At 42.3% G+C, this 113,410-nt stretch overlaps 2 protein-coding genes across 6 annotated transcripts; one reads left to right on the top strand and one right to left on the bottom strand.

The window, feature by feature from the left end:
• Nucleotides 1-32,724: 32,724 nt before the first annotated feature.
• Nucleotides 32,725-39,923, top strand: LOC121283789 (putative defense protein 1). The gene is made up of 5 exons (XM_041198500.1): nt 32,725-32,937; nt 34,304-34,416; nt 36,310-36,431; nt 37,489-37,547; nt 38,821-39,923. Exons 1-5 carry the CDS (start codon nt 32,748-32,750, stop codon nt 38,904-38,906), a joined length of 570 nt encoding a protein of 189 aa, XP_041054434.1. The 5' UTR covers nt 32,725-32,747; the 3' UTR covers nt 38,907-39,923.
• Nucleotides 39,924-40,772: 849 nt separating this feature from the next.
• gramd1c (GRAM domain containing 1c) lies at nt 40,773-96,637 on the bottom strand. Of its 5 annotated transcripts, none has more exons than XM_041198560.1 (14): nt 96,569-96,637; nt 94,995-95,066; nt 77,589-77,704; nt 75,959-76,130; nt 68,183-68,354; nt 67,219-67,362; nt 65,460-65,578; nt 64,128-64,270; nt 60,041-60,144; nt 57,445-57,606; nt 55,664-55,742; nt 54,365-54,484; nt 47,020-47,125; nt 40,773-42,249 (listed from the first exon to the last, which is right to left on the bottom strand). In XM_041198560.1, the coding sequence occupies exons 3-14, from the start codon at nt 77,675-77,677 to the stop codon at nt 42,169-42,171; spliced, it is 1,491 nt and encodes a 496-aa protein (XP_041054494.1). In that variant the 5' UTR covers nt 77,678-77,704; nt 94,995-95,066; nt 96,569-96,637; the 3' UTR covers nt 40,773-42,168. The 5 variants fall into 5 exon arrangements, with proteins under 5 accessions (XP_041054494.1, XP_041054492.1, XP_041054496.1 ...); XM_041198558.1 differs by lacking the exon at nt 96,569-96,637 and adding an exon at nt 95,221-95,335; XM_041198562.1 differs by lacking the exons at nt 94,995-95,066; nt 96,569-96,637 and adding an exon at nt 95,221-95,315.
• Nucleotides 96,638-113,410: the final 16,773 nt, after the last annotated feature.

Genomic DNA, 113,410 nt, shown 5'->3' with positions numbered 1-113,410 from the left:
CTGCAGCGGTTCAAGAAGGCAGCTCACCACCACCTTCTCAAGGGCAACTAGGGATGGGCAATAAATGCTGGATCAGCCAGTGATGCCCGCATCCCATGAACAATTTTTTTTAAATCAGGAAGAGGGTTCTCTGTTGCTGTGAAGAATCTACTGCCTCTACTAAACAAATAAACAGATGTACAGGCTCCTTCTACACATGGATTCAAGAGCAACTGAACAGATTGGCCCAACACTTAATGTACAGATAGTCATTTGGTAGTACAGAGCTGGAGAATTGCAAGAATTTTCCAACCTTAATAGGGGAACCCTGGTTCATTCCCCAGGCCAATGTCTTGACCAATCAGAGACGACCTGCCCAGTTTGAATTTGAATGAAGCTTGGCAGTTAAATTGCTCCATGCTGCATTTTCCGGTGCAATGCCTCCACCAACCAAAATCCACGCGCCAACCAATCAACACTCTCTTCTGCAGCATAGATCGTTGTTCCCCTATTATGATTGGTAACTTCTTGCAAGCTATTCTGATTGCAAGGTGAACAGTTTTAATGGCATGTCTTTTTTTTTCAGCAAGATGTAATAGGATCATAGGGCTTAAGACTTAGGAGCAGGAGTAGGCCATTCAGCCCCTCGAGCCTGCTTCACCATTCAATAAGATCATGGCTGATCTGCTTGTGTCTCAACTCCACTTGGCTGCCACCCCCCCATTACCCTCGACTCTCTTGTCTATCAAAAGCCTATCTAACTCAGCCTTGAATAAGTTCAATGAACTAGCCTCCACTGTTCTCTGGGGAAGAGGCTTACACCATACTCATGACCCTTTGAGAGAAATATTTCCTTCTCATCTCCATCTTAATCTTAAACTCTGTCCACTGGTTTTAGTCTCCCCCACAAGTGGAAACATCCTCCCTGTATCCACCCTATCAAATCCCCTCAGGATCTTATGTGTTTCAATAAGATCACCTCTCATTCTTCTAAGCTCCAATGGGTATAGGCCTAACCTGTTCAACCTTTGGGTGAGCCTTCTCGGGACTGCTTCTAATGCAAATATATCATTTTTCAAATAAGGAGATCGAAACTGTGCACAGTATTTCAGCTGTTGTCTCACCAACAGCCTGTACAGCTGGAGTAAAGCTTTCCTACTTTTATATTCCATTCCCATTGCAATAAATGGCAATATTCCATTTACCTTCCTAATCACTTGCTGCACCTGCATACTAACTTTTTGTGATTCATGTACCAGGACACCCAGATCCCTCTGTACCACAGAGTTCTGCAATCTCTTTGTTTAAGTAGTATACTGCTAAACTAATGTACAGTGGCCCACAGGATTAAACTGCCTTTACAACAGCTTATATTTATATAAGTGACTCTAACATACTAAAATGTCCCAAGGTGCTTCACAGGAGTTCAAGTCAGATATAATTTGACACTGAGCGGCATTCAGGGATACTGCCAAAGAGGTAGGTTTCAAGGAGCATCTTTAAGGAGAAGTTAGAGGCAGATGTTTCGGGAGGGAATTCCAAAGCTTAAGATCCAAGCAGCTGAAGACACAGCAAAGAAAACGGGATTTCTATTGGCTCAGATGCATACCCCTTCAATAATGCTTCAGCCTAAGACAAATACATAAATATTAGCTAAACGTCCCCACCTTATCCCACGCTGCTTAATGGGGACAGCTAAGCTGCAGGAAACAACCTGTGATCAAATGTGTGGCATGGCTCTGGACTTATTTTAAAAATTCATTCTTGGAATGTGTGCATCACCCTCAAGGTGGCATTTATTTCCTTGTTGCCCTTGAGAAAGTGGCAGTGAGCTGCTGCCTTGGATCCGTATGGGGAATGTATTCTCTAAGCGTCAATGAAGGAATAATACAGTTCCAAATCAGGATGATGTGTAACTTGGAGAGGAACTTGCAGGTGGTGGTGTTCCTGTGCTGCTGCTGCCCTTGTCTTCCTAGTTGGTGGAGGATAGGGGTTTGGAAACACTCAAAATATCTGCCCTCCCTCTCCCAAGTCTGTGTGGAGACTCTGCACAGTGGAGAGAATACCCTCCCGTTACTCTTAAATCTTGAGATGACCCTACACCATCCTCATTGGCATTGCTGAAAAAAGAAGACATGTTTGTGGAAGCTTTTCGTCTTGCACTCATCAGGACAATTGCAAGAATATCAATGTCAGGGGAAGCAACAGCTTTATACTGTATGAGGAGAGAGTGCTGATTGATTGGCAAATAAACTCCGCATAATTCTGATATGTGGATGATAACGTTCACTATATCTAAATCTGCAGCTTACATGTCTTAATGGACTCCATCTTACACTCAAAATTCACTTTTCAAATGGAGCAGTCAAATGAACTTCCTTTCTTTTACTACTTTTACTTTTACTACTAGTTGAGAAGCCTGCCGGGGGGGGTTTTCTACCAAGGATTACCACAAGCCAACCTTCACTGGTCAATATACATGTTGGGATTTTTACAGTTCTACGCACTATAAGATTGACCTTTTCAGCAACCTTGTAAATAGGGCCCAAGCCATTTGATCACCATGCAAGCTTGATGCTGAAATCGGGCACATCAAAGACATCCTGCAGGATAATGGCTACCCTGATCAGATCATTTCACGCTGTGTTTCACATAAACTAATCAACGGGCACAAGGCTGTCACTTTCAGCCTTGAAAAGTGCCCAGCCTACCTCAGAATACCCTGGAAGGGCAAAGTATCTCAAAAATTTGAGCAACAGATGAAGCTAGCTGTTTCATGCTGCTATTGTGCAGCAACAACACGAGTGGTATTCACCACTAACAGGATGCTGCTGCCCTCAAGCCAAAAAGACGTTCTGCATATCACTCAAATGAGTAATGTGATATATGAATTTCAGTGCCAGTGTGATGCTGGGTATGTAGGCAGTACATCCCAAAGACTGGCAGATCATATCAAACAGCATGTCCCTTCTGCTGTTCACAACAGGCAAAGCACTGATCATACCCAACCAGCCCATGCTTGTGAAACTCAAAACAGTGTGCAACATTAGATGTGATTCTGTGAGTAAACAATATTTGCTAAATAATCCTCAGTGCACTAAAAATTACACTGACAACCAATTTAAGATTGTCACTCGGGCTCACAGTGTGGTGCATTTGTGTTAACTGGAAGCTATATATATTACTACACAGGGCCCTGTTCTTTGCAGACAGAAAGAACATTTACACACATTGCGCCTGCAGCTAAACAAAATAAGTGACAGCCATTTTCTGGTTCTTTTCCCCAGGGCAATGTCTTGACCAATCAGAGTCAAGCTGCCTTGTTTACATTTCAAACAATGCTTGGCAGTTAACTTTCTGTCATCCTCAACTGGTGCATTCTCCATGGCAAAGCCTCTACCACTCACAGTCCACTTGCCAACCAATCAGCACTGACCTCTCATACAGTATAAATATGTTGTTTCCCCAACAGTGGCAGTTTCTTGCAAATTGTCCTTATGAGTGCAAGATGAAAAACTTTGAAAAAAAAAGTCTCCATTTGTCAGCAATACTCAAGTTCTGTACTACCAAATGACTATTTGTAATCCTCATTGAGCTGCAGATCACCGGATATGGTGGTAGTTTGCAAGTTGTTAATGTGCTTCTCTCTCTATTGTTTAACTGCAACAGGAACATGCATGATACCTATTACCCTAGTTGTAGACATGAAAATTGACAATACTGTTAAAGGAGGAGAGGGTTAAATTAGGACTCCAGTGGCAGGACACAAAATGGCCAGGGTTAGAAGCATAGCATGTTGTGGTGTGGGTATACTGCAGAGATAGGGTAAGAGAGCTGAAGGATGCAGAGCTATGGGGTGGTGAGGTGATGAGGCATATGGATTTACATTAAACTTGCCACAAACAGTGCTCTAAAATTTTGATCCAATTAGTCATGCATGTTAAAAAATCAGTGCAAATTATGAATAATTTATGTCAACATGAGTCACAGCAAGATGTTTGAAAAACTCTTAGTAAACATTACAAATCTCTTAATGACAAAATTGAGCTGCACCTGTCATCTCTAGCAGGAACCTGCCATTCTTCCTGTTATCTTGCAGCTGTGTTTTTTGAATCATAGTGACCAATAATGGGCTTGGAATTAGTAAAGGTTTACTGCATGACAGGAGGACAAATACACACACTGAATCTGGTTGCCAAGCGAACAAAGACGCCTGGAGGGTATGCCACCATTCTAGTGATGGGAAATATTTTGTTTGTTCTCTCTGATCCATCTCACCCTCTATCTCTTCAGATTTGGGAAAGGCCATAAGACATAGGAGCAGAAATTAGGCCATTCGGCCCATCGAGTCTGCTCCGCCATTCAATCATGGCTGATAAGTTTCTCAACCCCATTCTCCCGCCTTCTCCCCATAACCTTTGATCCCCTTACCAATCAAGAACCTATCTGTCTCCGTCTTAAATACACTCAATGACCTGGCCTCCACAGCCTTCTGTGGCAATGAATTCCATAGATTCACCACTCTCTGGCTAAAGAAGTTTCTCCTCATCTCTGTTCTAAAAGGTCTTCCCTTTACTCTGAGGGTGTGCCCTTGGGTCCTAGTCTCTCCTACTAATGGAAACATCTTCCCCATGTCCACTCTATCCAGGCCTTTCAGTATTCTGTAAGTTTCAATCAGACCCCCCCTCATCCTTCTAAACTCCAACGAATATAGACCCAGAGTCCTCAAATGTTTCTCATATGTTAAGCCTTTCATTCCTGGGATCGTTCTCGTGAACCTCCTCTGGACCCTCTCCAGGGCCAGAACATCCTTCTTGAGATACGGGGCCCAAAATTGCTCACAATATTCTAAATGTGGTCTGACCAGAGCCTTATAAAGCCTCAGCAGCACATCCCTGTTTTTATATTCTAGTCCTCTCGAAATAAATGCCAACATTGCATGTGACTTCCTAACTACTGACTCAACCTGCAAGTTAACCTTAAGAGAATCCTGGACTAGGACTCCCAAGTCCCTTTGCACTCCAGATTTCTGAATTCTCTCCCCATTTAGAAAATAGTCCATGTCTCTATTCTTCCTACCAAAGTACATGACCCCACACTTGCCCACGTTGTATTCCATCTGCCACTTCTTTGCCCATTCTCCTAACCTGTCCAAATCCTTCTGCAGCTTCCCCACCTCCTCAATACTACCTGTCCCTCCACCTATCTTTGTATCATCTACAAACTTAGCCAGGATGCCCTCAGTTCCTTCATCTAGATCATTAATGTATAAAGTGAAAAGTTGTGGTCCCAACACTGACCCCAGCGGAACTCCACTAATCACCGGCTGCCATCCTGAGAAGGACCCCCTTATCCCCACTCTCACAGTGTTTAGAATCATTCCGCTTCACACATAGCATGTGCTGCAAGCCTTTGGTCTCCAATTCTTTCCCTAAATGTTAGATCAGGAGCCAGGTGAGAAGTGCAGCATCACTCAGCATTCAGCCTTGTCATGCGGCTGATGAAAAATTAAACTCCTGACCTCTTGTGAAGTTTGAGACCAGTCTACTATGTGAGGTAGAACAATAGCGGTAGAGGCCTGAACAATCCCCATCCACCACTACTCTCCTCCGTCTGGTTGAACTTGTTCTCACGCTGAACAATTTCTCCTTAAACTCCTCTCACTTCCTCCAAATAAAAGGTGTGGCTATGGGTACCCGCATGGGCCCCAGCTATGCCTGTCTCTTTATGGGGTATGTGGAACATTCCTTGTTCCAGTCCTACTCCGGCCCCCTCCCACAACTCTTTCTCCGGTACATCGATGATTACTTCGGTGCTGCTTCATGCTCTCGTCTGGACCTGGAAAAATTTATTAATTTTGCTTCCAATTTCCACCCCTCCATCATTTTCACATGGTCCATCTCTGACACTTCCCTTCCCTTCCTCTGTCTCAATTTCTGGTGATAGACTGTCCACCAATATCCATTACAAGCCTACCGACTCCCACAGCTACCTTGATTACAGCTCCTCACACCCCGCTTCCTGTAAGGACTCCATCCCATTCTCTCAGTTCCTTCGCCTCCATCGCATCTGTTCTGATGATGACACTTTCAAAAACAGTTCCTCTGACATGTCCTCCTTCTTCCTTAACCGAGGTTTTCCACCCACGTTGATTGACAGGGCCCTCAACCATGTCCGGCCCATCTCCCACGCATCCGCCCTCACACCTTCTCCCTCCCAGAACCATGATAGGGTCCCCCTTGTCCTCACTTATCACCCCACCAGCCTCCGTATTCATAGGATCATCCTCCGCCATTTCCGCCAACTCCAGCATGATGCCACCACCAAACACATCTTCCCTTCACACCCCTGTCGGCATTCCGTAGGGATCATTCCCTCCACGACACCCTAGTCCACTCCTCCATCACCCCCTACACCTCAACCCCCTCCCACGGCACCTTCCCATGCAACCGCAGAAGATGCAACACCTGCCCCTTTACTTCCCCCCTCCTCACCGTCCAAGGGCCCAAACACTCCTTTCAAGTGAAGCAGCATTTCACTTGCACTTCCCTCAGTTTAGTCTACTGCATTCATTGCTCCCAATGTGGTTTCCTTTACATTGGAGAGACCAAATGCAGACTGGGTGACCGCTTTGTAGAACACCTTCGGTCTGTCCGCAAGCATTACCCAGACCTCCCTGTCGCTTGCCATTTCAACACTCCACCCTGCTCTCACGCCCACATGTCCGTCCTTGGCCTGCTGTATTGTTCCAGTAAAGCTCAACACAAACTGGAGGAACAGCACCTCATCTTCCGACTAGGCACTTTACAGCCTTCCGGACTGAATATTGAGCTCAACAGTTTTAGATCATGAACTCTCTCCTCCATCCCCACCCCCTTTCTGATCCCCCTTTTTTTTCCCAATAATTTATATAGATTTTTCTTTTCCCACCTACGTCCATTATTTTTAAATGTATTTCCATCCATTGTTTTATCTCTACCTTTTAGTCTTTTTCAATTCCTTCACCCCATCCCATCCCCACTAGGGCTATCTGTATCTTGCTTGTCCTGCTTTCTACCCTTAATTAGCACATTCCTTAGATAATATCACCACCTTCAACACCTCTTTGTCCTTTTGTCTGTGACATCTTTTGGTTATCTCCACCTACCACTGGCCCTCTATCCAGCTCTACTTGTCCCACCCCCCCTTTAAACCAACTTATATTTCACCTCTTCTATTTTTCCTTAGTTCTGTTGAAGAGTCATACGGACTCGAAACGTTAACTGTGTCCCTCTCCACAGATGCTGCCAGACCTGCTGAGTTTTTCCAGGTATTTTTGTCTTTGTTTTGGATTTCCAGCATCTGCAGTTTTTTGCTTTTATCTACTATGTGAGGTCCTATGTGCTTCATGGGTCCATTACAGGCTCAAGATTTCTGATGTGTGTATATCTCTTTGTTTGCTCTTCGACGATTACCAGGTTGCAGCTTCAGAACAGCTTCTCCCAGATGTTGATCCCTATTGATTTGGTGATATGCACCCCATTCTGTTTGTTCTGTTAATTGCTGCTTTCCAGGGAGTGGACTAGGCATTGAATCTTAAGGCCCTTGCATCTTCACGCAAAGTCAGTTCAAACCATACCTGGAATATGTGTAACTCCTTGGCCCATTTTATTTTCAGTTGGTCAAAAGCAAATGATTAAAGACTGACATGGTTATCTCACATTGCTACTGTGTTTTCAAACACTGAATCCAAACTCCAACCAAATAAACTCCACAGCAAAGCTCCTTAAGGCAGAGTACACCCAGATGAATAAAATTTATCCAGGGCAAAATAAGCTATTTATTGAGTTTAAACAAATGTGTATAAACAATATTATGGATCCATTATGTACACGAAACACCCAAAACATCAAAATCACATTTACGCAGCTGGAACCAAAACAGTCTGAAAAGAATTGTTGTTGTAGTCAGACCAGCTCATTGTTCAAATCTGATGATACACGTCAAGTCAAAATGGCCCCCAGGATGCAATCCACAAAAATAGTTTTCATGTTTATTTTGTGATTCTGCTTACAGTTTTCTTTGTTTCCATGGGATGACTCCATTAGATGTTACATTCATAGAATAGCACAGAAGGAGGCCATTTGACCCATCATCCATATGCCCACTCTTTGAGTGATCTATCCAATTAATCCCACTCCCTGAATTTTTCCCCATAGGCCTGTATTTTTTTCCCTTTCCAAGTACTTAATCGCTGCCTTTTTGAGATTTACTACTGAATCTACTTCTAGCATCCTTATAGGTAATGCATTCCAGATCATATATATTCAAGCCACTGTTTGGATTGATTATCCATAGAAGATATGTAGTTGGTCAAACTAGTCGTGGAAACCAGTCTTAAGATAACAAATAAATCCTTCCTCTTTTACACCAATATGGGGTTAGAACCCTATGGATGCTCTAAATTCCTAATTAAAGGTGGCCTGATTATCCCCACCCTAACTTCACCTGAGATCGGCGAACACATTTCCCCAAAGAGGCAACATGAATGGACCATTGACCCAATGACAAAACATCGAAGGTCCTCGGAGAAGCCCAGCTGAGAATCGGGTGCCCGATAGCAGCTGGAATGACAAACAATGAACAGATGTTGGGATTACTGTCAAGCCCTGAAACTCGCAGGGGTTCTCTTTCCGTGGAATCATGCAAAGGGCAAAATCGTGAACGTACTTGATAATGGGAGTGAATTAGCTAAGTTCCAGCTAACACAAAATTACTCGCCTGCTGTAGATCTGAGCTTTGCTCTTCCAGATGTGGAAACCTCTCCATGTCTTTACCTATCTCTGCTGAGCGGTGACATCCCTCATATTCACCTGCCAAACGTAAAAAATAAGCAGCTCCTTGAATTCAGTCGTCATACACAAAAACTCCATCACCACAACATGCAATCGGAGTCTTAACTTTACCCAGTATATAACTGTTCTGCAGTGCCAGAATGTTATTTAGCAGCTCGGCTCTGAGCTTACTCACACTTCATAAAGATGCTCAGTGCACTTTTAACCTTTTCAACCAAACAAATCTACATTTCTGTTTCAACTTAAAACCTGCAGAGCATGAATCGATGAAGTAGTTCACCAGCTGACTGACCACGCCCTCCCCCGCCAATCTCCGCAACATTGTCTTTCAAATTCAACCACTACCTAGGAAGTCAAACCCTTACTTTGAGGCTCTTCCCCTCATTTGTAATCCCTTGAAGCTTCTAAACAGGCATTTTAAAATGATCCTTAATAGAAATCTTTACAATTTCTGGAGATATTTCAGTCCGATACCGCGATGGGCTGCGATGCATGATCGGGCTACAAAGCTTTTCAGGCGGGGAAACCAATTCACAAAAGAGGTTCCAACGGCAGGGGTTTACTGTAGATCCTCTTCATACCAACATTCCATCCTTCCTTGCTGAATGCAAAGTGGGTTGAATACCTTAAGAATAATTGATAGCTCATGATTGTGAGAGAGCTACATACTGAGGGAGTAACTCTTTCGAGTACAAACACGTTTCCATCTGTTCCTATTCAGATGAAGTTACATTGTTCCATAGTTTTGCCATTGTGAGATTTGAACTCTTGATCTTGGGGTTACAAGCCCAGTACCATAACCACTTCAAAAACAGAATTACCTGGAAAAACTCAGCAGGTCTGGCAGCATCGGCGGTGAAGATAAGAGTTGACGTTTCGAGTCCTCATGACCCTTCGACAGAACTTGATTTCGAGTCCAAGAAAGAGTTGAAATATAAGCTTATATTTCAACTCTTTCTTGGACTCGAACTCAAGTTCTGTCGAAGGGTCATGAGGACTCGAAACGGCAACTCTTTTCTTCGCCGATGCTGCCAGACCTGCTGAGTTTTTCCAGGTAATTCTGCTTTTGTTTTGGATTTCCAGCATCCGCAGTTTTTTTTGTTTTTAACCATAACCACTTGGCTGTACTGAGGGAGTATTCCAATGTCCCAGGGTCAGTACTGAAGGAGGGCCACACTGTCAGAGGGTCAGTACTGAGGGAGTGCTGCACTGTCAGAGGGTCAGTACTGAGGGAGTGCTGCACTGTCAGAGGGTCAGTACTGAGGGAGTGCTGCACTGTCAGAGGGTCAGTACTGAAGGCGTGTTGGAATATCAGAGGGCCTGTGCTGAGGGACTGCTGCACTATCAGAGGGTCAGTACTGAGGGAGTGCTGCCCTTTTGGAGGGTTAGCACTTTCTAGGGAGTGCTGCACTGTCAGAGTATCAATACTGAGGGAGCACTGTACTGTCAGAGGGTCAGTACTGAAGGAGTGCCGCACTGTCAGAGGGTCAGTACTGAGGGAGTGCTGCACTGTCAGAGGGTCAGTACTGAGGGAGTGCTGCACTGTCAGAGGGTCAGTACTGAGGGAGTGCTGCACTGTCAGAGGGTCAGTACTGAAGGCGTGTTGGAATATCAGAGGGCCTGTGCTGAGGGACTGCTGCACTATCAGAGGGTCAGTACTGAGGGAGTGCTGCCCTTTTGGAGGGTTAGCACTTTCTAGGGAGTGCTGCACTGTCAGAGTATCAATACTGAGGGAGCACTGTACTGTCAGAGGGTCAGTACTGAAGGAGTGCCGCACTGTCAGAGGGTCAGTACTGAGGGAGTGCTGCGCTGTCAGAGTATCAATACTGAGGGAGCACTGTACTGTCAGAGGGTCAGTACTGAAGGAGTGCTGCACCGTCAGAGGGTCAGAACTGAGGGAGTGCTGCACCATCGGAGGGTCAGTACTGAAGGAATTCTGCACTGTCAGAAGGTCAGTACTGAAGGAATTCTGCACTGTCAGAGGGTCAGTAATGAGGGAGTGCTGCACCATCAGAGGGTCAGTACTGAAGGAATTCTGCACTGTCAGAAGGTCAGTACTGAGGGAGTGCTGCACTGTCAGAGGGTCAGTACTGAAGGAGTGTTGAAATATCAGAGGGTCTGTGCTGAGAGAGTGCTGCACTATCAGAGGGTCAGTACTGAGGAACTGCTGCACTTTTGGAGGGTTAGCACTGAGGGATTGCTGCACTGTCAGAGGATCAATACTGAGGGAGTGCTGCGCTGTCAGAGAGTCAGTACTGAGGGAGTGCTGCACTGTCAGAGGGTCAGCACTGAGGGAATGCCACACTGTTGGGAGGATCAGTACTGAGGGAGTGCTGCACTGTCCGAGGGTCAGTACTGAGGGAGTGCTGCACTGTCAGAGGGTCAGTACTGAGGGAGTGCCGCACTGTCAGAGGGTCAGTACTGAGGGAGTGCCGCACTCTCAGAGGGTCAGTACTGAAGGAGTCCTGCACTGAGGGTCAGTACTGAGGGTATGCTGCACCGTCAGGGGGTCAGTAGTGAGGGAGTGCTGAACTGTCAGAGGGTCAGTACTGAGGGAGTGCTGCACTGTCAGAGGGTCAGTACTGAAGGCGTGTTGGAATATCATTAGGCCTGTGCTGAGGGACTGCTGCACTATCAGAGGGTCAGTACTGAGGGAGTGCTGCCCTTTTGGAGGGTTAGCACTGAGGGAGTGCTGCACTGTCAGAGTATCAAAACTGAGGGAGCACTGTACTGTCAGAGGGTCGGTACTGAAGGAGTGTCGCACTGTCAGAGGGTCAGTAATGAGGGAGTGCTGCACTGTCAGAGTATCAATACTGAGGGAGCACTGTACTGTCAGAAGGTCAGTACTGAAGGAGTGCTGCACTGTCAGAAGGTCAGTACTGAGGGAGTGCTGCACTGTCAGAGGGTCAGTACTGAGGGAGTGCTGCACTGTCAGAGGATCAATACTGAGGGAATGCCGCACTGTCAGAGGGTCAGTACTGAGGGAGTGCTGCACTGTCAGAGGGTCAGTAGCGAGGGAGCATTGCGCTATCAGAGGTGTCAATGTTCAGAGGAAATGTCATACAGAGGCTCTTTCTACCCTTTCAGGTAGACATAAATGTTTCAGTGATACTCAGAAAGCTGGTTTAGCCAGCTAGGAGCCCAGAAAATACAATAAATGAATTAACAGGATCCTTGTGATCAATTGCAAGAATGGCTCAAATAGCACAATACTGATTACTAAATATTCCAGGATAGAAGGTGCTTAGGAAAGATAGCGAAGGGAAGAAATGAGGAGGGATAGCTGTATTGAGCAAGGAGAAATGACACTGCTGGGGAGAGAGGATGTCCTTGAGGGGTCAAAGACAGAATCTTATTTGGTTAAAGACAGGAAACAGTCAAGGTCCCATTACATTGCTAGGTGTATTCTACACACATCAGCTAGTGAGAAAGATGTATAGGAACAAATTAGCTGAGAGGTGCAAAATTGTGATTATAATGGGAGACTTTAATGACCCTAATATAGACTGAAATAGTAACAAATGCAGAAATGGGCAACAGTTTCCAGAATGTGTTCAGGAGAAATTTCGACATCAGTGTTTCCAATCCGATGAGGCTGGATTGTTGGATCTGGTTCTGGGGAATGAGGTGGGTCAAGTGGATCAATGACAGTGGGGGAACATTTAGGAGACAGTGATCATAGAATCACAAGGATTATGTTAGCAACCCAAGGACAAAGAGCGATCCAGAGTGAAAATAATTAACTGGGGGAGAGCCAGCTTCAATAAGGTAAGAATGGATCTGAGCCAGATAAATTGGAGTCAAAGATTGGAAGACAAAACTGTAACTGAACAATGCGCTGCCTTTAAAGAGGAGATCATTTGGGTTCTGTCAATGTCCAATCCAATGAGAGCAAAAAGTAGAGCAAACAAATCAAGAGCTGCCTGGATGATGAAAGAGATAGAGAGTAAGAGGAAGCAGAAAAACGGGGCAGATGACAATTGTCGGGTAGATATTGCAATTCAAGCCAGGCTGAATATAGCAGGTTCAGAGGGGAAGTGGAAAAGGAAATAGAAGCAAAGAGAGAGTATGAGACAAGACTGGCAGCTAACATAAAAGGCTGATAACAGGAGGAGTGGAGTCGATTTCGGATATTAAAGAGGATTTATGCAAGAACAGGAGTTATGGTTGACGTACCAAATGAGTAGTTTGCATCTGTTTTTACCAAGAGAGAAGATGCTGCCCAAGTCATAGTGAAAGAGGAGATAATCAAGACATTGGATGAGCTAAAAATTGAAAAGATGGAGGAATTAAAAAGACTGGCTGTAGTTAAATTTGATAAGACACCAGGACTAGGTGATATGTATCCAAATAAGGAAATAAGGGTAGAAATTGAGGAGGCACTGGCCATAGGCTTCCAATCATCCTTAGATACAGCGGTGGTACCAGAGAATTGCAAATGTTATATCCATGTTCAAAAAGGGTGTAAGGATAAACCCAGCAATGACAGGCCAGTCAGTTTAACCCTGGTGATGGGAATGTTTTTAGAAATGATAATCCCAGATAAAAATAACAGTCACTTGGACAAATGTAGATTAATTAAGGAAAGTCAGAACATGTTCAGGGTAAATCATGGTTAACTAACTTGCTTGAGTTTTTTGATGAGGTAACAGAGAGGGTGAAAGAGGATAATGCTGTTGATGTGGCATTTGATAAAGTACCACACAACAGATTAAATAGCAAAGTTAGAGCTCATGGAATAAACGGTACAGTAGCAACATGGACATGAAATTGGCTGAGTGACTGGAAACAGAGTAGTGGTGAATGGATGTTTATCAGACTAGAGGGAGGTTTATGGTGGAGTTTCCCGGGGTTCAGTGTTAGGACCTCTGTTCTTCTTGATCTACATTAATGACTTGGGCCTTGGTGTACAGGGCACAATTTCAAATATTTCAGATGACACAAAAGTTGGAAGTATTGTGAACTGTGAGGAGGATAGTGATAGACTTCAAGAGGACATAGACAGGCTGGTGGAATGGGTGGACACATGGCAGATGTGGTTTAATGCAGAGAATTGTGAAGTGATTCATTTTGGTAGGAAGAAGAAGAGACACAATATAAAATAAAGGGTACAATTCTAAAGGGAGTGTAGGAGCAGAGGGACGTGGGTGTATATGTGCATAAGTCATTGAAGGTGGCAGGACAGGTTGAGAAAGTAGTTAATAAAGCTTACAGCATCCTGGGCTTTATTAATAGGGTCTTAGAGTACAAAAGCAAGGAAATTCTGATAGACCTGTATAAAATGCAGGTTCGGCCTCAACTGGAGGATTGCACCCAGTTTCGGGCACATTGTAGGAAGGATATGTAGGCATTAAAGAGAATGCTGGAAAGATTCACGATAATAGTTCCAGGGATGCAGGTACATGGATAGATTGGATGGACAGAGTAGGGAGGGAAAAACTGTGCCTGTTGGCAAAAGGGTTGCGAACCTCAGGACACCCATTCAAGGTGTTTGACAAAAGAAGCAATGGCGACAAGAGGAAAACTATTTTTATGCATCGAGTGGTTAGGATCTGGAATGCGCTGCCTGACAGTGTGGTGGAGGCAAATTCAAATGAGGCTTTCAAAAGAGAATTGGATCATTATCTGAAAAGGGAAAAAGGGTGCAGGGCTATGGGGTAAAGGGCAGGGAGTGTGAGACTAACTGAGTAGCACTAACAAGGATCTGACACAGGAGCAAGGAGCAACCTCAAAGAAGGTTCATTCTCCAACTTTTAACTCTCTCCTAGGCAAAGATTTTAAATTAAGGGTATTAAGGATTCCACAAACAGGGTAGATAAATGGAGGTAAGATACAGATCAGACATGATCTAATCGAATGGTGAAGCAGACTCATGGGGCTGAATGACCTCCTCCAGTTCCTTTGTAAAACACCGAGACTCTCAACCCCTGTCTTCTTCTGTCTAAAGTCTATAAACTTGCCCTGTGAATGTTAGTCAACACAATGAAGCACCAGAGAACTGGGGGACACTAACCTTACATTTATTTCAGCACAGCAATGAGTTGAGACCAGATGTACCTGGTGTTTGATGCTAAGCGTTTTAGCTGTTCATTATAGATGCTTAATTTAAGAGTTTAAAAATGAGAAACATTATTTAAGTTTCTTGTAGAGCAGCTGCCATTTCAGTTGCTGGTGTGAGAATGCTTCATGTTTCATGTGAATCACTGACAGAATTTGCATGTTGAATGGAGATTGCTGCCTGTCATTGCCGCTGTCCCTTTGCAGTCTGTGTCTGAAGATTCACTGTCACTGACACTGGATTTGGTGCCACGCTGTGTCTTCCTGTGTGAACTGCGCGAACTCCAATCCTCCTGACTAATAGTCGGTCTCAGACTACGACCGTGAAAACCGTGGGTGGGAACTGAAACAAGACAGTGACCTAAATTCAGTGCTTCGCCTGTGTCACTCAAGATTCAACACAAAAGACACAGGTATAACACGTGGATACAAGTATTTAACTTAGCTCTGGGAGGAATGAGATGGAGGTGAAATATTACCTAATACCCAGAGGGAAAGAGAGCGAGGACTCTTACTCACCCAGTCATCACAGAATGATACAACATGAGGCCATTAGAGCCAGGTTAATATTTGATTCTAGATAATGAGCTGCCCGAGACTGAAAGTCTTGAAGGGCCGAATGGCCTACCCCTGCTCCTGTTTCTTATGTTCTCTAAGATAAAAATACAGCCAAGATAAAGGTGCAACAAATAGACAGAATTTGAAAGTGCAGCGAGACGTTCAGAAGTCCATTGACTTTGGCGGGTCCGGAAAATCTCGCCGGCGGGAGGGGCCATAAAATTCCGCCTACAGAGAATCAGATCCAATAGAAACATAACTACAACAGTAAGATACAGCATAACGATATAGATACAAAGATACAGACACGTCACTAAGAAACAGATACAACGCAAAGGTACAGCACAATGGTACAGATATAGCACTTAGATACAGCACCAATAGACAGACACAGCACTAAGAACACAAAGATAAAGATACAATTCAAATATGCAACACAAAGATACAGATGAAACACTAAGATATAGATGTAATGCAAAGTTAAGGATGCAACAGAGAAAGTTGAAACCCCCTCCTCACTAACTGAGGGAGAGAAAAAGGATAAAAACAAAAAAACTGCGGATGCTGGAAATCCAAAACAAAAACAGAATTACCTGGAAAAACTCAGCAGGTCTGGCAGCATCGGCGGAGAAGAAAAGAGTTGACGTTTCGAGTCCTCATGACCCTTCGACAGAACTTGAGTTCGAGTCCAGGAAAGAGCTGAAATATAAGCTGGTTTAAGGTGTGTGTGTGGGGGGCGGAGAGATAGAGAGACAGAGAGGTGGAGGGGGTTGGTGTGGTTGTAGCGACAAACAAGCAGTGATAGAAGCAGATCATCAAAAGATGTCAACAACAATAGTACAATAGAACACATAGGTGTTAAAGTTAAAGTTGGTGATATTATCTAAACGAATGTGCTAATTAAGAATGGATGGTAGGGCACTCAAGGTATAGCTCTAGTGGGTTTTTTTTTTATTTTATATAATGGAAATAGGTGGGAAAAGGAAAATCTTTATAATTTATTGGGAAAAAAAAAGAAGGGGGAAACAGAAAGGGGGTGGGGATGGGGGAGGGGACTCACGACCTAAAGTTGTTGAATTCAATATTCAGTCCGGAAGGCTGTAAAGTCCCTAGTCGGAAGATGAGGTCCCCTCGCCTCCTGACTGCACCGCAAATCCGGACACTCTGTAAGGCTTTGCCACACGTTCACAAGCGCTATCCCACCCAGGGAGAGGCCTGGACCCAGGGGCATTCCCACTGGAGGCTACAGGAAGCTCCAACTGTACAAATCCCTGATCCAATGAAAACACGCCCCCCCCCAATTTATTGAGCTTTTCTTCGCAATTTGAACTACGTTCTTGTGTCACAATATTTGTAGATCAGGAAGGCCGTTCGGCCCATCTTAATCCAACCATGTCCTGCAGCCTTCCTCACGTCTGAATCAAGCCTCCCCACTCACGGGCAGAAAGTGTCGCACTAAGAGCTTGGTCAGACTAGCCCCTGTCCAGCGTTTTGGCCGCTGAGATTTATGGAATGTGCATGGGTGCTGGGTGTGGTTTGGCAGAGAGTTAGTTATTAGGTTGATTCGTAGTGATTTTAAAATGAATTCTTGGGCGGGGATAGGGAACCAACTTCTTTAGATTAGAAAGATCTCTGAGAAAAGACAGAAGTACAAATTAGTGTGAATTGTGAAAAATGAAGCTTCCAAATCTGCACAGTAATAATTGTAATAAAATATTAGCAGTAATGGGAAAACTATCATTTTAAAGTGAGAAGGCTAAGTAGGTTGCTCCACTCCTTTTAATTGTGTAGATGAAAGGTTGTGTATTATTACACTGTCTGGCTAATGCCACTAGCTGCCAATGGTGACTTTGTAAAAGCAGAAGAGCCAGTACATGGATGTTGGTTTCCAGTGTCTTTCACTAAATGTTAGGTAGTAAAGTGCCTTTTGTATACTCCTTGATCACAAAAAACCCTGCATGCTCATGGATCACCTGGCACAACCATTGAAAGAGAACTAGCCCAGAAATTAGATTCTGGCTGAATCTAATCTGAATGCACGATCCCAGCGCAGTGCACCCTGCATGTGCTGATTGAGGCCAGTGGTAAGACTAAGACAAATCGGTGCACAGGCCATCATTTTTATATTCCCAATGGGCAATAACCCAGTTCGCCGACCATAGGTCAAGGGTGGAGGGGTGGCAGCTAGATCAACTGACTAAGATGCCAGCCGAAGTCCTTTCTGAAGAGCCCTGGGCAGAGGTAGCAATCGGAAGGAGGAAAAGCAATGTCTGGCAACTGCACTCTGATTTAATGTGGGACAGGAGGACCACGCCTCTGCTCGACTTCATGATAAATCTAGCTTTTAAAAGTTGAAACTTGCATTTCTCATGGCAGCCTTCAGCAACCCTCTGCTTGTTTGGCTACTAAGCGCCTGAAGAAACAGACCACAGCATTCATGGCATATGCTGTGGTCAGCCATAATTGAATCTTGTAAAGGGAGTTTCTGACCGGTCCTTTGCATACACAAATAACTAACGCCTGTTTCGGTTACAAGCCCTGAATGCCTATGGTGGAACATTTAACCAGCACAGCACACAGCATTAGTGGTGCAGAATGCGCTTTCACACGTTCATTGCCCATCATATTGGACTTTAGGTGCTCGTTTTATGCCCACTGAATGGGCACACAGCGATCCAATTTCTTGACCACCGAGTATTTTTTAAAAATGGGAATAGAGACTGGACTTAACAAGACTATCAGTCTTGTATAACAATACAAATGCCTTTAGCATGCAAGCCAGATCTCCCTGCTTCTACAAGACATTCAACTCTTGTTCAGTTTCCCCTCAACATTTTCTATCAATCTGAAAGGTTGCTACAAAATGCAACTGCCAGCAATGAAGCTGAATTGGCATGTGAAGCACTCGGGCAGAATTCTCAACCTGAATTCTATTCTTTTGTATGCACCTGTTATCTCTATAATCCAGGCAACCTTAACTGGCCAAACATGCTTTTCTTGTGCTTATGTGAAATTTGATGACTCAATAGTAGTCAAGTACAGTTCTTCAAACCCCATCAGGGTACATGTTATGAGATTCTTTAAAACAAAATTGCTTCCGGTTTCTGCAAATTACATATGTGACAAACTACAGAAAATGCTGGAAAAACTCAGTAGGTCTGACATCATCTGTGGAGAGAGAAACAGAGTTGATGTTTTGAGTCTGTATGATTCTTCAGAGCCCTGAAGTCATTTGGACTTGAAATGTCAATTTTATTTCTCTCTCCACAGCTGCAGTCAGACCTACTGAGTTTTACCAGCATTTTCTGTGTTTGTTTCAGATTTCCAGCATCTGCAGTATTTTGCTTTTACATATGTGACTGTTTGTTTGTTTGTAAAAACAAAACCTACTCTTTCTGGTAAACACTTCCATGATTTGAAAATGAAAAATGCATAAAGCCAGCTCCCAAACCATGCTTCTTTTCATACGAAAGGACCTCTGATAGGGTGGACAATGGACAACACAAGAGTTGCCTACTGTCTCTTAAATATGTTCTCACGGTTTAAGTGCTGCTAGTAAGGTGGCATTTAATGCCCAACGCTTAATTGATGTAAAAGGGTGATGATGATCCACATTCCTAAACTGCATCACTCCTTTTTGATGATGTTGATAGATGTCATAGGAAGGGAGGTGCTGGTGAAGTAATCTTGTCAAGTTGCCATACTGCAACCCTTAATTAGTACATTTGTCAGTGACTGTAACAGGGGCATAGATCAAACAAACTGCTTTTACCTGGGTAAGGTCAAGCTTATTGGTTTGTTATTGTGTCTCACCCTGGTGAGGGGTAAGTGTTCCATCACACTCCTGATTTGAGCCTTGTAGATGATGCAGTGGATTTGAGGGATCAGGATGTGAGCCATTCCTCGCAGAGTGTGCAGGTTCAACCTTCAGGATTAATGAAATCTAAATATTAGTTGCTTTGATCTCACTAATACTGAAAACTGAAACTGGAGCCACCAATGGTGCAATTTTTCACAGCAGAAGCTTTAGGTTAAGAGGCATAAAAATAAGGCACATTAACTTTTGCAAAATCAGATTGAGTCCTGAATTGCAATGTGTGGTATTTCAGGGTTTAGGCATTAGTTGTTATTCAAGGTATTGATCACTGATCTGCTCCAGCTCGATTGAATTTGATTCCAAGAATGACATGAAAGCTTTCTGACTTAGCTACTTGTTGATTGTTTAGGCTAAGAAAATGTAATGCTTTCTTTTTATCCATCTTTCAGTAAACCTGAGCAAAAATACTGTTTACACTTTGTGAATGTTCATAGAGTTCTGTTTTTATGTTGAACTTGTTAACATTAATTCACCTAGACACACCAACCGATTGTTGTATATGGTGCCAAATTCAAGGATGTGTTGTTTTCAACCAGAAACCAGTAACATGGCTAGTTTTAATCACTGAAATCTCTGTGATTTCTGAAAAGTTATTCCATTTGATCCTCAGCTACTTCATGGGCATCCTTATTTTAGCAAGAACAGTGTGTTTAAACTTGGAATGTGGAGCAATCCACACGCTGTTCACCTACTGAACATTGGTACTCAGATTTGCAGTGTGGGTGCCCATGCTCTTGTAGATCAATTCTGGCTGGGGTCTCTTAATCTATTCCCCAACTGCTCCTTAGATAGTCAGAAGCTTTTTCCCAGGGTGGAAGAGTCAGTTACTAGGGGACATAGATTTAAGGTGAGAGGAGAAAACTATAGAGGAGATGTGCGGGGCAAGTTTTTTACTCAGAGGGTAGTGAGTGTCTGGAATTCGCTGCCAGAGGAGGTGGTGGAAGCAGGTACGATAGTGGTGTTTAAGAGGCAGCTTGACAAATACATGAATAGGATGGGAATAAAGGGATACGGACCCCGGAAGTGCAAAATGTTTTAGTTGACGGGCAATATGATCGGCGCAAACTTGGAGGGCGAAGGGCCTGTTCCTGTGCTGTACTTTTCTTTGTTCTTTATTCTTTGTAAAATAACGTGCATTTATATCGCACTTTTAATGCCAATGTACTTCACAGGAGCGATTATCAAACAAAATCCAACATTAAACCACATGAGGTGATATCACAGACAGGTGACCATAAACTTAGCCAGAGAATAGGATTTAGGAGCATCGTAAAGGTAGAGAGAGAGGGAGAGGGTTAGGGAGGGAATTCCAGAGCTCAGGGTATGAGCAGCTGAAGGCATGGCCGCCAATGGCCAAAATCAGCCATGCACTAGAGGCCAGAATTGGAGGAGTGCAGGGATCTCAGGGCGATTGTAACACAACTCATTACAATGGCAAGTGCCAAGAGTGAGAGAGTGTGTGTGTGACAGAGAGAAAGTGTGTGGGTGTGTGTATGAGAGATTGTATATGTGAGAGAGAGAGAGTGTGAGTGTATGTGTGAGAGAGAGAGAGAGAGAGTGTGTGTGTGTGAGAGAGTGAGAGAGAGTGTGTGGGTGTGTGTGTAAGAGAGAGAGTGTGTGTGAGAGAGAGAGATAGAGTGTGAGCGTATGTGTGTGTGAGAGAGAATGTGTAGATTTGTATGAGAGAGTTTGTGTGTGAGAGAGTGTATGGGTGTGTGAGAGAGTGTGTGTGAGAGAGAGTGTGAGCGTGCGTATATGTGAGAGAGAGAGAGTGTGTGGGTGTGTGTGAGAGTATGTGTGTGTGTGTGTGTTTGAGAGTGTGTGGGTGTGTGAGAGAGTGAGAGAGTGTGCATGTGTGAGAGAGTGAGGGAGAGAGTGTGCATGTGTGAGAGAGAGTGTGTGTGTATGAGACAGAGTGTGTGTGTGTGAGAGAGACAGTGTGTGTATGAGAGAGAGAGAGAGAGTGCGAGCATGTGTGTGTGTGAGAGAGAGAGTGTGTAGGTGTGTGTGAGAGAGTATGTGTGTGAGAGATTGTATGGGTGTGTGAGAGAGTGTGTGAGAGAGAGAATGTGTGGGTGCGTGTGAGAGTTTATGGGTGTTTGAGAGAGTGAGAGAGAATGTGAGTGAGAGAGAGAGTATGCATGTGTGAGGGAGAGTGTATGTGTGAGAGAGAGAGTGTGTGGGTGTGTGCGTGAGAGAGAGAGTGTATGTGACAGAGTGTGTGGGTGTTTGTATGTGTGAGAGAGTGTGTGTGAGAGAGAGAGTGTGTGGATGTGTGTGAGAGAGTGTGTGTGAGATAGAGAGAGAGAGTGTGTATGGGTGTGTGAGAGAGTATGTGAGAGAGAGTGTGAGCGTATGTGTGTGTGAGAGAGAGACAGTGTGTGGGTATGTGTGTGGGTGTGTGATAGAGTGTGTGTGTGGGTGTGGGTGTGTGAGAGAGTGTGTGGGTTTGTGTGTGAGAGAGAGAGTGTGTGGGTGTATGAGAGAGAATGTGTGGGTGTGTGAGGGTGTGTGTGTATGTGTATGTGTCTGAGAGAGAGAGGGTGTCTGTGTGTGAGAGAGTGTGTGGGTTGTGTGTGAGAGAGCGTGTCTGGATGTGTGGAGAGAGAGTATGTGTGAGATTGAGAGAGAGAGAGAGTGTGAGCATGCGTGTGAGAGAGAGAGAGTGTGTGGGTGTGTGTGAGAAAGTATGTGAGTGAGAGAGTGTGTGTGTGAGAGAGAGAGTGTGTGTGAGAGAGAGAGAGCGTGTGAGAGAGAGTATGAGAGAGGAGATGTGTGTGTGTGTGAGAGAGAGGGTCTGTGAGAGAGAGGGAATGTGTGTATGTGTATGAGAGACAGTGAGAGTGAGGGAGAATGTACTTGTGAGAGAGCGTTTGTGTGAGAGAGTGAGAGTGTGTGTGTGTGGGTGAGAGAGAGAGTGTGAGAGAGAATGTACGAGTGAGAGAGATGTGTGTGCGTGAGAAAGAGTGTCTGTGTGAGAGAAGGAGAGTGTGTGTATGTGTGTGAGAGACAGTGAGACTGAGAGAAAATGTGTTTGTGTGAGAGTGTGTAGATGTGAGAGAAAGGGAGTGTGTTTGTGTGTGTGCATGAGAGAGAGTGCGTGAAAGAATAAGAGACTTTGCGTGAGAGAGAATAAGAGAAGAGTATGCATGAAAGAGAGTGTGTGTGAGAGAGAGAATGTGTGTGAGAGAGAATGTGTGTGAGAGAGAGAGTGAGAGAGAGAATGTGTGATAGAATGATAGATGCATCTTTTCCCCGAATTGAAGCTTGTACATTTCTGAAAGGAAACCAAAAGGACATGTGGGTCGGGAAATGAGGTCATCTGTGATGTGGCATCATGCATTGAGCTGTGTGCTTGTATAATTTATTTGAATATGATTAGCTGCTAAACCAGTTCTCATGTGTTCTCAGTTCTCTTTAGCTCGGTACCTTATGCAATAGAGTATTAGGCAAATAGGGGGTTTTTACATTTATTTTACTTCCTCAAGATCTTTATGGATGAGAATGGCCTTTCAGCCCATCTTATTCATCCAAACAGAAAGAGCTTTCAGTACCAATGGCGCATCCACTCATTTCTTAACCAGATTTATGCCTCTACAATTTTACCATGGCATCCATTACAAAAATAAGAGTTTCATATATCAATCTGAACAACTGAAGCAGGTTATAAACTGATATCAGGTTATAAACTGTTGTGCTGGAACTTGTCCCTTTGTTGTAAGATAGAATCAATGGTGAACTGAGAAAGCTGATTAATATTTCTACTTGGATACAAGGTTAATGAGTTTCCTGTTGTCAAGGTAGGGGAAGCCATTTTGCAATCAGGTTATGGGCTTTCCTATAAACCCAGGTTCACAAGAGAGAAGCCAGTTGCAGTTTTTGGTCTTGTGAGGTCTGTAGCCAATTGGGAGCTAGAGAGCAAAAAGATAGTTGTTGACCAGGCCTGAATCTTAAACAGAGAAAATGCTGCCTCTGTCTTTCACGACATGGAATGTGGGCGGGAGCTCACACTCAGTTTGAAGACTGAGTTTGTGAGGAGTTAGAACAAGGTTGGGGGGTTGGGAGTGGGGTTTGCCTAGCTAGAGACAGAGGGAGAAACTCCAGAAAAACTCTCACACTGGAAAAGAACAGAAGTTGGAGCTGTCGGAGCCCTTGAGAGCTGTGAAATACTTTGGATTGCTTGCGGGAGATTGGATGTCTACTGAAGAGACCAGGTGACATAAAAGTGGGGTTTTTGGTTGTCATTAAAAGTAGAAATTGGCAGTGTCTGTTCAGGTTATTTAAAGTATGTTTCATACAAAAAGAAAATAGTATTTAATTAACAGTGTCTTGTCTTTAGTCATTGATACAGTAAAAATTCTTTTAAAACATGAAATCTTGACATGTCATCTTTTCAGCTAATAACTAGAAGTTTGAATTTCTCTTTAAACCATTATCGGTCTCTATGGAGATCATAAAATCCAGAATACGCCTAACTAGCTAACGGGGTACAATGACCCTTACAGTCTGCGTGACCTCAATTGCGGCACTGACTTTACTCTCAACACACAAGTCATTCAAAGTAACAACAGCAAACAGTTCTATGGCATCTTATCTCAGGATACTTCTGAGATTACACTTGATTCATAATCTTGCATTAAATGATGGAAAAGAGAGGACTCTAAGCAACAAACATCATTCGATGAATATTTACCTATTAAGTGATCAAGGTCCCTGTTATTCAATCGGGAGGGTTCTTGTAAGATGAAAGTCTCAGATAAACACTGACAATGGAAGTTCTTACAGTTTGAGGACAAGGGTTACTCTTATAGCGAAAGCAGGTCTCTATCAAAACAGCACAAACTGGGCACAGGCACATTGAAGGCCATGTATTTTTCTATTGCCCTCTGAAATGTGACATCAATCCAATGGAGACATGTTCTCTCAGCTTCACCCATCCTCATGGGAACAAAAATGTTTTAGCGGAAAAAAGAAAGGTAGAACTTATATCTCTATAGCATCGTTCATCTCCTCATGGCTTTACAGGCCATGGATTACCTCTGAAGTCACTACTGTTTGGATAACATTTTCTCGCTGTGTTTCTTGCATACGTCCATGCAGTAAATGAGCAGATCATCTATTTGGTGGTGTTGGTGAAGAGATGAATGTTGGCCAATATTTTAACAAGTGCAATGGGATTTTTGCACCCACCTGAACAGGCAGATGAGGCTTTGGTTTTTAACATCTCATCCGATAAACAATATTGGAAATTTAGGTGTGCTCCCCACACACCTCTCTCCTCCTCCCAATATGTGCCAGCGCTGTATCAGAAAGAGAAACTTGTACATTTCTTTCTAATTGCACTACTGCAAGTTACCCTCAGCAATAGATAGAAAAGGACCTGCATTCATGTAGCACCGTTCTCAATCACAGGACATCCCAAAGCATTTTATATCCCAAGGAACTGAAGTGTGGGCACTGTTGGAATGTAGAAATATGGCAGACAATTTGTGCACAGCAAGAACCCACAAACTGCAATTTGATAATACCCAGGTCATCAGTCTTTTAGTTGATGTTCACTGAGGGATAAATACAGATACTAGGAGAGCCCCCCTGCTCTCCTTCAAAAGAACACCTTAGAATCGTTTACAGTCACCTGAAAGTCTAGACAGGGCCTGAAAGATATAATTTCCAACACCCCCTCACTACTGTACTCAAAGAGTCAGCTTGCATTATGTGCTCCAGTCTCTGAAGTGAATCTTAGAATCCATAACCTTTGAACTCAGAGGTGAGAGTGCTACCCACTGAGCCACACAGGTTCAGAGATTGGATTAACTGCAAACTGATTCACACCTTGTCAGAGCTTTGGTCCTGATGAGATCATCCACTAGCAGCAATCTGAGAATTCAGGCGGTTGCTTAAGAAATAAATGTTTTCAGTATTTATATAAACAGCTGTTTCAAAAGTTAGTCTGATGTTTTTGACAAGTCCTGCCTTGGCTCAGACTCCCCTGTCACTCTTAAAGAAACCAAAATATGTTGTAAAGTGTGATAAACACTGGATAAACACTGGATAAACACTGGATAAACACTGGATAAACACTGGAAACCAATGGAAAGTAAAGAAAGCTTCCAATTGGAGCATGAATTCAGTTATTCCCTGTGATGTTTTATACAAAGTTAATTTAGTTTTACTATCAGATAAAATGATAATGATGACCATGAGGTTGAATAAAAATTGAGGGAGCACTTACACTTACCCTTACTCTAACCCTAAAGTTTATCCTAATCCTAATCCTAACCATTACCATAGCCTTAACCCTTACCCTAACACTAGCCCTAAACCTTACCCTTACCATAACATTAACCCTTAACCTTACCCTTACCCTTACCCTAACTCTAACCTTAACCCTAACCCTCACCCTAGCCCTTACACTAACCCTAGCTGTAACCCTTACCTTAACTCTAACCTTAACCCTAATCCTAACCCTAACCCTTACCATAACCCTAACTCTAACCTTAATTCTGATATTAACACTAACCTCTAACACCAATCCCAATAGTGACCAATCTAACCTCTGGTAGTAACCCAGTCCTTCAGCAAATAGCTCCAGTCCAGTGAGTTGTAACTCAGTGAGAACTCGGACTGAGTTTTCAAACCATTACCTAAGGCAGGGATTAAAACAGCCCAAATTTGGCAACAGAATTTGAACAAGAGGCACAAAAAGCATGAGTCAAATAGAAGTGGAATGTCACAATCTAACAGAAATTCCAGCAATAGATGGGGACATAAACACAAGAAACTCTAAACTTTTGCAACCCTTCTAACCCAACCCGAATTCAAACTCTAATCCCAGTGACTACACTAACTGACAAGGATGAATATTACTAGGCAATGCTGTCACTTTGTGACCCTTTCAATTTCCTGGTTGTTACACTTCATGACTGGAGTCAGGAGAGCTGTGGATTAAACACACTGACATCTGAGCCCATCAAACAAGATACTATTCCAGGATACAAACCTGAGAGTTTACCATCAGGTTGGTGCCTAATCACTTCTCCTTTCAGATATCGATCTGGAACTTACTGGAATCTGAACAGTGTTAACAATGCTCCCCATCATTAATGTGTAAATTATTCAATGTGTTTAGAGGATGCAGAGATAATTGAGAGTTGTGAACCCAGCGAGAGTGATATTGTTCCAAATCAGGATGGTGAGTGGCTTGGAGGGGAACTTGCTTCACACAAATGTCTCCAGAGTTTCCATTCTTTTTAGGAATTTGCTGGATATGTACATTAGTTATCTATTACACTCACTACAGAAAGTTAGGCCTGGAATGTAACCAAGTAAATGCCCTGTTAAAGGTGTGACAATGATTAATTTAATGCCAATCAACTTCTCCAGCCCAGGAAAGGAACTGTTAAACTATTCAATCACATTCCTTCAGGTGGTAAACCATTCAAGAATTTTTTAAAAATTTTTAAAAATTCTTCCTTTTCCTTTTCTCTTCTTTTTCTCTCTCTCTGAATCCAAGCATTCTTTCCCTCTCTTTATTTCTCTTTCTGTCCCTGATTTGACTCCAATTCACCCAATTTCCTTCTCCATTGCTCCTCTGTTTCTTTCTCAATCCTTAAATCTCATTGGTTAAGGAGATAGCCTGTTGGTCCCATCATTCACTGAGGCCTCAGATGCTGCATGACCACCACCACGCTGTTATCAGCTCACACTCCCAGTGAGTAAAAGGCAAAACGTCTTGAGCTGAAGGGTGAGAGCCAGAGTCTAACAGGGAACACCATGGGATGCCCCAGTCCAACAAGATTTAGCCCAAAAATCTCTCATTCAGATGGGCATGATTATTTCTCAGGAAAATGTGATACTGAACAGTGACTTTGAAACTGTTTTATTTCCTCTTCCTTGGGTCTCTCTGGATTGCATACCCAGGATGTAATGTAATCTCACAGTGCATAATGTCAAGCATTGTATTAAGTACCACAGCACGTTTAAAGGCAGCCACACCCTCTATTCTGTCTCACCGTACTCTGTCGACAGCCTCTTATTTAGGTATAAATAATGTTTAGTTTTGCAACAGTTACAAAACATTATCACAATAGAATCTTTCACAACTTGCTAGAATTTTCCCTCAGTGCCACAGTATTTGTGGGCCACACATCTAATAAACAGTGTGAAATGATTTCCCTGTTCAACATGAAGCTGGAACTGGCTCCAAAGCCCTTACAACCCAGTCCTCAAACTCCACAGAACTTAGGCCCATTGCCCAAACAGAATCACAGAATCACATGGCACTGAAAGAAGCCATCCTGTCTATTGTGCCTGTAGCAGTGCTTTGAAAGAGCTATCCAATTAGTCCCATTCCCTTCTAACCCTGCATTTTTTTCCCTTTTCAAGTATTTATCCAACTCTCTTTTGAAAGTTACTATTGAATTTGCTTCCACCGCCCTTTCAGGCAGCGCCTTCCTGGTCACTTGGAACAACTTGGTGGGGATTTAAACTAATTTGGCAGGGGGATGGGATACAGAGTGGAGGTATAGTGATGCACGGACAAGTATAAAACAAAAATCAAGTCAGTCTGGAAGGCAGAGCGTATATAGTCAAATTGAGGCACAAGGGAGAATGGCAAGGCTGGATGGCATTTATTTTAATGCAAGGAGTCTTGCGAGTAAGGCAGGTGAGTTGAGGGTGTTAATTAACACATGGGGATATGATATCATTGCTATCATGGAGACATGGTTGAGGGAGGGGCAGGACTGGCAGCTCAATATTCTGGGGTATAGAATTTTCAGGTGAGACAGGGTAAAAGAGGAGGTGGTGTTGCAATATTGATCAAAGGAATCAATTACTACAATGAGGAGGAATGACATCTTAGAAGGTTCCTCAAATGAGATCATATGGGTAGAACTTAAAAACAAAAATGGGGCAATCACATTGCTGGGAGTATACTATAGATCCCAAAACAGCCAGGGAGAGATGGAAGGGCAGATATGTAGGCAAATCTCAAAGAAGTGTAAAATAATAGGATAATAATAGTAGGGGATTTCAACTTCCCCAATATTAACTGAGATAGACAAAGTGTGAAAGGCTTAGAGGGGGCGGTATTCTTAAAATGTATCCAGGGCAGCTTTTTAAGCCACACATAGAAAATCCTACAAGAGAGGGGGCAGTGTTGGACCTAGTTTTAGGGAATGAGGCTGGGCAGTAATAGAAGTGTCAGTGGGGGAGCATTTCAATGATAGCGACCATAACTCAGTAAGATTTAAGGTAGTTATAGAAAAGGACAAAGATGGACTGGAAATAAAGGTTCTGAATTGGGGGAAGGCCAATTTCAATATGATAAGACAGGATCTGGCCAAAATGACTGGGAGGAGCTACTTGTAGGAAAGTTTACATCAGACCAGTGGGAGTCATTCAAAAAGGAAACAGTGAGAGTTCAGGGCCAACATGTTCCCATAAAGCTGAAGGGTGGGACCAACAAGTCCAGAGAACCCTGGATGTTGAGGAATGTACAGGGTCGGATAAGGGAAAAAAGGGAAGCTTATGGTAGATACTGAGGGCTCAAGACAGCAGAACCTTAGAGAAGTATAGAAAGTGCAGGGGGTTACTTAAAAAAGAAATTAAGAGAGCAAAGGGGGAACATAAGAAATAGGAGCTTCTGTAGGTCATTTGACATCTTGACTTCAACTCCACCTTCCCACCCCATACCCATAACATTTGATTCCATTAGTGCCCTGAAATCTAGAGATCTCAGTCTTGAATATACTCACCGACTGAGCATTCACAGCTCTTTTGGAGTAGAGAATTCTAAAGATTCACAACCCTCTAGGTGAAGAAATTTTGCCTCATCCTGACTATATGACCCCTATTTCTACCCTCTCCTGCCAGGGGTAACAGTCTCTCAGCATCTGCCCTGTCAAATCCTCTAAGAATTTTATATGTTTCAATAAGATAACTCTCACTCTTTGAAACTCCAGAGAATAGGGGCCTATTCTACTCAATCTCTCCTCATGGGCCAACCTCCTCATCCCAGCTATCAATCTAGTGGACATTTAGTGCACTCCTTCCAAGGCAAATATATGCTTTCTTATATAAGGAGACTAAAACTGTGCACAGTACTCCAGGTGTGGGTCTCACTTGTGAGACGTGTATGTATAGTTTATACTTATACATATAGCACTATGTCATTGCGGCTAGACTTCCTTACTCTTGTACACGACCTCTTTGCAAAAAAAGCTAACATAACATTAGCCTTCCTAACTGCCTGCTGTACCTGTAACTTTCTGTAACTTGTGTACAAGAACACTCAAACCCCTCTATACACCAGCAGCCTCTCACCTTTAACAAAATACTTTTGCTTTTCCATTTCCCCTACCAAAGAGGATAGTTTCACAAGTCCCCACATTATACTCCATTTTCATGCTTGTTAACCAGTCTATATGCCTTTGCAAGCTATTTTGCGTCCTTCTTACAGGTTACTTTCACACCTATCAGCAGCAGAATGTACTACACTCGGTCCCCTCATTCAAGTCATTGGTATCAATTGTAAATATCTGAGGTCCCATCACTGATCCTTGCAGCATTAGTTACAGCCTGGCCTTTCAACCTGAAAATAGAGTCATAGATGGGACAGAAAGAGACCTTTCGGTCCATCAAGTCCGAGCTCACTCTTTGTAGAGCGACCCAGTCACTCTCATTCCTTCGCTCTTTCCCCATAGCCCTGCAAGTTTCTTTCCCTCAAGTGCCCATCCAATTTCCTTTCGAAATCATTCATCATCTCCACTTCCATCACCCTCAAAGGGAGTAATCTCCAGGTCATTACCATTCTGGGTGCAAAATTACCTGTTTATTCAAAGTCTCTGTTTTCCATCTGTTAACTCATCCTCAATCCATGCTAATATACTAGCGGTTGTTGATGGATTTCTATCTCTCAGACTACCTGTCTGTTCATTTTATTCAAAATTTGTGACATAGTTTCCATCTTCTTATCTGAAGAATTTATCCTGCCCATTATCGGCCCATTATAATTTACAGAGATACGCCCTAGTATCTGTTTCACCTGCTTCCTTGTTTCTCAACTATAATGAATAGGACCTGATACTATTTGGAAAAGACAACTTCCTTAAAAGTTACTCAATGCAATTACATTTGTCAACCTTAATTTGTATCTGTTCCTTCCTCATCACAAAAAAGTGCATGTCATTTTCACAATGTTTTTTTATTTTTTTCTGCCAAGCCATCAATCATCAAAATATTGTCACATTTCCCACCGTCGGCACATTGAAAATTACATACATTTTTTCTTGGCACACAGAGGAACCACTTAGCAATTATCGCTGGGTCAGCAGGTCGTGGGTTCAGTCCCAACCCCAGCAACCTGAACACTCCCAGTGCAGTACTGAGGGAGTGCTGCACTGTTGGAGGTGCCATCTTTCAAATGTGATGTTAAACTGAGGCCCCGTCTGCCCTCTCAGGAGGATGTATGGCACCATTGCCAAGAAGAGTAGGGGAGTTCTTTCTAGTGTCCTAGCCAATATTTATTCTTTAAAATCACTAAAACAGAACATTTGATCATTATTACAGTACTGTTAATGGGATCTTGCTGTGCGCACAGTTGATGCCATACACCCTGCATTACAACAGTTCTAAAAGTACTTCGTTAGCTCTGAAGTGCTTTGCAACATCCGGGAGCCATGAAAGGTGCTATAGAAATGCAAGTACTTTGCTTTTGTTCTAACACTGAGCTTCTCATTACAGGTGCACAATTGGAGAAGCAGTTTGATTTCCTCATGCCTGTGTGACTATCTAATCACTAAATCAAATTGGGAGACAGTGATCAGCTGGACTGACTTTTTTCCACAAATTACTGATTAAGGTTCCTTACAGCACAAATCTCTGTCTAAGAATATTATCATGGAGCATACTAACATAGAATCATACAGCATAGAATGTGGCCATTCAGCCCATTATGTCTGTGACTTGAAAGAGATCCAATTTGTCCCTTTTTTGATTCTGTGGGTCCACTGTGTAAAGGCTCCATTCATAGCTCCCTCCCTCTCTTACCTGCCCTCTCAGCCACTTACTCTCACTTCCAGCCGCCATCTCTCACTCTGTCAGTCTTTCTCTCTTTATCACTCCCCCTCCCTCTCTCAGCTCTCTTAGACTCTGATCCCCTCTCATTCTGTTCTCCCTTTCTTATCCCTTCATCTCTCTCATTGCCCTCTCCTTCACCCTCACCACTTCCCACTCTCTCTCTCTGCTCCTCCTCTCTCTATTGCCCTCTCTCTCTCTAAGCCTCTGTTTCTCTTGCTGGTCACCCTCCCTCTCTCCCATTTCCCTTTCTGTCAGCCTCCTCACTCCTTCTCTCTTGACCACCCTCCCTCTCTCCCATTGCCCCCCCCCCCCCCCACTCTGTCATTCCCCTTCCCACTCTCTGGTTGCCATCTCTTTCTCCCATTGCCCTCTTTCTCTCCCTCTCCATCAGCCTTTCCCTCTCCCTTATTCGTTTGAAATGAACAGGGTGTGTGGTGGATTTGAAACCATTTGCCACTTTAATGTTGCCCCCGTTAAACTGGCAGACACTGTTCGAGAGATGTGGGTAAATTGGTCATCATCAACAGGGACATGGGCAGGTAAACAGATTGCTGCCTGTTATACCAAAGGAAAACTGTGTGCAGTGCAAAACTGGTGCGTAAAAGGGGATGATTCCCTTTCGCACCCTGAATTAAAACCACGTTCGACCTCTTTCCTGTCAATTCATTTTGGCATAAATGAAGTGCTATTTGGGGGGCTCAGTAGGGAAGCATTCCTATCTCTGTGTTCGTTATGAGTTCAAGTCCCCCACCAGAACTTGGAACATAAAAATCTAGCAGACACTCCCGGCAGAGTACTGCACTGTTGGAGGAGCTCTCTCTCTCTCTCTCTTTTAGATGAGGAATTGTCAGATCGTCAATGAAAAAGATCCAATGGCACTAGAGGCAGGCGAAATATTTATTACACAGTGAACATCACTACGCGTTGCTGTTAGTGGGAGTTTGTCTGTCGGTGTTCCGACATCACAACAATTGATTACATTTCAAAAAGTGCTTCAATTTTTTAAGTTTATTCTCGGGATGTCGGTTTCGCTGGCTGGGGCCAGCATTTATTGCCCATCCCTAATTGTCTGTGAAGTGTTTTAGTGGTCGCAAGAGGCGCCACAGAAATGCAAATATTTGTGTCTGCACGGTAACAAAGTAATGGAGGTTGAGCATTCTGAAGATGCCTAAAGGAGGTGCTTCATGGTTTGTGAAGAGTTAAAATCTCAGTAAAGGCGGGAGAGCTGAACATGGCCCGTCTTGTGGAGTTGTTTCTTGGTTGGGTTCAGTATTGAGGGTGGAACTGGGTGGAGTGAGCTCATGGCCCCGCCTGGAGTGAGTGCTCTATAAGAGAGACTGAAACCCGGGAGCACTGCAGAGATGGGGAAGCTGTTTGCAGTCGCTGCCCTTGGGCTTTTCGCTCTTTGCTGGCCGGCTGCCTGGCCCTTACCCACCGGGGCTCCGCTGGGTTCCTGTGAGAATATGGTTCCCCGCCACCAAGGGATCACTTCTCAGACTGGACCATCCCCGCACTCCATCATGACTCAAAACTCAGGCTCAAATGTGAGAGGTAGGAGTGGGGCTGCACTGGCTACTCTCTATGTCTGGTTAATGGGCAGGGGACCACTTACTGCCATAGGGATCGTTTAGTTACTGCCTGGTTAATGGACTGGGGAGCAGTTAGTTACTGGCTGGGTAGTGGGTTGGGAACCTCTTGGTTACTGGCTGGGTAGTTGGGGAGCAATTAGTTACTGGCTGGGTAGTGGGTTGGGAACCTCTTGGTTACTGGCTGGATAGTTGGGGAGCAGTTAGTTACTGGCTGGGTAGTGGGTTGGGAACCTCTTGGTTACTGGCTGGGTAGTGGGTTGGGAACCTCTTGGTTACTGGCTGGATAGTTGGGGAGCAGTTAGTTACTGGCTGGGTAGTGGGTTGGGAACCTCTTGGTTACTGGCTGGGTAGTGGGTTGGGAACCTCTTGGTTACTGGCTGGGTAGTGGGTTGGGAACCTCTTGGTTACTGGCTGGGTAGTTGGGGAGCAGTTAGTTGCTGGCTGGTTAGTGGGTTGGGGACCTCTTGGTTACTGGCTGGGTAGTTGGGGAGCAGTTAGTTACTGGCTGGTTAGTGGGTTGGGGACCTCTTGGTTACTGGCTGGGTAGTTGGGGAGCAGTTAGTTACTGGCTGGTTTGTGGTCAGGTGTCCATTACCGGTCTGGGGCTGTAAACCTGTGCTGTAGATTTGTAATGATAGGAGAGTTGCTACAGCACATGGTAAAGGGTTAATTACGATGCAAATTATAAATTAATATGTAGACATTTTATAAAGGTGGGGGTGTGGGGGAGGGGGTGGTGAATTGACAGGACAATATCCAGATGCCTCAGTTTGATATGGATGGGTATCTGCTGTGTACATGCTATGCCTTCTAGAATTTCTAATTGAAGAGCATTGATGATAGAGTAAATAAAGAGTAACTGTTTCCACTAGCAGGGGCATTGAAACCAGATTTAATTTGCAAAAGAACCAGTGGCCAAGATGAGATTTGTTTTTTCATGCAGTGAGTTGTTGTGATCTGGAATGCCTGAAAGGGCGATCGAAGCAGAGGTAATTAGATAAATAATTGAAAAGGAGAAATCTGCGGGGCAATGGGTAAAGGGCAGGGGTTGTGGAGACAGCACTGCGCTGTTCCTGTCTTGTTGGATTCAATGACCCTGATCACTACTTGAAACAGACTTTTCAAGTACAGCAAGCCGATATTCAAGTGTTAAGTCTGTTTCCTCTGTGCTCATTAATCTTTTCACCTGATGAAACTTCCCATTAAATTCTGTTTACACACATGAATATTTTTCAGCAGGACAATAAATCCTGTACAAATTTGATGGGCTGCCAGCAGTAAAATATAAAGTACAAATACCCAAAAAAAAACCTGTTTTTCCTTTTCAGTCTACATAAATGGCCCAAACTACAAAGGCATCCTATTGGAAGCACGATACCCCAATGCCAATACTGCGGTTGGTACATGGGCAACACCACCAGACAATACGAAAACAATACCGGTATGAGCAATTTGTTTTTACTTACATTGATACCTGCATTTATAAGTATCTAATAATGGTCAGGCTGTTTTAAAATTCAGTCAACAAGGATTTTTGCTTTTGCTATAGATTTTGCCTTGTTAGTGTTCTCATATCAGACCTTGGAGAATAAGCAGTGGAAGGATTCACAGGGTAATTAACAGTCTGGCAGGTGTGACATTAATGATCCATCCATGGCTGTAACTATCTTTACACCATCCAAGTTGGGGTGATGGTTGTTCAGTCTGATACAGCAGGAGAGTTTATGGGCTCCTGTAATCCAAATGATGAAGGAGAATGGTTGCTTGGGTGTCATGGAGGCACACACACCCACTGGACTTGGGTGTAGATGTAAACGCAGAATTCAGAACTGGAGCTCCAGAGTGGGGTTCAAACTTGTCCTAAAATCTCTAAGAATTTCATGATATTTCTGAATTTGCCCATTAAACTCTCAGCAGAAAGTAAAGTCTTGTAATTAATAACACAAATATCCTTTTAATGATGCAATATTTGTTAATGACTGTCAATCAACCTCTCTGGCCCAGAAAGGGTACATTTTAAAGTTTGGAATCTCATTTCTTCAGGTTGTGAATTGTTTGAGATTTTAAACAAGTTATTTTACATTTGTCTTACTTTTCCTTTTTGTCACTTTTCTCCCTTAATCCATTATTTCTTTACCTCTCTTTTTGTACCTGATTTGATTCTAACGCACCCTATTTCCTTTTCTCTGGCTCCTTTTGCTTCTTTCTTAAATCTTCCTCCTTAAGTCTTTTTAGGTAAGGAGCTAGATTGTTGGTTTCTTCAGAAGGGTTTGGGTGTCTTTTTATTTGTGCAAAGGATGTGGGCATCACTGGCTAGGTCAGCATTTATTCCCCATCCATACTTGCCCTTGAGAAGGTGGTGGTGAGCTGCCTTCTTGAACCTCTGCAGTCCACCCACAGTGCTGTTAGGGATAGAGTTCCAAGATTTGACCCAGCAACAGTGAAGGAACGGTGATATATTTCCAAGTTAGGATGGTGACTTGGTGGGGAACTTTCAGGTGGAGGTGTCCTTGTATGTGAATCACAGAAATTTAACATGTGGGTACAAGAAGCAGTTAGGAAGGCAAATGGAATGTTGGCCATTAATTCAAGAAAGTTGAAGTATTGGAATAAGGAAATCTTGCTGCAATTATATAGCACTTTGACAAAACCATACCTGGAATATCATTTTTGTTATAGTTTTTGTCTCCTTACTTAAGGAAAACTATACTTGCTTTAGAAGGCATGGAATAAAGATTCGCTAGGTTGATTGATTGAATTCTGGGATGAAAGGTCTGTTCTCTGAGATTGAATAGAATAGGGATGTATTCTCTGGAGTTTAGAAGAATGGGGAGATCTTGGTGAAACATAACATTTGAGATGACTTAACAGGATAGATGTTGAGTTGCCTTTTTCCCTGGCAGAAGACTCTGGAATGCGGGGGCATAGTTTCAGGATAAGGGATCAGCCATTTAAGACTAAAATGAGGAGGAATTTCTTCACTCAAAGGATTGTAAATTTCTGGAATTCTCTAGTGAAGAGAGCTGTGAATGCTCAGTGGATGAGTTTATTCAAAATGGAGACAATTTTTAGCACTATGGGAATAGAGGAATATGGGGATAGGGCTGGAAGGTGGAGTCGATCTAAAAGTTCAGCCATGATCTTATTGAATGATGGAGCAGGCTCAAAGGGAGGTATGGCCTCCTGCTCCTATTTATGATCTTTTGGTCTCATCATTTAGTTGCAGGGTAAGGGAGAAATAGTCTAACAGGGTTGGTTGCGAGAAGCCTTGCCCCAGCAAATCCTGGCCAATTGTAATTTTGTGTACTAACCTCTTGCATTACATTTGTTACAGTGCTTCAGCAGGATTGATAGTGCAATTACTCATTCAAACATTGCTGATAAAACCAACACCACCATTTACACCTGGATTCCACCATCTTTAGAGAATTGCACTGAGAAAGCTGTTGTATTTCTGTAAGTATTTTGTTGCTGGTTCAAACCCAGAAATGACCTGAGGTGGTCAAACAACTTTGGTAAATTATTTCAAACTGACACTGAGGATCATCTTCACCTGAGAAATGGCACAAAAACTGCCTTTTGACTGTTGCAACTGAGCTTCTACCCAGTGGAAATGTGAGAGCCCCAGACTTTGCTTTGAATGAGCAAGAAGTTCAGTGTTTACACAAACTGAACCCTACCCAACTCAAACCAAACGCACTTTTGGGTTAAATTGAACCCAACAGAGTGTGAGGACAGTCACTTGGGTGAGATTCTGTGCTGTAGAATGGCACCTGAAAAGAGTTAATGTCTTGAGGAAAATTTCAGGGGCAAAATTATTCAGTCCAACATGGGTTAGGATACAAAACATTGGAAAAAATATATTGTATAGACTAGATATTAGGTGGATCTTCATTTCCCAGAGAGTACTGAATCTCTGGAATTCCTTGAGATAAAAACAAAAACTGCGGATGCTGGAAATCCAAAACAAAAACAGAATTACCTGGAAAAACTCAGCAGGTCTGGCAGCAGTTCTGTCGAAGGGTCATGAGGACTCGAAACGTCAACTCTTCTTCTCCGCCGATGCTGCCAGACCTGCTGAGTTTTTCCAGGTAATTCTGTTTTTGCTCTGGAATTCCTTGCCAGCTGATATAGCGGGTAAGGACTCTGCATTGGCCTAAGCAGAAGCTTGACTGGTTCCTGATATGGGCAGATTTGGAAAGTAAGTGGATTAACAGATAATGGTTGATCTGAGAGGTCTCCTAGACTGGTTTCAATTGCCTGAGGGCAGGGAGGCTGCAGAGGGTGGAGGGAGGGGTTGGGGGGGGGGGGGGGGGGGGTACAATCATAGAGGAATGCTTTCCCCTATTTGTCCTGGGGTTTGTGCCACTCTCTCAGGACATTACATGGCTGCAGGGAGCAAGTGTCCGGTCATGATCCTGTGGCTATGATGAGGTGTAGGGCAAGCTTTGTGGTCTTTTTCTGCCTTTCAATTTCATCCATTTGATATTTAAGCCAATGCTTTCTGTTGCAGAGCGACTGTTGCCCAGAGAAAAGAAATTTATTGGCTAAATTTGACTTCTGAAAAAATCTGTGAGTACTCATTATCAATTCATATCCTTCAGCAGGACAGAGCAAAATTAATTGTCAGCTGTGAGCTGGGGAGGTCCATATTGGACAATAAAATAATATTGTCTAAAATGTATTACTATCTACTGGGTAGGGGAAGGAGATGAAGAAAAGTGTAATGAGGTGATCATCTGAGTAATCTTTGACCGACTGCATTGGACCATCTGTTTCCAATATGTAGTTGGTGATTTCAGAGAAACTACCTCTGGCTTGAAGGAAAATTTGGGAATAAATTTAACCTTGCCTGCCCAGCTGCAATCTGACTGGATCACTCTGCTTCGAGGTCCTTGGGAAGTAAAGTTGGGCAACATACAAAACAGAGGGAGACAATCTGCACCCCTCAGCTTCCTACCTGGTTAGGTTACAGTTACAGAAAATGATGCAAACACTCATGTGTGAATAGAAACATTCTATTGATTTCTGTTTACGCTATTTTAGTAGTTATGGCCACAAGACTTTAATCTATGTGCCCAATTCTGTTTTTAAAATACATCACCCAGATATAACCCATTTCTAAAATTGCTCAGGAAAAATTGTTCAAAGAAATCTTGAATTTCTGCAGAATGTTCAAGTGGTGCTCAGAGCCTAATTGACCTGCTTGGACAGAAATTCTAACTTGAGAGCACAATTCCCTGATAATTAACTCCTAGCAGATAAGGCTTTGTTTTCTTTTTCCTTAAAAAGAACTGTGATGTTGCTTAAATTTCTCTTCCTGTTGGTATCTTTGCAATAGTGGAGTAGCACTCTCACCTCAAGGTCAAAAGGTTGTGGTTCAAGTTACACATCTGAGACATAATCCATGCTGACCCTCCAGTGCAGTACTGTGGGAGTGCTGTGCTACCGCTCCTACTGCCTTTGGATGAGATGTTAAACCAAAGTCTCATTTACCCTAAGAGGATGCGCATAAATCTATGGGCATGACCACTATATTGACAAAATGGGGAGCCTTCTCTGCTGCTCTGGCAACTTTTATCCATTCAGCATCACAAACAGATTCGTTAATCATTAACTGCTGTTTGTGGGAGCTTGCTGTACAATGACTGCCACGTTTCCTACGTTACAACAGTAATCAAAAGTACTTTATTGACTGTAAAACAATTTGGGACATCCTGAAGTCATGAAAGATGATAAATTAAAAATCATCCTTTATAATATTGAAGGTTATTGCACTGTTTCATTTATAGGGAAAATTAGTTGGTCATAATTTTAAACTAACGTTTTTGATTTTACTTTATAGATGTTCGCTGTTCTGGATCTATGACCAGCCTGTCTGGATTCGCTGTGCTTGCTACATTGATGGTTTCAGGGCTAGCTGCATTCTGAGCATTAATGCAATATTCCGTAAATTTTTGGGGGGGGTTTTAGAGGCTGTTTAAAAGCCAAATTATTAAACCAGTTCTAAGTCATCACATTTTTAACCCTTTTCTACTGAGAGTTGATGATGCAGAAACTATCAGCTCAGTGATTGAGTTGCAGTTATTACGGGTAAGGGGCAGGACTTGAGGCCTCAGTTTGCAAACAGATGGTTTCAGCTCCTTATTACACATGAAAAGAAGTTACTCTGGCGAACTTTTACTTGATGTAAATGGAATGCACAGGAGAATGTTGTGTCAAGAATTTAACAAAATTAAACTGTTTTCGATGAAATTGTTATTTTTCACGTATCCTAATTGTTAATTGTACTTTTAAAAAAATGGAAACCTTTATTGAATGTGACTGTCTTTATGGCAGGAAGAAAGATTTGCTTAAATCTTTTAAAAATCTCGAATTTTAGAATTCCCAGTGACTGGTCTAAATCAGCAAAGGCAGGCAACTGCAATATTAGCAATCTTATATTCCCATGACTCCCTTTTATTGTTGATATCTAATACTGGGTTTGTACACTTTTTGTATACTGCTTTCTATCCTATCAGATTTGCTGTGATTTGAAACACCACTGATCAGAAGGCCTGCATTCCAGGACCAGTGCTTACTGAAGTCTTTTAAATGAAGTTAAATTAGTCTGTTCGCTGGGAGCTGAAAATTGGCAGAGAAGAATAGAATAGAAGCGAGCAACTTCATTCCTTTACAGCTTTCAAGGGAATTAAAACAGAGTGGCTGGGAAGAGAGAGAGAAAAGACGGGGACAACCCAAAGTGAACAGACCAATAAGAAGAAAATGATGAGTGGACGTAAACATGTAAATATTAATGAAGGATACTGGATTCTTTTACACTTAACTCTTGGAACATCTGACCATATTTGAGCTTATTTAAAATTGGAATGTGTTTTATAATGTAGTTATTACCACTACTTTGGAATAAAGATTTTTTTTACTTGGAATAAAGATTTTTTTAAAGTATTACTTGCAATTTTTTTTTATATAAAAGCCTTAAGAAAGCACCCAATCACAAAACAAGAATATTATCCACCAAGGATAAAGAGCAATCAATTATTATTTTGTTTACACTGTGTATAGTTTGGGTAGATGTTTTGATACGAAGCAACAAATAGGCCCTTTGTCCATAAAAAAACTGATCTGACTTGGAAATTTGTTGATTTAATGTTAATGAAGACCTAACCATGAAAATCGATTGACCTTCCCTTAACTGTGTGGCCGATTTATGCTCGATTGGAAAAAATCAAATCCTAGAGAGATGATCCACTTGAGCTTTATCATTATCACAATACTTTATTACTTGTTTGAGGTTACCATATCAAACTATGGGCTGGTTAGGAAAGATCTTGAGAGATAGAACATTCTCTCAGGCTGCACGACACAGTAGAATCCCTGTTGTAATAATCTTATGGATGTAGTAGTTTATAAATATACCATGTTGCATTTTCCCCAATCACTTACAATGATTAGGACAAGTTGATTGTACTTCAAGCACTGTTTGATGGGCCCTGCTTAGAGTTCACTTGACCTGATAGGTATGTATGTCCACCTTCCCATTGTAAAGGTCAGCTGGGCCTCATTTGCTATGGTTGCAGCTCACCTAGAAGACAGAAACCGTGAGGAAGGAAATGGCAAATCATTCCAGCTACTCATCTCAAGTTGGTGGCTGAAGAATCTCACGGGTAAGATTTGAGTTAGGACCACAACACACCACAGACTGATTACTCTTAAATTTTTATTTCAACCTCTTAATTATGTTATTTAAAAAGGAGATTTCTACTCAAGTCATTTAGTAACGCAGAAAACAAGCAGTAAACAATATGATTTATTTCTAGAACACTCTACAGATTTTGGTATCATAGGAACTTTAAAAAATTAAAAAACTAAATATTTATTTCCATAAATTTATTTACAGTTTGCCAGTTGCCATACATTTCCTTACCATCCTTGCCCAGTACATAATACATGTTACATCAGTAATGATAACCTGACATCCTTTTCTTCAATCTGATTCTCCAAGTGGTTATTAATTTGTGCAAGAATTATAACCATATTCCAAAAACAAATCCCAAAAGCAGGCCATCAGGTTATGGGCCTCAGTCACATAATGAAACTCTTGAGTTACTTCTCAATCCTCAAGCTATCTTTTAACCTTCCACTACAGTGAGTGTTTTCTCACTGAAGTTCTGCTGCCCCACAAAATAAAGAGGATTGAAATTACTGTTCGTAATAACAGCAGAGAACCACTTAATGTTTCTGTATGACATCCCTCTGGCCACTGCTTGATTTATGTAAGTGCATCCATTGCAAACACAGGGAGCAGATGCATACACTGAAAATTAACTTATTTGCAAGAGTAATTTCTGCCTTCAAGACTTCATTAGGAACCCAAGGCCAATTAAAAACTCAAGTGGAATAATAGTACATTCCAAATTAAAATTAGTAAATGCAAGCTCTTCCTTCATATTCTAAAATGTAAACAATGAAATAATGACCCTGAGTGGCACGACAGCTCACTTCATAACCTTCCTCATCTTTTTTTAAAAATCTTTCAAGTTTTAAGCAGGTACCTTTAAAACAAGCTTTGGAATTAGACACTATGTATTAAAAATCTTTTATAAAACATATTTAAAATCTAGATTTTCTTCTGTAAATTGAAGTGCACTTTAATCCATATTAACACAAGTTTTTAAATACAAACCCCAGCCAAGTTTTATGTGCAGCGACTGGATAACACCATCTTCTACATCAATTGAAATGGTATTAAAAAATGATGCAGTAAAGGCTACGAAAATCTACAGCCAAAACAAAAACTGTATAATTCTTAACTGGTGAAAAATCAGTTGTTATAAAAAGATAACAGCGGTAAAAATGATTAGTGAAGTGCAGTGGTATAATCATCAGTGTTTTGAGATTTAATCAAGTTCCAAGTTCTGGAGAATTCACATAACATACGCCACAGTCAAATATTAATCAGTTGAATTTACCTTTAATACATTATGGCCAAGGGTTGAAATCTTGCTTTGTAGATTTGTGTCAAATATTTAGTAGCTCTGACTCAGTGTGGGTTTGATTTCCACACCAGGGCATGAGAACATTATCTATTTTGGGTTGTTCTCAATGTTAAATGCACTATATAAAACACAAAGTATTTTTTTTTGTTTTCTATCTTCACTTCTCTACTATACTCAGATTGCACCTGCACTTTTCAGAGCTGTGTGCGAGGGGTCTTCACGGTCTGGTTTTGCAGTTCAAAACTCTTCTGAATCGCTGCAAGTGAACATTTCAGCTATAAAAGTGAGAAAAGAAAACAAGAATTGAATGGAAGAATGCTTTTCCTGCACACAAGCGCCCACAACTGATTTCATAAGTTTTTGAGTGGCTGTCAATTTACCAACAGGTATGTGATGAACAACCACACTTGCTACATGTTGTCCTGTGCAAGTACAGTTTCTGTTGTGCCTTATTTACACTGCACTGGCTAACACACAAAATTCCTTTCAGTGCTATCTTTTGACTCATTTAAATAATGTGTTTACCTAAAAGAGGTTAGCTACTGCATTATAAAGGAAATTAATCCCATTGCAGTCTGTCAAGTGGACATTTAGAATCATTTTTTCCAAAAGTAACCCGTTCACCACTAGACTACATATCAAAGCTCATAAAATTTATGGCCTAGGAAATGCAGGAATTGATATAAAAGAAACAAGGCTGGGAATTTCTTCAGATTCTTCCCCCTCCTGATGAAGTTACAGCAACAAAAGTGCAATGAAAACCCATGAAGTTATGGAATCGAACCAGCTCTGAGGGAATTCCAGACTATTCTTACTGACAGCACTAAAAATAAAATGAGGAATTTAATTTTTGAATGCAAAAATATAGAATTCAGATTTTGAACTAAATTGAAGAGTTTTTATGAGCAGAATACTTCATTGGGCTTTGAACTCCTTGCCAGCCTTTCCCATTTTACCTTCCGTAAACTTGAGGCCATCCAAAATTCTGCTACCTGTGTTCTTACCTACACCAAGGCCTATTAGCCCATCATCCCTGTGCTTGCTGACCTCACTGGCTTCCAGTCAAGCAAAAACTTGATTCTAAAATTCTCACCTTCATTTTCAGAGTCTTCCATGGCCTCACCTTCCCTATCTCTGTAATCACCGACAGCAGCCCAACCCTCTGAGATATCTGCATTCTTCCAATTCTGGCCTCTTGTAGATTTCCAACTTTAATTGCTTCACCATAAGTGGCTGTGCTTTCAGTTATTCATGCCCTAAGCTCTGGAATTTCCCGTCTAAACCTCCCTGTCACTCCACCTCTCTTTCTTTCTTTCATACCTACCTTTGACTGAGCTTTTTGCCATCTGCCCCCATATTACCTTATGTGGCTTAGTGTTGTCATACTTTGCTTTATAACACTCCTGTGATCTCCATGGGACATATTACATTCATATTAAGGTGCTATGGTAAATGTACATGGTTGTTGTAATTGTTTTTATTTTTCATTTCTGAGGAGGTTTGCTTTTTATTTGTAACTCCTATTACTCATGACTTACCTGACATTTTGCATATAAATTGTTTCTAAAATCAAAACACAAATTAAAAGTGAGAAAAGTAGTGAAGATAACTTTAAAACAAAATAAATAATTAGTGTTCCATTTGGGGGGAGACATTAACATAGTCTACTGTGGCCAGTGCTCTTGTACAGGATTGCTCCACAGGATAAATTCAGCAATGAAAATCAGGGGCACACAAGAGGCCAGAATTGGGAGTACCACAGATATCTTACAAGGTTGGAGGGCTGAAGCAAGTGACAGAGATTTGGAGAGGAAAAGCCACAAAGGGATTCAAAAAACAAGATGAGAAATTCACACTATGATGAGTTATCAGCTTTCATGATTCCTTGTTTGAAATAATTCTCCCAAAAAAATACTAGGGCAGAATGGTTGTTTCAAACTATAAAACACTGGTCAATTATCACATATTAAGCCAATCGTTCTGATTCAATAAGTTTGGTGTTACCAGCTGAATTTTTCCAGAATAAATCAGAATGGGGGTTGGAAAGAGGACAGATAAGTTGAAAAGGACTAGGACTGCATTAGCAATGTTTAGCTGTGTTTGTGATGTGGTCTCCTCTACACTGCAGAGTTCAATTGCAAATTGGATAACTGCTTTGAAGAAAATTTCCATTCAGTCTGCAAGTATGACTCTGAGCTTCCAGTTACTTGTCTTTTTAATTCTCTGCCCCATTCCAATTCTGATCTCTCGGTCCTCAGCTTCCTACACTGTTCCAATGAAGCTCAACACAAGCCTGAGGAACAGCACCTCATTAGGCATCTAACAGCTTTCCAGACTCAGAGTTCAATAATTTCATATCTTAACCTTTGGCCCCATGTTTTTCTATTTGGGTGGGAATCTTGGTAATGATTCTGTTATTGCCATTTACACCTTGTCCAGACCTAGTTTTAGTTTCTTTATTTGTTCCATTTCCACCCACTTGTGCTTTGCACCATTATCCCTTTTGTCATTTAATTTCTCCTGTCTTCCACTATATCATAGAGTTCCCTTTGGCTCTTTCCTCCCTCCCCATTGTACTTGCTTAAAATGCGTCATATCTCTATCTCTTCCAAGTTCTGATGAAATATCATTAGCCTGAAATGTTAACACTATTTCTCTCTTCGCAGGTGCTGCCAGACCTGTTGGGGAGTAACCCTTAGTCATGATATTTACAGACCAGGGGCTGAATTTTCATGGTTGCAATCAAGGGAGGGAGCTGGAACCCATCCACTCCAGCGAAGGAGGCAACTGATAACTTGTGAGCTCATTGAGAGCCCACTCAGGTAAGTTCTTTTAATTAACGTGGGGCGGCTGGACTTGAACAGTTGTCAGGTTTTACACCAGTTGCATGGAGGCGTGAACCATGGATTGGAGGCAGGAAGAGTTTAAAAAGGTAAGTAAAAAGGTTTTTCCTTCTTTATAGTTCATCATTAAATACTGTAGTATGAGTTGTATCTGTGTTTAGTGAGGTGAGTTATGACAGTGCTGTGATTGGAAGTATAACTACCTCTTGGGTTTGCCACGTTGTTACTCCTGCCAACTGGCAAGCTGTCAAGTGAAAAGTGAAATGTAAATGTGGAAAAGTCTGATGAGTTAAAAAGTTCTACTGGATAAAAAGGCAGGGTACATTCCACATGATTGAAAGGGTAGCCTAGTGTGATAACCAAGTGCAAATGTTTCATCTTTTCCTATTGCTTTTATGTATTCAGTCCAGGCGTCTGTTGAGTTAGCAGTTCTGAAGTCTATTTGTTTACTTGAGGTTTCATGATCTCTTGGCTGTAATCCAATGGTCTAATTATTTTATATGTGTCAAAAACAGCTACTTTGAAGAGTCCATTTGTTTATTCATGGAGTTTTATGAGCTATATCATGGCTCCTGTTCTGTCACTGGAAAAATGCTAGGATCTGTTATTAATCCCTTATTAAGTAGTTAGTAGCAGGACATTTAGAAAATCTAATACAATCAGGCAGTCAACATGGTTTTGTGAAAGGGAAGTCATGTTTAACAAATTTATTAGAGTTCTTTGAGGATATAACAAGCAGGGTGTATGAAAGGAAACCTATAAATGTAGTGTATTTGCATTTCCAAAAGCATTTTATGAGGTGTCGCATAAAAGGTTACTGCATAAGATAAGAGTTTATGGTGTTGGGAGTGATATATTAGCATGGATTAAGGATTATCCAACTAACAGGAAACAGTTGGAATAAATGGGTCATTTTCAGGTTGGCAAACTGTTACTAGTGGAGTGTCACAGGAATCATGCTGGGGCCTCAGCTATTAACAATCTATATTAATGACTTGAATGAAGGGGCTGACTGTATTGTAGCCAAATTTGCTGATGACACAAAGAGAAGTAGGAAAGCAGGATACAAAGAGTCTGCAAAGGGATATAGATAGGTTAAGTGAGTAGGCAAAAAACTAGTAGATGAAGTACAATATGTAAGGTTGTCCATTTTAGCAGGAGCAATAGAAAACCAGTTTATTTAAATAAGGAGACTGCAGAATGCAGCAGTCTAAAGGAATCTGGGTGTCTTGGTACATGAATCACAAAATGTTGGCACGCAGATACAGCAAGTAATTAGGAAGGCAAATGGTCTTTATTGCATGGGGGAAGGCTTGTAAAAGGAGGGAAGTTACTATAGCTGTACAGCATTGGTGAGACTGCACCTAGAGTAGAGTACTGGTGTACAGTTTTGGTCTCCTTAATTAAGGAGGGATATACTTGCATTGGAAGCAGTTCAGTGAAGGTTTACTTGACTGATTCCAGGGATGAGTAGGTTTGTCTTATGAACAGATTGAACCTATACTCATTAGGAGTTTAGAAGAATGAGAAGTGAACTTATTGAAACATAAAAGATTCTGAAGGAGCTTGACAGGATAGATGCTGATAAGGGGTCTCCCATTTAAGATGGAGCTGAGGAGGAATTTATTTTCTGAGAGGGTCATTAGTCTTTGGAATTTTCTACCCAGACAGCAGTGGAGGCTGGGCCATTGAATATATTCAGGGCTGAGTTAGACAGATTTTTGAGTGTCAAAGGAGCTAGGGGTTATGACAGACAGGCAGCAAAGTGCAGTTAAGACCACAATCAGATTAGCCAAGATCTTATCGAATGCCAGGGCAGGTTCAAAGGACTGAATGACCTATCCCTGCTCCTACTTATGAACTTATGATCTTCCAGCTGTTATAGCTTGTAGGTTCTGTTCATAAAGTGGGTAACGGGTGAGGAGGGGGGTTTAAATTGGTCAGAAGTTTCACCACATTCACTGTGCCTCTGAAGCACTAGACCTAGGTTTTTTGGGAATGGTGGCGAGTCTTTTAACCTGCCCGTTCCAGATTCGGCCCTTCAGGCCACTTAGGGTCTGGACCCCCTGGAAGATCCTGCCTGCTGGCATTCTCAAGATGGAGGCAAGACCACGACGGTAGGATTAGTCACGCCTCCTGATTCCCGCTTCTGCCATGGAAATCAGGCCCCAGCTCTTCAAAAATGCTCCCCACTCATTATACCTGCTCTAGAAGTGAAATGGAATCATTGATCACTGTCCGCAGATGTTGAAGATCAGCATTATTCTTGTGTTTTGTTTCCTGCTTTGTTATCTTCCCTTGATCCAAACTGTAGGGAAAAGAAAAATAAAGCAGTTTCAGCAAAACGTGAAGAGGCTTTCAGGATATGGTTTAAATTAGGTACAAGCGTTTGCAGAACACACAAGGAAAATCACAGTAGCTCATGTGAATCTCCTTCCTCAATGCTTGGTCCCCTTCCATTCAAGATGTGTCATTGACATTGATTGTGTTAGAAACAAATTTGATCAAGAGTGAACCTCATAGTTAAGCAATACAGGTGAAGTATTTCCTGCCTCGACAGTTTCTTGCCTAGGTATCTTTACTAGAAGAGAGAAATGACCATACTTAATCTGTATGAGAAAATTCACCAGGGAATCACCTAGAGGCAACTAAATTAGATAAAAGCAAAGTACAGTGGGTATTGGAAATCTGAAATAAAAACAGAAAGTACTGGAAAAATTCAGCAGCATGCCTGACAGTAAATGTGGAGAGCGAAATAGGTAACATTTTCAGCTCAATATATGGCTCCTCTTCAGAACACAAGAGGAATAACATTGGACTTGAAATGTTAACTGTGTTTCTTTCTCCACAGATGCTGCCAAACCAGCTGTGTTTTTCCAAAACAAAAACAGAATTACCTGAAAAACTCAGCAGGTCTGGCAGCATCGGCGGAGAAGAAAAGAGTTGACGTTTCGAGTCCTCATGACCCTTCGACAGAACTGCTGCCAGACCTGCTGAGTTTTTCCAGGTAATTCTGTTTTTGTTTTGGATTTCCAGCATCCGCAGTTTTTTTGTTTTTATCTCTGTGTTTTTCCAATATTTTCTGTAATCAAATTAGTCCCTGCGTTAGAATTCTAAAACTTGAAACAGCCAATTCAGTGTGGGAAAGATAGTTACAGATTGTGGAGGGCTTGTCCACACAGTTTTAACTGGTGATCACTATGACAAATTTCAGGCCCGTACTTGGGTTTAGTGTGACTGATCTTTTCTATGAGCGAACTATGAATACCCTTTGATCAGGAGTCTATCTTTGCTACCTATATATGGTCACCAATAACTTAACAGAAGTCTTAATTATGAAACCTCCCTTGTTGTTTAACTGCATAATGTAATCTGGCATTCGCCCACGTACATTTTGTTTATCTTCTGGAAGGATGTCTGATGAACATTCGAGTGAGATGAGGTGAACTATATATTAGGAGGCAGATTTATTTTAGAATTATCACATGCAGCTCAGTGATTGCACTCTTGCCTGTGTCAGAAGGTTGTGCGTTCATCCTCATTCCAGAAAATTGAGCCCATAATGTAGGCTGGATTTTCCAGTGCAATACTGAGGTAGTACTGCACTGTCAGAGGTACCACCTTTCAGATGAGACGTTAAACCGAGTTCCCATCTGTCTTCTCAGATGGATGTAAAATATTTCACAGAACAATTTGAAGTGTAGGGAAGTTCTCCCCAGTGTCCTGGTAAAAGGTTATTTTCACTAGAACATTATAAGTACATAAGAAATAGGAGCAGGAGTAAGCCATTCAGCCCTTTGAACACATTCTGCCATTCAATGAAATCATAGCTGACCTTCTAGTTTGACACCATTTTCCTGCACTATCTCCATATCCCTTGATGTTTTAATATGGAGAAATCTATCGATCTCAGTCTTGAACATACTCGATGACTGAGCCTCCAAAGCCCTCTGGGGCAGAGAATTCCAAAGATTCACCACCCTCTGGAGTGAAGAAATTCCTCCTCACCTCGGTCCTAAAAGGCCAGGCCTTTATTCTGAGACTGTCTCCTGGTTCTAAACGCCCCCAGCCAGGGGAAACATCCTTCCTGTATCTACCTTGTCAAACTTTGTACGCCTGAATGAGAACACCTCATTCTTCTAAACTCTATAGAACAAAGGCTCAGTCTATTTAATCTTTCCTCATAGAACAATCCCTCCATCCCAGGAATTAATTTAATGAATCTTTGTTGCACTCCCTCTATGGCAAGTACATCTTTCCTTCGTTAAGGAGACCAAAACTACACACAATACTGCAGTTATATAGAGCCTTGGTGTGTTCACACCTGGAGTAAGACATCTTTATTCTTATATGCAAATCCCCTTGTAATAAAGGCCAACATATCATTTGTCTTAATTGCTTGCTATACCTGCATGTTAGCTTTCAGTGACTCATGTTCAAGGACACCCAGGTTCCTTTGAAGTTCTACAGTTCCCAGCCTCTCACCATTTAAGGTGTACTATGTATTTCTGCTTTTCCTACTGAAGTGGATAACCTCACATTTCTCCCCATTGTATTCCATCTGCCAAATTGTTGTCCCCTTGAAGAGTCTTTGCGTCGTCCTTACAGCTCACACTTCCACCTAGTTTTGTGTCATCTGCAAACTTGGAAATATTACATTTAATCCCCACATCTAAATCAGTGATATAGATTGCAAACAGCTGTGGCTCCAGCAATGATCCTTGCAGTACCTCAGTAGTCACAGCCTGCCAAACTGTGAATGACTCACTTATTCCTTCTCTGTTTTCTGTCCATTAAAAAGTCCTCAATCCATGCCAGTAGATTCCTCCCAATTCCAGGTGTTCTAACTTTTTTTTTTAAACTAACCTCATGTGGGACCTTATAAAAAGTTTTCCGAAAATCTAAATATACCACACCCATATCTATTCTGCTAGTTACATCCTCAAAACACTCCAATAGATTTGTTAAACATGATTTCCCTTTTCCAAATCCATGTTGACTCTGCCCAATCCTGCCATTATTTCCCAAGTGTCCTGTTACCACATCCTTTATTATAGATTCTAGCATCTTCCCTACTACCGATGCCAGGCTAACAGGTGTATAGTTCCCTGTTTTCTCTCTCCCTCTTTTCTCAAATAGTGGGGTTACATTTGACACCTTCCAATCTGTAGGAATCATTCCAGAGTCTATAGAATTTTGACAGGTGACCACCAATGTATCTACTATCTCTACAGCCACTTCTTTCAACACAATGGGATATAGATCATCAGGTCCAGGGGATTTATCAACTTTAAGTTCCATTAATTTCTCCAGTACTATTATTTTACTAATATTAATTACTTGCAATTCATCATTTACACTAACCGCTTGATTACCCACTATTTATGGGAGGATTCCGTGTTTTCCTCCATGACGACAGACACAAACGGTCTGGCCCCGACCGCCGCCAGGATCATCCAGTCCCGACGAAAGTAATAGACTTTTGGCTGGGCTGCCAAATCTCCCGCAGCAGGTCCCGTCACAACGGGGTCGGAAAATCCCAGACAAAGTATTGTTTAGTTTCTCTGCCATTTCCTTAATTCCCATTATAAATTCTTCTGACTCCGTTTGAAATGGACCCATATTTGTTTTTGTTAACCTTTTCCTTTTTACACACCTATAGCAGTCTATTTTTATGTTTCTCACTAATTTACTCATTCTGTTTTCGCTTTCTTAATCTTTTTATTGGTTGCTCATTGCAGAATTCTAACATGTTCCCAATTCGCAGGTTTGCCATTTTGTTTTGGCAACTTTATACACTTCTTCCTTTGATCTAATGCAATCCTTGATTTCTTTCGTTAGCCACAGCTGGAACACTTCCTTGCTAGGTTTTTGTGCATTAAAAGGGGTGTATTTTTGTTGTAAACTATGTATTAGTTCTTTAAATATTACATACCCATTGCCTGTCTGTCATTCCTCTTAACAGTTTCCCCAAATCAACCATAGCCAATTTGTCCCTCATATCCGCATAGTTGCCATTGTTTAGATTTAAGGCCCTAGTCTCTCATTGAACTATATCACTTTCAAACAATGTAAAATTCTATCATAATATGGTCACTCTTCTCAAAAGATTCTTTTATAAATGAGATTATTAATTAGCCCTTTTTCACTGCGCAATACTGGATCTAAAATAGCCCATTCCCTAGTTAGTTCCTTGACATACTGCTCTAGAAAACAATTTTGCATACATTCCAAGAATTCGTCCTCTACAACATTAGTACTAATTAGGTTTACCCAGTCTATATGTAGATTGAAATCCTCCATGATTACTGTTTACCCTTGTTACACGCACCTCTAATTTCCTGACTTATACTGTGATTTACATTACCACTGCTGTTTGGTGGCCTATAAACAACTCCTACCAATGTTTTATGACTTCTTAGTTCCACCCAAACTGGTTCTATGTCTTGATCTTTAGAACGAAGGTCATCTCTCACTACAGGACTAACGCCCTTTTTAATTAACAGAGCTACCCCACCACCTTTTCCCAGCTCCCTGAATGTCACATAACCCTGGATATTCAGGTCCCAGTTTTAGTTTTTTTGTAACCACGTTTCTGTGATGGATATCAGATCATACATATGAATCTCTATGGGAGCTGACAGTTCATTTTTTTTGTGAATGCTGCAGGCATTCAGATATAGAGCCCTTAATTCAGTTTTTGTAAACTCTGGTTCTATCCGCTGGCACATTCTTAAATTTGTAATTACTGTCCCTTCCTGCCATACTCTGATCATCATTATCTGTATTGCTACCTTGATCTATTGCCTTGTTATTTCCCCTTAATTTACTCAATCTTCCCCTACATGATCCCTTCCCCCCTTTATTTAGTTTAAAGCCCTCTCTACTTCCCTAGCTACACGACTCACCAGAATACCTCCCCCAGCATGGTTTAGGTAAAGTCCGTCCCAATGGTACAGCCCCCACTTTCCCCAGTACTGGCGCCAGTGCCCCACGAACTGGAACCCATTTCTCCCACAGCAGACATTGAGCCACTCATTCGTCTCTCTAATTTTATTTACCTTGTGTCAATTTGCATGTAGCTCAGGTAATAATCCAGAGATTATTACCTTTGAGGTTCTGTTTTTTAATTTAGTGTATAGTTCCTCTTTTGCTCTATGCAGAAACTCTTTCCTATTTCTACCTATGTCATTCCCTCACCTTCCCACTGCAAGTTCCTTATCAGTCCTGAACAGACATCCTAAACCATGGTACCAGACAGACAACTCAGCCTTCCGGGTTCTTACTCTTGGCTACACAGAACGTCTGTCTGTCCCCCTAACTAAACTGTCCCCTACATTCCTTTTAACTCCCCCCACTTGAATGTCTTCCTGAACCATGGTGCCATAGTCAGCCTGCTCATCCACACTGCAGCCCTCACTTTTGTCCATAAAAATTCACCTAAGAGGTGTGACTGCCTTCTGGAACAAAGTGTCCATGTAACTTTCCCTTCCCTGATGTGCCACAATGTCTGTAGCTTAGCCTCCAGCTCATTAATTCTGAGCTAAAGCTCCTCAAGCGGCAGGCACTTACTACAGATGTGGTTGCCATGGATTGCAGTGGCACCCAGGAGCTCCCACATGCTGCAGGCATGACATATCACCCGTCCTGCTATCTTTGTGTTAATTAAATTTATTTTTAATTAATAGTTCCCCTCTTCACCAAACTCCCTCACTCACCAAATTCCCAGCTTGACACTGTTCAGACAAGCAGCAGCAGCACTGTGAAACCCCTCTATTTATACTTTTTGAAAATGAGTCAAGCTCTGCTAAAGCTCAGAAATCAGTTTAAGCCGGCTACCTAATTAACCAGCTACATCTGCTCTCCGAGAGCTTGTAAATCCCTGTGTTTTTTTTAAAATTCGTGGAATATGGGCTTCGCTGGCCGGACCAGCATTTATTGCCCATCCCTGGTTGCCTTGAGAAGGTGGTGCTGAGCTGCCTTCTTGAACCGCTGCAGTCCATGTGCTGTAGGTACACCCACAGTGCTGTTAGTAAGGGAGTTCCAGGATTTTGACCCAGTGACAGTGAAGGAATGGTGATATATTTCCAAGTCAGGATGTTGAGCGACTTGGAGGGAGACTTCCAGGTGGTGGTGTTCCTGTGCATCTACTACCCTTGTCCTTCTAGATGGTAGTGGTCATGGGTTTGGAAGGTGCTGTCTAAGGAGCCTTGGTGAATCCTTGCAGTACATCTTGTAAATGGGACACACTGCTGCCACTGTGTATCGGTGGTGGAGGGAATGAATGTTTGTGAATGTGGTGCCAATCAAACGGGCTGCTTTGTCCTGGATGGTGTTAAGCTTCTTGAGTGTTGTGGGATCTGCACTCATCCAGGTAAGTGGAGAGTATTCCATCACACTCCTGACTTATGCCTTGTAGATGGTGGACAGGTTTTGGGGAGTCTGGAGTTGGGTTACTCATCGCACAATTCCTAGCCTCTGACCTGCTCTTGTAGCCATAGTATTTATATAGCTAGTCCAGTTCAGTTTCTGGTCAATGATAACCCCCAGGATGTCGATAGTGGGGAATTCAGTGATTGTAATGCCATTGAACATCAAGGGGCGATAGTTGGATTCTCTCTTGTTGGAGATGATCATTGCCTGACACTTGTGTGGTGTGAATGTTACTTGCCACTTGTCAGCCCAAGCCTGGATATTGTCCAGGTCTTGCTGCATTTGGACATGGACTGCTTCAGTATCTGAGGAGTTGCGAACATCGTGCAATCATCAGTGAACATCCCCACTTCTGACCTTATGATGGAAGTTCATTGATGAAGCAGCTGAAAATGGTTGGGCCGAGGTCACTTCCCTGAGGAACTCCTGCAGTGATGCCCTGGAGCTGAGATGGTTGACCCCCAACAACCATTTTCCTTTGTGCTAGGTATGACTCCAGCCAGAAAGTTTTTCCCAATTGTCATCGATTCCAATTTTGCTAGGGCTCCTTGATGCCACATTGTGTCAAATGCAACCTTAATGTCAAGGGCTGTCACTCTCACCTCACGAGTTCAGCTCTTTTGTCCATGTTTGAACCAAGGCTGTAATGAGGTCAGGAGCTGAGTGTCCTTGGCAGAACCCAAACTGAGCATCAGTGAGCAGGTTATTGTTAAGCAAGTGCCGCTTGATAGCACTGCTGATGACACCTTCCATTACTTTACTGATGATCGAGAGTAGACTGATGGGGCAGTAATTGGCCAAGTTGGATTTGTCTTGTTTTTTTACCGTGTACAGGACATATCTGGGCAATTTTCTACATAGCCGGGTAGATGCCAATGTTGTAGCTATGCTGGGGCATCCTGAGGTTATGAGAGGTGCTATATAAATGTAAGTTCTTTTCTTTATTTGTGAATAGAAAAACATTTACAGTTTACCTACATTTAATTTATATCATAATGCTCCCACAAGATTGAAAATACTGACACATGCCACGCCACACTATTATCACGAACAGGCTAAATATACTTTTCAAATCAACAACAGCAATATAAACACCTTCATTTTTTTGACTTACCCAACACTCAATTTTTCCAATGTTTTAATCTTGTTCGATAAGTGGACCTTTTGGGCCATATCTTCTATGTTCAAAAGTTTAAAAAACAGGCCTAAATTCAATAAGGCTAGGATAAAGAGTCTGAAATAAAAAAAAGAACTAAATTAGCTGTACAGCTTCTAAGAGTGGATCCCAGGACACTGCTGTTCCGGCCAAAAAAAAAGCTTGTACTATTTGGTAAAAAAAATTACAAAAATACTTAAGTATTTATTTATTTTTATAGACAATTAACTCACAAAACACAACCCCCTTTCATCTGTACAAAGCTCTAAATGTCCTCCAAAAAAAGCCAATAATCAATTTTGAAGAGCCTTCATCATTTTAGAATGGAACAAATATTTATGAGACACAATACATGAACATTCAGGATGGCAACTGGACATAATCCTTGAAATTGACTGGGGCATTAAATGTCACATAGCCAGACATAACTTTCTATGACTTTCTCTTCATGGTTTCCTACAAAGAATTTACAGCAAAGAAACTGGCAATTCAGCTCATCTAGTCTATGATCCACATAGACCTTTGCCCTCCCTCCTCCATCTCACTCCATCAGCATATCCTTCTAGTTCTTTCTCTATCATGCGATTATCTAGCTTCCCCTTAAATGTATTTATGCTATTTACCACAACCATTCCCTGTGGTAGTGCATTCCACATTCTCACCACTCTGAGTAAAGATGTTTCTCCTAAATTCCCTTGGAGATGATCTTACATCTTCTAGTCTTCTAGTTCTGGTCTCCCTCACAAGTGGAAACATCTTCTCTATATTTACCTTATCAACCCCCTTCATAATTTTAAAGACCTTCTTAGCCTTCTGTTTCTTAGGGAAAAAAAGCAGCCCATGACTGTTCAGGTCTGTCCTGACAGGTATTCTCAGTTCTGGTATCATCCTTGTAAAGCGTTTTTGCACCTCCTCCAGTGCCTCTATATCCTTTTTTATAATAAGATGTAGCCCAGAACTGTGGTCATTACTCCAAGAGTGACTAATCAAGCTGAGCCTAAAAATTAGACTAAAATGGAGAGAATGTGGCGGAATTCCTGATACATGCTTCCCTAAGAACGAGGCTCCCCGCTGGCAGTGTCATTTTATAAAATCGGGCCTAATGTGTTTAAGATTTGCTGGCTACTTTACCCTTTCCTCCTATTCTTTGGAGCAGTTGCCTTGATAGTAACTCATAATTAGATCTAGAGTCTTTTTATCTGCCTCTATGGCGTTCTTGCAAAAATATTTTTGCAAAGCCTTTCAAGACATACTTACATTGCACTCATGGTCAACACAAACTTTGAAAGGTTCCAATTTTGCATTAGTGATTTACTTTCCAAATTATTTCCTCTGTCTGGAATAAAAATAACAAAAACAGAGCAAATATTAAACCATGCCGTAATTGCAGCCTGGAACACACAATATATACTGAAGTAATAGTCAATCTCGTGTAAAGGTTGAATCCCAACTTTTGGCCAAAAAATCCTTAACTTGTCATATATCTCATGTGTTAGTCGACACTAGTTTTTGAGGGATGGAAGAACAACATGTTTTTTAAGTGTACAATGCTACAGCGAAAAAGAGTTACTAACGGTAATTATGATTTCCTGATGTTACAGTCATACTACCAACACCTGTACTTTAATCACAATATCCTCCGGTACCACACTCCATAGTGCGTTTTATAAAGCTATCTGAGATGAGAGATACCCTCAGTCATGAATCCATTTAGAGGCAGAATGCCGGCAAAACAACAACAGACGTTAGCAGCAATGTTGCCAGGTTGGAAACTGTTTGGGGGCAGGGTTGGCAGGGACATTCTCTGAGCTAGCAACTCTGCGATCAACTGATATACCACTGTAAACAATTAAGTAGCAAGGTAATGGGAGAGGATGGCACCAGAATTATCGTAAAATAAAGTGAGATAAATCTTTATTGGATATTTTAAGTGGAATATGACAATCGAGTGTGGTTTTGCCCTCATCGTAGCCAAGAAGAAATCTAGTCGACAGCTACTGCTGATTAACGTGGCAAAGGCATGCTGTGGTTACCAGTAATTGGTAAATATTTTCTATGTTTTAAGATAAAATAATAGTTGTCACTCCAAAATGCATGGATTGCAACCTCTCGAAAATATTACTTGTGGATAAATTGATCCCCTACATTTTGCCTAAAAGCTTGGTCTAAAAAACTCAACTTTTACATAAGTATACACAGTAATAACATAAGAACAGGCGTAAGTTATTTGGCTCCTTGAGCTTGCTCCACCATTCAATAGGATCATGGATGATTTGATTATGGCCTCAGCTCCTCTTTCCGACCTCGCACCCCTCATAATCCTGTACTCCCTAGTGGTTTCAGCAGGAAGCACCAAACAGCAAAACTTCCTCCATTACTCTGGCCTTAGCACAACTCCATCCCAAATCCAGAGATGAAGTTGTTTAAGCATTAAGATTGGGTGCTCACAGCAGTACTAGGTGTACTGGAGCTTCCAGCCTGCTGATCTGGCAGGATTTTCGACAACGTCTTCTGATGCTCCCTTCCAGGTTTGTCCTATATTTATTCCCTTGGATGTTGATTCCTGTTTCAGTATGGAATTGCAGGCACACAAATAAGCAGAGTGTACTTTTAATTGCAACTTAGCAGACTAATCCTCAACACCCAGAGTTGAAATGGTATCAGAGATCAATCTTGATTTTCTCTATATTTGAACTTGCAGTTTGAGGCAGTCATAGATAAGGAGATATCTACCTCTCTCTCATTCTCCATTCAGGGATTGAAATTAAGAAGCTTCATGTACAGCCGGTAACAGAGGATGTTTAGTGCTTTCGAATAGTCAGGAAATGTTGTTTTGCATGTTGCAAACTTGGCACACAGGCTTCTACACTATCTTCAGATAACTGGCCAGCATTTTTAGTGTCAATCCCACTGCAGATTTATGACTGTTCCTGTAGCTGATTCAGTACATTTCATATATGTTGAGATTTATCCTAAAACGTCAGTTAGCTTTACCCAAATCTGACTTGACCTACTGTAAGATAACTATAATGCACTACCTGTGTACATTTCCCTTGCATCTGCATCCAGACAAGAAGCTAAGTTAGTAAACTGGTCCGCATGGCTCCGGTTGTATGCCCGTCTTCGCCTCCGAAGCCCAGGCTGACCCAATTCTACAGAGTTTGGATTGTGTATTGATTCTTCAATCAACAAGTCTGATTCTGTAAAATTAAACAAAGTTGAAGAAGTCACCATTCTCCAAATTGCATTTCATCAACATAAAATGACAAACAACCCAAGTCCAGTAACAATAAATGTCTGTAGGATACATGAATGTTTAAAAGTGCATCACATAACTTCAGCTTATTCACAAGCAACAGACAAGACTGAATGAGAAGCAATTAGACAGTAAACAACACATGAGGTTTTGCCTGGGTAACATGTTATGTCACAATAAGCAAGTTGAAGACTGGATGGAACATGAGAGATACTAACCAAACAATTTTTAAAAATTAATTTATAGGATGTGGGTTTCACTGGCTAGGCCAGCGTTTATGGTCTATCCCTAACTACCCTCGAGGAGGTGGTAGTAAGCTGCCTTCTTGAACTGCTGGCAAAGAGGGGAGGCTTTTTGCATTGAGGCTAATGACCATAATCAGCCCTATTCGATGAGAAGGATGACAAGAACCAATAATTTGGTTTTTATCTATACTCATTATTCTGCCCTGCTCTCCTATATCTCATACAGGTGGCAAATATTCAAATGGGAGTCTAGTCCATCTCCCACTCCCAAGTTCCTAGGCTGATAAAATTGACCATCACCCAATTTCCCTTCCTGGACCCCATGTTGCCAGTTATTGTTAACTATTCCTCTTCTCAGGTACACCAACATCACCTCCCCACCTCTTTAAAGCTTCGGTCATTACGCCACTCCTCAAAAAGAAAACTCATCATTTAACCTTCTGTCCTTGCAAACTACAGTCCCACCTCCAACCTTCTTTTCCTCCAAAATGCAAAATGCCTCTCAAATACATGTCCATCTTTCCTACAATTCCATGTCTGAATCTCTCCAATCAGGTTTCTGGCCCCATCCCAGTACTGATAGGGCCCTTAACAAAGTCACAAATGACATTGTTTGTGTCTATGATAACGATTATACCATCCCTTTTCAGCCTTATCAATCTATCTATCTGCTATCTTTGTTATAACTGACCACACCATCCCCCTCCAATATCCAGCTGGGTGAAACTGCCCTTGCTTGGTTACATTCTTATTTGTTGAATCATAGCCAGAGATTCATCTTCAATGGTTTCTCTTGCCACTCCTGTTCTGCTACTTCCAGTCCTCGAAGGATTTATCCTTGGCCAACTCTTATTTTTCACATCTAAAGGCTACCACTCTGCAACATCATCCAAAGACACATCACGTTCCATATGTAAGCTAATGACACTCAGTTCTATGCTACCACCAGCTCTTTGGATTCTTCCACCGTCTGTGATTTGTTACATTGCACATCCAACATCTAATATTGGATGAGCAGACATTTCCACCAAAACATAATGGAAAGAGTGAAGCCATTGTCTTTGGTCCCTGCCTCAAGATCCATTCCTCGAGTACTGTTTCCATTCCTTTATACTGTCTGAAACAGAGCCAGATCGTTTCACAAGCTTGCTGGACCTGAAGATGAACTTCCAACCACAGATCTACTCCATCACCAAGACTGCCTACTTCCACCTCCGTAACATTGCCTGACTCTGACCCTGTTTTAGCTCATCCATGCTTTTGTTGCCTCTAGACTTCACTATATCTTGCCAGCTTCCCATCTTCAACCCTACACACTGCTACTGGTATCTTAAAGCATTCCAAGTATCATTCAACCATCACCCCTTTGCTTGCTGAATTATACTGGCTCCCAGTCCAACAATGCCTCAATTTTAAAATTCTCAACCTTGCTTTCAGATCCCTCCAAGGCTTCACCTACTATCTCTAGAACCTCCTACAACCCCTACAGGATCTGAGTACTCCTCCAGTTCAGACATCTTGTGCATCCTGAGTTTTGCTGCTTCACCACTGGCGGTCATACTTCCAGCTGCCGAGGCCCTAAACTCTGGAGATACTTCCTGAAAGCTCTCAGTCTCTTTATCTCTCTCTCTCTTCCTTTAAGATAATCTTTAAAGCTTACATCTTTGACCAAACTTTTGAACACTGACCCCTAGAAGATATCAGGTCAGTGTCCAAAATGTTTCATTGATATTGCTCACATTAGACACCTTAGGACTTTTTTGCTACATTAAAGACGTTCTATAATTGCAAGTTGTTATTTTTGTTCCACGGATGCACACCCCACCACGATTCAGTGCAATGCAATCAGGAGTGCACCCGATCAGATTTCCTCCCAAATACACTGTAGCCCTGGGGCTACAGTGGCACCTCAACCATTGCCCTGAGATTAATTAATTCAGAATGAACTGGAAATTGAACCTGTGCTTTCTGATTTACATGGTTTAGTACCAATTAGTTTGAATATTTATCCACAAAAGCACTGGGGGAAGCCATTACTTAAATGCATCTTCCATTCCAGTTCAAATATACTTTAGGTGATTCCCGCTTGAACATCACCAACATGTTTATTAAGTACTAAAATTTAGCAGAAACCTAAGTGTTTGAAGTAGTCCTCTAACCCACTCCACGAGTTTTTCTGTATGAAAGACTTCACCAAATTCCATGGCTGTTTTCTGTAACACACATCAGTTGAAACTCTGAAATGAAAAATATAGTACATATGAAGGAAAGTTACTGAGAAACAAAAGGCACACTTTTTTTTAAGCCATCAAATTATGTCAAATCTATAAAAGTGAATCGTTTGATAAGTTGATTGACAGCTAAATCTAATTAGAGGGGGAGAATATATATTTACAAACACCCTAAATTTTGAAGAGCGTTTTAAAGAGAGATTAATGGAGAGTCGTACAAACAGATTAAGCATTTTGTCCACTACTACTGCCAATTCTAAGCTTTAGTCTTATTTTTTCCAAACACTAGTAAACTAGACAATGGAAAGCTTTCTGTGAAAAGTGGAATACTGTGGATGCTGGACATCTGAAATAAAAACAGAAAATGCTGCAAATACTCAAGTAGGTTAGGCAGTATCAGTGGAGAGACAGAGAATAATGTTTCAGGATGATAATGCAGAACATTCTGATGAAAAGTTAAGTATTATTCTGTATTGATCTATGCAAACATTTCAGGGTAAGTTTTCAGGAGAGCTAATAAAGGGTTAGGCAGCCTTTTGTATCTGTGACTGAGTCCTGGAAAACTGTTTGCCTCTCTGGTGCCAGGGTGAAGGATATAATGGAGTGGATAAAAAAACATTTGGAAAAGGAGGAAGAGCAGTCAGAGGTCATGGTCCATGAAGGAGCTGGTGTGGTAGAAAGAGAAGCATTACAGGGATGATTTTAGGAATTAGGATTCAGGCTGGGGAGTACAACTTGTGGAGTTGTAATCTCAGATTTAATTCCTGTGTCACATGCTGGGTAGGGTTAGGCATTAATGTATGGCTTGAGAGATGGTGCAGGAGGGAGGGTTTCAGATTTTTAGGACTTTGAGACTAGTTCTGTGACAGAGGGGAAGCTGTTCAGAAAGGACTGTGTCTGAACCAGAGGATTACCAATTTGATCACAGAGAGGCAAATAAGGCAGTAAGAATGGATTTAAATCAGTGTGGTGGGAGGAAGAGAAAAACAGAACAAACTGCAAGTTAAAAAAATAATTAGGAAAGAAAAAGACCTGAATTTTCACAGGGAGTGGAATTGGGGGTTAAATACGGAAGTCCTGTCCTCAAACACAGCCTCTGCCATTTTCACATGAAGGGGAATGGGGACAGCTTCTAAATAGCATATTTGTAGTTCCCAGAGACAGCAGCCCATGTAAATCAGCAGCTACCTCCACTTCCCATCTTCTACCCTACATTCTTCTGCCGGTGTGATCTTGGTGAGGTAGGTATCTGAAACCCAAAGTGTGCAGATTGGCCAAGTAAGAGCATGTCTAAACCTTGTGGAATCATTTGGATATCCAGGGTACCCTTCTGGAGAAGTAAAGTACCCCTTTGGTTCCAGGACAACTTAGGGAAAGGTAAGGTACCCTTTTGGAGAGGTCAGGCACCCTTTGAGATTGTTAAAATTAGACATGATTGTGTTTAAAAAATGCATAAAACTCATTGGAATTGTCAAAGCTGCCAAAGAACTATCAAATAAAAACAAAATGCTGGAAAAACTCAGCATGTCTGGCAGCATCTGTGGAGACAGAAACAGCAAATGTCGAGTCCATTATGACTCTTCTTTGGAACTAGAGAGAGGTAGGAAGGTGATGGGTTTTATGCTTTTGAAAAAGTGGGGAGGCGAGATAGAGCAAAAGAGGTCAGGGATAAGTTAGAGGCCAGGAGAGATTAAATGACAAAGATGTCATGCAACACAAGGCAAAGGAAGTGGTAATGAAGTGGTAAAGACACAAGGGAACAGGTGTCAATGGCAAAATAAAGGGCGTTGCTGTCTGAAAGCAAAAACATGAGACTAAGATACAGACAGGCACTTGGGAGAGAAAAATTTTTTGAGGACTGAGTTCAACAATTTCAGAACATGAACTCTATGTTGAGCCCAGAAGTGCCTAATTGGAAGTAGTGCTGTTCCTCCAGCTTGCATTTGGGTTTCAATGGAGCAGGTTGAGGACAGAAATGTGAGCACGGGAGCAAGATGGCGAACTGAATAACAAGTGACTGGGAGGTCAGGGTCATGCTTACAGACTGAGTGAAGGTGTTTCACAAAGTGGTCACCCAATCTGAGTTTGGTCTTTTCAATGTTGAGGAGGCCACACTATGAGCTGCGAATATAGTAGACTAAATTGAAAGTAGTACAAGTAAGTTGCTGCTTCACTTGGAAGGAGTGTTTGAAGCCTTGGACATTGAGGAGGGAGGCAAAATAAAAGCAAAATACTGTGAATGCTGGAGGGCTGACATAAAACAGGAAGTGCTGAGAAAACTCAGCAGGCCTGGCAGCATTTGTGAAGAGATAAACAGAGTTAAGGTTTAGAAGAGTCCAATATGACTCTTCTTCAGGACGCTATCAGTGCTGTCAAAGGATTTAACTCTGCTGGCTCTAAATTTTCTATAAAGCGTGGAGTTTAAAAAAAAAATCAGTGCTTGATATTTCACTCTGTCTGTTGAAATAAGCCTGAAGGTTATCATTATAAGACTTGTGCCGCGTGACTGATTTTACATAATATTTACAGTGAGGTGCCTAGTAAGTGAGCAGTTTAATTGACAGCTCCAAATTGTTATGGAATAGAAATGTTTATTTTTGTAAGAGATTAATCGAAGGAATTTCAAAATGAGTATTTTTTTTAAAAATAGTAATGTCATCAATAGACACAACTCTATTGTGTCTCAGCCTGGCTCCTGAGGTTTGCCTATAGTGGGTACAAGTTGGGTTGGCATGGAGGGGGTAAGGGGAAAGGGTGGTGGGTGAGAGGCATGGGTTGGCATAAGAGGCTATGGGAGTGGGTGGGGGTCATGAGGTGGCATAGGTTGGCATGGATGGGGATTGTGTTGGGGTGAGGGCTGGAGGGTTGCATTTTGTTTTATTCATTTTTTTAAATAACTCACCGAAGTGCTAGCGCACAGAGGCAGGCCTTTCAGCCAGCCTGCACCCAGCAACCTCCACACTTATTCTGGAGGTGGGCCGGATTAGAAATCGAGCCCAGCCCCAGAATGAAAATCTCTCTTTCTGGGCCTTATTTTCCTGGGTCAGGTTTGCAAGACCAGGAAATGTCCTGACCCTGTGCACCTGACCCAGGAGCAAAAATCTGGGCCAAAGTGAGGGTATTAAAGGATGACATGAATTTTGCTTGCATCGATGCAAACAGTGTAAGGAAGACTATGGGTAAGTAATAATTGCTGGTACGTGAAGAAATGACTGAAACCCACTTGAAATCAAATGATGTCCAGGTAGGTTTTGTGTTTATTATGGAGAGGGAAGGTATGAGGTTGGGGGTAACAAAAGACATACGGACTCGAAACGTTAACTGTTTTTTTTTTCTCTCCACAGATGCTGTTAGACCTGCTGAGTTTTCCTAGCATTTTCTGTTTTTGTTTCAGATTTCCACCAACTGCAGTATTTTGCTTTTATATGAGGTTGGGGTGTTTCTTTTACAAAATTAAAAGGTAGCTAAGGGGAACACTGTACAGACCAACAAGTAATCAATGGAAGTCGGATTCAATTTTGTGGGGGGCAATAAGACAGATGAGTGGCAAGTTTTAATATTAATCCTGGGGGATTCAAGTCTTCTTCATTGTCTGCAGCATACAGTGGGGGACCGTCTTCATACAAATGTGAATTAATTGAAATTGAGGGATCCTTTCCTAAAACAGTAGGTTAAGGAAGCCACAAATGGTAAAGTAGCTTAGTAAAGATGCCATATATACTTCAGGGCTCTTCTACTGTTTTAATTGCATCTGCTGTCTCTGCTGATGCTTCAAAGGATGTCCCACCCTGACTCAGCATGGACAATCCAGATTATAATCTAAAATCCAAGGAGACGACAATTTCCTGGAAAAGTTGGGGAAAGGTGATTAAATAGATCATATAAATAGGAATTAGCAATCAATCATCTTTTGGCATGTCTAAAACAAAATACATACGACGGATTAGAAGACACTCTCCAGGGGTATACAAAAGCAAACATTATATTACCTTAGCCTGCACTTGCGTTTTGATGTCTGAATGATACAGTATCTGTTATGCGTGTAAAAATAGTCATGGTAAGGCACGTCATGTGTGGTCACCTCCGCATCAATCAAGTAGTACTGTCCATTCTGGTTCTCTTTACACAATGTCTATAACAATACAGAAATTTGTCTCAGCTATTATTTAATTACCAGGTAAACAAAGCCAATCCAACTCCAGTTCAGAGACAAAACTGAAGAACATATGAATTAGGAGGAGTAAGCCACTTGGCCCCTCAAGCCTCCTCCACCATTCAATAAGATCATGGCTAATCGGATTGTAACCTTACTTCCACAAGAGTAAGTTCTCAGAAAGAAAACCGTTAGACAAATTTCCAAGAGGGCATGGGCAGTTTTATGGATATCGTTACAGATTTTTGAAAAAAAAACACTAGCATTGATAAGAGTGCCTTTCATGACCTCAAAGCTTTTTTTGGCTGTAAAACTCTAAGTGTGATCACTGTTGTAACCCTAGGGAAAGTGGTAGCCAATATGCTTAGAGTAAGCTCCAACAAACAGCAAGATAATGTCCAGATAATCTGTTTTCTGATTTTGATTGAGGGATAAATATTGGCCAGGACACCAGAGAGAAGTACCTTGCTCTTCTTTAAAGATTGTAACTTTTACTTTCACAGGGCCTTGGTTTAACATATTACCCAAAAAAACAGCACCCTGTTTTCCCCTTGACTGCATTGGCAGTGTCAGCCTGGATTATGTGCTCCGGTCTCGGGATTGGGTTTAAACCCACAAACCTCTGACGTACAGGCGAGAATGCTAGCTACTGAGCCACAGCTGACACATCACATCTATGTTTGTTAGCTTAGAAGTCAGCAGGAGTTTTAGCTGGCCCATATGGGGGGGAAAATGGATGGTATGGAATTGGCCATGGTTTTACTCTCTGCCCAAATTTACTTCACTGAGCAGGTAGGCAATCCAACACAGTCAGTTCCTCATTGGGTAGATTAGGTCAAGGACTTTCCCCATCTTTGGCACTAGATCCCTCAATTATAGGCAAAACAAGTTCAATAATGAAAGTGTTTTTACAAGTTTTTTTTTAGTAATTTGATTAGTTTCCTTTTCCTCTTTGCTAAATATTTTATTGGCAGCAATTTGCTGAATACTGACTCTAACAAGTGGAGAACTATCACACAAATGGTAGATTTAACATCATTCATTTATAAAAAATTTTGTGAGAGACAACTAAGTACAAATTTGTCTTACATTTTATATCCGTTACATTCAATGTGACATATACATGATGCGAAACTTAACCACACAGGTAAATATAACCTCTGAGTACCTGTTTTTCAGTTGCTGTTGAAGACTTGCCAATCAGGGGATTCGTGATGGTTATTACATACTTCAATGTCCTTTTCTGGTTACCACTTACTTCTTTCTCCCATGGACTACTGACAAGATCTAGAGAAGACAATTTTTTTCCTCACACATTAAAAGTCAATGTTCTACCATTTTAGATTTTAAAATCTACACATGTATTTTAGAAACACTGAAAAATCATATAGATAAATTTGAATGCCGAGCAGAACACTTGAGCAGGAAACTCTTGCTGTGGGAAATATACGTAAAGAAAAAGAAAACTTGCATTTATTTGACACCTTAACACAAAGTCAGGATGTTCCAAAATGCTTTACAAAATGAACTACTTTTGAATTACTGCTGTTCTAGGGTCAATTTATGCAAACGGCAGTGAAGTAAATGATCAGTAATCAATATTTCCTGAATATTGAAGGGGGTTCAGGAACTGAGAGACCTGGGATTTCACATATGCAAATCTTTGACAGTGGCAGGTCAATTTGATAAGGCAGTTAAAAAAATTGCAGGGTCCTTGCTTTTATAAATAGAGGGGTGGAAGCAAGAAAGTTATGCTAAGGCTTCATATATCACTGGGTAGACCTGGAATAGCGTGTTCAATCCTGAGCACCACACTTTAGGAAGGATGTCAAGGCTCGAGAGAAGATGCAGAGGAGCTTTACTAGAATGGTTCCAGGGGATGAGGGACTTGTGGTGAGACTGGAGAACCTGGGTTGCTCTTCTGAAAGCAGAGTAGGTTAAGGGGATATTTAATGAAGGTGTTCAAAATTAGGATGGATTTTGATAGAATAAATAAGAGAAACCGTTTCTGCTGGCAGGAGTGTCAGTAACCAGAGGACACACCTTTAAGGTAATTGCCAGATGAATGAAGGGAGAAGAGGAGAATTTCTTTTAATGCAGCAAGCTTTTATAATCTGGAATGTGCTCCTGAAGGAATAGCAGGAGATTCAATAATGATTTCCAAAATAGAATTGGATATATACCAGAAGGGGGAAAATTCTACTTGGCAATGAGGAAAGTGCAGGAGCATGGGACTAACTAGAAAGCTCTTTAAAAGAGCCAGCAGAGGCATGATGGGCTGAATAGTTTCCTTCTGTGCTGCAAGGTTCTTAAAAATGAATGTATGTATGTTTGGAACCTTCCATTACTGCATTATATTATAAATTCTTTCAGCCTTGCCATGGTAACATTTTTCAATAATGGAAATTTATTGTAGATTGGTCAGAATGGTTTTGCACAGCCATGGGTGTTTCCTGGAACACTGCAGCATTTTACTATTAAAATCATTATCGGAGTGAAGTGGCAGCTTTGTTAAAGCTGTAATATATCTATGAAGAAAAAAGGAGACTTGCATTTATATAACAATTTTCACAACCACCGAACATCTCAAAGTGCTTTACAGCCAATGAAACACTTCTAAAGTGCAGTTACCATTGTAAAATAGGAAACGTAGCAGCCAATTTTGCACACAGCAACCTCTCACAAACAGCAATGTGATAATGACCAGATAATCTGTTTTTGCAATGTTAATTACCTAATAATAGCCTGATTTCCTTACCCCTGTTTCAGGTGATAAGGAGATGGTTTTGTGGCTCTAGTTAAAGCAATGCTAGTTCAATATAAATGTAGGTAGTGTAGCAGCAGACTGTTACAACAGAATAGGCTCAAAGAGAGAACCACTGTACATCTATTCCTGCTTAATGAAGATCATTACCATATTTCGTTACCTGTAATTTTTCTTGCATTAATAAATTTCTGTATAAACTGAGAGTCATTGAACAGAAGTTCAAACATCTTCTCTGCACTCATGTTGAATACTCTGTTAATGTAAAGTTTACCCTGAAGATCATTGCAAGAAGTCTTCTCTTCAGCTGCATATAATCAAATTAAATTCACAAAAAAAATCGTTAGATAATTCTTACAAGCCTACTGTATAAATAGTATACTATAATTTAGCTATATTAGAAGTTTTACATATAGCACTCACTTCCTTTAGTATAGCACACAATTCTTGTAACATTAACAGCATAAATGCAAACTTAATTTTTATTTACCTCCAAATACTCCAAGTGCTGCAATAGGTGGCACTGTTGCCTACTTGGCCCAAACATGTTCTCCAATGTTGACCTCGGATCTCCCAACTACACCTTCAAGCAAGGGTGCCGTGGCCAAGAACATTGCTTTACTTTGAGCAGAGGTGAGATTCTGATAAGTGCTCTCAATTTAACTGAATTCAGGCTCTTTGGGTAAACGTCCTATTTAAATGCCAAACAGCACTGGTTCAGGACACAGACATTTCCTGCTGACTGTTGGAACTGTCCTTTGGTACTTTAAATGCTTAACAGAAGGGAACATTCTCTCTCTCTCCCCATCTTGCTAACTATATGTTCTTCTTCTCCCTGTCACCACCACCCTGCCCCCCGCCCCCAAACTATCCAGTAACCCACAGTGATGTAACTGTGTGGAAATCAGATTATTAGATGTCACTGGGTGTGACTGGTCCTCTACTGCTGAATAGCTTGCTAGCACATTGTCAAGGTTCACATACATAAATCGTAGCCACTTGTGCAAGATAGTGGATGAAGGAAATACAGCTGAACCCAATTGAAGACCAATATAAAATTTAAGAACCAAAAATCCCTCTTCTTTTTCCATTGTGTTTTAAATCAATCCCCAACACATTTTTCATACCTTCATTTACAATATTAAATGCTTCTCTCCGCTCTGAGGGAAGATCTTCATTATCATTGTGGTCTAATGAAGATGACAGCGACTTGGTCATAACTCTGCTGCTTTTCCTTTCAGACGTAGCAAGGGGCTGACTTCGTTCCTGATTCTCAGCCCTGACTTCTTCGCTGGGGGACTGAACAGAGATTTAATACCTTTCAGCAGCATAACACTCACTGCCTGCCAATGAATTGAATTTGACAATCATTCACCCAAGCCTTGCTGTCCGAATCATTTTTTAAGGAGGCTGTAGCTTTTCTTTCCTAAGTGGAACAGGCTACAGAGAGCCAGTTGTTGTTGAAAGTGACAAAAATGATTTTAGCAATTAAACTTCTAAAACCAGAGAAAAGTTTTCTATGTGACTGAAATTGTAAAATGCGTCTCAAGACAAGGCAATTCATGGACTTCCTCTTGTGTGAAAGAAAGCAATGACATGCTGCTGATAAAGGGATAGAAAATGAAATGGTATAAAGCCATGGATATGACAGAGTGAAGAAAGAATATGGGTGTCACTATTAACCATCAACCATTCACTTCTACCCCGAGAAACAAGCAGCTAGCAATTGAACTGATAATTGGGAATAGGGGAAGCCCAGGGTCTCCGGACGTCAACCCTGATAGATAATCCACCCTCATATCTGCCAACCCACCTATCTATATAGAGACAACATTTCTTCAGGAACAGTGTGGGAGAAATTCAACTCATGAAAAATGATTGGCATGGGGTTGAAGTGGGGAAACCTGGGCTACCTCAACAACACTCAAACCCTGACCGATGCCAAATTCAGGTGCAGATGTGTGGTGCTTCAGCAGTCCAAGTTCTGCCTATTTATAACAAATCTTGAGCAGCCCGAGCATCAGTTCTGAAAGGACGCCACTCAAAAAAATGGCCACAAACCATTTTTGCAAAGTTACATTTGTATGGAGCCAGGGATAGCAAGAATGCCCGTTGTGGCTCAACATAAATACCACGTGTCATTGCTGGTCCATATTTACTCCCTCCAGTGTGCTGCGGGCCATTCAAATAAGGGCAGATGCCAAATCTGCCATTGCCAACTTGCAGAGCGATCACTCACTGACTTGCAGCCTGTTTTGGGCACAAGTCAAATTCCTCCAGAGGTTTCGATCCTCCCAATGGAATGATGGCAACAGCAGCTTATAGCACCTTTAATGTAAAGAAAAATCCCAAAGCAATTTATATAAACCAAAATTTGACACTGAGCCACATATGGAGATAATATGGCAGATGACCAAAAGCTTGGTCAAAAGGGTAGGTTTTAAGCACAGTCTTAAAAAGAGGGAGGTGGATAGATTTAGGGAGAGAATTCTAGAGATTTGGGCCTTGGCATTTGAAGGCACAGCTGCCAATAATGGATCAATTAAAAATCGGCAATTCTCAAGGAGCCAGAATTCGAGGAATACAGATGTCTTGGAGGATTGTGGACTGGAGGGGAGATAGAGAGGCCATGAGGGATTTGAAAATATGGAAAATTTTAAAATTAAGATGTTGCTTAACAAGGAGCCAATATTAGTCACCGTGCACATGGATGATGGGTGAACTGGATGTTGTGAGAGTTAGGACAGGGGGAGAATGACTATAGAAACAGTCAAGTCTAGAGGCAAAGGCATGGATGAGGGTTTCAGCAGCAGCTGAGCTGAGGCAGGCATGTTACAAAAATGGAAGTAGGTGTCCTTAGTGATGGTGTGGATATGTAGCATGAGGTCGTTAAATGAATGAAGAAGTGTGCTACGTAAATAGACTTGAGCAAAATTACAGCTCATGGTAAAAAAAGGGATGGTACCAACATGGAGATGAAATTGGCTCAGTGACAGGAAACAGAGTCCAGTTTGGGTTCCGCCAGGGCCACTCATCTCCTGACCTTATTACAGCCTTGGTTCAAACGTAGACAAAAAGAGCTGAACTCCCGAGGTGATGCGACAGTGACTGCCTTGATATCATGGCTGCTTTGGACCAATTGTGGCATGAAGGAGCCCGAGCAAAACTGAAGTCAATGGGAATCGGAGAAAACTCTCCGCTGGTTGGGGTCATACCCTAGCACAAAGAAAGATGGCTGTGGTTGTTGAAGGTCAGTCATCTCAGCTCAGTTCCTTAGGATAGTGTCCTCAGTCCAGCCATTTTCAGCTGCTTCATCAATGATCTTTCTTCCTTCATAAGGTTAGAAGTGGGGATGTTCGCTGATGATTGCACCATTCACGACTCCTCAGATACTGAAGTAGTCCACGTCCAAATGCACCAAGACCTGGACAATATCCAGGCTTGAGCTGACAAGGGGAAAGTAACATTCGCACCACACAAGTGCCAGGCAATGACCATCTCCAGCAAGAGAGAATCCAACCATTGCCCCTTGATGTTCAATGGCATTACCATCATTGAAATCCCCGCTATCAACATCCTGGAGGTAGCTATTGACCAGAAACTGAACTGGACTAGCCATATAAATACTGTGGCTATAAGAGCAGGTTAGAGGCTAGGAATCCTGTGACGAGTAACTCACCTCCTGACTCCCCAAAGCCTGTCCACCATCTACAAGGCACAATTCAGGAGTGTGATGGAATACTCCCCCCCTACTTACCTGGATGAGTGCAGCTCGAACAACATTCAAGGAGCTTCACACCATCCAGGACAAAGCAGCCTGCTTGATTGGTGCCACATCCACAAACATTCACTCCGTCCACCACCAACGCACAGTAGCAGCATTGTGTACCATCTACAAGATGCACTGCAGAAACTCATCAAGGCTCCTTAGGCAGCACCTTCCAAACCCACGACCGCTACCATCTAGAAGGACAAGGGCAGCAGATACATGGGAACACCACCATCTGGAAGTTTCCCTCCAAGTCACTCACTATCCTGACATGGAAATATATTGCCGTTCCTTCACCGTTACTGGGTCAAAATCCTGGAATTCCCTCCTTAATAGCATCGTGGGCAAACCTACACCACATGGACTGCAGCAGTTCAAGAAGGCAGCTCACCATCACCTATTCAAGAGCAACTAGGGATGGGCAATAAATTCTGGCCCAGCCAGCGAAGCCAACATCCCATGAATGAATTAAAAATGAATGTTTTTTGGACAGGAGGAAAGCTTGTAGTGGAGTACCCCAGGGGTTGGTGTTAGAATCCCTGGTCTTCCTGATAAACCTTAATGGCATAGTCTCTGGTGGCACAATTTCAAAAGTGGTAGATGATACAAAACTTCAAAGTATTGTGAACTACGAGGAGGATAGTGTAGAACTTCAAAAGGACATAGACAGGTTGGTGGAATAGGCAGACTAGTGGCAGATGAAACTGAATGCCGAGAAGTAAATGATTCATTTTGGTGGAAAGAAAGTGGAGAAACAAAATAAAATAAAGAGTACAATTCTAAAGATGGTACAGGAGCAGAGGAACCTATATGCACATCAATCATTGAAGGTGGCAGGACAGGTTGGGATTGCGATTGACAAAGCATACAGTATCCTAGGCTTATTATTAGGGGCATGAGTACAAAAGGAAGGAAGTTGTGTTAAACTTATATGCAACACTGGTTCAGCCTCGACTGGAGTAGTGTGTCCAGTTCTGGGCACCACCCTTTAGGAAGGATGTTGTGAGGATGGAGGTTATTATTTTAATACTTTGGGAATACGTTGGTATTCTATAAAGGTGTGTGCGTGCGCGCGGTGCATGCGGTGCAGTGTGCACAGTGCAGTGTGCGCTCGTGTGTGTCTATGATTAACTACACTGGGGGAAGGTTAGTAAAAAGACAGCTCGTCTGTGGGAACCGAAAGATGAAAAGGTAAAAGGTGCTAGATGCATGCTTTTGCAATGAGGGGCTATGGTGAAGTTGAACGTATGAGTAAATAGGTTGGGTTTTAAAATTTGCATTATGAGATAAGTAGGAAATTGATTTTTCAGCTGTTAAATTTCAAAGGGGAGTTTAGAAGTAACAAGAGATTTTCATAAATAACAAAGGTTTCATAAGTAAACAATGGAAGGTTATTAAATTTTATTTGACCCAAAAGTGGAAGTAATAGGTAAACATGAAAGATTTTTATATTTTGAAAAGGTTGAGTTCAAAGAGGTGCTTAGGACAATGGAACCCAAGATGAAAGGGGAAAAGGATATTTAAGGAAAGATATTGTGCTAAGTTGTGTAGCTATGTGGGGGAGATGTCCCGAGACCAGATATGTGCTGGGAGAAGGTGAGAGAGTTGTGAATGTGAAGCAGCCATTGAATTTAAGCGAGAGAAGTCCTTGTATTCAGAAAGCATCTGTTTCTGAATCTTTCTTTTGGATTTCCACAGCAGAGTGTAAGAGTGTGAGAAGTCATGTGTAGGTACTAAAGTAACAGCAGGTTTTGCCTTGGGTGATATTACTGGATTTTTATGATTAAAAATCTATAAGGGAGCTGTTGTCAAGTAATTTACTTGTGTGTTCTGACCAAGTGGGTTTTTTTGGGGACTGTTGACTATGTAACTTTAATCTTGTGTGCTTAAGTTTTTTTTCTTCGTGTTAATAAATCTTTTAATTGTAAAATCCTGAAAGTGTTACTGGGATTCTTCCTTCATTTTCAAAATACAAAAAAAAATGTTATGATCAGTAAGACAAGTTTCTCTCTGGGATTTGGCCTGCTCAGCATATAACATCAGCTGTGGTCATAACAATACAAAGGCATTAGAGTGAGTGTAGAAAAGATTCATGAGAATGGTTCCAGGGATAAGGAACTTCAGTTACGAAGATAGATTGGGGAAATTGGGACTGTTCAGGATTGTTTTCCTTGGAGAAGTGAAGTGAAGGTCAAGAGATTTGCCATGAAAATATAATTTTCATAATATTATTGTAATTTAATGTAAAGGTAGTTTAATGGTGGGGTTTGGATTAGTTTCTGTGTATAGGTGTGTGTGTGTGGGTTTTAACTGAATTACAAACAGCTAGTCTGAGTGTTTTGATGTATCAGAAAGGAAACTGGGTTTGAAATGCTAAATACATAAACATGGCTGAAGTTTTAGAATGGGAGGTGTAAAGAACATTTACATTTTTAGATAAACCAGAGTTGTGAATTTCAAATAGATGGTAAGGTGTTACACCTAGCCAACAGAGGCCAAGCCAAATAGTGTGTTTATTTTTCCCAAAGCTTACTGATAATGAGTATCATGAAAGATTTATATTATGAAAAAAGTTGCAAAGACAGATTGAAACAATGGGATTTACATTAAAAAGTGAGAAATATGTATAAAGGATTGAGGTTATGTGTAAGAAAGAAGGCATCTTAAGATCTAAGTGTGAAAAGCCTCCAGCCTCTATGTACCAAGCTGCTGTCTCCAGGAACCGAAGCTAAGAGAATTCATTTTAAATATCACTGTCCAGGGTATTGTGTGCTTTGCCTGGGTCTGTTGAAATCTATTTTGTTTTACTGATGCCTTAACGGAGGTGTAACTGGGAGCTAGATTAATAAGGGGATTTAGGAGTTACCATAGTAGTAATTTGTAGACCTACATTTGTGCTTAAAATCATTTCTTTTATTAATAATGTTCAATTTAATTTTGTAAAAAACTTCTGAAGACTCGGTGTAATAATTACTCTTGAATTCAAGGCACACATCTCGAAATAAAACTACAAATTGCAAAAACAGTTGTGGCAGTTGTTTCAAGTTTCCCTCTGGGATTAGAGCAGCTTAACATTTACCGTCTGCTGTGCCATAATAGATTTGATAGTGGTGTTCAAAATCATGAGGAGTCTGGTCAAAGTAGATAGGGAGAAACTGTTCCCATTAGTGGAAGGATCGAGAACCAGAGGGCACTGATTTAGGGTAATTGGCAAAAGCAGCAATGGGGACGTGAGGAGAAACTTTTTCACACAGCTAAGAGGGTGGTGAAGGCAGGGTCAATTGAGGCATTCAGAATAAATTGAATTATTATCCGAAAAGGAAGAACATGCTGGGCTACAGGGAGAAAGTTCTTCCTTTTCGGATAATAATTCAATTTATTCTGAATGCCTCAATTGACCCTGCCTTCACCACCCTCTTAGCTGTGTGAAAAAGTTTCTCCTCACGTCCCCATTGCTGCTTTTGCCAATTACCTTAAATCAGTGCCCTCTGGTTCTCGATCCTTCCACTAATGGGAACAGTTTCTCTCTATCTACTTTGACCAGACTCCTCATGATTTTGAACACCACTATCAAATCGATTATGGCACAGAGGATGATAAATGCTGAGCTGCTCTAATCCCAGAGGGAAACTCGAAACCCACCATGAACCCGCCACAATTTGCTCCCAGAATCTCATTAGCTAAGCGGAACAACTTGGAAACCAGGGCATGAAATTTCAAGTCTCAAAAAAAGTCAGGAACAGGCCTGGGTTTGACAAAAAAAAAAATTGCTGGTCCACTCTTTTCAATTTCCCATTGGAAAAGTAGCCCACACAAACTTTCCATAGGTGAAAAGAGGTTCAGGTCGTGACCCTGTATGCACATCCTCTGATATCAGGGGTTGCCACTGACAGCCCTAGGGAAACTTGATTTTCTCTATCCTGCAGTACTTCAGGTTGGGCAGGTTTTGGGAGACTTCCAAAAATCCGCCTTGAGCAGGTGAACCTTGGAAGGAAGCCTGCTGAGGTGCTGGAAACATTCAGAAGTGTTAAATAGTTTGAAATGTCACTATATGCTACATTATAAGTTAGATGTGTTTTTACTGCAGTGATCATAGGGCTCTGTCCCACATTGACCAGTTTTATGTCACCCTGAGATGCAACAGAGTACTCTGGGCAATGTCTTCAAAAGTGAAATAATTCATGAGCTTCAATCTCAAATGCAAGCAGTGAAGATTGGCTTCTGGACCTATGGTCGAGATGATGGGTAAGCAAAAAGGAGTTCACTACCTGGATCTGTAGAACATCCTGAAAACAGTCTCAGCTGAGAGACTAATGCAACATTAAGACACCACACCCTGCTACTTTTATTTATTCTTTCGGGGACGTAGGTGTGGCTGGCAAGGCCGGAATTTGTTGTCCATCCTTGATTGAATATCTTGTCAAATTCCTTGTCCATGGTCATATTGTGCAGAATATCATTATATTTCTGCTCAGCTAAATATGGGAAGACTGCAAAAAGGCTTCATAGAATCTCTGGTTTTGTCTTCTCTGTTGAGTTTGTCAATCAGTGAACTAAACCTCCCAAGCTCCCTATCTTTGATAGTATGTTTTTACCTTACTTTGGGGTTAGGCAGTAGTTGATCAGAGCATAAACTGTAGACTGGGCTGAGAGTCTAAATAAACTTGGAGTTGGCTGGTATAATTTGTTGAGGACCTTAATGTATGTTCTTGCTTTATTTGTTTGTTATCTGTATGCTTTTTGTTCCACTAGCTAAGGACACTATGGTTGAACTGTATCATAGGTTCAATTTTCTCAGCATTGTTAATTATTCAAATACTTACACTTCCTAATTTTTAAAAAAATTAATTGGTCAACAAGATATGGCAAAATACCAATGGGAAAAATACACAATGACCCTGTGGGTTTCTGACGACTGTTCTCCCCTACTTTCCACTTTGCAATTTAGTTCCTTTAACGTACCTGGAGGATAACTTATTTCAGTTTGTTGTCTTTATAGCCTAACTGTAGGTAGATGTAAACATTTTGAGTGATGGAGTGAGTCATTTACAAGTTAGCAACTGGCAGATGAAAAAAGTTAGAAGATAAAAAACTAACTGAGGACAAGAATACTGGAAGAGACAAACAATCCTACCATTATGGGTGCATTATCCTGGATAACAATCAAAGGATTTATAAGTGAAGTGTCTCCAAACTGAAGTGGTGTACTTGTATCTTGAGCACGTGCATCGGTGCAAATTGTTTTGGATACATTTGGTTGATCTCCTTTATCATTATAGTCATTGCATGTGTTTCTCCCCACAATTCTAGACACAAGAACATTAAAGACATTCATAAGAAAGTTCTGCTTATCCAAGCTCATCTTTCTATTTCACTACCTTTGTTCCCTTAGCATCTAACTGTATTTTGAATGACCCTGATGTTTTTGTCTCAATCGCCATGTCTTGGAGTTAATCAGTTACAGTAATTCCTCACTTAATGTTGTAGCTGCGTTCCTGAAAAGTGCAACTTTAAATGAAACAATATTAAGTGAATCAGATTTTCCCATTACAACAAATGTAAAAGCTATAGTTAGGCTCTGTAGCACCTTTATCATCAGAAAATAAAACAAACATTAAAACATTATACCATGCAAACTGAAATACTATACATTCCTAAATTTCTATATTCATAGTTGAATTAACTTAAAAATAAAATGTTTAAAAATATAAAAGAAATATACCAATTCTTTCTATTTACCACCTGCTTACCGTCTCTCCTGCTCACTGCTCCTGACCCTCCGGCATGCCACTTCCCTCTTCTGCTCCCTCTCACTTGCCACTTCCCTCATGGTGAATGAAGGCGGCGAGAGGAAGGAAATGAGCAAGAGAGTGAGAAGGGTTTCAGTGGGTGGATCACGGAGGGAAGCAGTGAGTGGGAGAGGTAACAATTGGAAGTTTTTAGGAGAGGCAGCAAGCAGGGGGGTGACCAGCACACAAGAGGTGGTGAGGGAGAGGTGGAAAGGTTGGGGTGAAGGAGTGGCAAGGAGAAGGGGGGGTGGGCAGGAGGGGCAGTGAGCAGGAGGGGCAGCTCCAAAATGGTACCAATCGGGTCATGCTACGTTGGCCCCAGCACAAAAGTAAGCTAAAAATGGAAATCCCAATTCTAAGTCCGCATACCAGACCCGTTATATACGTGATGTTAAGGCAGAAAGAGTTAAAACAGGGCAACTTAAATTGGGGACTTACTGTACATTATTCACTATTCAACATTTTACTTTTGTTTAAACAAATAAAACTCAGTGGCATTTTAGCATTGTTCTTTCCTTTATAAGATTCAACTGTAACAGAGATGTTTCATTCAGCATCCTAGCTGTCCAAATTTAAACAATAGTTAGATGTCTGTACGTAGTCTGATGGGACTAGTAGACTTCTAATAATTCACTGTAAAAACGCTTTAGTTCATTACAGTTGAACAGCTAGTTACAAGTGGCTAAACCTGAACAGAAAGCTTCAGTTCTTGAGACAAACTCTGTAAAATAAAGGCTAAATAAGCACACAATGAATAAAAATTATAGTATGAATTTTAGCTTTACAAAAATTCTTATCTTCAGCAATATTACCATCATCTCCCTACCACAGAGTCCAATGTACCAATTAAAACTAAAAACATTAGGGACACATGTAATTAACCTGGAGTTAGTAAAATGTCAGAATTAAACTGATGACAGCTATAAACCTGGTGATTATCTGGGTAATTGGTTTATAATGCAGACATTTCCTTACCCTCCAGAATGGGCATCATTGGAAAATTGCATATTATCCATTTCCTCCCTTCTTAATCCCAGGTTTGTTTCATAATTCTGCTGTACCATGCTAAGCAGCCCCGTTATACTCAAATGCTAGAAATACAAGAAAAAAATGGTGAAAATGGAATTGAAACACATGAAATGATAATTACTTAGAATTTTCAGCATTTTTGATCATGAAGCATTCTCCAGACTGGAGTGGTAGGGAGCTGAACATTCAACTGTTGTGTGAAGAAATCATGCATTCGGTGGCATTCTTTTAGGCATCAATTCTTGTGGGCAACTGGTAATATTGGTCATGTAGACTCATACGTTTACAGCACAGAAGGAGGCCATTCTGCCTATTGTGTCCATGCCAGTCAACAAAGATCCAACTACAATAATCCCATTTTCCAGTACTTGGCCCATAGCCCTGGAGACTATGACAACGCAAGTGAATATCTAAATACTTCTTAAATATTTGACTCAACCATCCTTTCAGACAGTGAGTTCCAGACAATCACCACCCTCTGGGTGAAAAAGTTTCTCCTCAATTCCCTTCTTAGCCTTCTACCTCTTACCTTTCTTGACCAGTCTGCCATGAGGGACCTTATCAAAAGCCTTGCTAAAGTCCACATAGACCACGTCAAGTACATTACCCTCATCAACACTCCTGGTTACCTCCTCAAAAAGTTCAATCAAATTTGTCAAACACAACCTTCCCTTAACTATCCCCGATTAATCCGTGTCTCTCCAATTACAGATATATTCTGTCCCTCAGAATTCTTTCTTGTAACTTCCCCACCACCAAGGTTAGACTGACTGGCCTGTAATTTCCCAGTCTATCCCTTTCTCTTCTTTTTTAAAAAATAATCAGACAACATTAGCAATCCTCCAGTCCTCTGGCACCTCACCTGTGGCCAGAGAGGATTTGAAAATTACTGCCAGGGCTCCTGATATCTCTTCCCTTGCCTCCCTCAACAGCCTGGGATACATTTCATAGGGCCTGTGAATTTATCCACTTTTAAGGCCGCTAAACCCACTAGAATATTCTCTCTTTCAATTAATTTCCTCTAATATTTCAGAGTCCTCCACCCTGATGTCTTTACCTGCATTGTCCTTTTCCATTGTGAAGATCAACACCAAGTATTCGTTGAGAACATCTTCTGGGTCCACACACAGATTATCTCTATGGTCCTTAATTGGTCCTACTCTTTCCCTAGTTATTCTCCTGCTCTTTATATACTTAAAAAAAAAAACCCTTTGGGTTTTCCTTTATTCTACCCACCAATGCTTTCTCATGCACTCTCTTAGCTTTCCTAATTTCCTTTTTAAGATCCCCCCCGCACTTTTTATACTCCTCCAGGGACTCTGCTGTATTGAGCTCTCGGTATCTGTCATAAACTTCTCCTTTTTTCTTAATCCTAACCTTTATGTCCCTTGACATCCAGGGTTCTCCAGACTTGGTCCCCCACTTTGTCTTTACAGGAACATATTTGCTCTGTACTCTCGCCATTTCCTCCTCAAATACCTCCTACTGCTCTGGCGCAGTTTTATCTGCAAGTAGCTGCTCCAACTCCACTTGGACCAAATCGTATCTCATCTTAGTAAAATTAGCCTTTCCCCAGTTTAGAACTTTTATTCCCGGTCCAACCTTATTCTTTTCCATAACTATCCTAAATCTAACTGAGTTGTGATCACTATCTCCAAAACACTCCCCTACTGATACGCCATCCAGCTGCTCGGGCTCATTTCCGAATATTAGGTCCAGAACTGCCCCCTCCCTTGTTGGGCTTTCAATGTGCTTGCTAAAAAAGTTCCTCCTGGGTGCAACTTAAGAATTTTGCTCCCTCGCTACCTTGCACATTAATACTATCCCAGTTAATATTTGGGTAGTTAAAATTCCCTACTATTACTGCCTTGCAATGAGCCGCAGTCGATCACCAGCTAAAGTGTACACACCAAAATATAAAACTCAACAATAAGGAGTCCTCTGCAAAGCCTGCTAGAACAATCACATACGAGGTCAACATCTGGGGAATGCTTCCTGCTCCAAGTATGAAGATCCTACAATATTCTCCACAACTGCTGCACCTTAACCTAGTCCCATCTGGCGCAGAAGGTTAACAAAGAACAAAGAAAAGTACAGCACAGGAACAGGCCCTTCAAGCCTGCGCCAATCATATTTCCCATCAACTAAAACATTTTGCACTTCCAGGGTCCGTATCCTTTTATTCCCATCCTATTCATGTATTTGTCGAGCTGCCTCTTAAACACCACTATCGTACCTGCTTCCACCACCTCCCCTGGCAGCGAATTCCAGACACTCACTACCCTCTGCGTGAAAAACTTGCCCCGCACATCTCCTCTATAGTTTTCTCCTCTCACCTTAAATCTATGTCCCCTAGTAACTGACTCTTCCACCCTGGGAAAAAGCTTCTGACTATCTAAGGAGCAGTTGGGGAATAGATTAAGAGACCCCAGCCAGAATTGATCTACAAGAGAATGGGCACCCACACTGCAAATCTGAGTACCAATGTTCAGTAGGTAAACAGCATGTGGATTGCTCCACATTCCAAGTTTAAACACACCGTTCTTGCTAAAATAAGGATGCCCATGAAGTAGCTGAGGATCAAATGGAATAACTTTTCAGAAATCACGGAGATTTTTCAGTGATTAAAACTAGCCATGTTACTGGTTTCTGGTTGAAAACAACACATCCTTGACTTTGGCACCATATACAACAATCGGTTGGTGTGTCTGGGTGAATTAATGTTAACAAGTTCAACATAAAAACAGAACTCCATGAACATTCACAAAGTGTAAACAGTATTTTTGCTCAGGTTTACTGAAAGATGGATAAAAAGAAAGCATTACATTTTCTTAGCCTAAACAATCAACAAGTAGCTAAGTCAGAAAGCTTTCATGTCATTCTTGGAATCAAATTCAATCGAGCTGGAGCAGATCAGTGATCAATACCTTGAATAACAACTAATGCCTAAACCCTGAAATACCATACATTGCATTTCAGGACTCAATCTGATTTTGCAAAAGTTAATGTACCTTATTTTTATGCCTCTTAACCTAAAGCTCCTGCTGTGAAAAATTGCACCATTGGTGGCTCCAGTTTCAGTTTTCAGGATTAGTGAGCAACTAATATTTAGATTTCATTAATCCTGAAGGTTGAACCTGCACACTCTGCAAGGAATGGCTCACATCCTGATCCCTCAAATCCACTGCATCATCTACAAGGCTCAAATCAGGAGTGTGATGGAACACTTACCCCTCACCAGGGTGAGACACAATAACAAACCAATAAGCTTGACCTTACCCAGGTAAAAGCAGTTTGTTTGATCTATGCCCCTGTTACAGTCACTGACAAATGTACTAATTATGGGTTGCAGCATGGCAACTCGACAAGATTACTTCACCAGCACCTCCCTTCCTATGACATCTATCAACATCATCAAAAAGGAGTGATGCAGTTTAGGAATGTGGATCATCATCACCCTTTTACATCAATTAAGAGTTGGGCATTAAATGCCACCTTACTAGCAGTACTTAAACCGTGAGAACATATTTAAGAGAGAGTAGGCAACTCTTGTGGTGTCCATTGTCCACTCTATCAGAGGTCTTTTCGTATGAAAAGAAGCATGGTTTGGGAGCCGGCTTTATGCATTTTTCATTTTCAAATCATGAAAGCGTTTACCAGAAAGAGTAGGTTTTGTTTTTACAAACAGTCACATATGTAAAAGCAAAATACTGCAGATGCTGGAAATCTGAAACAAACACAGAAAATGCTGGTAAAACTCAGTAGGTCTGACTGCAGCTGTGGAGAGAGAAATAAAGTTGACATTTCAAGTCCATATGACCCTTCTTCAGAGCTCTGAAGAATCATACAGACTCAAAACATCAACTCTGTTTCTCTCTCCACAGATGATGTCAGAACTACTGAGTTTTTCCAGCATTTTCTGTAGTTTGTCACATATGTAATTTGCAGAAACCGGAAGCAATTTTGTTTTAAAGAATCTCATAACATGTACCCTGATGGGGTTTGAAGAACTGTACTTGACTACTATTGAGTCATCAAATTTCACATAAGCACAAGAAAAGCATGTTTGACCAGTTAAGGTTGCCTGGATTATAGAGATAACAGGTGCATACAAAAGAATAGAATTCAAGTTGAGAATTCTGCCCAAGTGCTTCACATGCCAATTCAGCTTCATTGCTGGCAGTTGTATTTTGTAGCAACCTTTCAGATTGATAGAAAATGTTGAGGGGAAACTGAACAAGAGTTGAATGTCTTGAAGAAGCAGGGAGATCTGGCTTGCATGCTAAAGGCATTTGTATTGTTATACAAGACTGATAGTCTTGTTAAGTCCAGTCTCTATTCCCATTTTTAAAAAATACTCGGTGGTCAAGAAATTGGATCGCTGTGTGCCCATTCAGTGGGCATAAAACGAGCACCTAAAGTCCAATATGATGGGCAATGAACGTGTGAAAGCGCATTCTGCACCACTAGTGCTGTGTGCTGTGCTGGTTAAATGTTCCACCATAGGCATTCAGGGCTTGTAACCAAAACAGGCGTTAGTTATTTGTGTATGCAAAGGACCGGTCAGAAACTCCCTTTACAAGATTCAATTATGGCTGACCACAGCATATGCCATGAATGCTGTGGTCTGTTTCTTCAGGCGCTTAGTAGCCAAACAAGCAGAGGGTTGCTGAAGGCTGCCATGAGAAATGCAAGTTTCAACTTTTAAAAGCTAGATTTATCATGAAGTCGAGCAGAGGCGTGGTCCTCCTGTCCCACATTAAATCAGAGTGCAGTTGCCAGACATTGCTTTTCCTCCTTCCGATTGCTACCTCTGCCCAGGGCTCTTCAGAAAGGACTTCGGCTGGCATCTTAGTCAGTTGATCTAGCTGCCACCCCTCCACCCTTGACCTATGGTCGGCGAACTGGGTTATTGCCCATTGGGAATATAAAAATGATGGCCTGTGCACCGATTTGTCTTAGTCTTACCACTGGCCTCAATCAGCACATGCAGGGTGCACTGCGCTGGGATCGTGCATTCAGATTAGATTCAGCCAGAATCTAATTTCTGGGCTAGTTCTCTTTCAATGGTTGTGCCAGGTGATCCATGAGCATGCAGGGTTTTTTGTGATCAAGGAGTATACAAAAGGCACTTTACTACCTAACATTTAGTGAAAGACACTGGAAACCAACATCCATGTACTGGCTCTTCTGCTTTTACAAAGTCACCATTGGCAGCTAGTGGCATTAGCCAGACAGTGTAATAATACACAACCTTTCATCTACACAATTAAAAGGAGTGGAGCAACCTACTTAGCCTTCTCACTTTAAAATGATAGTTTTCCCATTACTGCTAATATTTTATTACAATTATTACTGTGCAGATTTGGAAGCTTCATTTTTCACAATTCACACTAATTTTGAAAATGGGCAAGCTATATTTACAGTCATTTGGTAGTACAGAGCTTGAATATTGCTGAAAAAAGAAGCATGCTGTTGAAGCTTTTTGTCTTGCACTCATCAGGTCAGTTTGCAAGAATACCAAGTGTTTTTTTTATTCATTCATGGGATTTGGGCGTCACTGCGTAAGCCGGAATTTATTGCCCATCCCTGAATTGCCCTTGTTCAGAGGGCATTTAAGGGTCAATCACATTGCTGTGGGTCTGGAGTCACATGTAGGCCAGAACAGGTAAGGACAACAGATTCCCTTCCCTAAAGGACATTAGTGTATCGGATGGGTGATAAAAGGAACAACAATTTATACTCCAAGGTCCAAGAGAGATCTTCAGAATTATGAAAGGATTCATTAGACGTGGAGATGCTTACACTTCTTGGGGGAGACCAGAACTAGGAGACATAATTATAAGACCGTCATTAAATCCAATGAGTAAAGAAGTTCCTCCTGAATAGCCTAGAGAGTGGCAAGAATGTGGAACACACTACCACCCGGAATGGTTGATGTGAATAGCATAGATGCATTTAAGGAGAAATTAGATAAACATGAGGGAGAAAGGAATAGAAAGATATGCTGATAGCACAAGATGAATTAGGGAGGGAGGAGGCTCGTGTGGAGCATAAACATTGTCATAAAGTAGTTGTGACAACTGGCCTTTATCTGTGCTATAAAATTCAATGCAATTACATTTTCACCATCTACCTATAAAAGGAAAGGGCATTTGTTCAATGCGATTGAAAAGTACTCTATTTGCCACATAGAAATAATTTTTACAGTTAGCAAAATGTCTCTCAGCAGCAGCAGGAAAATGCCCAATTGGAGTTGTCAAGCTCCCCCATCCCCACCCCATTAACCTGGCTAAATCATCCAGTCAGGGCTGCACACAGCCAAATTAATGCTTATACATTATTTTCAAAACTTCTCCAAGATTTGGTTGTCATTACCCACTTTCCTCTTACCTCACTTTAACCTGGCACTCACCAGTTCCAGCTGCTGTGCTATTTCCTAATAACAGCCACAGTTAATGGCAGAAATCTTCTCCCATCCACAACATCATGGCTTCCAGCTTCTCCATTCTTTACCCCCCACCACCACCCCCCCAACCATCCCATGGGGATCCTATCCCTTCTTACTCCATGTTGTTCTAAGGGATTGAACAACAACTCACGCTTACTTTGGCTACAACCTCACCATAACATCCCAACTCCTATACTCAATGCTTTGATTTATGAAGGCCAGTATGCTAAAAGCTTTCTTTACTACCCTCTCTACCTGTGACACCACTTTCAGGGAATTATGTATCTGAACTCCTATATCTCTTTGTTCCTCCGCACTCCTCAGTGCCCTACCATTTACTGTGTATGTCCTACCTTCGTTTGTCCTTCCAAAATGCAACACCTCACACTTTTCTGCATTAAATTCCATCTGCCTTTTTCTGGCCCATTTTTCCCGTTGGTCCAGATCCCTCTGCAAGCTTTGAAAGCCTTCCTCGCTGTCCACAACGCCTCCAATCTTAGTGTCATCAGCAAACTTGCTGATCCAATTCACCACATCATCCAGATCATTGATATAGACAACAAACAACAATGGTCCCAAAACAGATCCCTGAGGCACACCACTAGTCACAGGCCTCCAGTCTAAGAAGCAATCATCCACTACCACTCTGTCTTCTCCCACACAGCCAATTTCGAATCCAGTTTACAACCTCTCCATGAATACCAAGTGTCTGAACCTTCTGAACTAACCTCCCATGTGGGACCTTGTCAAAGGCCTTACTAGAGTCCATGTAAACAACATCCACAGCCTTTCCTTCATCTACTTTCTTGGTAACCTCCTCGAAAAACTCTACAAGGTTCGTTAAACATGACCTATCATGCACAAAGCCATGCTGACTATCCTTAATCAGCCCTTGGCTGTCCAAATAATTGTATGTCCGATCTCTCAGGACACCTTCCAATAATTTACCTATTACTGACGTCAGGCTCACTGGCCTGTAATTACCTGGTTTACTTTTGGAGCCTTTTTTAAACAACGGAACAACATGAGCTACCCTCCAATCCTCCGGCACCTCACCCGTGGCTAAGGACATTTTAAATATTTCTGCCAGGGCCCCTGCAATTTCTACACTAGTCTCCCTCAAGGTCCGAGGGAATATCATGTCAGGCCCAGGGGATTTATCTACCTTTATTTGCTGTAAGGCAGCAAGCACCTCCTCCTCTTTAATCACTATATGTTGCATGACACTGCTGCTTGTTTCACTTCCTTCCTTATACACCATGCCAGTTTCCTGAGTAAATACTGATGCAAAAAAACTGTTTAAGATCTCCCCCATCTCATGAGGCTCCACACATAGACGACCACTCTGACCTTCAAGGGGACCAATTGTGTCCCTTACTATCCTTTTACTCTTAATATACTTGTAGAAACCCTTCGGGTTTACCTTCACATTATCTGCCAAAGCAACCTCATGATTTCTCTTTGCCTTCCTGATTTCCATTTTTAGTATTTTTTTACATTTTCTATACTCTACAAGTACCTCATTTGCTCCTTGTTGCCTATACCTGCTATACACTCTCTCTTCTTCTTAACCAGATCGCAAATATCCCTTGAAAACCAAGGTTCTCTATGCCTGTTAACTTTGTCTTTAACCCTGACAGGAACATGCAAACTCTGCATTCTCAAAATTTCGCCTTTGAATGCCTTCCACTTACTGAACACATCCTTGCTAGAAAACAACTTATCCCAATCCACTCTTCCTAGATCCTTTCTCATTTCCACAAAATTGGCCTTTCTCCAATTTAGAATTTCAACTCGAGGACCAGACCTATCCTTATCCATAATTAACTTAAAACTAATGACATTGTTGTCACTGGACCCAAAATGCTCGCCTACACATACTTCTGTCACCTGACCTGTCTGGTTCCCTAATAGGAGATCAAGTATTGTATCCTCTCTCGTTGGTACCTCTATATATTGATTTAGAAAACTTTCCTGAACACATTTGACAAACTCCAAGCCATCCAGCCCTTTTACAGTATGGGAGTCCCAGTCAATATGTAGAAAGTTAAAATCTCCTACTATCACAACTTTCTGTTTCTTACATCGGTCTGCTATCTCTCTACAGATTTGCTCCTCCAATTTTCTCTGACTATTGGGCGGTCTATAATACAACCCTATTAGTGTGGTCACACCTTTCCCGCTCCTCAGCTCCATCCATATGGCCTCTGTGGACAAGCCCTCCGGGCTGTCCTGTCTATGCAAAGCTGTGATATTTTCCCTGACTAGTAATGTCTCTCCTCCCTCTTTCATCTCTCCCCCTCTATCACGTCTGAAACAACGGAACCCCGGAACATTGAGCTGCCAGTCCTGCCCCTCCTGCAACCAAGTCTCACTAATAGCAATAATGTCGTAATCCCACGTGCCAATCCACGCCCTAAGCTCATCTGCCTTTCCGACAATATTCCTTGCATTGAAATAGATGCACCTGAGAACATTTCTATCACGTACAAGCCTTTGATTTCTGTCTATACATGCATCCCTCGCTTGACCTTTATCCTCCTCCACCTCACTATCTGCTCTAACACTCTGGTTCCCCATCCCCTGAAAATCTAGTTTAAACCCCCCTGGAGCAGCACTAGCAAACCTACCCGCTATTGGGCTATAGCTTTTTAAAAAATGAGGGAGGAAAAAGAAAAACAGGGAATTACAGACTGATTAGCCTAACATCAGTGGCAGGAATAATGCTAGAGTCTATTATAAAGGATGTGACAACAGGACACTTAGAAAATATCAATGGGATTAGACAAAGTCAACATGGATTTATGAAAGGGAAATCAAGTTTAACAAGCCTACTAGAGTTTTTGAGGACCTAACCAGCAGAATAGATAATGGAGAACCTGTAGATGTGCTGTATTTGGATTTTCAGAAAGCTTTTGATAAAGTCCCACATAAGAGGTTAGTGTGCAAAATTAAAGCACACGGGATTGGGTTAATATATTGGCACGGATTGAGAATTGAAGTTAGCAGACAGGAATAAATGGGTCTTTTTTGGAATGGCAGGTGGTGACTAGTGGGGTACCACAGGGATCAGCGCTCACAAAATATATCAATGATTTGGATCAGGGAACCAAATGTAATATTTTCAAGTTTGCTGACAACACAAAACATGGGAATATGAGTGGTGAGGAGGATGCTAAGAGATTTCAAGACGATTTCGACAAGTTGAATGAGTGGGCAAATACATGGCAGATGCAGTATAACGTGGATAAGTGTGAAGTTATCCGCTTTGGTAAGAAAAACAATATGGCAGAGTGTTATTTAAATGTTGATAGATTGGGAAATGTTGATGTACAAAGGGACTTGGTCCTTGTACACCAGTCACTGAAAGCAAGAATGCAGGTACTACAAGAAGTTAAGAAGGCAAATGGTATGCTGGCCTTCATTGCGAGGGAACTTGAGAACAAGAGCTGCAGTCTTACTTGCAGCCATACAGGGGCTTGGTGAGACCACACCTGGAGTATTGTGTGCAGCTTTGGTCTCCTTACCTAAGAAAGGATTTACTTGCCATAGAGGGAATGCAGCGAAGGTTCACCAGACTGATTCCTTGGAATGGCAGGGTCGTTGTATGAGGAGAGATTGATCTGACTAGGCCTGTATTCACTGGAGTTTAGAAGAATGAGAGGGGATCTCATTGAAACGTATAAAATTCTCACAGGGATGGACAGACCGAATGCAGGGATGATGTTTCCTCTGGCTTGGGCGGGGGGGGGTGCTGGGGGTGGAGTCTAGAACAAGGGGTCACAATCTTAGGATACAGGGTAGGCCATTTAGGACTGAGATGGAGGAGAAACTTCTTCACAGAGGGTGATGAACCTGGGGAATTCTCTACCATAGAGGGTTGTTGAGGCCAAGTCACTGAATATATTTAAGGAGGAAATAGCTAGATTTCGCAACTGTAAAGGCATCAAGGAGTATGGGGTGAGAGCAGGAGTCTGGCATTGAGATAGAGGATCAGCTATGATTATATTGAAAGACGGAGCAGGCTCGAAGGACCAAACGATCTATTCCTGCTTCTATTTTTTCTGTTTCTAGCATTAGCTGCCATTGTGGATTCATGGTTCAGGAGTCGTTGAAAATGTTCTTTCCAGGATTTACGATTGGCATTGTCATCCTTAAGAAAATAAACCTCATCCATTGAGCAAAGGGGGATTTATCCATTTGACCTTGGGTCTTTAGATGGCCCTGGTGACTTCAAAAAAGCTTTGCATGTCATGATGGTCAGCACATTGTTGGTTCTCTAGGGCTCGCTCTTCCCATCACATGTTCTTTATCTTTTGAATTTACCTTCAGGTGTCAGCCTTGAGTTGTTGGAATGCTGCCTTCTTGACTTTCGAATATATAAAATAGGAGCAGTAGGGGCCGAATGGCCTACTCCGCCATTCAATAAGATCATGGCTGATCCGTTTGCTTTGAATTCCACATTCCCATCTATCCCCCGATTACCTTTGAATCCCTTGCCTAACAAGCATCTATCCAACTCTGCCTTAAAAACATTCAATGATCCCACCCCCACCACCTTCGGAGGCAGATAATTTCAAAGTCACACAACCCTCAGAAAAATGTCTCATCTCTGTCCTAAAAGGGCAACCCCTAAGTTTAAAACAGTGCTCCCTAGCTATGGACTCACCCACCAGAGGAAACATCCTTTCTACATCCACCTTATCAATATCATTCAGGATCTCATATACTTCAATCAAATCACCAATGGTGACCAATGGTCTCACCAATGGCCTGCATAATTGAAGCTTAACATCCTTACTTTTATAAAACAAAAACAAGATTACCTGGAAAGACTCAGCAGGTCTGGCAGCATCGGCAGAGAAGAAAAGAGTTGACGTTTCGAGTCCTCATGACCCTTCCACAGAACTGAGCGAATATAAGGAGGGGTGAAATGTTCAATCCCTCTTGTAATAAAGGATAGCATTCCATTAGCCTTCTTAATTACTTGCTGTACCTGCATACTAACTTTTTGTGACTCATGCACTAGAACACCCAGGTCCCGCTGCATCTTGGAATTCTGCAGTTGTTCCCCGTTTAAGTAATACTCTACTTTTTATTCTTCCTGCCAAAGTGAACAACTTCACATTTTCCTACATTACATTCTGTCTGCCAGATCTTTGCCCACTCACTCAACCTATCTATATCCATCTGCAACCTCGTGTCCTCTTCACAACACACTTTCATAGAGTCATAGAGGTCTACAGCACAGAAAAAGGCCCTTTGGCCCATCGAGTCAGCACCAGTCAAACAAGTACCTAACTATTCTAATCCCATTTTCCAGCACTAGGCCCATAGCCTTGTATACCATGGCATCGCAAGTGCACATCAAATACTTCTTAAATGTTATGAGGGTTTCTGCCTCCATCACCCTTTCAGGCAGTGAGCTCCAGATTCCCACCACCCTCTGGGTGAAAAAAATCTTCCTCATAACCCCTCTAAACCTCTTGCCCCTTACCTTAAATCTATGCCCCCTGGTTATTGATCCCTCCACCAAGGGGAAAAGTTCCTTCCTGTCTACCCTATCTATGCCCCCATAATTTTACACACCCCAATCATGCCCCCCCTCAATCTGCTCTGCTCCAGGGAAAATAACCCAAGTCTATCCAATATCTCCTCATAACTAAAACTCTCCAGCCCAGGCAACATCCTGGTAAATCTCCTCTGCACTCTCTCTAGTGCAATCACATCCTTCCTATAATGCAGATTCCAGAACTGCACGCAATACTCCTAGCTGTGGCCTAACCAGCGTTTTATACAGTTGCAGCATAACCTCCCTGCTCTTGTATACTACACCTTGGCTAATAAAGTCAAGTATCCCTTATGCCTTCTTAACCACCTTAGCTACTTGTCCCGCTACCTTAAGGGACTGGTGGACATGCACACCAAGGACCCTCTGATCCTCAGTACTTCCCAGGGTCCTACCATTCATCGTGCATTCCCGTGCCTTGTTTGTGCTGCCCAAGTGCATCACCTCACACTTATCTGGATTAAATTCCATTTGCCACTGATTAGCCCATCTGACCAGCTCGTCTATATCCTCCTGCAATCTAAGGCTATCCTCCTCACTATTTACCATCCCACCAATTTTCATGTCATCCGCGAACTTACTGATCAACCCTCCTACATTCAAGTCTAAATCGTTTAAATGTACCACAAACAGCAAGGGACCCAACACCGATCCCTGTGAAACCCCTCTGGACACAGGCATCCAGTCACAAAAACACCCCTCAATCATCACTCTCTGCTTCCTGCCACTCAGCCAATTCTGGATCCAATTTGCCAAATTGCCTTGGATCCCAGGGGCTCTTGCCTTTGATATCAGTCGCCCATGCAGGACCTTATCAAAAGCCTTGCTGAAGTCAAATGCATTGCCCTCATCTATACACCTGGTCACCTCTTCGACAGATTCAATCAAATTGGTCAGACATGACCTCTCTTTAACAAAACCATGCTGACTGCCCTTGATTAATCCCTGCTTCTCCAAGTGTAGATTAATTCTGTCCCTCAGAATTGCTTCCAATAGCTTCCCCATCACTGAGGTTAGACTGACTGGCCTGTTGTTCCCTGGTTTATCCCTTCCTCCCCTTTTGAATAACAGTACCATATTAACTGTCCTCCAGACCTCTGGCACCTCTCCTGTGGCCAGAGAGGTATTGAAAATTATTGCCAGTGCCCCTGCTATCTTCTCCCTTGCTTCACTCAACAGCTTGGGATACATTTCACCCGGGCCTGGAGATTTATCTATTTTTAAGCCTGCCAGACTAGTTTGAACCTCCTTCCTTTCTATGCAAATTTCTTTAATTATGTCACAGTCCTTCTGCCTGATTTCTACCCACATCATCCCTCTCACGTGAACACCGACACAAAGTTTTCATTTAGAACCCTACCTATGTCTTTTGGCTCCACACACAAATTACCACTATGGTCCTTAATGGGCCCTACTCTTTCCCTAGTTATCCTCTTACTCTTAATGTACTTGGAAAATAACTTTGGATTTCCCTTTTTTTTTAACCTGCCAATGTTTTCTCATGCCCTCTTTTTGCTCCCCTAATTCTTTTTTTCAGTTCCCCCCTACACATTCTATACTCCTCTAGGGCTTCCGCTGTTTTGAGTCCTCGGGATCTGCCATATGCCTCCCTTTTTCTCTTTATTCAATCCTGTATATCCCTCAATATCCAGGGTTCCCTGGATTTGTTGGTCCCACCCTTTGTCTTTACTAGAATATGTTGGCCCTGTACTCTCCCTATTTCCTTCTTGAATAAGTCCATCTGCTCTGATGCAGATTTACCTAAAAGTAGCTGCTCCAGTCCACTCTGGCCAAATCATATCTGATCTTGTTAAAATCGGCCTTCCCCCAATTTAGAACTCTGATTTCTGGCCCATCCTTGTCCTTTTCCATAACAACCTTGAATCTAACAGAGTTATGATCACTATCTGCAAAATGCTCACCCACTGATACCTCTCCCACTTGCCCAGCTTCATTCCCTAAAATTAAGTCCAGGACCGCCCCCACTCTTGTAGGGCCTTCTACATACTGGCTTAAAAAGCTCTCCCTGGATGCATTTTAAGAATTCCACTCCCTCTAAACCTATCACACTATGACTAACCCAGTTAATGTTGGGGAAGTTGAAATCCCCCACTATTACTACTCCATTATTTTTACACTTCTCTGAAATTTGCCTACATATCTGCTCTTCTACTTCTCTCTGACTGTTTGGGGGCCTACAGTACACTCCCAGCAATGTGATTGCTCCTTTTTTGTTTTTCAGTTCTACCCATATGGCTTCATTTGAGGAGCCTTCTAATATGTCATCCCTCCTTACTGCTGTAATTGATTCCTTGATCAATATTGCAATACCCCCTCCTCTTTTACCCCCTTCCTTATCTTGCCTGAAGGTCCTATATCTTGGAATACTAAGCTGCCAATCCTGCCCCTCTCTCAACCATGTCTCTGTGACAGCAATGACATCATACTTCCATGTGTTAATTTGTCCCCTCAACTCATCTGCCTTATTTGTCAGATTCCTTGCATTAAAATAAATACCATCCAACCTTGCCAAACTCCCTTGTGCCTTAACTGGCCTATAATTTCTATGCCTTTCAGACTCACTTGCTCTCTTCTAATTTTGGCTGTGCATCTCCCCCTGCTGAACCTACTCTCAGGATCCCATCCCCCTGCCAAGTTAGCTTTCCTACCTTTGCGTCATCTGCAAATTTACCTACCATGCCTTCAATCCCCTCAACCTGCAACCTTCTACCAAACGGAGGTAGTTCATTCTTGTTCTAGGAGGTCACATATTTAAGCATTTTTTTCAGTCGAACCAGTCCTGGTGATGACGATGCTCGAGCTCAATGGTCTGGGCACAGGAGTCTCGTACAGCTGACTTTATCTGATCTCGCTGTTCTGGAATTGAGTAAATGTGAAGATTTTCCAGATTGATCCTGGGCTGCACTTAGAATTCCTCTCTTTGGTCGGGCTGCTTTAGGATCAAAACATTGATCTTCTTCCTCTTAGGTTTTTGAGTCTTCCAAAGTCTTGGTGCTAGGTGGATGTCCATCACTGATTGATCAAGTCTGTGATCTATCCTGCAGGTATCAGTCCCCCATATGGATCAAGTGATAAACACATCAGTTAGATCTTTGATCCAAGAGATGCCAATGCTTTGATCTAGGTTGTCTCCATGTGGTTTTGTATTTGTCCTTCTGGCAGAAGAGAGCATTTATTATAACGAGGCCATGTTGAGCAGGCACACTGTCAGAAGGAGGAAGCTACTTGCATTGTCTATTCCCACCCATTTGGAACAAACAGGGGATATACCTTCCACCAAAAAGGAAAGACTGACGGCTGCCCTCATGTTCAAAGGATTAGTTTTGTCATGTGGAACAGGATATACTGCCAGAATTCCCCAATTGTAAAAATGAAAGACTCATGACACTTTACCTACAGCTCAGCTGTAACCAATATGGTACCATCATCAGTGTTTATGCCCTGATCCTCGACTCCAATGAAGATGTTTTGGAAAAGTTCTTTTCTGACCTTGAAGTCCTTACTGCCATCCCAAAAGAAAATACCATCCTCTGGGGAATTTTATTGTCAGGGTCGGTTGATGTCCAGAGTAGAGCCTTTGGGAGAAACTTGTTGATATCCTTCTAACATTAACATAAGCACCATAACACAAGTACACTTGCAGCTATGCAACATAAGAATTCAAAAACAGAAAATATTTTACAAGTTTGCAGCAACAAATGCATAATTTTTAATAAGCACATATAAAACCAAACCCCATGCATCGGTTGGCATAGGAAAGGATTCATATCTTAGGATCAGCTCTAAAATCATTGTTGTCTAGGTGCATGCACAGTAGAAACAAGGAAGGTCATTTGCCATAAATTTCCAAATATAATATACATTTTCCCCTAAAATTGATCTAGAAGTTAGAGTACGTATTTTCCATGATAACAAATCAAAGTGGGTTTTTTTTGCAGCCAGTAAGTGGGTCACATGGGGAATTCAGTCGACCCTGTTTGGGCTTGACTACCTTTCCCTAGCAAAGGTTTGCATTATTTTATTAGGCTCATAGATGAACTCAGGGTAGATCTCAGTTTGCCTGCCTGACACTATATAAGGGCAAAAGATTGGAAACTCTAACAGGGAAGCAAGTGGATTACAAAATTGCTGCCTGCAAGAGGATTAAACTGTGCATCCTTTAGCATTTCTTTCAAGATTGGCTTTGTGATGGTTCTCCTCTGAGGCAATGCATCTGAGGGTTGCAAGGCTTTACTTCACCAAAGGACTCAAATGGCATAATAAGGAGTGCAGGATCCAACATCCAAAACTTTTTACGGGATGACAGATACTCAGGGTCCAGATATGTTATATGGTATATCATATAAAACATGAGAGAGAGCAGGTAGTGCAGGAATCCTCAAGAGTGTGGCGTTTGTGAACAGACCTCCAAGCCTGTTACAGCTGGCGTCCATCACTTACAACTGGTCTGTCATGCCCCTGGGAATGACACTTTGACCAGAGTATTGCAAAAAAGTTTAGTGGCATATTATACACAGTGGTAAGAAAAAGTTGACTTTTAATTCATGAAAGTCAAGGCACATATTAATTTTGGAGACATACGATATTTGGAAAATTATGGTATTCAAACAATCTCTGCCAAGCAGACTAGTGACTGAGAAAAACCTCAGTTTGAGTCAAATTGGTAGAGTCCTTAGATAGTAAAATCACAACAAAATAACCACAATAAAAACACACACGACATAATTGCATTACACATTACAGAATGGCTTTTTTATCTACCTACACACAAATCTATATATTAGTATTCAGATTGATTTTCAATTAAACAAAAGGAACCATTTATTTTCATCTACCTGCCAACAATTGCTCCCTTAGTGACCTCACTACCACCTTTAAACATGAATATAAGATCTAAGTTAATTAATAAAAGGTATTCCCTCAATCCAAGCTGCAAACAACTACAAGAGTAAGACATTCTAATTACTTGGCTGAACATGCGAATATCATCTTCACCATTCAGCTATTTTAATGAATCTTACCTGAGGTTGATAATTGTTGAAACCAGTTATGACACAAATGTTTCAAACAGTCACCGGTAAGGATATTTAGACAAAGCGACCAGCACTCAGATTATTCAGTTGGTCCATTGGCCTAGCTATCAGATTCATTACTGAAATCATTTTATTGACCCCTGACAGCTGAGCTCACCCACTAAGAACAGAGTTCCAGGTTTCTCATACCTTAAAGCAGACAGACCACAGTGGTTCAAGGTGGGGTGGCTCCCAACCACATTCTCAAGGGCAATTAGGGAAGGGTAATAAATACTAACCTTGCCAGCGACACCCAGATTCCATTTGAAGTGAGTTTTTTGTAGTCTAGCACAAGGCAAAGTACTTCACCACTTCAACGTTGCAGAAGAAAAAAAAGTGGTTAATATGAGTCATCTTTCAAGCCAAAACAAAGAAAGATTTTGAACAAACTTAAAGTAGAAGCCAGTTTCATTTTGCAAAGCTGCAAAGCAGCAAAGCCCTTCTTGCCTAATCTGGAAACATTACCTGTACTGTTCCACACCCATGCTTACGTGACACGCTGACATTTGTATACAAGCAGCAGACTCTCTAGAACCTGCTTAATATGGAAGCTACTCCAAATGCTGAAGGTTGAAGTGGGAGGTGTTTTAAATGGTCAAAGTTCACGTCAATGCTGCTGTTTCCTGTAGAGATTGGTGATTTTAGGTGGATCAGGGTTTCTGGGTGTGACATAGATGATTCTTACTTTCAGCACAACCAGTAGAATGAAGAAATGTGGCTTTGCCAATTCAAGAGAATGCATTTCTATTTAACTATTTGGTGTTGCTATACTTTAAATATTATTCAAACAATGGTATTCATTTTAATCAGTTCTCCTTTTTAAATTGAAAACCCTTTCTCTAGCTTTCATAGTAACTAATTTTTTTAAACTGGCATTTAAATGCTGAACCATTTTAAGTAACAAAAGAACTTCTGTGACAACTATAATTTTATGAGCTAGATGACACATGATCAAGCAGATATTTATGTGCTACCTGTACAAAACACATTCAAGTGTGTTATTTTAGTACATTTATAAAATATCAGTTAGAAACATCAAGAAAATTCTAAAAGTGAGATTTTCAGTCACAAATCTGGCACTTCTAGTCACTAATTTTCTTTATTGAGTGTGTGACTGAATAGCAACCCAGAGGCTCGGGCTAATGCAGTGGGTACACAGGTTCAAATCCCATCATGGCAGCTGGTGAAATTTAAATTCAATTAGTAAATCTGGGACATAAAGCTAATCTCAGTAACGGTGACAATTAGACTATCATTGATTGTCATAAAAACACAACTGGTTCACTAATGTCCTTCAGGGAAGGAAATCTGCCAACTTTATCTGGTCTGGCCTACACGTGACTCCAGATCTATAGCAATGTGGGTGACTCTTAACTCCCCTCTGAAATGGCCTAGCAAGTCATGCAATTAGGGATGGGCAACAAATGCTGGCATTGCCAGCAATACCCACATCCCATGAAAGAATGAAGAATAAGACTGGCTGGGAATGGTAAATATAGAGAGAACAGATTCTGACAGTGAGGATAATCAGATGCAAGCTGGGAGCTCTCTTTCATCGAGCTCCATAAACATAGCTTAATGTTGAACTGCATTCTTCAGCGCAAAATAAAACTGACATTCAGACTTTTTTCATTGTCAAATTTCTGCATACCATCTTCTCCTAAAAGTTTGACCTTTTCCCTGGGATGCTGTTTCATGGGCACTCCAGTTCTTATCTCAAGTGAACACAATTCTGGTTTGAACCTTGATTATAATTGTTGACAAGCAATTTAACAATGGCGGTTGTCAGAGCCAAGACCAATCTTATCCTCACCTGAGACACAAGCACACAATTATCAGAACAGCAAACAGGAGCAGGAAACTTAGTTGTTCCTTCCCTTTCCAAATACCAGAGATATTAAGGTCAATTGTAACACTCCTCCCACTGAAATCAGGTAATTCAACACTGATTGGTTGTCAAAGCTGAGAACCTCCTGGAGCACATTGGATATATTGGCTAACCAATCATGGGAGTGTCCTCTCTCTTAGTTTTTGCCAATTCCTCCCCCCAACTTACTTACTGAGTCTTCCAGGCAAACTGTCATCCTTCTAGCAATCTGACTGGTTATAGATTCTTTGTGTGTAAGTTTAGAAGGTCAGGTTATCTGAATGTCGTCACCAAAAAGCTGGCATACTGATTCAGGAGCTAACAACAGGAGATTCAGTAGCTATAGAGGGAACAGACAGATCAATATTTAAGGCTAAGCTGTTCTTCAGAATTGAAAAATGAAAGTATATGGAAACACCTCATTAAACCTACATTCAATTGGTGTATTTGGATATTGCAAAAGTTTCATGAGCCATAACTGCTGGGATAACTTTAATCATGTATCTTTGTGGGTCAAATATCAGTGAGATGGTGCGTGGCCTTAAAATTAAGGCTTAGGAATTGATTGTTGGCCTGTATAATGAGATGGAAATTTATTCACGTAGATAGTGATGTTGTGTGACGTATAGGGCCATACGGGTATCATCTTTAATCCTCTGGACCAATGGGAATCCTGTACATTCCTCATGTGATTTCATCGGTTGTTTACTATAACTAAGTTATCAATGGTTGTGACCTTCACACATACTGGCAGTGTTGTGCCTGTGGAGGAGTTTCTACTCCAAAGGTCTTTTCCAATCCTTTATTTCAAGTTTCATTCCAATATATAAACACCACCACTTATTTCATGCCTCATTCAGGAGTGTGTTTGGCCACAGTCGCAAGATACTTGGATAAGCTTGCTATCTTGTAGCAAGCACTGTAATCTAAAGATAGAATAACGTTTAACTGCTGTATTAAAAACTGGTGAAATCCAGTACTAACTATATGTAAATAGAAACAAGAGTTTCTCATTTTCTTTCCTACAAAATATCTATGTTGTAGGATCTTTTCAAGGCTGGGTATTTCCGTATTGTTAGGTTCTAACAGTTGTGTGTTGTACTTCTTATAACTTTAACAGCATGATTCAAGTGATTTGCCTTGTAAAGTTGGCATTATGCCACAGTACTGCCAACTTTTTTTTCCAGGCAAATTGTTACCTTTTCAGTTGCAGTACAGATCTCAGTGGCACTGGGTATCAAACTTGCTGTTTTCTCTTTTGTCTTGGAGGTGATCTCCTTCAAAGAAATTGTAATTGCAAAATGATTATTTAACAATGAATAAATGCACACATCGAATAACAGAGCCATTTTATTTTAATAATGATTATGAAATGGTAACTTTATGCAACACAAATATAGAATGACAACCACTCGTTAACATGTTTCAAAGCTCATGGGAAACGTAGAAAAGTTATACCATGATAAACAGTGAATTAAGATAATTCATGTGCATCAGTTTACTCTAATAGCAGCAGGTCATTTGGCTGATTGTTAATGCTTGATCACAGCACCAAACGCGCATCCCAACTCATCCCTATTGAAATAATCTTTTGCAATGAGGGTGTGTCAAAGTGTCCACCATGCTTTTTATAAGAGACACTTTAAAATATCTGTCAGACTACCACACAATTAGCTCAAAAATCATATTAATTAAACAGTTGATGACAGTATCCTAAGTGATGCAGATGGCCTCAGCATTATGAGGTCTTCCGAGGAGAGTGAAGGAATCCTCAGATTCAGCCCCTGTGACTTCCATCAATCAGTTACTCCAAGATAGATGAGACAAACACTGATGGTTGTCCATTTTATTGGTCCCAGTCCCAGTAAAGAGGCTTGAATAAGTGGGATGAATGACAGAGAGAAAAGTTTGCATTTATACAGTGCCTTTCATGACCTCTGGAGGTGCCAAAACACTTTATAGCCAGTGAATTACTTTTGAAGTGTAATCACTGTTGTAGTGTAGGAAGTGTGGCAGTCAATTTATGCACAAGATCCCACAAATAGCAATGTGATAATGACCAGATAATCTGCTTTAGTGATTTTGGTTGAGGGATAAATATTAGCCAGGGACATGGTAGAGAACTCCCCTGCTGTTCTTCAAAATAGTGCCAAGCAATCATTTACATCCATCTCAGAGGGCAAATGGAGCCTTGGTTTGATACCTCATCCCAAAAACAGCAGCTCCAACAGTACAACATGAACACAGCGCTGTACTGGAATGAAGTCTCAGCCTGGTTTATGTGGTCATATTACCCACAGCCTCATGACTCAGTGGTGAAACTGCTACCACTGAGACACAACTAACACTGCCAATAATAATTGCTCATTGTTGGCTGAAACATCTTAACTGATAGTGGGTTGTGGGGGTTTATAAAATAATCAGAGACATCACTGTAAATTTTTTTCTGAAGTGCAGTGGTATGGCCTTACGCAATAGACTGGCAGGTGCCTCCCACTCCTGGCAACACGGCACTCTCCTTCCAGCTACGACCTGCAGGATGGTAGATCCCTAAGGGAAGTTCCCATTGGAGAAAAACAACATTGCTGCTGGTTGTGAGGGGCACCCGTCAGATTACTATACTCGTTCCAGAATTTTCACCCTTTTGATTGATTTTTAATTTGCATAAATCACTGTAGCAAATCGGAAAGAGGAGATACAGCTAATCTGTATTTATGTTGCAAATACTATGACCACTGGAATAGTGGAAATATCACTGACTAGCAATCCAGACATCAAGGCTAATGTTCAAAACCCACCACAGCAGCTAGTTGACATTGAATGCAATTAATTAAAAAAAGGTGGAATTGAAAGCTAGTCTCAGTCATAGTGACCATGAAACTATCATCAATTGTTGTAAAAATCCAACTGGTTCACTAATGCCCTTCAGGGAAGGAAATTGGCCATCTTTACTTGGTCTGGCCTACGTGTGACTCCAAGCCCATGACAACATGGTTGACTCATAACTGCTCTCAATTTGGGATGTGCAACTAATGCTGAGCTTGCCAGTGACACCTGTGTCCCACAAAAGCATGAAAACGGCCACTACCATCTAGGACAAAGGCAGCAGATAGATGGGAACACCACCACCTGTAAGTTCCCCTCCAAGTTACTCACCATCCTGAATTGGAAATATATCGCCATTCCTTCACTATCGCTGGGTCAAATCCTGGTACTCCCTCCCTAACAGCACTGTGGGTGTACCTACACCACATGGACTGCAGCGGTTCAAGAAGGCAGCTCACCATCGCCTTCTCGAGGACAACTCGGGATGGGAAATAAATGATGGCCCAGGCAGCGAAGCCCTCATCCCGTGAATGAATTTAAAAAAATAGGATCCTGATGCAGGACTTCAGTGACCTTGCTGCAGTTATGGTATTGATGCAGGGTAATCCTCTGGGGACCTGTGTTCGAATCCCACAACAGATGGTGAAATTTGAATCCAACAAAAGCCTGGAGTTAAAAGTCTGATGATGACCATGAAACCAATGCCAATTGTCATAAAAACCCATCTGGTTCACTGGTGCCCTTTAAGGAAGGAAATCTGCCATCCTTACCTGGTATGGCCTACATGTGACTCCAGACCCACAGCTATTTGGATGACTCTTAAAAATGCCTCCTGAACAAGGGCAATTAGGGATGGGCAATAAATGTTGGCCTAGCCAGTGACATCCACAACCCATGAACAAATAAAAAAAAAAGTTCTTTGGTCTGCTGCCATGCAGATGTCAGAACATACTGAGTGACTCAGCAACAATACCAAAACCAGCCAGTTGTCAGCCATTGGGAGGAAAAAAAAATACACAGCAATCTGTTTAACCAAGGGGTAATGTTCAGACATTGCTAGTTATTGTGTTGTCTCATACAGCCAAATGATTTGGAAGTTGTTAATAGTCTAAACAAGAAAAATAGAAGATATGATCCATTTTTAAGATCCAGAGTGAACAGATCTGTACCAAGTGTTTGCAGCTCCAGGAACTTTGGATCGAGCTAAGGAGCTGGAGTCTGAGCTGCAGACATTGCGCCACATCAAGGAGGGGGAAAGCTACCTGGAAACTTTGCTCCAGGAGGTGGTCACACCTCTCATTAGATCTGTGATCAGAGGCAGGAGGGTGTGACTGTAAGAGAATCAGGTATGGGGACCCAGGAGGTAGCATTCAAGGAGCCTTGGCCCCTGCAATTGTCCAACAGTTACAACGTTCTAGCAAACTGTGCGGATGAGAACGGGGACTGCAGGGAGGATGACCGAACTGACCACGGTACAGGGAGCCATTCAAGTGGGGGGAGGAAATGGGAATGTAACAGTGGTAGGGGACAGTATAATTTGGGGATAGATGCTGTTCCCTGCAGCCGTGAGCATGAGTCCCGAAGGCTGTGTTGCCTGCCCAGTGCCAAGGTTAAGGACATCTCCTCAGGGCTGGAGAGGAACTTGGAGTGGGAAGGGAGGGATCCAGTTGTCATTATCAATGTTGATACCAACAACATTAATAGAACTAGAAAGGAGGTTCTGCTGAAATAATTTGAATAGTTAGAAGCTAAAAAGCAGAACCTCCAAGGTAATAATCTCGGGATTGCTACCTGAGCCATGGGCAAACTGGCATTGGGTGAATAAAGTCAAGGAGTTAAATGCGGGGCTCAGAGATTGGTGTGGGAGGAATGGGGCACTGGCACCAGTACTGGGATAGAAGGGAGCTGTTCCAGTGTGACAGGCTTCACTTGAACCTTGCTGGGACCAGTGTCCTGGCAAATCAAACAACTAGGGCTGTAGAGGGGGAGGGGGGGTAGGGTTCTGGAAAGGGTCTATGTAGGCTTACAAAACAAAAGGGTATGGCAGCCTTGCGGAGCAGCTATTTAGGTAATGATACCCGAAGTGTGACAGGAAGGGACAGGGTGTACAAACATAAAAAAAAGCAGCAAATAGGGTCAAAGGGGAAAAAATTGTAAAAAGGCAAAATTAACAGCTCTTTACTTAAATGCACCTAGTATTCAGAACAAGATAAATGAATTATTGGCACAAATGGAGGTTAATGGGTATGATCTTATAGCCATTACAGAGGCATGGTGACTAGGAGATCAAAGCTGAGAACTAAATATTCAGGGGTATGTCTATAGGCCCCCTGAAAGTAGCTATACCAAAGGACAGAGAATAAATCAGGAGATAATGAGGGCATGTAAAAAAGGCAGTACATTAATCATGGGTGGCTTTAATCTTCATGTAGATTGGGAAGTTCAAATTGGCAGAGGTAGATACGAGCAAGAATTCAAGGGATAGTTTCCTAGAACAATATGTTGTGAATCCCAACCAGGGATCAGGTTATTTTGGATCTGGTAATGAGTAATGAGGCAGGTTTAATCAATGATCTCAGAGTAAAGGATCCCCTAGGAAATAGTGACCATAATATGGTAGAATTTAGCATTCGATTTGACGATGAGAAATTGGGTCAGAAACAACTGTGCTAAACTTAAATAAGGGTAATTACAATGGAATGAGGGCAGGATTGGCTGGACTGGACTGGGAAATCAGTTTAGCAGAAAAGACAGTTGATGAACAATGGCAGACGTTTAAGAAAACAGTTCATGATTCTCAACAAAGATATATCTCAGTGAGAAAGGAGGATTCAAGGAAGGGGCTAAACGAACCATGGTTAACCAAGGAAGTTAAGGGCAGTATCAAATTGAAAGAAAAAAAACATACAAAGATTAGTGGTAAGCCAGAGGATTGGGAAAGTTTTAAAAACCAACGAAAGGTGACCAAAAAAATAAGACGGAGAAAATAAATCTTGAGAATAAACCAGCAAGTAATATAAAAATGGACAGTAAGAGTTTCTTTAAATATATAAAAAGGAAGTTTTGAGGCCAAAGTGAACATATTCCCCTTAGACAATGAGGCGGGGGAAATAATAATGGGAAACCAGGAAATGGCAGAGGAGTTGAATACTTTCCTTTAGTCTTCACGGTAGAAGACATATTAACATTCCAAAAATACTAAATAATCAAGGGGCAAAAGGAGAGGAAATAAATACAATAGCTATCATTAGAGAAAAAGTACTAGGGAAAGTAATTGGCTAAAGGTCAATAGGTTCCCTGGACCTGATGGGTTGCAACCTAGGATATTAAAAGAAGTAGCTACAGAGATAGTGGATGCACTGGTAGTAATCTTCCAAAGATCCTTAGATTCTGCAAAAGTCCCAGAGGACTGGAGAACAGCCAATGTATCACGCATATTCAAGAAGAGAGACGAAAAACAGGTAACTCTAGGCCAGTTAGCTTAACATCTGTCATTGGGAAAATGTTAGCGTTTATTATAAAGGATGTAATAGCAGAGCATTTAGAAATACATAATCTAATCAAGCAGAGTCAGCATGGCTTCATGAAGGGGAAATCATGCCTAACGAATTTATTAGAATCATTTGAGGAGGTAACAAGCAGGATAGATAAAGGGGAACCAGTAGGTGTAATATATTCCGATTTCCAAAAGGCGTTCAATATGGTATCGCACATAAGGCTACTTAATAAGATAAGAGCCCATGGTGTTGGGGTAGTATATTAGCATGGATGGAGGATCGGCCAATTAATAGAAGAGGGGGGCATTTTTGGGATGGCAACCTGTAACTAGTAGAGTGCCAGAAGGCTGGGGCCTCAATTATTTGCAACATATATTAATTACTTAGTTGAGGGAAGTGAATGTACTATTACCAAGTTTGCAAATGGCACAAAAATAGGTGGGAAGGAAAGTGGTGAGGATGACACAAGGAGTCGACAGAGGGATATAGACAGGTTAAGTGAATGGGTAAAAACTTGGCAGATGGAATATAACGTGGGAAAATGTGAGGTTATGCACTTTGGCAGGAGGAGTAGAGGAGCTGAATATTATTTAAATGGGGCAAGACTGCAGAAGGCTGAAGCACAGATGGATTTGGGGGTCCTTGTGCATGAATCCCAAAATGCTCATACAAGTTCAACAGGTAATAGGCAAGGCAAATGGAATCATGAGGACTCGAAACGTCAACTCTTTTCTTCTCCGCCGATGCTGCCAGTCCTGCTGAGTTTTTCCAGGTAATTCTGTTTTTGTTTTTGTTAAGGCAAATGGAATGCTGGCTTTATTTCAAAGGGAATGGAGTATAAAAATAGGGAAGTCTTGCTAAAACTATGCAAGGCACTAATTAGACCACACCTAGAATACTGTGAACAATTTTGGTCCCCTTACCTAAGGAAAGATGTATTGGCACTGGAGGCAGTCCAGAGAAGGTTCACTAGGTTGATCCTGGGTACAGAGGGATTTTCTTATGAGGAGAGGTTGAGTAGGTTGGGCTTATACTCATTGGAGTTTAGAAGAATGAGAAGCAACCTTATTGAAACATTTTTTTTTGAAAAATATATTTTATTCATAAAATATCTTGAAGAACATTCCAAAACATTTCAAAATCACAATCACAAAAGTACAATCAGATTCAACTTTTACACATGTATCACAAGGTGCATCAATACAATCAATGAATATTACAATCATTTCAATATGGTCAATGCAGACAATCAGACAATGATATTGGGGTTATCAACATACATCATGTTGCACTCTGAGGTGCTTCAATACAATTATAATACAGTTAGTATTCAATGCAGACATTCATTTTGAGCTGTATAGCCTGAGGGGCTCTCAACAGTTCCCAGCCCCTCCATGCACTGTGGCAGAAAGGTCTTAGACAGCGACCCTTCCCCATTGCGCCTTTGTGGCGGCTGCCCCAAGCTTTAGTGTGTCCCTCAGCACGTAGTCCTGGACTTTGGAATGTGCCAGTCTGCAACACTCTTTGCGCTGGAAGACCAACAAGTTTCAGGCAGACCAATGAGCGTCTTTCACTGAGTTGATGATCCTCCAGCTGCAGTTGATGTTTGTCTCGGTGTGTGTCCCTGGGAACAGCCCGTAGAGCACAGAGTCCTGTGTCACAGAGCTGCTTGGAATGAACCTCGACAGAAACCCCTGCATCTCCCTCCAGACCTTGTTTGCAAAGGCACAATCCACGAGGAGGTGAACAATGGTCTCGTACCCACCACAGCCACCTCGAGGGCAACGTGCAGAGGGTGTGAGACTCTTGGCGTGTTGGAAGGATCCGACAGGGAGGGCATTTCTCACCACCAGCCAAGCTACGTCTTGGTGCTTGTTGGAAAGTTCTGGCGATGAGGCATTCTGCCAAATGACTTTGACAGTCTGCTCGGGGAACCATCCTACAGGATCCACCCTTTCCTTTTCCCGCAGGGCCTCTAAGACGTAACGTGCCGACCACTGCCTGATGGACCTGTGGTCAAAGGTGTTTCCCAGCGTAAATTTTTCCACGAGGGACAGGTGGTACGGCACGGTCCAACTACTTGGAGCGTTCCGCGGCAGTGTGGCCAGACCCATCCTTCGCAACACCGGGGACAGGTAGAACCTCAGCATGTAGTGACACTTGGTGTTTGTGTACCGAGGTTCTACGCACAGCTTGATGCAGCCGCACATAAAGGTGGCCATCAGTATGAGGGCGATGTTGGGCACGTTTTGTCCCCCTTTATCTAGAGGCTTGTACATCGTGTCCCTGCGGACACGATCCATTTTCAACCTCCAGATAAAGCGAAAGATGGCTCGGGTGATCGCCATCGCGCAGGAGTGTGGACTGGGCCAGACCTGCGCCACGTACAGCAACAGTGAGAGTGCCTCACACCTGATGACCAGGTTCTTACCCACAATGGAGAGGGAGCGTCGCTCCCACATGCCCAGTTTTCTTTTCACCATAGACACTCGCTCCTTCCAGTTTCTAACACATGCCCCGCTCCCTCCGAACCATATCCCCAGCACCTTCAGGCCGTCAGCCCTGACAGTGAAGAGGACAAAGGATCGGTCAGCCCAGTCATCAAAGAACATGGCCTCGCTCTTCCCACGATTTACCTTGGCTCCCGAGGCCAGTTCGAACTGGTCGCAGATGTGGATCAGTCTGTGCACCAACAGCGGATCCGAGCAGAAGACAGCGACATTGTCCATGTACAGGGAGACTTTGACCTGAGTGCCTCCACTGCCTGGGATTGTCACTTCTCATACCCGGATCCTTCCTGATGGACTCAGCAAAGGGTTCTATGCAACACACAAAAAGGACAGGGGAGAGAGAGCAGCCCTACCTGACTCCAGATTTAATAGGAAAGCTATCTGATTCCCACCCATTGATTGAGACTGCGCTACTGATGTTAGTGTAGAGCAGTTGGATCCAATTGTAAATTCCCTCTCCAAATCCCATTTTGGAGAGCCCATACACCATGTAGGTGTGCAATATTCTGTCAAAGGCCTTCTCCTGATCCAGGCTGATAAGGCAGGTGTCCACACCCCTGTCCTGTACATAGGCAATCGTAACCCTGAGCAGCACGAGGCTGTCAGAGATCTTCCTGCCCGGCACAGTGCAGGTCTGGTCAGGATGGATCACCAATTCCAGAGTGGACTTGACCCGATTGGCGATGACCTTGGACAGAATCTTATAGTCCACATTCAACAGTGAAATGGGTCTCCAATTTCTAATTTCCTCCCTTTCCGCCTTATACTTGTAGATGAGGATGATGATGCCTTTCCTCATGGATTCTGACATGCTGCCGGCCAGAAGCATACTCTCGTACACTTCTAGTAGGTCTGGGCCCATCCAGTCCCACAGAGCCGCATACAGCTCCGCTGGCAAGCCGTCGCTTCCAGGAGTTTTACTCTTCTCGAAGGACTCAAGGGCCTTAGTCAGTTCGTCAGGAGTTAGTAGTTTGTCCAGGCTCTCCCGTGTACTGTCGTCTAAGACCTCCGTGATAGAGGACAGGAAGGACTGGGAGGCCATGCTGTCTGTGGGCTTCACGTCATACAATTCGGCATAAAAGGATTTGCTGATCCTCGATGTCAGACTGCGATGACTTTACTGAGCTGTCTTCTTCCTTCAGGCTGCTGATCACAGAGCTTTCTCTGTGTACCTTTTGGAAGAAGAAACGTGAGCACATCTCATCCTGCTCCACGGAGCGGACTCTGGACCAGAAGATGATCTTGGAGGCCTCCTAGGCAAAGAGCGAGGCTTGCTGGTTCTTCACTTCTTGGAATTCCTCCTTGACATCGGCCCCCATCGACTGCAGCCGGAGCAGATTCTGCATGTTTTTTTGAAGTCGGGACATTTCCCTCTGTCCCTTTCTAGCTTTCTGGGTGCCTTTGAAGATGAAAAACCTCTTGATGTTTCCCTTGACTGCTTCCAACCAGTGTGTCAGGGACTCAAAGAGGGGTTTCACAGCTCTTGAGCTCCTCAATGTTCTCTGGGATCAGCAGTAGCATGTTTATCTTCCATGCCCCCCTGCCCACCCTCTGGTCTTCCTCTAAGTGACAGTCAGCCAGTAGGAGGCAGTAGTCAGAGAAGAACACCGGCTTGACGTCGGTGGATCTGACTGTGAACGCACGGGACACAAACAGGAAGTCCATCCTGGAATGGATGGACCCGTCTGACCATGACCAGGTGTATCTACACTGCACACCGTCTGCAGGGTTGCTGAAGATGTCGTGCAGCTTGGCATCCTTAACTGTTTCCATCAAGGATCTGGACATAGCGTCCAATCTGCTGTCGGTCCTGCCGGATTGTCCAGCCGCATCGATGATGCAGTTGGAGTCACCGCCCAGAATGACCGACCTGGAGGTCGCTAGCAGCAGTGGGAGCTGCTGAAAAACCGCCAGCCGCTGGGCCTTTTGTGCTGGGGCGTAGACGTTAATTAACCAGAGTGGAGCATTCTTGTACATTACGTCTGCTACGAGGAGGCGTCCGCTCACCACCTCCTTAACCTCGGAGATGGTGAAGTTGCCTCCCTGCAGAAGAATACCCAGGCCGGAGGAACGAGAGTCGTTTCCTCTTGACCAGATCGATGGCCCATGGGACCACCATCGTGACCATTGCCTGTAGGAGCTGAGGTGCAGTATCGCACACTCCTGCAGAAACAACAGGTCAGCTTTGACCTTGGCAAGGTAGTCCAAGTTCGCAACACATCACGTAGTAGATTTAATGCTACGCACATTTATGGATATAATCTTTACACTCATTTTAAAGCATTTAGTCTCTCACCAAACCTGTTGTCTCTGAGAGTCCCAAGCCTTTGGTCTGCTCCTGCATACCCATAGTGTTCACAAATTGCCTCACTTTGGGTGGGCTGAGGAAAGCGTCCTGAACCTCCCCATTGGAGATGTTCTGCTCGGGTGGCATCTGGGGGTTCGTGCAGAGAACGGGATTTGAAATGTCCTCTGTTGGAGAAGTCTCTCCAATCCTCTCCCCCTCTGGGGCGTTGCTGCTCCCGGCTTCCCGGAGCTGGGGTGCGCAGAGTGCTTCACTGCTCCCAGATTCCTGGGGCTGGGGTGCGCTGGCCTCTTCGGGTTGTGAGCAAAGTTGGGGTGCGCTGGTCTCATCATTGTCTCCAATGTTCTGGAGCTCGGGTGTCTCATCCTCCAATTCCCTGGAGCTTTGCCGCTTCTTCTGTAGATGCTGCCCTTTCCCTTCTTCGTCCGAAGAGCAGCTGCCCATGTCATCCGTGTTGGATGGGAGACGCCTCTTGCCACTTGTCTGGGAAGTGGCTTGGTCCCTTCTTAGCCCCTTCTTCCTTTTGGCTCTCTTCACCAGCTGCCACATCCCCTGCTGATTTTCCACTGCTTCCTCCTCCTCCACTGATTCGCTCTCCTGAGGAGTGGGAGGTTCAAGGGGCAGTGCTGTTGATTGGCTGTCGGCTGCCTCAATCTTTACCTCCACCTTGTCTCTCTCTGTGTCCTCCTTTGTCCCGTTGTTCTCACTGGGGACCTTGGTGGTTGGAGTGTTGCAAGTGTCCTTGGTAGTAGTGACACGAAGCATTTCCTCTGCTTCCCCCTCGTTGGCTTTGGCTGCCTGTGCATAAGTGAGGCAGCGTTTGGGGCAGGTCCTGTAGAGGTGACCTGCCTCACCACACAGGTTGCAGCACTTAGTCTCTTTGCAGGCCTTTGTCTGGTGCCCTTCCTATTTGCAGTTTTTGCAGAGGGCGGTGCTGCAGTTGGACGCCACATGACCAGACTTGCCGCATGAGCGATAAAGTTTGGGCTGCCCAGCATAGACAAGGTAGCCACGGCTTCCCCCGATAGTGAAGCTGGAAGGAGGGTGGAAGATGGCTCCCTTACCATCGATCTTGAACGTGACCTTAACCTGGCGTTTGCATGTCCAAATCCCGAAGGCATCTCTAACCTCAGTGCAGCTCCCAACCTTGTCGACGTACCTGGCGAGGAAGGTGAACACGTCGGCGACAGGGACATAGGGGTTGTAGGGTTGCACAGTCACCACACGATCCCGTTGCAGCGGCACAGCAAAGAGTGGCTCCACCATCAGGATCTTCATCTCCGGCTGGTCTCTCTTCTCCTCGAACACCTTCAGGAACTTGACGCAAGTTCTCACACACTTGAAAGTCACGTCGAAACATCCAGCACTGGGGAAGTCTTGCAGGGAGTAGATCTCCTCTGTTTCAAATCCACACGCCTTCAACAGGATCCGCTTGATGAAGAAGGCCCGATCCATGGGTGCTCCTCCATCGCTGTCCTTCACCGTCACCCGGATGGTGTTACGTACCCCATGGTATGGGCTCGACTGGTTTTAGCCATTGCTTCACAACTACACTTGATCTTAGCCAAAAGGCCAAGAACCTTATTGAAACATACAAGATTCCTAGGGGGCTTGACAGGGTAGATGCTGAGAGGTTGTTTCCCCTTGTGGGAGAGTCTAGGACCAGAGGGCATAACCTCAGAGTAAAGGGGTGCCCATTTAAAACAGAGATGAGGAAGAATTTCTTCTGTCAGAGGGTAGTCAATTTGTGGAATTCTTTACCGCAGAGGGCTGTAGAGGCTGGGTCGTTAAGTATATTCAAGGCTGAGATAGACAGATTTTTTATCAGTAAGGGAATCAAGGATTATGGGGAAAAGGCAGGAAAGTGGAGTTGAGGGTTATCAGATCAGCCATGATCTCATTGAATGGCAGAGCAGACTCAATGGGCCGAATGGCCCACTTCTGCTCCTATGTCTTGTGGTCTTTAAATATACTCCACATCAGGTACTCAGCATATCCTCTCTATGCAAAATAGCTCACAGATGATTTCCATCCAAAGATGTTACTATGAAAACAAAGCCAGTTCTCAGTGAGATATAGATGATATTGAAGTGATACATGCACAAGCGTGCATGATCTATGTCAACAGAAAATAGATTCAAGTGAAGAAAGTTGGACCAGATAGTCAAGTATTGGGAGCTGTCTTTTAACAACTCTTGCAGTTATCTTAAGACATTCAAATATGAGATATGTTATGTAAACATTCTATGCAGTTTAATCTTTTCCTGGAAATAACAGCATAATTACTAAATAATTTAAAATGTCAGTCACAGAGTATCATTTTTTTTGAACAGATTTTAAATGTTTAATTTACTGCCCTCCCTCAGGTGATGAATCAGTGCTCCTCCATGTTCAACACCACTTGGAAGAAGCACTGAGAGTGGCAAGGGCATAGAATGTTCTCTGAGTGGGGGACTTCAATGTCCATCACCAAGAGTGGCTCGGTAGCACCACTACTGACTAAGTTGGCTGAGTCCTAAAGGACACAGCTGCTAGACTGGGTCTGCAGCAGGTGGTGAGGCAACCAACAAGAGGGAAAAACATACTTGACCTCATCTTCAGCAACTTGCCTGCCACGGATGCATCTGTCCATGACAGTATCAGTAGAAGTGACCACCACACAATCATTGTGGAGGCAAAGTTCTGCCTTCACATTGAAGATACCCTCCATTGTGCTGTGTGGCACTATCACCGTGCTAAATGGGGTAGATTTTTAAAAAATCTAGCAACTCAAGACTGGACATCCATGAGGCGCTGTGGCCATCAGCAGCAGCAGAATTGTGCTCGAACACAATCTGTAACCTCATGGCCCAGCATATCCCCCACACTACCATTACCATCAAGCCAGGGGATCTACCTTGGTTCAATGAAGAGTGCAGGAGGCCATGCCAGGAGCAGCACCAAGCATACCTACAAATGAGGTGTCAACCTGGTGAAGCTATAACACAGGACTACTTGCGTGCTAAACAACATAAGCAGCAAGTGATAGGCAGATCTAAGCGATCCCACAACCAACGGAGCAGATCTAAGCCCTGCAGTCCTGCCACATCCAGTCATGAATGGTGGTGGACAATTAAACAACTCATTGGAGGAGGAGACTCCACAAATATCCCCATTCACAATGATGGGGGAGCCCAGCACATCAGTGCAAAAGATAAGGCTGAAGCATTTGCTACAATCTTCAGCCAGAAGTGCTGATGGATAATCCATCTTGGCCTCCTCCAGAGATCCCCAGCATCACAGATGCCAGTCTTCAGCCAATTCAATTCACCCTACACGATATCAAGAAACTGCTAAAGGCACTGGATACTGCAAAGACAATGGGCCCTGACAATATTCCAGCAATAGTATTGAAGACTTGTGCTCCAGAACTTGCCGTGCCCCTAGCCAAGCTGTTCCAGCACACCTACATAACTGGCATTTACCCGGTTATCTGTAAAATTGCCAAGGTATGTCCTGTACACAAAAATCCAACCCAGCCAATTACCGCCCCATCAGTCTACTCTCAATCATCAATAAAGTAATGGAAGGGTCATCAACAGTACTATCAAGCGGCACTTGCTTAGCAATAACCTGCTCCCTGTGGCCCATTTTGGGTTCTGCCAAAGTCACTCAGCTTCTAAACCTCATTACAACGTTGGTTCAAACATGGACAAAAGAGCTGAACTCCCGAGGTGAGGTGAGAGTGACTGCCCTTGACATAAAGGCAGCATTTGTCCGATTGTGGCATGAAGGAGCCCGAGCAAAACTGGAGTCAATGGGAATCAGGGAGAAAACTCTCCACTGGTTGGAGTCATACCTAGCACAAAGGAAGATGGTTATGGTTGTTGGATATCAGTCATCTCAGCTCCAGGACATCACTGCAGGAGTTCCCCAGGGGAGTGTCCTCAGCCCCAACAACCTCAGCTGCTTCATCAATGACCTTCCTTCCATCATAAGGTTAGAAGTGAGGATGTTCACTGATGATTGCACAATGTTCAGCACCATTCGCGACTCCTCAGATACTGAAGTAGTCCATGTCCAAATGCAACAAGACCTGGACAATATCCAGGCTTGGGCTGACAAGTGGCAAGTAACATGCGCACCACATAAGTGCCAGGCAATGGCCATCTCCAACAAGAGAGTATCTAACTATCACCCCTTGAAATTCTATGGCATTACCATCACTGAAACCCCACTATCAACATCCTGGGATCACCATTGACCAGAATCTGAACTGGACTATCCATTTAAATACTGGACAGGTCAGAGGCTAGGAATTCTGCGATGAGTAACCTACCTCCTGACTCCCCAAAGCCTGTGCACAAACCACAAGTCAGGAGTGTGATGGAATACTCCCCACTTGCCTGGATGAATGCAGCTTCCACAGTACTCAAGAAACTTAACACAGTCCAGGACAAAGCAGCCCAGTTGATTGGCACCACGTCCACAATATTCCCTCTACCACTGGCGCACAGTAGCAGCAGTGTGTACCATCTAGAAGATACACTGCAGGAATTCACCAAAGCTCCTTAGATAGCACCTTCCAAACCCACAACCACTACCACCTAGAAGGACAAGGGCAGCAGATAGATGGGAACATCACCACCTGGAAGCTCCCCTCCAAGTCACTCACCATCCTGACCTGGAAATATATCGGCCGTTCCTTCACTGTCGCTGGGTCAAAATCCTGAAATTCCCTCCCTAACAGCACTGTGGGTGTACCTACACCACATGGACTGCAGCGGGTTCAAGAAGGCAGTTCACCACCACCTTCTCAAGGGCAATTAGGGATGGGCAATAAATGCTGGCCCAGACAGCAAAGCCCACATCCTGTTAATGAATTTTTTAAAATTATTAATTTCACATATTTTGGAAACCATACACCCAAGATCACCATCTGAAAGCCTTTAAGCTTTATGCATTTGCATTTATTCAGGGAAATCTAGACTTGCACAGATCTTAATTATCTACTTTTTTGAAGTTGAGATTTGCCTCCTCTTGGCTGTCAAACTTCATTCCAAGGAGCATATTCAGTTTGCAAAAGTGTCAGTGTTAGCTCTTTAACAATTGATTTTGTGATAAGACATGACTATTGATTACTCAGCAAAAGCAAAAGAGGACTTGTTTAGTCTCATAGGATGACGCAGCTTTTTTCAATACCCACAGTGACAACATGAAGCCTGAAAATCCCTGTAGATGCTGGCTGAATCATTTCTGCTCAGCACTTAATTCCTCTTTCCTGCTAAAAAGGGAGATGGTTTTATTAATCCAAAAGACTCTCCCTTTTGAGGTTAGAATGATATCAGCAGTTAACTGAGAACCCTCCAGGCTCAATTTTATTAATTTGCACTCTTGCCATTGAGCTTTGCATGCTGGCCACATCAGTCTGGGGAGTGGCCCGACAGGACTTTACACTCATAAATTTTAAGTGGCACAATTTGCACCTGGGTTGGCGATTATGCCCAAAATGCAACCTCTTCTTTAGGTTACGTTGTCTTAATTTGCCTCTGTTTTGAATAAGTTAAAAATTCTGAGTTGCTTTCTTTCTATTTTGAAGAAAGGCTTCTTGCTTACCTACAATTAATATCTCTGATTCTGGGAGTTCCTTGAACTGTTTTTTGAATTCAAC

Source organism: Carcharodon carcharias, chromosome 11 (genome assembly GCF_017639515.1).
Source record: "Carcharodon carcharias isolate sCarCar2 chromosome 11, sCarCar2.pri, whole genome shotgun sequence".
Taxonomy (NCBI): domain Eukaryota; kingdom Metazoa; phylum Chordata; class Chondrichthyes; order Lamniformes; family Lamnidae; genus Carcharodon; species Carcharodon carcharias.
Note: the sequence above shows the minus strand (reverse complement) of the source record. Positions and strands in the feature narration are given on the sequence as shown.

Bases quoted from the DNA above. Each gene is read 5' to 3' on its own strand.
- LOC121283789 (XM_041198500.1), top strand. From the start codon at position 32,748: ATGGGGAAGCTGTTTGCAGTCGCTGCCCTTGGGCTTTTCGCTCTTTGC. The intron at 32,938-34,303 runs GTAGGAGTGGGG...TTTCCTTTTCAG, and splicing joins CTCAGGCTCAAATGTGAGAG to TCTACATAAATGGCCCAAAC. The intron at 36,432-37,488 runs GTAAGTATTTTG...TTTCTGTTGCAG, and splicing joins GAGAAAGCTGTTGTATTTCT to AGCGACTGTTGCCCAGAGAA.
- gramd1c (XM_041198560.1), bottom strand. From the start codon at position 77,677: ATGGTACAGCAGAATTATGAAACAAACCTGGGATTAAGAAGGGAGGAA. The intron at 55,743-57,444 runs GTAGTGCATTAT...TTTTTATTCCAG, and splicing joins TGCAAGGGAAATGTACACAG to ACAGAGGAAATAATTTGGAA. The intron at 54,485-55,663 runs GTAAGTATGTCT...TTTTTATTTCAG, and splicing joins GTGTTGACCATGAGTGCAAT to ACTCTTTATCCTAGCCTTAT.